This window comes from Canis lupus, chromosome X, assembly GCF_011100685.1.
Source record: "Canis lupus familiaris isolate Mischka breed German Shepherd chromosome X, alternate assembly UU_Cfam_GSD_1.0, whole genome shotgun sequence".
Lineage (NCBI taxonomy): Eukaryota > Metazoa > Chordata > Mammalia > Carnivora > Canidae > Canis > Canis lupus.
The window spans coordinates 47,462,147-47,606,325 of NC_049260.1; the positions used below are offsets into that span (position 1 = coordinate 47,462,147).

The window sequence follows — 144,179 nt, forward strand, 5'->3', positions numbered from 1 at the left end:
TGGGTGTTATGCTATATGTTGTGAAACTGAACTGAATAATTTTCAGAAGTAGGTTGTTTCATTTGGTTTGCCGTTTTGTTAAGAATATTTGCATCTAGGTTTACCTGATATATTGGCCCATAGTTCTCTTTTTTTTTTTTGTGGTGTCTTTGTCTGGCTTTAGGGTCAGAATAATTCTGGCCTCATAGAATGAATTTGGAAATTTTTCCTCCTCTTCTACTTTTTACAATAATTTGAGTAGAGTGTTAACCTTTTTTTTTTAATCTTGTATTTTTATTCATTTATTTATTTCTCATACATTTTGGGTATAAATCCATAATGGCAATGTTGTGGAGGAGGAATTTTACCTAACCTTTCATAGATTCTTCCAGCTGCTCTCAAAATTAACTTGACATGAGACAGATGAACAGGAGAAAAATCAGATTTTATTTCATCGGTACAGGAACTCCCCACCCATGAAAGATTCCATGTCAGAAAGGTTAAAATGAGGTATCTGTGCCATCGTGAGCTACGGAATGGGATGAGGGCCCAGAAGGTGAGGAGGGCAGTTCACAGGGCAATCATAATGTTTGGTAATTAGATGTTTGCCCTGCCAAACAGATGGGTCACTCAGATAATATTTATCTCTGATAATAACTCTCATTAGATTCTTCTAGGTAGTTAAGGGATGGGCCACAGTTTCTCTTGAGCCTGCAGGTTCTTGACTGTCTTCAGCTCAAAATGGTCTATGTGTCAATGTGTTTGATTTTGGAGAGGCTTCCTCTGAATTGCTTGAGCAGCATCTGCAGTGTCTGACTGTGACTGTATTAAAGTAGCAGCTCTTAACCCTAGTTAGATGCAGAAGGACAGGTGTTCCCCTTTGCTGAACTCCACCCTGCTCCTAGGCAAAGTGCAGCGAAGAACACAGCAGGTGGGAGCACAGAGCTGCCTGCTGGCGACCTCCTGTCCCCACCCAAGAAGACATGAGCCTCGAAGGAGCATGTGCCAGACCATCCTTCCTAAATCTGCCAGCCATGCGTTTGCTGGAAGCTCTGTTCCTGGGGCCTGATGTGCTTCTCATTTTTTTTGTATATATTTTTTATTGGAGTTCGATTTGTCAACACATAGCATAACACCCAGTGCTCATCCTATCTATTAACCCTTTTTTAAATGTTTGGTAGAATTTACCTGTGAAATAATCTGTTCCTTGATTTTTGTTAGTTTTTTTATTCAATTTTCTTGCTGATAATAAATCTGTTCAAATTTTCTATTTCTTCCTGATTCAGTTTTCATAGGTTACATATTTCTATGAATTTATTAATTTCTTCTAGGCTGTTCAAATTTTGAGCATGTAATTTTTCATAAATTTCTCTTACAAAACTTTGTGTTTCTGTGGTGTTCATTGCTATTTCTCCTCTTTGATTTCTGCCTTTATTTATTTGAGTCCTCTCTCTTTTTTCTATTGATGAGTTTGCCTAAAGTATCCATTTTGTTAATCTTTTCAGAGAACCAGCTCCTAGTTTTATTGTTCTGCTCTATTTATTTAGTTTCTATATTGTTTCTGCTCTAATCTTTATTATTTCCTTTGTTCAACTGGTATTGAGTTTGTTTGACTTCTTTTTTTAGCTCATGTAGATGTAGAGCTTGGTTGTTTATTTGAGCTTTTTCTTGCTTCTTGAGATATACCTGTATTGTTAGAAACTGCCTTCTTAGAACAGCTTTTACTGCATCCTGAAGATTTTTGACCATTGTGATTTCATTTTCACTTGTTCCAATGTATTTTTTATTTCCTCTTTAATTTTGTATTTGATCCATTCATTGTTTAATAACATGATATTTAACTTCCATGTATTTGTGTACTTTCCAAAACTTCTCCTGTGATCTATTTCTAGTTTCATAGTCTTATGGTCATAAAAGATGCATGGTATGAACTCAATCTTTTTGAATTTGTGGAGACTTTATTTGTGGCCTAATATGTGTCTGTCCTGCAGAATGCTCCATGTGCACTTGAAAGTAATGTATATTCTGCTCTTTTAGGATGGAGTGTTCTGTATATAGCTGTTAGATCTATCTGGTCCAATGTTCCATTTAAACCACCTATATATTACTATTGTTATGTTTGTTATTAGATGCTTTACATATTTGGGTGCTCCCACATTGGGTTTGTAAATCTTTGCAGTTGATATACATTCTTATTGCTTTGTTGAGTTTATGATTATATAGTGTCCTTCATAGTCTCTTGTTATTTTTTTTTATTTTGAGGTATGCTATATTTAAAATTTTTCAAATTGTTTTAAAATTCCACCTAGTAAACATATAGTATAATACTGTTGTCGTCAGTAGAATTTAGCAATTCATCACTTACATATAACACCCAGTGTTCATCACAAGTGCTCTCCTTAATACCTAACTGCTTAATACCCTTAATACCCATCACCCATTTAGCTCATTCCCCACCAAGCATGCCTCCATCAACCCTCAATTTTTTTCTCTATAGTTAAGAGTCTCTTCTGGCTTACTACTCTTTTTCTTCCCTTTCCATATGTTCACCTGTTTTGTTTCTTAAATTCCACACATTAGAGAAATCATGTAGTATTTTTCTTTCTCTGACAGACTTATTTTGCTTAGCATAACACACTCTAGCTCCATCAACATTATTGCGAAAGGCAAGATTTCATTCTTTTTGATGGCTGAATTAATATTCCCTCATATACATGTACCACTTCTTCTATATCCATTAATCAAGAGATGGACATTTGGGTTCCTTCCATAACTTGGCTATTGTTGAAAATGCTGCTATAAACATCAGGGTGCATGTGTCCCTTTAAATCAGTATTTTTGCATCCTTTGTGTAAATACCTAGTAGTACAATTGCTGGGTCATAGGGTAGTTCAATTGTTAACTTTCTGAGGAAACTTCAAAATGTTCTCCAAACTCCTTGCATCAGTTTGCATTCCCACAAATAGTGTAAAAGTGTTCCCCTTTCTCTATATCTTCTCCAAAATCTGTTTTTTCTTGTGTTGTTAATTTTAGCCATTCTGACAGGGTGATGTGGTATATCACTGTGGTTTTGATTTGTATTTCCCTGATGATGAGTGATATTGACCATCTTTTCATGTGTCTGTTAGCCATCTGGATGTCTTCTTTGGAAAAGTGTCTATTCATAATTGAAGTTCGATTTGCCAACATATAGTACGACACCCAGTGCTCATCCCATCAAGTGCCCTCCTCAGTGCCCATCACCCAGTCAACCCCATCTCCCTGCCCGCCTTGCCTTCCACTACCTCTTGTTCATTTCCATTTCTTAACTGGATTATTTGACTTTGGGTGTTGAGTTTGATAAGTTCTTTATAGATTTTGGATACTGACCCTTTATTAGTATGTCATTTGCAAATAAGTTCTCCCATTCTGAAGATTGCCTTTTAGGGTTTTTTTTTTTATTGTTTTCCTTGCTGTGCATAAGCATCTAATCTTGACGAAATCCAAAGACTTCATTTTTACTTTTGATTCCTGTGCTTCCTGTGATGTGTCTAGTAAGAAGTTGCTGATGTTGAGGTCAAAGAGATTGCTGCCTGTGTTCTTCTCTAGCATTTGGATAGTTTCTTGGCTCATATTTAGGTCTTTCATACATTTTGAATTTATTTTTGTGTGTGGTGTGAGAAAGTGGTCATTTCATTCTTTTGCATGTGCCTGTCCAGTTTTCCCAACACCATTTATTGAAGAGACCCTTTTTTCCCCATTGGATGTTCCTTCTTGCTTTGTTGAAGATAAGTTGACCATTTACATAAGGGTTTATTTATGGGTTTCCATCCTGTTCCATTGATCTATGTGTCTGTCTTTGTACCAGTACCATACCATCTTGATCACTACAGCTTTGTTATGTTGCTTGAAGTTGGGAATTGTGATGTCCCAGTTTTGCTTTGCTTTTGCAAGATTACTTTGGCTATTCTGGATCCTTTGTGCTTCCATATACAAAATTTAAGGTTGTATCTTCTATGTCTGTGAAAAATGCTGGTGGCATTTTGAGAGGGATTGCATTAAATGTGTAGGTTGCTTTGGGTGATATAAACATCTTAATAATATATGTTCTTCCAATACCTGAGCATGGGATGTTTTTCCATTGTGTGTGTGTGTGTGTGTGTGTGTGTGTGTGTTATCTTCAATTACTTTGTAAGTGTTCTGTAGTTTTCAGAGAATAGATCTTTTACTTCTTTGGTTAGGTTTATTCCTAGTTATCTTAAAGTTTTCAGTGCAATTGTAAATGAGACTGAATCTTTAAGTTCTCTTTCTACTGCTTCATTATGAGTGTATAGAAATGCAACAGTTTTCTGTATGTTGATTTTGTATCCTGAGACTCCTGAATTCATATATCAGTTCTAGCAAATTTTTGGTGGAGTCCTTAGGGTTTCCTATATATGGTATTATGTCCTCTGCAAATAATGAAAGTTAGACTTCTTCTCTGCCAATTTGGATGCCTTTTATCTCTTTTTGTTTTCTGATTGCTGAGGCTAGGTACAGTCTTTGTCACTTACACTTCTGCTGTTTGCTGGACCCATCCCACAAAAGTGGTCACGTGACTGAGTGGTTCAAATTTTGTGGTAATACAGAGCAGAAGGTGGCACCTAGACTCGTTGTTTTCTGCTGGCTTCCATGCTCCTATGCCTGGGAATAGTGCAGCCCTTAGATGCCACCCATTTTTCTTGTGACTCAGGGGATCCTCAAACCATGGTGTCACACCTGAGATTTTGCCTTTCTCTGTGTGTATGTGACACATCTGGCTGTGACTTTTTATTGTTCTTTCTTTTGGGATGAATTCCCCCATCTTGGCATTTTGTTTAGGCCTCTACCTTCTCTGTGTTAGGAAAATCTATAATATTTCTTGCTACTGAGAGTATTGGCTTTTTGAAGAGGTCTTACACTGTGAAGCACCTGGCATGTCAGGAATTGTCTCTTGCAAATGCCGTATACATTCTGCTGCAGTTTTGGCTACTCTTTCCCTCAGATCAGTCCTCCGCAGTTTCTCCTTGCGTGCTGTGGGGAGTATTTGGACCTTGACCAGAGTGTGGTGAGTTTTGATTAAGTGTGCTCTGGTCTGCTTGTTAAAAGAGACCTGATGCTATTTCCACTAGAACTGAAGCTTTGCAAAACTCTATGGTCAGTAGACATGATGTGTGCAGGGTATTTGTGCTGGTCTTCTGGGGGGAGGGGCTTACTGCTCTGGTTCTCAGGCACACTTGCCAGAGAAAAGCAACACCTGCAGAGCACTTGGGGGACATGGCTTGGTGTAAGTGGTTTAAGCCCTCACTGTTGGTGCTGTCTATGCTGCTTACTGAAGTTACTATATTCTGAGGGGCAGGGAAGGAAATTGTGACAGTCCTCTCCTCTTCCCTGGAGAGGGGATTTCATGTCCATTGCTGTCTGGGGACCCTCTCAGAAGAGTGAGCAATCTCCTCTCGTGTGTCCCAGACATCCCTCAGATCTCTGCCTTCACCCTGTCTGTGTCCAGGCTGTCTGCATGCCCAGCAACAGAGTGCACCTTTGTTCTATTCTAGGCAGGCCAGCTGAGTTGTACAACTTCAAATTTTAGGGATATGACATGGCATGGAAATGCACTGGTCCTCTGAGAGAATGTCTGTCTGCACTGGGACTGATGTAGGTTTGACCCAGAAGAATATCTGCACCAAAGTGCAGGAGCTTGGGTTTTTGAGAAAAGTGTAGCAAGAAGCCAGTGTCCAGGTTAGCTGCCCTTAGCAGGTATCTCTGCATCTATGCTAAGAGATAGGAAAAGAAGGTAATGGTGCCCACTGGCTCTTTTGTCCTAAGAGAAACAATGCCACCTCTCCCGTATATGCTGAAGAAAGGGGAACCATCTCTCCCAGTGCATCCCAGGGGATCCTCAGCTTAGCTGTCTGCTACTGGGCTTCTGCCCTTCTTCTCTACAGGACCACTGCAGTACCCTCAGGGGTCCACATCTGTCATGCCCATGGACCTCTAAAACTCCAGTCTTTGAGCCCCACTCATTGTAAATCCTCACAAAAATCAGCCCCTCTGATTTTCCCAGTATGCATTCATTCCCCCACTTTGGGGAAGTGTTTTCCTTATGTGATCTCCTGGGTGCCCCACCCCCTGCCCTCTCTCCTCTCTCCATGACCAGGGATCTCTCCCCTCTGCAGCATCTATGATCCATTTATTCCCCCAAATCAGGTCTCTACACCTCCTAAATTCCACAATGTGGCCTCTTCTCTCCTTCTAATTGTGCAGTTTATTTTTTTCAGTCCTTGGATTTATTTCCTGAGTATTCAGAATTATTTAATATTTATGTGGCTGTGGTCAAGTGACTAGGCAAGCCTAGGGTGTCCTATTACTCTACTATCTTTGCTACCATTATTATTTTGAATAAACTGTTATCTCCTAAAGCAAGTAAGTATAAGAAATATAAATCTTCCTTCAGTTTATCTCCTATAGTTAAGTCTCTCATGTTTTTTCTCCCTCTCTGATAACTTCCCCTTCAGTTTTCACTCCCTTATGATCCTGTGCTGTTTCTCATATTCCACATATGAGTGTGCTATTTCTTATGTTCCACATATGAATGACTATATGATAATTGTATGATAATTGTCCCTCTCTCACTCATTTTGCTCAGCATAATACCCTCCAGTTCCATCCATGTCAATGAAAGTGGCAGGTATTCATTCTTTTTTTATTTTTTTTAATTTATTTTTTATTGGTGTTCAATTTACTAACATACAGAATAACCCCCAGTGCCCGTCACCCATTCACTCCCACCCCCCGCCCTCCTCCCCTTCTACCACCCCTAGTTCGCTTCCCAGAGTTAGCAGTCTTTATGTTCTGTCTCCCTTTCTGATATTTCCCACACATTTCTTCTCCATTCCCTTATATTCCCTTTCACTATTATTTATATTCCCCAAATGAATGAGAACATATAATGTTTGTCCTTCTCCGACTGACTTACTTCACTCAGCATAATACCCTCCAGTTCCATCCACGTTGAAGCAAATGGTGGGTATTTGTCATTTCTAATAGCTGAGTAATATTCCATTGTATACATAAACCACATCTTCTTTATACATTCATCTTTCGTTGGACACCGAGGCTCCTTCCACAGTTTGGCTATCGTGGCCATTGCTGCTATAAACATCGGGGTGCAGGTGTCCCGGCGTTTCATTGCATTTGTTTCTTTGGGGTAAATCCCCAACAGTGCAATTGCTGGGTCGTAGGGCAGGTATATTTTTAACTGTTTGAGGAACCTCCACAGATGAAAGATCTCAATGTGAGACAAGATTCCATCAAAATCCTAGAGAAGAACACAGGAAACACCCTTTTTGAACTCGGCCATAGTAACTTCTTGCAAGATACATCCACGAAGGCAAAAGAAACAAAAGCAAAAATGAATTATTGGGACTTCATCAAGATAAGAAGCTTTTGCACAGCAAAGGATACAGTCAACAAAACTCAAAGACAACCTACAGAATGGGAGAAGATATTTGCAAATGACATATCAGATAAAGGGCTAGTTTCCAAGATCTATAAAGAACTTCTTAAACTCAACACCAAAGAAACAAACAATCCAATCATGAAATGGGCAAAAGACATGAACAGAAATCTCACAGAGGAAGACATAGACATGGCCAACATGCATATGAGAAAATGCTCTGCATCACTTGCCATCAGGGAAATACAAATCAAAACCACAATGAGATACCACCTCACATCAGTGAGAATGGGGAAAATTAACACGGCAGGAAACAACAAATGTTGGAGAGGATGTGGAGAAAAGGGAACCCTCATACACTGTTGGTGGGAATGTGAACTGGTGCAGCCACTCTGGAAAACTGTGTGGAGGTTCCTCATTCTTTTTTTAAAAAAAGATTTTATTTATTTACTAATGAGACACAGAAAGAGAGACCGAGACATAAGCAGAGGGAGAAGCAGGCTCCTTGAAGGGAGACTGATGAGGGACTCAATCCCAGGACCCTGGGATCACGACCCGAGCCAAAGGCGTTCCGGTATTAATCCTTTCTGATGGCTGATATATACATAACTTCTCCTTTATCCATACATCTGGGTTTTTTTTAAAGATTTTATTTATTTATTCATAAGAGCCACACACACAGAGAGAAAGGGAGAGAGAGAGAGTGAGGGAGAGTGAGAGAGAGGCAGAGACACAGGCAGAGGAAGATGCAGGCTCCATGCAGGGAGCCTGACGTGGGACTCGATCCCGGGTCTCCAGGGTCAGGCCCTGGGCTGAAGGCAGCGCTAAACCACTGAGCCACTCGGGCTGCCCTATCCATTCATCTGTTGATGGACATTATGGCTTTTTCCACAGTTTGTATATTGTGGACATTACTGCTATGAATATTGTGGTGCAGGTGCCCCTTCTGATCACTACATTTGTATATTTGGGGTAAACGCCTAGTTTACAATCGTTGGGTCATAAAGTAGCTCTATTTTTAAGTTCATTAGGAACCTCCATACCATTTTCCAGAGTAGCTGTACCAGCTTGCATTCCCACCAACAGTGTAAGAGGGTTCCCCTTTCTCCACATCCTCTCTAACATTTGTTGTTTCCTCTCTTGTTAATTTTAGCCATTCTGACTGGCGTGAGGTGGTTTCTCATTGTAGTTTTGATTTATATTTCCCTGATATCTAGTGATGTGGAACATTTTTTCATGTGTCTGTTGGCCATTTGTATGTTTTCTTTGGAGAAATATCTGTTCATGTCTTCTGCCGATTTCTTGACTGGACTCTTTGGTTTTTGGGTGTTGAATTCAATAAGTTCTTTATAGATCTTGGAGACTAGCCCTTTATCTGGTATGTTATTTGCAAATATCTTCTCCCATTTCATAGGTTGTCTTTTGGTTTTGTTGACTGTTCCTTAGCTGTGCAGGAGCTTTTTTTCTTGATGAAATACCAATAGTTCATTTTTGCTTTTCTTTCCCTTGCCTTTGGAGACGTGTCTAGCAAGGAGTTGCTATAGCTGAGGTCAAAGAGGTTGCTGTCTGTGTTCTCCTCTAGCATTTTGATGGATTCCTGTCTCACATTTAGTATGGACCCTCAACCCAATGATCAAGTGATCTTCAGCAACGCAGGAAAGAATATCCAATGGAAAAAAGACAGTCACTTCAATAAACAGTGCTGGGAACACTGGACAGCCACGTGTAGAAGAATGAAACTGGATCGTTTTCTTAAACCATACATATAGTTTTTTTCCCTTTTATTGGCATTTATCCTGCTTCATTTTCTATGAGGTTCCTGAATCTGTGACATGATGACTGACATTAAGTTGGGGGAAATTCTCGATCATTATTCCTTCAAATATTGTTTTTGTTCCTTTCTCTTTTTCTTCTCCTTCTGGTATTCCCATTATGCATATTTTACCTTTTTTGTTATCCCACATCCTTCTATTTTTTTGTCTTTTTAATATTTACTTTTCAGTTTTGGAAGTTTCTTTTACATATCTTCAAGGTCAGAGATTCTTTCTTCAGCTGTGTCTTGTCTACTAATGAGTCCAACCAAGGCATTCTTATTTCTATTACAGTGGTTTTATTTCACACATTTCTTTTTTCTTCTTTCATAGAATTTCCATCTCTGTTTACATCACTTATCAGTTATTGTATGTTGTCTGCTTTTTTCCATTAGAGTCGTTTGCATATTAATCATAGTTATTTTAAATTCACAATTCAGTTTTCTAGAATTTTTGCCATTATCTGACTCTGGTTATGATCCTTTATCTGTCTCTTCAAACTTTGTTTTTGCCTTTTTGTATGACTTGTAATTTTTTTGAAAGGTGGACATAATGTAGAGGTGAAAGGGACTTTGGCAAATAGGTTTTCAGTAGTGTGGTGTTATGAATGCATGTGTGCATTTGAGGGGCTACAATATATAGTTCTATGATTATGTCTATCTTTGTTGAACCTGTGTCTCTAGACTGTGATCTTTACCAGTGCTTCTCAGGCTTTTTCTTCCTCTGGGTGGGAAAAGTATGTCTAAAGTGGGCTGGACTTTTGTATCAGGCTATGCACTGATAAAACCCAGCAAGTTAGCCTCTGGTAAAATAGTTTCCTCTGAGGGCCAGCCTTGTTGAGAACAGAAAATTCCAGTTTTTTTTTTTTTTCAAAATGGGCACTTCAAACCTCACTTCCAGTAGCAGGAAGATAATTTTCTCTGATACTGTGAAGAACTAGTAGAGTTCCCGGAGGTAAAATTCACAAAGGTGTGGAGACTTCTCTCTGTGCTGCTTTGGAGTTTTTAACTCTCAGACTTGGCCACATTGATCCTCCAACAAATTGTCAACTACAGTTTAGGTTTTTCTATCCTGATCGTGGTTCCTACAGATGTTTCTGTGTATGGTTTTCTTCTCTAAGGAGTTATCATTCTCCATATCCATCTGCTTTTCTTTCCAGTTTTAGGGATAGTAGTTTGTCCTGTGACGTCACTTCTCTGATAAATCTAAGATTTGTTGATTTTTCAGCTTGTTCGGGCTTTTACTTGTTTGTATGGAGTGGAAACTCCTAGGGTCCTTACATGTTGGGTATGAAACCAGAAGTCCCTCCTTTAGAATTTCATTAATCAAATCCGTAAGTCTAGTTAACTGGAAGATTATTTCCTGACATTTCAAAAAAAGGGGTGGGAATGGAAAGAAAGAGCTGTCAAAAAGTGGGCTGGAGTTGTTTATTTCCCTTTCCTCAGGTAAGCTATACGCTGATAAAACCCAGCAAGTTAGCCTCTGGTAAAATAGTTTCCTCTGAGGGCCAGCCTTGTTGAGAGGAACGGAAAATTCTAGTCTGTTTCAAAATAATAGGAGGAAGAAGCTCATGGGTTTCTGGTAAACATCAGTGAGCTATGGAAACAGAAAGAAAGGGGAGTGGAGAAAACAAAGGAGAGGGAAATTATGAGGGACAGTTTCAAATTGGGCATCCATGGATGTGGTTGAGGATAAAAGTGACTAGAATGAATTTAAGGAGTATAAGGAAACATATCTTACTGGATCTTAGGGGTCTATTACTTTTTCTTGCTGAGATGGATGTTGAAAAAAATATGGTGTGGGATCTGGATAGACAAAATGATAATGTATTTGTATGTGTGTGTGTATGTGTATATGAGTATAGTGGTGCTGAAGTGTCAGATATAAACATCTGACATGCGGTAGGACTGGAAATAGAAGTTTGTATATGTAGTGTCTATAGTTTCTGGAACTGAATGGCTGCTCAATAAATATTTACTAAATGGATGCATGAATAACTCTGCAGAGTTTAACCAACACTTTTTGGAAAGTATGTATAATTAAAGCTAAAAATTATTTTAACACAAAGTTTATTTTTTATCTCTAAGATTCTTCGATGAAAATGTGAAAATAAGCAGTCCAGGATGGCTGGGTGGAAATCAGAATCTCAACCTTCAGACCATATAGAAATGCAATGTATCAACAGTCTTATTCAACTACTTTGGAATTAACTCTTAATCTGGCTAATTTCGTCTATCTTTTTTCAAATCCCTTTCTTCCACTCCCATCCTTCTACTCCTCTTTATCTTCTCCTTTCTTCTCTTTCTCTTCCCTCTTCTCATCTCCTCACTTCTCCCTCTTTTCTTCTTCATCCCTTCCCTCTCCCTTTCTTCATCTGTTCTTCATGGACCTTGAGGGAAATAGTCACACTGGGTAGATAAATGTGATTGTTTGGAAGGGTCAAAAGGGAGACTGGCAACAGAAAGACAGTGAATTTCTATAATAGAACAGTGTAAGGGAACAATTTGGCTGGTGATGCCTAGTGGTAGTGCAGGCTGGAGGATATGTTTGAAAGCTGCCTTTACATAACGTGCACGTATTACTTCCAATGAATACTTTTTGGGGGGTGAGATGACTGATGAAGATTATTCCTCCCACTCCTAACAACTTTGGAGCTGTCACTGTAGGAAAATCACTTAGCAGTCTATTGCAATTATCCAGACCAGATATAATAACAGCTGGAATAAAAATAGAAGAAGAGTAGGGAAGAACAGAGAGATTGTAGAAAATGGATTAATGAGAACAGCAGACCTCTCAGCACATAACTTTGTCCAAACCTCTGCACCAAGAGACTCACCATACCCCTAGGATTAACCTCCAGCTCTCTGTAGATCCCAACCTTCCACTAAAATGCCTGACTGAGAAAACTCAACACAGCAAAGATAATTTACTGTTTGTTCTAGACTCATGGTAGGCCCCTGACCTACTTTTCTCATATCATTTACTATAAAGGGCTTACAATTGTGAATATGTATTTCTTAAAACTCAGAAGTGTCTTTTTCAAGGACTTGAGAGCCATCCCAGGAAGGATAGGGCTTTTTTTTTCAAGTCTCTGTGGGAAGGAAGATTCCTAACTTTGATAACTGTCAGCTAACAAACAGCTTAATTATATTTACTCTGAACAACCTTTTATAATTTTTCATTTCTCTGACTCAAATGAGGCCTAGTTCTTCCCCTCTTCCTCATTGTCCCTTTAAAAGGCCCAATTGGGGCTCCTGGGTAGCTTAGTCGGTTAAACCTCCGACTCTTGATTTCAGCTCAGGTCCTAACCTCAGGGATCAAGCCCTGTATGGGGCTCTGCACTCAGCATAGAGACTGCTTGTGTCTCTCCCTCTGCTCCTCTCCCTGCACTCTCTCCTTCCTTCTCTCTCTCTTTAAAATAAGTAACTAAATAAAATCTTTTAAAAATAAATAAAAGGCCCAATTACCTCTGTGCATATTGGAATAGAGCTCAGCTTTCCCCACTATTGTCAGTAGTTCTTGAATAAAGTCTGCTTTCACTGCTTTACATCAGAATGTGTTTTCACTGTCTGGTATGGAGGGTAATTAATCTAAAGTGTTTTCATGGTTTGGGGCTCAAAATATTTCACCACATTAAAAAAAACTAGAACAAGAGCTTGTTTAGGGGCAGCTCATAGAAAGGAAAGAGGAGACTAGGGAGTGATAGGGCTAAGGAAGCTGTGATCAGAATAAAATAAATTTTTCTTAAGGCATGGCAGTTCTGATGAGAAGAGACCATATAGAACCACAACTGAGGAAATCTTTTTTTCAAAGGCTTTCTTTTTCTAAGAATTTATTTATTCATGATATATATCTATATCTATCTATCTATCTATATAGAGAGAGGGGCAGAGGGAGAAGTAGGCTCCAATCACGGAGCCTGACATGGGACTCGATCCTGGGTCTCCAAGGATCAGGCCCTGGACCAAAGGTGGTGCTAAACCACTGAGCCACCTGTGCTGCCCTGCAACTGGGGAAATCTTGAATCAGATAACATCCTGGTTCTATCCAGTTTCCCTTCCCTTCTTACTTGTCTTCCTCCCTCCCTCCCTTCCATCATTTTTTTTCCTTTCCTTTCTTACTAAATAACATATATACATGATACATCTACCTACAGGTAGGTAGATGATTGATGATAGAGTACAAAGGGACTTAAGATGAGAAGCATTAGTCCTCTCATTTCCTATCCCCTGCTCCTCTCCTGAAGCAACAACTTTGAATTTTTTTGGCCATTTTATTTGGAGGTCTCTATATCTATAGTATGTAAATACCTAACAATAGCCCTTCAGTTATCAATTCTAGACTTTACTGTCTTCATGCTGTGATCTATGAGAATTTATTTACCTTACTTCCAGTTTTAAACAAGTGGGGAGATGAATATGTGTCCTAAAATTCCCAACAAATCCCTGGCCCCAGCAATAACTTTCATTGTGTGCTTAGTATGTGGAAGAATACAGTTGTAATCACTTTGGATATATTAATTCATTTCATTACAAGTCTGGTTACAGGAACTAGTAATAAAAAACAGGAATACAAAGACTTAACAGGAAGACAAAAACAATGCTTGGCCTTCCTCACCAAAAAATGTTAAGGATAAAATAGCAGTTAAAAACCACCACCACCACGATGACCACCGCACACACACACACACATACACACACACACATTCAAAGGCTAGCCTTTAAGTTCTGAAATTGAAAACTTCCCCTTTAATTCTGTGTGCCTGACAGGCTGGGCCAAGAAGGCCCATTAAGAAAGCGACTAAATACTGGTAGCTAGCTCCCCACCGGCTCAAGGCCTAGGGAGAGCTGGAAGCACATGACGGCGACTGGCGGCACTCTATCTTTCCCCCGCACAGTCTCTATGGTATTCTTCCCAGTTCACCCGCCCCTTGGGTAGCAGCAGTCACGTGACGGAGTCCGGGTTTACGGCAGGTGCCCACGTGATCCTGTCCTGCAGTCCGTGCCTGCGGTGAGGTACCTGGGATCCTGCAGGGCTGGCGGTTAGGTTGTAACTGCCGCTAACGGCGGACGCTCTCCGGCGACCAGGCTCGGTAACAATAAGCCGGCGGAAGCGTTTGGCTCTTGGTGCCTACCGCACGGGTCTGCTCTTTCTGCCACCTCCGCCGTCCCCACCTCTTTGCGGGGGAAGTCACCTTTGCGTTTTGGGCCTGAGGCCCAAACTCGACACGACCCCTCCCCCTTTCCCACTCATCCCCCGTCTTTTCCTCTGAACCACCAAATCATTTAGCCTTTGAGCTGGCCAAATCGGCTCTGCCTTGAGGCCAAGTTCGAAGAGGTTAAGGTAACCGTGGGGAAAACAGTCCCCCAGTGGACAAAGGCGGAGGCAAGAATAGAGCAGGCCTAGCGGCCACAGGCAATAAAAATAGGCGACTGAGGGTGTGAACAAGGAAAAGAAAAAGAAAGGAAAAGAGTACTGCGGTTTAGAAAGAACTGGAAAGGACTTGTTGCACGATGGAAGAATCTGACTCTGAGAGAAAAACGGAGAAAGAGAATCTGGGGCCAAGAATGGATCCTCCCATAGGGGAACCAGAAGGATCGCTTGGGTGGGTGAAGTTTGTTATGTCAAACCTGAAAGGCGGTGGGTTCTAACTGAAGATAATATTGTGAATTAGAACACCCCACCTATGATAAATTGCTTTCATTTACCCTTAAGGTTGATTGATTTCATGCTTTTGGTGACAGGATAAACTGGCAAGAGGACTGGTTGGCGGTTAACTGGGTAGAAACAGCATTTGGGGTGGGCTTGATATCAGTCCTGAGGTTTTTTGGGGGGTATTCTATTTGAGAAGGTAGTTCTGAGTTCCTTTGAATTATCAGTATAGGAGATTTAACATCATGTCGAGGATAAGACTAGGGAAAAGGTTGGTATTTCTGGGGCAGAGAACAGTGGCTTGAAAAGTGCTTTCAGTGCCTCTTTGTACCTGAATTTGAGATTTGTATTGTGTATACCTTGTACCTGTAAGGAGTGCAATCTGACTTGGAAGGACAGCTGGCTAAACATACTTCCAGATTTTAAAAATAGGCTAACTTAAAAATAATAGAGGACAATCAAATAAGGTAATATTTTTTGGCTTATTAAAGCACTTGTATATGTTACTTTGATAAATTCTTTAGGATGGTAAAAAAAATTGAATCTTGAATTTTTTTCGCTCATTTATATTACTAGGCTAGTCGTCTTAGGAGTCATATCCTGAGTATTGTAATTAGGGGATAGGGAGCTTGAACCCAGTTTTATAATTTAGGAAAACAAGAGCCACTTTAACTGAGTTCATACACACAGCTGTACTCAGCTGTTGTGCTAAACATGTTCTTTTGTACCTCCACATTTATTTATTTTTTAAATTCCAATCTAAGGCAATGGACCCTGGAAACTGTCTTTTGGTTTATATCTGCAGGTGGGTACTACCAAATACAGCCATGAAGAAAAAGGTAAGACATATTACGTACTCCAGATACATGAAAGTAAAGGTAAGAAGTTACAATTCAGGAAATATATTTGTGGTTTATATATACCATCTTTCCTGGACCATTACAGGAATCCTCTATGTGTTCTCTTTGACTCTTGTCTTCATCTTTGCTATCAGATTTGATTTTTCTACTATTTAAATCTAATTGGGTCAGTCACATACTTAAGACCTTTTCATAACTTTACCAAAACCATAGAATAAAATTGAAATGATTCCATAGTATAGAATGCCCTTTAAAAATCTGTTCCTGACTAAACTGATCTGTGACCCCTGTACCACCCTATTATAGCCAAAGAGAATCTGTTTTTCTCCAAATTTACAAATTAATTTGCATTTTGTGCAAGCCATGCACAAATACTACACTGCAGGCCTCTTCCTGCACATTTATGTAGAACCCAACTTAAGTGTTACCTATATAAGATCTTTGAGTTTTCCAGGTGGAATTGAGCATTCCTTCCCTTGTGCTCTTTTTTTTAAGATTTTATTTATTTAATTGAGACAGAGAGAGAGAGAGAGAGAGAGAGAACAAGCATGAGGAGAGGGAGGGGCAGAGGGAGAAGGAGAAAGGAGATTCCCCACTGAGCAGGGAGCCCTACATGGGGTTTGATCACCAGGACCCTGAGATCATGCCTGTGCTGCCAGGCACCCCTCCCTTATGTTCTTATGGTACTGTGCCTTACCTTGGGGTTTAGGCAGAATCAATAAGGGCACAATTCTGGAGTAAATCTTTGTGGCTTTTAGTTTCTTTATTTGTAAAATGGAGATAATAATATTACCTATCTCATAGGGTTGTTATGAAGTTTAAATGAGTAAATGTGAAGCACTTAAGTACATTAGTGCTTAACGCAATTATCGTTGGTTACTCTTTCATAAGCAGTTGAAGATTTGTTAAAAAAAAAACAGAAGAAATATGCCATATTTACCCTTAAATTCAGTTATATAACTTAATTTCCTAAAGGAATGTTCTTGATAATCCTATCTAAAAATGCTGTCAACAAGCATAGCTAAAAATACCAGAAATTGCTATGTGATTAAGAATAAAACAATTTTAAAAACATATTTTATTTATTTATTCATGAGATACACAGAGAGAGAGACAGACAGGCAGGCAGAGGGAGAAGCAGGTTCCATGTAGGGAGCCTAACATGGGACTGAGTCCCGGGTCTCCAGGATCAGGCCTTGGGCTGAAGGTGGTGCTAAACCGCTGAGCCACCCAGGCTGCCCAAGAATAAAACAATTTTTAACTACTTTGACTGACTTGTCAGTAACATTTCCTTAGATAAAGTTATGTGTCTAAATGACTAGATTAAATTGAGCCTGAGTAAAGTATACTTTCATTAATATTCCCTGTATTCTAATTTGTAATTAGAACTTTAAAAAAAATCCTTGGGACTGAAGATACAACCTGTAACCCCTTCATTTGAAAAGCAAGGTAATTGGAACTATAGTCCATAAATGTTAAAGTTTGAAAAGGCTAAAAAGTCACCTCAACCAATTCCCTCCTAGTGTAAGGTATCTTTGATAGGTGTTTTCTGTTTTTATTAGGTGCTGATGTTGACATGAAGGCTGTTTGCCTTCATAAGGCCACCTTTTCCATTGGACAGTTCTCATCATTAAAAACTGGCTTGTTTTATATCTTTGTTTAGATAGCTTTCTTATTCTTTTGATGAACATATTTTTAACCATCTGTTATATGTTAGGCACTGGAGATAGAAAGGGGATTCTCCCTGCCCTTCCAAGAACTCAGAGTCTTGTGAGAAGCAGAACAAAAAAAAAAAATCCCAGATAACTGCAGTGCATTATGACCTTTGCAATGCTATAGGAGTGCCATGGGAGGAAAGAGGTGAGATACACCTAAGCCAACCTAGGGAATTGGGGTTAGAGAAGCTTCTTGGGGAGATGGTTACTGAACCAAGTCTTGAGGGATAAGTGGAACTTAACTGAAGGAAGAAAAAGGAATGGAAAGCTACTAGCAGAGAGTGCACCATGAAGCAAAGACAGAACTGGCTCCCTAGAGTTCTGGGAGCAGTAAGAAGGGTTATAAAGGGATTCAGTTCAGTATGGCTGGGCTCTGTAAGTTCTAGGCCAGGAGGGTCAGGAGGTGAGGGCAGAGGAGTAGAAAAGCCAGATCAAGAAAGGTTTTATATGTAGTTTAAGGACTTGATCTTGTAGGCCATGGGAAACTTAAAAAGAAAAAAAAGAGGGCAGCCCAGGTGGCTCAGCGGTTTAGCGCCGCCTTCGGCCCAGGGCCTGATCCTGAAGACCTGGGATCGAGTCCCACGTAGGGCTCCCTGCATGGAGCCTGCTTCTCCCTCTGCCTGTGTCTCTGCCTCTCTCCCTCTCCCCCACTCCCTGTGTGTGTGTGTGTGTGTGTGTGTGTGTGTGTGTGTATGTCTCATGAATAAATAAAATCTTTAAAAAAGAAAAAGAAAAAAGATTCAGAGTAGTTAATGAATAAAATCAGAGTAAGTAGAAGGGATGAGATTAAGGGCAGAAGTGGAAAGTTTGACCTTGAGTAGAGGGAAGAACTTTCAGTTATAATGAAATTCCCTGCCAGGTAGTTCAGTGCATGACACATTAGATTATGAGAGATCAGGGGATCCCTGGGTGGCACAGCGGTTTAGCGCCTGCCTTTGGCCCAGGGCGCGATCCTGGAGACCCGGGATCGAGTCCCACGTCGGGCTCCCGGTGCATGGAGCCTGCTTCTCCCTCTGCCTATGTCTCTGCCTCTCTCTCTCTGTGTGACTATCATAAAAAAATAAAAAAAATTAAAAAAAAGATTATGAGAGATCAGTATTCGATTTCCTCAAGTTGTTATTTCTCTAACATAGTTCTGAATATATGATAATGTGTAATGGTTAGCATAATAAATTCATGTGAATTTATTGCAAAGAATATGTGTGACCCATGACAGGTAAGTGCCTGGCTCCAGGAACTTTAGGTATCTCTGCATTTACCATTGGTCAGGGAACTAGTAGTTATAGGTATCTGCAACAGGTTGTTGGTACTGTCACTTCAGTAAAACATCAAGTACAAAAGAAATAGATCTCTTTAGATTTGATTTGCTCTAGATTTCTAACTTTGTTGTTTCTTCTTACTTTGTCCTTAGGTGCTGTTGATGGGTAAAAGTGGGTCTGGTAAGACCAGCATGAGATCTATTATCTTTGCAAATTATATTGCCAGAGACACACGTCGCCTTGGTGCAACAAGTAAGATGTTTTATCTTATTGTAAAATCAGGTGATCTTAACTATTAATAATGTACATAAAACACTTGATTGCAGTAACTTAGGGATGCAGAGGTTGAGAGAATTGTTTTGGAGCATGTTTTCCCTGTTTTTTTTCATTTCAGAGGCGTGTGGCCGAATTCTGGTTATTACTGCTTGCTCTCTTGGGGAGGTTCTTTCTAGGTTGTTTACCAAATGGGGTACTCTTGTCCAACTTGTTTTTTTTTATTCTGCTCTTTATTAAACAAACTTAGGGACCCTTTTGTTTGCTTATTTGTTTTTTTGAGGGGGGTTGTTTTTAATTTATTATAGAAAGGGAAATTAATTGATAGGTAGTAACAAGCATAACAATAAAATCTAAGATTTTTTTAAAGCTATAGTTAGTTCTAGTCTTCATTAAAAGGTAGATTCTGGGTCAGAGAGCTGTGGGTGGGAGGTTAACTTGATGTGTACTCTGCTGCTTCTCTTCCTAGATACACATAGATGTTCTCACTGGAGTTCCAGCTTTAACTTGAGAAATGTTTCATTGCACTTTATTGCTTGAATGTTAAATCTGGCTTCTTAATATGGGCTAACTGGGCTTACATAGCTGTGAGTCCAGTGGATCTGTTCTTCTAGGAGATCTCTTCTGTCTATATACTGTAATGCCATTTTGTTTTATAGCATCCAGGCATTTCTGGATTCTGCTATGGTCCTTGGCCTCTCAGTGATGAAAGCCCTACTGGCTTTTAAATATTTCTGATTTGGTTTTCTAGCATCTTGAACACTTTTAGGGACAAGTCACCCACTACTTCATAGGGTATCTCACTCTGGTTCCAAGAAAAACAAACATTTTAAAAACAACTTCTGCATTATACCCTGGATATAAAGAAGGAGACCTCATTTTGGTTCATAAAGTGCTTGGAGTATATACTCTTATAGTTGGGGCAGCTTTAATGGTTAGAAAGCTATTTCTTAGTTAGAACCCTGGATCTCTTTTCCTTTATCTCTGTTAGCTGGTCCACTTTCTGTTCCTTTGAGTCTCTACAAATATTTGAGTATGATTAATGTCTTGGTCTATCCTAGCCATCCTTGCTTCCCAAATCTTATCTTTCTTAATTTAAACATCTCCAGTTCCTCCCTTTATTCCTCATATGACATCATTTTGAAACATTTTAAAGACTTTGAATGTGTATTTTTCTAAAAGTGCTGAGACTTGAATAAAAGTGTGATATGATCAGGGCAGAGTAAGACTATTATATCTCTTATTCTAGGCCTCACGCTGCTGTTAGCACAGTGTAGTCCCCTATGCTTTATTTTTTGGAGTGGCTTTAATTATTCTGAGTCATACTAAAAAAAATCCTTTTCACATACATTGTTATTAAGACATAATTTTTCTGATTCTTGTGCAGCTAATATTTTGAATCTAAGAATAAATTCTTATCTCTATTGAATTATTCAGTTTTGTTTTAGCACCTGTGTTCTATACCCACTGTTTGTTAGCTGTGAAGTCCAGGGAAACTCATTATTTCTCAGGGCCTTAGTTTCCTTATCTGTAGAAAAAGAGATTAGATCTATTTTCATTTTATGTGCTTATTATCTCATCTGATATGTTAGCTATTCTTCCTAGCTTCGTGCATTTTGTACATTTGATAACCATCTCATCTAGTTTTCATCTAAGTCATTCTTCAAAAATTTTGGTCAGGACAGCATCCTATAGCCTGTCATGCCTTGAGAGACTTCCTTCTAGAAAGTACCTGTCTAAACTTCTTTATATCTTGGTTTGCTAGATTTTAATTGTTTTTCTATTCTCCCAAGTTAAAAATCTGGATCTAATAGTCATATGGTTTTAGTAGATTAGAGGAAGCTTCTGTTTATTATATGCTTTTTTATTTACTTTAGTTGTTATGTTAACTTCATTTTGATAGATGACCTGGAAGTTGAGCTTACTCAACTAACAGGCGTTAGAGCTGGATTGTCGCTCTATGCTCCTGCTCTATCCATTGTGCCATAGCCACCATTCCTGGAGGATTTCTTTCTCTGTGTTTTAAATTCTGTACATTTTACTGAAGCAACAGTCAATTTTCTAGTCAATTTATATTTTTGGCTGATCAGCAGAGTTGATTTACTACCTTGAGTCTAGTGAATAGTTATGCAACCCAAATTTCAGAACTGTTCAAGCTACTTGAAATAGTTTTGAAGTAATCTAGCAGCATCATTAAAAAATTATGAACAGAATCTTGCAAATTATATGAACCCTATACATTTAAACAGTCCCATTTATTCAACAAGTGCTTTTCTGGACCGTCCTGTATGCCAGGCACTGAGTAAGACGGGGCTTTTGTCTTAATTGATATATTGATATACGTTGATAACAATTACTGTATTTCCTTAAAAGTAGTAAAAGTGTGCTTTAAAATATGTTGGATTTATTGCTTTAATGTATCATTAGCTAATTTGTCATTGCTGAAGAAAGGTCTGGGTTCTACTGCTAAATTTATAGACTATTTGAAAATACATATAGTGCATTGATTTTTATTTACTGTTCCTTCTAATGCAGTTGCTAATTTTCTTTAAAATTAGCAAAAAGAGTACTTCTAAAATATATTACCTTTAATGTTTTAGTGTTTTCTAGTTGTCATTGCTGAAAAAAATCCAATTATATTTTGTTAAACTTAGAGCCTACTGTGTTTTAAAATTTGAGGTAAGGGTACAAAATGATGATACAATTAATTTATTAGTGGGCTGTTAAAATCTGTTTGTTGGAATAGTAAACTTGTCAATAAAAATGTGATTATGAAGTATTTTAGTCACAAACACTGTTGACAGCTCCCAGATTTCCTACCTTCTCAAAATTCTCTGTTTCCTTGGCTTTTATTTAATGCTTTATCACTCTGGTTTTCTTCCTTTATCTTTAACCATGTCTACCCCTTTAAAAAATATTTTCTTCTTTCTGCTCCATAAGTGTATGTGATTTCCTAAAGCTCTGTTCTAGTTCTTTTCAGTTGCTCTTTTGACAGCAGGACAGGAAGATTAGGAGAGCCAGAGGGCCATACAGGAGACATGAGACTAAAAAGGAAGACAGAGCATGGTGGTTAGATCATAGAATGCCTTATAAACTAAGTCAAGTAGTTTGAACTCTATGGGTAGCAGTCCATAAGGAATTTTAAATGGAAAATTGACATGTCAGATTTTATTATTTTTAATTTTCAATTTTAATTACAAAAGTAAAACTTGTGAAAAATTCGGACATTGCAGAAGTGTAGAAAGTCTGCTCCTTCCCTCATTCTCAGGCCTGCTTCCTGGGGACAACCACCATTAGTAGTTTGAGATTGTCCTTCTGGCCTTTTTTTCAGGGTGTATACATATGTGAATATGCACAGAGACTTTTTTTCTTTTTAAAGAATAATGGAGTAAAATCTTCATTTTGGAGAGATGATTATATCTAATATTGAGGATAGATTGGAGGGAGGCAAGGATAGAAACAAGTTGACAAGTTATAAAACTATTTTAGTAGACTAGGTAAGAGATGATGGGATCTTAACTTGAGTTAGGGTAGTGGTAGTATATTCAGAAGCAAATGCATTTGGGTATTTAAGAGATAGTGTCAGTAGGACTTGTTGATAGGTTTGCATGGAATAGTGGAGGAAAGAGACTCAAGGATCAAAATAAGGTTTTGGCTAAGGCAACTGGTTAAATTCACTGAGATGGAGAAGACTAAAGAAGAATAGATTTTGTAGGAAAAATGGGGAGATGAGTTATATGTGGATGCACTGAGTTTGGGATACTTATGCATTATTCAAGTGAAGATGTTCAATATATGTTTCAGAAAGGCAGAGAGACATCTGTGTTAGAGATAAACATTTATGAGTTATCAGTATCCAAAAGGTAAATAAAATAACATGAATAGATTATCTTACCTGGGGGAAAAGTATAGAGAAAAGTAGGTAGCCAAAGGTGAAATCCTGAAGAGCACCAACATTTAAGGGACAGAAAGAAGAATAGGAAGATATACCAGAGAGGTTATAGGTATGATATCAGAGGCCAAGAGAAGAGAATTTTTTGAGAAGAGAGTAGTCAACAGTGTCATGCTGCAGAAAGTAAGACAAGGACCAGAATGTCCACTGGATTTGGTAATGGGCCATTGGTCATTTGATGAGAACAATTTCTTTGATATGGGAGTAGAAACCAGATTTCTATCCCATGTGCTTCATATCTAAACAGTCACTGAATCCTGTCACTTTTGTTATTGTCTTTCCCTTTCTCAGTAGTACTTCTTTCCATTTTTTTTTTAGTACTAGACCGTTTACATAGTCTTCAAATTAATAGCAGTTTCAGCACCTACTCTCTCGTAGACTCTGTTGGAAATACAAAGACATGTAAGATATGATTCCTTTTCCAAGGAGGGGGAAGTAAGGGGAGAAGGGAAGTAGTTTGAGCACCTACTACGTGCCAGGCACTTTAAGTATAATAACGCCTTCAATCCTCACAGCAATCCTGTGAGGTCAATAGCATGTCTTCCACCTTTTGTAATAGAGAAGGAAGCTAATACTCGAGGTTAAGTGACTTGCCCAAGGTCACAGAGAGAGGTACAGCTGGTATTCAAACTAAGAACTGTTTGACTCCAATGCCCATGTTTTTTTTTAATGCCCATGTTTTAATGCTTTGCTGCTTATGATCTAGGCTATAAGAAGATAAAATTGCACAAAAGTTAGATAGCAGTCAATTTAAGCAATAGATTCAAGATAGTAATAGAAGAAACCCCACTGTATGATTGTTGCAATAAATTGTAAAAATGATAATTGCTAGACTTTAAGAAATTTTCAGGATAAGAACTTTCATTATTCCTCCTTGTGATTTTTGGTGCCTGGCAGAGAGTAGATGCTTAATAAATGTTTGATTGAATTCAGAGGGAGTGATGACGGTAAGTGGGGGTGGCCAGGTAGGGCTTTTAGAGGCAGTGAATTTACACTGGGTCTTAATAGATGAATATAACTTCAAAAGAAAGGTGGGGAGGATTTTCTAGGCAGATGAACAGAGTAGGCAAAGTATAGAGTGGGGAGGGAAGTGTAAGGCAGAGGTCGCAAACAGGCAGTCTATAAACTGGATAAGGCCTCCAGATATGTTTTGTTTGACCTGTACAATGTTTTAGAAAAATTGGAATTAATTATTAATATGTAAAAGTTTCTATAAAAAAATGGTTTCCCACTACTATTGAAAGATGTAAAGACATCATCTTGATCCCACATTCCTGCCTGACAAATAAGCTAGAATTACTCATTGCCACCCACTCTATCATCCTCTCGGATGGATGTTTACTTTCTGTACATGGTCATCTTTGCTTTTGCAAATTTACTGGCCTGGCCCATATTAGCAAGTTTGCGACCCCTGATGTAAGGTATATTGGGTGTTGGGGAGGTAGTGGGGTTGGGGAGGACTATGAATAAACCAAATTGGACTGGAACAAAAGTCTTTATTCATGTGACTCACTGGGGAATATAAGGGTAGATTGGAAGCCAAATTTGAAGGACCTTGAATGCCCCCCTCTAGGCATGGAGGAACCACTGAAAGATTTTTGAATGGGGAGTGACATGTTCAAAGTAGTGTTAAGAAGATGAATCTGAGAGTAGCCTGTAGGATGAAGTAAAGTGGGTAAGGCTTCCTGGTGGGAGGTAATTATGGAGCTATTGTAGTTGTGTAGGCTTAAGAAGTAAAGGCCTTCCTTATTGTTAGTGGCATGTTGTAAAACAAGTGGATCGAGAAATTACAAAGGAATAGCAATGAATGTGAACACAGAGTCAAAAATAACCACTTCTCCTGAAATGGGACAATGATAGGGTCATTAACTGAAATAGGGAAACCAGTAGAGGGAACAAGTTAGGTTATGTTTTATGCTTGTTTTGTATTTGGTGTTTGTTGTCATAGTTTAAATTTTTGTGGAGGGTGTTGGCGGTTTAGTAAAGAGCTATTACATGGTATATGTCTCTGTCTTACATGTTGAAATTTTAACATCAATATTATAATTGGAGATTGTTTCTGCTCTAAGCACTAAACCAAAATGTAAAATGACTTACATTGAGAGCCAGTTCTATAGCTCAGAGTAGTTTAGGTGCCCACCTTGTTACTAAACTGAAAGTCACCTTGTAGCTTTGAGCATTTCACTCCACTTTGGTCCTTCTAAATTCCATGGGTTAGTTCTTTGCTTATTTTGAAATTCACCTTACATGCTACAATTACTAGATTTGTCATATTTGTCTTCCAGTTGATGTAGAACATTCTCATGTTCGATTTCTGGGAAACCTGGTATTGAACCTGTGGGACTGTGGTGGGTAAGTACTATCTGCTTGTTTGTGGGGCCAGTGGCAGTAACCATGGCATCTAGTATAATCAGCATGGAAAATACATTACAGTAGCTATCATTTGTGATAGATACATTTGATAGAAATTGCTTCAGAATTGGCACTTGGTTAAATAAAGATCTCTGACTTTTATGTAATTGTGAAAATGCCTACTCTGACATATTTCATCAGTACTAACACAAGCTGTGTCTAGGTATCTGTAGTATGGGAAAGATTATCTCCCTCTTTTGCAGGTGAAGAAATTAGTTTTTTTTTTATCTCAAGTGGCATAATACCAATATTGAGCTCTTAGCCATCATACCATATCACCTCATTCTTTATTATTTCAATCTCCAGGCAATCTAAGCACTGTGGATCAGCCCTAACCATATATTCTCTAGCTGAGTTACCAACTGTTGGAGGGATAGGAAACAGTTTTTTCTTTCATGGCTGAGGTAGTTCTAGAGTATTCCATCACAAATGCACATTCACTGTGCTTATATGTAGGTATTGCTCCTTACCCTATGGCTATTTGTGTCTCCATGCTGCAGCAACAGTGTGTAGTGCATGGTGGTTAGGACCCTCGACTCTGGAGTTAGATTGGGATTTGTAGCACAGCTCTGTTAGCTGTGTTATCTTATATAGATCATTTAAACTCTCTGAGCCAGTTTCTTCATCTATACAATAGGGATAATGATGATACTAAATGATAGGGTTGTTTTAATGATTAAGTAAATGACATATAGGTGCATAGCAAAGTTCCTCACAAAATTTATTGTTAGCTCAGTGTTTACTAGCTCCTAGCATAGAACCAACCATGGAACAAGGGCTCAATGAGTTATTTGTTGAAAGAATAATGAAATAGCCAAATATTCTAGAAGAAAATGACCCATTATTGCTATCAGATGGGTCACTTGATGCTCTAGCAGCTCTCTCTATACAAATCCTTCCTCCTTATCATTTTTCTAATTCTGTAATCTCTTTCAAGAGATTAGTCCCAGTTTCTTGGTTTTAGGCCCTAAGATATTATCATTAAATTTGCAGGTAAGGCAGCTGAGTACAGTGATACTAAGAATTCCCAAAGGTCACACAGCTAATTAATAGCAAAGTACAAGACTAAAAGCTAGGTTCATGATTTCTCTTTTTCATGACAAAACTACTTTTTAAAAATTTATGTTTTTAATTCCAGTATAGTTAATATACAATATTATATTAATTTCAGGTGTACAATATAGTGATTCAACAATTCCATACAATACCTGGTGCTCATCATGATAAGTGCACTCCTTAATCCTCATCACCTATATCACCTATCCCCTCCCCTCCACTAACCATCAGTTTGTTTTCAAGAGTCTATTTGTTGGTTTCTCTCTCTGTATCTCTCTTTCTTTTTCCTTTGCTCATTTGTTTTATTTCTTAAATTTCAACAAAAGTAATTTTTTTTGCTGGGTGCTTGGTAATTGAGAACTTCTGGGAAGCAGCACACAGCCTAGGGATCAAAGAACAAAACTGCTAAAAAGCTATCTTGAAGTCATTTCCATATAGTTTAAAGTAGTATTGACTAGTTATTTATTCAATAAATATTCACTGAGCACCTACTACCCTATGGAAGACTCTTTGCTTAAAGCTAGGAAACAGTGGTGGACAGTAATAGACCTGGTCCTTGCCTTCATGGAACTTACACTTTAGGGAAATGAATTCCATTCATTAAAAACTCACAAACACATGTAACATCACACTTGTGGTTAAGTGTTAAAAATAACAAAAATGTAATGGTATAAAAGCCTGTGGTGACTGGATTTGCTCAAGATAGAGACATTAGAGGGATGCCTGGGTGGCTCAGTGGTTGAGCCTTTGGGTCAGAGCGTGATCCCAGCGTCCTGGGATCAGGTCCCATATTGGGCTTCTTGCACGGAGCCTGCTTCTCCTGTCTCTGCCTCTCTCTGTCTCTTGTGAATAAGTAAAATCTTTTTTTTTAAAAAAAGGTTGGAAATGGTTTCTGTGAGGAAATATGGATTAAACTGAACTCTAAAGGGACAAGTAGGAGTTAATTAGATGTAGGTATAGGGGAATAGCATGTGAAACAGAGTAAATTGCATATATAAATGCCCCCTTAGTGGATATACTACAGGCCAGTGGAACTGAGAGAGGTCAAAGTGTATTTGGAACACAAGGAGAGGGTCAAAGGGTGGTGCAAGGTGTGGCTCAAGAACTAAGAAGGTGAGTAGTGAAAGAGACCATAAGGGAAGTGGAAAAACTGAGCGGCGAAAAATTAGGACAAACCGTGAGAGATTCCTTTTTTTTTTAATAATAAATTTATTTTTTATTGGTGTTCAATTTGCCAACATACAGAATAACACCCAGTGTTCATCCCGTCAAGTGCCCCCCTCAGTGCCCGTCACCCATTCACCCCCACCCCCCGCCCTCCTCCCCTTCCACCACCCCTAGTTCGTTTCCCAGAGTTAGGAGTCTTAATGTTATGTCTCCCTTTCTGATATTTCCTACCCATTTCTTCTTCCTTCCCTTCTATTCCCTTTCACTATTATTTATATTCCCCAAATGAATGAGACCATATAATGTTTGTCCTTCTCCGATTGACTTATTTCATTCAGCATATAATAGCCTCCAGTTCCATCCATGTTGAAGCAAATGGTGGGTATTTGTCATTTCTAATGGCTGAGTAATATTCCATTGTATACATAAACCACATCTTCTTTATCCATTCATCTTTCGATGGACACCGAGGCTCCTTCCACAGTTTGGCTGTTGTGGATATTGCTGCTAGAAACATCAGGGTGCAGGTGTCCCAGTGTTTCATTACATCTGTATCTTTGGGGTAAATCCCCAGCAGTGCAATTGCTGGGTCATAGGGCAGGTCTATTTTTAACTCTTTGAGGAACCTCCACACAGCTTTCCAGAGTGGCTGCACCATTTCACATTCCCACCAACAGTGTAAGAGGGTTCCCTTTTCTCCTCATCCTCTCCATCATTTGTGGTTTCCTGCCTTGTTAATTTTCCCCATTCTCACTGGTGTGAGGTGGTATCTCATTGTGGTTTGGGAAATAAAGGGTTGTTGCAGAAGGGGAGGTGGACGGGGACATAGGGTAACTGGATGACGGGCATTAAAGAGGGCACATGATGAGATGAGTATTGGTTGTTACACTATCTTGGCAAATTGAATTTAAATAAAAGAAAGAGGGACAAAAACATAGAGCTAAGAAGGTGAAGCTGTACCAGTTTACTATTATTTGCCTATTAATTTGAAGCTTTAAGATTATCTTTCACATTGATTAAACCAACAAAAATAAATTGTAAGTAGGAGTGACTAAACTGAGGACTTGTTTATTACCTAGATGTTTTTTTCCTACTAGACAGGATACCTTCATGGAAAATTATTTCACTAGCCAACGAGACAACATCTTCCGAAATGTGGAAGTTCTGATATATGTGTTTGATGTGGAAAGCCGTGAACTGGAAAAGGATATGCACTATTACCAATCATGCCTAGAGGCCATTCTGCAGAATTCTCCAGATGCCAAAATCTTTTGCTTGGTACACAAAATGGATCTGGTACAGGAGGACCAACGGGACCTGGTAAGAAACATAAAGGATGCTGCATGAAATGGTTGACTTGCTTTCTGAATTTCTTTTGTAGAGATATAGGTAAATAGTATGATTATTTTCAGGAAGAATAAATCTCAGCATAAGTAAAGTTCTGTCATGTTCTTAAAAATACTCATCAATTTTCCATCATAAGAGTAATATACCCATTTGGCAAATATTTTTCAGATTTAGGTAAGGAACTTGTCAATGTGATATCATTAAGCATTTTTTTTGTTTTTTATTTGAGTAAAATTAACATATAATGTTATATTTCAGATGTACTGTATAATGATTCACCAGTTCTATATAGTTCTTACTGCTTACCAAGATAAGTGTTTTCTTAATCCCCTTTATCTATTTCATCCATTTCTCCACCCCTCCTCTGTGTCACCAGGAGTTTGTTCCTGTATTTAAGAGTCTGTTTTCTTGTTTGTCCCTCTTTTTTTTTCTGTGTATTGCTTTGTTTTGTTTCTTAAATTCCACAAGCTAGTGAAGTCATATGGTTTATATGTTTCTCTGACTTATTTCACTTAGCATTATACTCTCTAGGTTGATCCATGTTCTTGAAAATGGTAAAATCTTATTCATTTTTATGGCTGAATAATACTGCATGTGTGTATGTGTGTATATAACATATCTTCTTTATCCATTCATCTATGGATGCACACTTGGGTTGCATCTATATCTTGGCTGTTATAAATAATGCTGCAATATAGGGACCCATATATCTTTTTGCATTTGTATTTTTCTTTTCTTTGTGTAAATACCCAGTAGTGGAATTACTGGATCCTGTGGTAAATCTATTTTTAATATTTTCGGGAACCTCCATACTTTTTTCCACAGTGGCTGCACAAATATGCATTCCCACCAGGAGTATACCTTTTTCTTCACATCCTCATCAACACTTGTTATTTTTTGCTTTTTTAGTTTAGCCATTCTGAGAGTTTAGCTTAGCTGTTCTGAGAGGTGTAAAGAGGTACCATGTTCTCGTTTTATTTTATACTTCCTTGATGGTTAGTGATGCTGAACATCTTTTTGTTTTTTTTTTTTGTTTTTTTTTTTTTTTTGAACATCTTTTTGCATGTGTTTCCATCAGTATGTCTGTCTTCTTTGGAAAAATGTCTATTCAGATCCTCTACCCATTCCTTAAATTAGATTATTTGTTTTTTGGGGGCTTGAATTGTTTAAATTCTTTATATATTTTAGATACTAACTCTATTAGATATATCATTTGCAAATATTTTCTTCCATTTGGTAGGTTGCCTTTTTGTTTTGTTGATGGTTTCCTGTACTGTGCAAAAGCTTTTTATTTTTGTGTAGTCCCAATAATTTGATTTTGCCTTTGTGTCTCTTGCCAGAACAAACTTATCTAGAAAAATGTTTCTATGGCCAATATCAAAGAAATCACTGCCTCTGTTTTCTTTTAGGAATTTTATGATTTCAGGTCTCACATTTAGGTCTTTAATCCATTTTGAGTTCATTTTTGTGTATCATGGAAGAAGGTGGTTCAGTTTCATTCTTTCATATGTTGCTGCCCAATTTTCCCAACAAAATTTGTTGAAGAAACTATTTTCTATTGTATATTCTTGCCTCTGTTATGGTACATTAATTGATCATATAAACATGGGTGTATTTGTGCTGTATTCTGTTCCATGGATCTACGTGTCTGTTTTTGTGCCAGTACCGTACTGTTTGGATTACTATAACTTTGTAATGTATATTGAAATCTCGGATTCTGATACCTCTGGTTTTCTTCTTCTTCAATATTGCTTGGACTATTTGGGGTATTCTGTGGTTCCATATAAATTTTAGGATTATTTGTTCTAGTTTTGTTAAAAATCCTGTTGGTATTTTGATAGGATTGCATTAAATCTGTAGATTGCGTTAGGTAATTTGGACATTTCAACAATATTTGTTCTTCCAATTCATGAGCGCGGAATATCTTTTCCATTTGTTAGTGTCATCTTCAGTTTCCTTCTTCAATGTGTTACAGTTTTCAGAGTACAGGTTTTTCACCTCCTTGGTTAAGTTTACTCCTATGAATTTTATTTTTTGGTGCAAATATAAATGGGATTATTTTCTTAATTTCTCCTTCTTCTTCATTATTATTATTATTATATAAAAATGCAATAGATTTCTGTATATTAATTTTGTATCTTGAAACTTAACTGAATTTATCAGTTCTAGTAGTTTTTTGTGGATTCTTTTGGATTTCGCTATGTAGTTTCATGTCATCAATAGTGAAAGTCTTACTTCTGCCTTACCAATATGGATGTCTTTTATTTCTTTTTCTTGTTTGATTGCTCTGCCTAAGACTTCCAATACTGCGTTGAATAAAAGTAGGAGAGTAGACATCCTTGTCTTGTTCCTGATCATAGAGGAAAGTTCTCAGTTTTGCAACATTGAGAATGATGTTAGCTTTGAGTATTTCATGTATGGCCTTTATTATGTTGAAGTGTGTTTCCTCTCAACCTACTCCATTGAGAGTTTTTATCATGAATCGATACTATATTTTGTCAGATGCTTTGACTGCAACTATTGGAATGATCATATAGTTCTTCTTTCTCTTACTAATGTGAAATGTCACATTGATTTGCAAATATTAAACCACCCTTGCATCCCAGAAATGAATGCCACTTGATTATGGTGAATGATGTATTACATTACATTACATAAATACATTTTTAATGTATTGTTAGATTCAGTTTGTTAATATTTTATTTGAGGATTTTTGCATCTGTGTTCATCAGTAATTTTGCCTGTAGTTTTCTTTTCTGTAATGTTTTTTTAAGATTTTATTTATTCACAAGAGAGGCAGAGACATTGGCTGAGAGAGAAGCAGGCTCCCTGAGGGGAGCCCGATGCAGGACTCCATTGTAGGACCCCAGGATCATGCCCTGAGCCAAAGGCAGGTGCTTAAACCACTGAGCCACTCAGGTGTCCCTTTTCTGTAGTGTTTTTATGTGGTTTTGGTATCAAGGAAATGCTGGCCTCATAAAATGAATTTGGGAGTGTTCCTTCCCCATCTATTTTTTTTAATAGTTTGAGAAGAATAAATATTAACTCTTCTTTAAATGTTTGGTAGAATTCAACTGTGAAACATCTCATCCTGCACTTTTTTGTTATTGGGATTTTAATTGATTACAGATTCACTTGCATTGCTAGTCTGTTGCTAGTCTGTTCATATTTTCCATTTCTTCCTCACTGCGTTTTGTGAAATTACATGTTTTTTGGAATTTATCCATTTCTTCTAGGTTGTTCAGTTTGTTTGCCTGTAAGTTCTTATAGTAGTGTCTTATAATCACTTATATTTCTGTGATGTTGATTTTATTCTCTTTCATTGGTGGTTTTATTTATTTGATTCCTGTTTTTTTTTTCTGGATAAGTCTGGCTTAAGGTTTATCAATTCTGTTGTGCTTTTTGAAGAACTAGCTCCTAGTTTCATTGACCTATACTGTTGTTTTTTTTTCTAGTCACTATTTTATTTCTGCTCTAGTCTTTATTACTTCTTTTTAATTGCCTTTGAGCATTTTTTCTAGTTCCTTTATTAATTTTTTTTAGATTTTACTTATTTCTTTTAGAGAGAGCACAAGTTTGGGAGGAGGAGAGGGGGAAGAGGAGGGAGGAGGGTAAAGAATTGTAGGGTTTTATTCCTTATTGAGATCACAACCTGAGCTGAAACCAAGAGTTGGATGCCCAACCAACTAATCCATCCTGCACCCCTCTAGTTCTTGTAAGTGTAAGGTTTGGGTTGTGTATCTGAGATTTTTCCTGCTTCTTGAGATAGGTCTGTGTTGCGATTATCTTCCCTTTTATAACTATTTTGTTGTATTCCAGATATTTTGGATCATTGTGTTTTCATTTTCATTTATCTCCATGTTTTTTTTTTACTTCATCTTTTATTTCTTGGTTGACCCATTCACTCTCTATTACCATGTCATTTAGCCTTCATGTATTTGTCTTTTTTCCAGATTTTTTTCTTGTGATTGATTTCTAGTTTTGTACTATTGTGGTTAGAAAACATGCATGATATGCTTTCACTCTTTTTTAATTTACTGAGACTTGTTTTGTGGCATATCATGATGTATTCTGGAGAATGTTTCATGTATACTTTAGAAGAGTATATTCTGTTTTTGGATGGAATGTTCTGAATATATCTGTTACATCTGGTCCAATGTTCAAAGCCACTGTTTTTTGGTGTTTTTCTGTCTGGATAAAATATCCATTGATGCAAGTGGGGGTGTTGAAGTCCCCTACTGTTATTTTATTATTTTATTACTCTCAATACTTGTCTTTGTGTTTATGTGTTTATGTTTCTTTTATTTTTAAAGAGAGCAAGAGCATGAGTATGGGGGGGGGTGTTGCAGAGGGAGAGAGAGAATCCTAAGCAAGCTCCACGTGGAGGCTGATGCAGGGCTCAGTCTCACAACCCTGAGATTATGACCTGAGCCTAAACCAAGAGTCCGATATTCAACCCACTGAGCCATCCAGGCACCTCTGTGTTTATGTTTCTCCTTGTATTTAGGCACTCCTGTGTTGAGTACATATTTATAATTGTTCTATCCTCTTGTTGGATTGTTCCCTTTGTCATAATGTAGTGTGCTTCGTTGTTTCTTTGTTACAGTGTTTTAAAGTCTATTTTGTCTTATGTAAAGCATTGCTATTCCATCTTTGTTTTCATTTCCATTTGCATGGTAAATGTTTTTCCATCCCTTCATGTTCAACCTGCATATGTCTTTAGGTATGAAGTGAGTCTCTTGTAGGCAGCATAAAGATGGGTCTTGCTTTTTATACATTCATTCACCCTGTGTCTTTTGATTGTAGTACTTAGTCCATTTAAATTCAAAGTAATTATTGATTAATATGTACTTATTGTCATTTTGTTTTACAAAGTTTTTATAGTTTTATCTGTATTTTTTTCTTCTCTTGCTCTCTTTCTGTGTGGTTTGATGGCTTTCTTTAATGATATGTTTGGATTCCTTTCTTTTTTTTTTGGTTATCTATTACAGGTATTTGATTTATGGTTACCATTAAGCTCATATATAACATGCCTATAGCAGTCTATATCAAGTAGATGGTCATTTAAGTTTGCACCCATTCTCAAAGTACTAAATTTTTATGTCCCTTCAACAATGTTTTATGTGAGGGCAGCCCGGGTGGCTTAGCAGTTTAGCGCCGCCTTCGGCCCAGAGCGTGATCCTAGAGACCTGGGATCGAGTCCCACGTAGGGCTCCCTGCATGGAGCCTGCTTCTCTCTCTGCCTGTGCCTCTGCCTCTCTCTCTCTCTGTGTCTCTCATGATTAGATAAATAAAATCTTAAAGAAACAATGTAAAAAAAACAGTGTTTTATGTGTATGTCATAATTTACATCTTTTTCTTTTTTTAAGATTTTATTCTTTTTTTTAAGATTTATTTATTTATTCATGAGAGACACACACACAAGGTCTCCAGGATCACGCCCTGGGCTACAGGCGGCGCTAAACCGCTGAGCCACTGGAGCTGCCTCATCTTTTTAATTTCTAAATCCATAGACTGATTTTTATAGATGCAATTGACTTTATTCCTTTTGTGTTTAACCTCCATACTGGTTTTGTAAGTGATTATAGTTTACTACTTTCATTATGTTTGGTAAAGTATTCTTGGTTGTAGATTTTTTCCTTTTAGTACTTTGAATATGTCCTGCCACTGCCTTCTGGTCTGCCAAGTTTCTGCTGAAAAACTTACGGGATTTCCTTTGTATATAATTTTTCTCATGCTGCTTTAAAAATTCTCTCTTTATTACTACTTTTTTCCATTTTAATTTTTTAAAAATATTTTACTTATTCATGAGAGACACACAGAGAGGCAGAAACACAGACAGAGGGAGAAGCAGGCTCCTTGCAGGGAGCCCGATGTGGGACCTGATCCCCAGACCAGGATCATACCCTGAGCCTAAGGCAGACACCAAACCACCAAACAACCCAGGCATCCCACTCCATTTTAATTTTTATGTGTTTTGGTGTGGACTCCCTCAGGTTGTTTTTTGGGGGGTGCTCTCTGTGTCTCCTGGATCTGGATATCTGTTTCTTTCTCCAGATTAAGGAATTTTTCAGCTATTATTTCTTCAAAAAAATTTTCTGCCCCCTTCTCTCTTTCTCCTGGAATCCCCATAATGTAAGTGTTACTACACTTGATGATATTGCAGCTTCCCTAACCTATTATTATTTTTTATTACCCTTTTTTTTCCCTATTTAGTTTGGTTGCTTTCCATTAACTATTGTCTTCCAGCTCTCTGATCCATTCTTCTGCCTCCTTTAATCTGCTATTGATTCCCTCTCATGTATTTTTAATTTTAGTTATTGAGTCCTTCATTTCTTATTTGCTTTTCTGTCCCTCTGTTGAGGGTGTCACTAAGATCTTCCACTCTTTTTCTGAAATCCAGTATCTTTATGACCGTATCATGCATATTGCTTATCATTGTTTCATTTAGCTGTTTTGCTGTTGTTTTGTACTGTTTTCTCATTTGGCACATATTCCTCTGTCTCCTCATTTTATCTAACTTTCTGTGTTTGTTTCTATGTATTAGGAACATCGGTTATGTTTCCCAATATTGAAAGTAATGGTTCTATGAGGAAAAAGTCCCATGGTGGCCTGTAGCACAATATCCCCTGTTTAACAGAACCAGGTGCTTCAGGAGTTTCTTCTGTGTGTATTGTATGAACCCTACTCTTCTGTTTGAGCTGTGTTTGCCTTCAGATCAGTATGCTGCAATGGTCCACCTTACCTGTTGCACACACACTGGGTAGGATTTGGTCCCTGTGCTGTTAAGGGGCCAGTCTGAGGCTGTTGTGGGCTTATCATTGGATGGTTTCAGTGGTCAGGTTTGTTTACAGGGTCTACAGTAGCACCAAACTGCTGGGTGCTCTCCTTGCATTGTCTACTGAGAGGCTTTCGTTGGTGGACAGAGTCTGCAAACAAACCAGCTCTCTGCCATCGATATGTCCGTTAGGGCTGAGATAGCACCTACCTGCAGGGCGCCCTCTCTGCCTTGTCCCCTGAGAGGTTTTTGTTGGTGTTTGGGGCCAAGAATCAGGCCAGATTCCTGCAGGGGCTGCCGATGTACTGTTTGACAAGACACTATATTTGCACTACCAGTTACAATGTTTGGCTGCTAGGGCTGTATTTATTATCTTCTCCTCTCCCTAAGACAGGAGTCACTTTGGAGTGGTTCTGGCCCTTTCCATGGCTTCTTGCAGGATAAGACATGCAGGAGCTGACTTAGAGAGACTACTGCTGTGTAGGGGAGATTGGATAGGATTGATATGCAGGAGATTGTGGTGGCAAGGTGCATAGTGTTAGCAAGGAAAGCGGAGAGTGTTCATGGTGTTTTCTGCAAGTGTCCAGCTATCTAGGCTGGAGGTGTGGAGAGAAATGGTGCTCACCAGTTCTTTTGTTCTTGGAAAAGTTTCTTAAAGATCCCTTGCCCTCTTTCACATGTTCTGAGATTAGTAAATAAGTCTCTTTCTTGTGTACCCTAGGCACTTTTCACACTGCTGCTTTTATGCTGTATTTCAGTGGAGATGTTTGATATGCTGGCTCTTTGAGGATGAAGATTTAGTCTCCTATTGTGTTTCACCTCTCCCAGAGCTGAGCCAGCTGATTTTACATGAGGTTAAACTCTCTGGTTACAAAAATTCACAAAGTTAAGCCCTGCATGTTTTCAAAGCCAAATGTTATTGGGGCTCATCTTTCTACTGCATCCTAGTATATCTAAGTGGGGTACCTACTGAGGGGTCTGTTCCTTTCCCTTCTTTTTTTAAGATGTTATTTATTTATTCACGAGAGACATAGAGAGACAGTGGCAGAGACATAGGCAGAGGGAGAAGCAGGCTCCCCACAGAGATCTTGTTGTGGGACTCCATCCCAGGACTCCAGGATCACTCCCTGAGCTGAAGGCACATGCTCAACCACTGAGCCACCCAGGCATGCCCCTTTCCCTTCTTCATTCTTGTAGTATCCCTCCCATTTGTGGTTAGTCTAGCTGAGAGTTTGGTTCCCCACATCTCTGCCCCTCCTGCCCTTTTCAATGTGTTCTCTTTTCTTTAACTGTGGAAAGTCTGTTTTCCAGTCTTTGGGCCATTTTTTGGGTTGGTGGCACTCATGTGGCTGTTATCTATGCATGTCTGTGGGACAAAGCTTAGTATCCTCCTACTCCACTACCTTCTCCATTTATAGCCTTCTTTATATATCCTTCTGTTTGCTGCCCATTTTATTGTCCTTCAGAATAGGTAGTTATTGTCCAGGCTGGAAGACCCACCAGAGGTGAGATGAAGAAAGGTTAAAGCTATCACTGGGTTGCCTTAGGAAATACATATGCACCAATGGGAGTACCAATCATATTGTATTAAGCTCACTGCCATGTCCCCTTTAATTACACTGATATGGTATCTTTGCCTTCTTTTATAGCATGTGGATTAGTATATGTAAATTTAAACCAAAGAAGACACAGTAGAAAGAGAAGATTCCTAGCTAGCTAGCTATGAGACCCAGGACTGGCAAGTAACAAATATAGTCCATCTTTAGTTTATGCAGTATAAAAAGGATTTGATTTTAAAGTCTAAGCTGAAAGAGAAGATCCTCTAAGGTAAGAAAAGCAGTTTTAGAATATTTTGGTGATGTAGAAGAATTCAGTTCCTTTTTGAGTTGGAGCCTAGGAGTACAAGGATACCTCTTTATTTAAAGGATTTTTTTTGGTAACAGCTGTGGTCAGGAATACTTTTTTTCTGTAACTAGTTATAGTATTGCCTCCAGTATTTCAGTGTTTGGGTATGATTTGGTGTTTCTAAAGTAAGCTTACAGGCTTTCACAAATGATTTCACAGGGTTCTGTATTTGACTCTGAAAATTAGTAGTTTTGAGTAGTATTTTTTCGTTCAATCTCTCTTTTTCCCACTAAGTATTAATTCTGTTGTAATTCAGCAGAAAATTCTGTGTGTAGGTTGGGTTTTGAGATTTTGAGGGCTGTGTTACTGTTATTCTTGCTGTTTTTTTGTTTTCTGTTCTGTTTCTTTTATTTTTATTTTTTTTTAATTTTTATTTATTTATGATAGTCACAGAGAGAGAGAGAGGCAGAGACACAGGCAGAGGGAGAAGCAGGCTCCATGCACCGGGAGCCCGATGTGGGACTCGATCCTGGGTCTCCAGGATCGCACCCTGGGCCAAAGGCAGGCGCCAAACCGCTGCGCCACCCAGGGATCCCTCTGTTTCTTTTAAAAATCATTTCATTCCCTGGCCAAATTTGCAGTAGAAAAACAGAGCATTCCAATAAATGAGGTCCTTATGGATTTTTTAAATTACTTTTTATTAATCAACTTACCATTTTCTAAATGCTTATATATCCTCAAAGATACATTAATGTTTTTTGTGGAATTCTAAGCCTAATTAGTAAAAGTATACTCCATTTCAGTAAAGATTCAAACTTCCAAGTCTAGAAGTCAAAGTGACTAGGGCACTTCCCCAAATATCAATTTCAAGCTAGATAGATACTTCTCTGTGTGTGTATGGGATCCCCAGATAAACAGAGCCAGTAAGTGTGTGTGTGTGTGTGTGTGTGTGTGTGTGTGTGTGTGTGGTCAAGGTGAGGGGAGAGGGATTGGCTGATTGACTGGTTTGTTTTTAAAGAGTTGACTTATACAATTATTGAGACTGGCAAGTCTAAATTTTGCAGGGCAGGCTAGTAGGCTGGAGACACAAGAAAGAGTAATTGTTGTATCATGAGTTAGAAGTCAGGCTGGAGGTAAAATTCCCGGTTTCTGTGGGATGGCGTTTTTTTTTCTCTTAAGGCCTTCAGTTGATTGCATAAAGCCAACCCACATCATGGAGGGGAATGTGCTTTACTTAGTCTACTAATATAAATATTAATCTTATTTAAAAACCCCTCACAGCAAGATCTAACTGGTATTTGACCAGATGTCTGGATATTGTGGCCTAGCCACATTGATATATAAAATTAACCATCACAGTGTGTACACACACTCACTATAAATCTACCCAGTCATCGAAAATATCTGTGTATATATATTTGTACAAATAGATATTCTTCAAAGTGTATGTGGGCATATATACATAGATAACGTATCCAAGATAAATAGATTGTGTGTGTGGGGGTTATATCTATATAGCCAAATAAATACAGTCCATTCAGAATTAACATATATGAGTGTATGCACATATTTGTGTGAGAGAAATATATCTACAAAGGTTAAAGTATTTTAAGTTACAATATCACTATCTTAAAATGACGCAGATAGGTGATTTGGAATGTAACATTACTCTGTATGGTAAAATTTTTTTCCCATCACAGTGCTCTCAGTGAGTACTCACACAAACACCAGAAGCCTGGAGAATTCTAGTAGCTGTTGTACTTTTAGACCTGACCTGAAATAACTTCTGCCGTCCTAGTTCATGAAGTAATGTACACGCTAAAAAATTCCTCAGAGGAAATGCTCCTGTTTAAGATACACTGAAATAATTACATCTCAGATTTTGCAATGAAAGAGAAGAGCTGTTATATTCTGATCTATACGTGGACTTTTTAATTCAGATTTTTAAAGAGCGAGAAGAAGATCTGAGGCGCTTGTCTCGCCCATTGGAATGTGCTTGTTTCCGAACATCTATCTGGGATGAAACTCTCTATAAGGTGTGTATGTTTCCCTGAGATCCCTCATTTTAAGAACATGAAAAAGAGCTAAAAAGAGTATTGTCAAAAGTAAAAGATTTTAAACTCTGTAATACCTATTTAGATGAGTTGAATAAAAAAAAGAAATTATCTACAATAAACTTTTTGAAAAACATCAAATTTAACCTTAAGAGATTTTTATTTTGATCTTAGATTGTGTTGAGATACTTACCAAGTCACACTGAATTAGCCAGTTTTATGATGATTAATTTGATACTGATGTTTTGTGACAGCAGAGGTTTCACTGCCATCATCCATTGTGACCTGTTGTGGTCTCAATGCTGATTGGAGCTGTATCTAATATTCAGATACCTCTTTAGGATATAAACTAGTCTGCCTCAGTTTGGATGGCAATAGAATAACAATAGAGAAGAGACTGGAGAAGGGAGTCTCATAATGAGACACATTTTGCCTAGTATATGATAGCTTCAACTTTCATGCCAAATTGGGGACTAGCATTCTTTTCAACCAGGAATTTTTTCCATTGCTGGAATGGATACCACATTGCTTGCAGTTGTTATAGAGGTTACAACAATAGCTGTGTTACAGACTAAGCTGAAATTACCTTATTGGCACATAGGCTCCTTATCCTGCTGCCCTTTCTCCAACGAGATCTAGTGATTTGAAAAACTGCCCTCTTTGGGGTCCTCTTGTGGTCAGTCGACCTTTCCTTCAGACTGCTGCTAGTATCCGTTGACAAGTCTGACTCTGGGTGGGAAAGCATCCTTCTCTGTCGCTGGTAGCTACAGCCTCAGTATCAACTGCATCTGACAAGTACCTACAACCAGAGAAGCACAGAAACCTGATTTGCCAAGGAGAAAAACCAATGAACATTAAAAATAGCCATTGATTTATTTTTTAACCTAATTCATTTTTCCCCAATATTATGTTGACCCAGCCTCACTCTAATAACAGATCATTTTGAGATACCTGTCTAGGAAATACTGCTCTAGATTAATTTGGGCCGAATTTCTCTCAAAGCCTTATTCCCATAGAACAGGTAACCGTGAATAAGGATGGACATGACGCACTGATAAGAACCAACTGCGGTGTGAAGGATGGCAATACATAACACGACCAAAGACAATTGGCTAATCACAACACTGCTGTGAGTGACAATGTCTCTGCTGTGGTTAGCTTTGGTGCCTTCTCCAAGGTAAATTCAGCAGTGACATTAACACCGACCTGGGAACTTGGAACCTGAACCCCCATGCTTAAGTAATAAAACTTAATTGGAACAAAGACATAGCACTACTATCTCTTACATCAATGTTGCGTAGAGCTGACTTAAATTTTTATATTGTTTTATTCTACAAGCACTCATTGCATATCTGCTTGATGTTTTTGGACACACAAATTACTAAGACCAGGTTCCTGCCCTCTAGTAGGGGAGAGGAGAACATTGTAAAGCTTACTAGACAATTGGAAGGAATTATTACAATGGAAATGCAAATAAAAAAGCTTTAAGAGAATAGAGGGAGGGTATGGTTAATTCCAACTCCTTTCATTCGTCATACTTCTCTGGATGAAGTCAGTTTTAGGGAGACACACAATGGACCATTTTTAATTCAATTGGATCAATAATTATATAACTGACAATAAAACTTTTGGAATGATAATGCCACTAATTTCTCTTGTAATTTCTTTTGTATGTTATCCCATTGAGGGGAGGGGCCATTTTTCCATGTGACTCTGATTTTTTTTACAAAATCTATTCTCAGATTTATGGTAAATGTAGAATTGTTAAGTTCTGATCTTTTGAGCAGTCTACATTATTGGATTTAAATATTTGTTGAATGGCTGGATTGGAAACTTTTTATTTGGCCCAGTAAACCAGAGTTTTCAACTATTCCTAAGGCAGACATGATGGAATTAAATTATTATTTTTTTTAAATTATCAATGGAAAGAAGTTTCTCCAGCATTTTATAAATGTTTGAAACTTTAAAAAATTCCTACTGAAGGATAAAAAAATCAAGTATTAGCTTCATCTACTCATTTGTGTTATATCATAGTTGTTAAGTGTTTGGGACTCACTATCATATTTTGCTGTCCATATGTTACAGTGTACTTACTCATTTGCAGAGGTCCAAGACTGGCTACCTGTTAGTAATATTACACTGTGCTTCTGTTCTGTTAGGCTTGGTCCAGCATTGTCTATCAGCTGATTCCCAATGTTCAGCAGCTGGAAATGAACCTAAGGAATTTTGCTGAAATTATTGAGGCGGATGAAGTGCTTTTGTTTGAACGAGCTACTTTTCTGGTGAGAACTTTCTGCTTTCTGCTCTGCAGATGTACTTCACACTCACTACTTCTGTCCAGGAACAGAGAACAACATGTTGCTACTTATAGGAAGAACCTTTTTCCCTTTTGTCACTACATCAGCATGTATAACCTTATTTACAAAGTAGTATTGTCAACAAGTGACCTGAAAGAAGTCCTTTGCTATGTAGCTCTTTAGTAGTTAGTAAATCTTAGATTTTATAAGTATGTCTTATTATAAAGTTTAGATTATTTGTGCTAATATCATTTGTGTTAAAGGATTCCTAATTTTCTATTGACTTTTATTATGAAATGAGGGGTATTATCCTTGTGAGAAAAGTCTCATCCCACTCCTTTCTCCAAAAGACTGATTTGAAGACTTTTAACATGGAAGAGGTGTAATGGTCATCTCAGTGACATAGCTAAGAAGTCAGATGGAGAGGTAGAAGGGGAAGAGGCACCTTGGTATTTTTGTTTTTCTTATATAAATTTAGCTTAACTATAGTACCTACTGAGGGGAATGCAATATTATAAGTAAAATTTTAAAGAACAGTAGTAACAGGATCCCTGGGTGGCGCAGCGGTTTAGCGCCTGCCTTTGGCCCAGGGCGCGATCCTGGAGACCCGGGATCGAATCCCACGTCAGGCTCCCAGTGCATGGAGCCTGCTTCTCTCTCTGCCTGTGTCTCTGCCTCTCTCTCTCTCTCTCTCTCTCTCTCTCTCTCTGTGTGTGTGACTATCATAAATAAAAATAAATTAAAAAAAAAGAACAGTAGTAACAAACTAATTTGAGATGTCACAAAGCACTGCATAAGTAATTGATCAGTTTAATAAATACAACTCTAAGAGCAACCCACAGTAAATAATTTGTTTCTGAGCTCTACCAATGCCTGGTGATTTTAAAAAACACTTCTTGGGACACCTGGGTGGCTCAGCAGTTGAGCATATGCCTTCAGTTCAGGGCATGATCCTGGGGTCCAGGGATCGAGTCCCGTACCAGGCTCCCCAGAGGGAGCCTGCTTCTCCTTCTGCCTATGTATCTGCCTTCTCTCTGTGTCTCTTATGAATAAATATTAAACCTTTAAAAATAAAACATGTTTCTTTGTTTTTCAACTAACATTAATGAATATAGAAGCATTTTTTTCATTTAAATTCAGTTAGCCAACATATAGTACATCATTAGTTTCAGATGTAGTGTTCATCACTTGCATATAGCACCCAGTGTTCATCACATCACATGCCGTCCTTTTTTTTAAAATTTTATTTATTCATTCATGACAGAGAGACAGACAAACATAGGCAGAGGGAGGAGCAGGCTCCATGCAGGGAGCCTGACGTGGGACTCAGTCCCAGGTCTCTAGGATCAGGCCCTGGGCTGAAGGTGGCACTAAACCGCTGAGCCACCGGGGCTGACCTCACATGCCCTCCTTAATGCCCATTACCCATTTACCCCATCCCCCCACCCACTTCCCCTCCAGCAACCCTCAATTTGTTTCCTGTAGTTAAGAGTCTTTCATGATTTTTCTCCCTCCCTGATGACTTCCCATTCCATTTTCCCTCCCTTCCCATATGATCCTCTGTGCTGTTTCTTATATTCTACATATGAATAAAACCATATGAAAATTGTCTTTCTTTGATTGACTTATTAAAACACATTTCTAAATCTATCTGAGCTTCGTTCCTCTTCTATAAAATGGAGATGATATATCTATGTCTTAAGTTTATTGTGTGAGTTAAAAGGGGACAAGGTAAGAATGTTAAGCCCTAATGCAAAGCTTAGCATATAGTCGGCAAACTAATAAATGTTGGTCCCTTCTGCTATTATAACAACAGAGGGCAGAGAATGCAGACTATAATTTTCCCCCTTCCTTTGTGAAAACATTTATAACTGTAGCCATGTTTGTGAGTCATACTTGTTTCTAAGTGGTAGAGCTATGGCAAGGAGTCCTAACCAGGAGTGTCTTTCTGCCTCAGCTCACTGGCAGGGGTCACTTGCTTGCAATTATACTACCCTGCATCTTCTTTTGCTACTAATGTGAATCACAACAAACAAGTGAGCTATTCTGATCATCTTGGTGTACATGGCATAGCAGAATCCTGCTTTCAGCGGTATTCCACCACATATGATCATAGAGTAATCTCTGTGATCTAACCTAATATAAGCTCCCTATTCCTCACTAACAGTAACAGGTGGCTTTGGTTTCTCTTGAAGACCAAGATTAGTTATGATAGACCATTTTCACTGAGGGGGTTGAAGTCAAGCAAGGGGAACCTGTTCCACCATTGGTCTAGAAATTACCTTTTGAAAGTTTCCCATGGTTCCAGTAAATTGCCCTGTAAATTTTCTTCTGGTGAGTGACTCACTTTTGCTTCCTGCTGGAAACTTTATATCTGAATATTCAGCCTGTAGGAAATATGTGATTTTATTGAAATCTGAATGTGTTAGGGGAAATATTTTTAGCTGACATGGGTGTCCATAATTAATAAGTTCATTTGTAAATAGTAAATCCTCTGAGGTGGTAATCCCTTAGTTAAGATTTTTATTATTTTTTATGTTTATTATTTTATTCATAATTTTTAGAATGTTTATTTTAATTCCTGTTAACATACATGTTATATTAGTTTCAGGTATACAACATAGTGATTCAACAATTCATACATCACCTTATGCCCACCACCACAACTGTACTCCCTTAATCCCCATCATCTATTGAATCCATCTCCCCACCCATCTGCCCTCTAGTAACCATCAGTTTTTTTTCTATAATTAAAAGTATGTTTCTTGATTTATCATTCTCACTTTCTTACATTTTCCCTTTGTGTGTTTTGTTTCTTAAGTTCCACATGTGAGTAAAATCATGGTATTTGTCTTTTTCTGAGTGACATTATGCTTAGTATAGTACTCTGAAACTCCATCCATGTCATTGCAAATGGCAAGATTTCATTCTCTTTTATGGTTGAGTAATATTCCTCTGTGTGTGTGTGTGTGTGTGTGTGTGTGTGTGTGTGTGTGTGTGACATCTTATTCATTCTTCAATTGATGGACTCTTGGGCTGCTTCCATATCTTAGCTATTGTAAATAATGCTGCTATAAATTTAGCATTCTTGTATTATTTGGGTAAATACCCAGTAGTGCAATTACTGGATCATAAGGTAGTTCTATTCTTAAATTTTTGAGGAACCTCCATACTGTTTTCCAAAGTGGCTGCACCAGTTTGCACCAGTACAAGAAAGTTCTTTTTTCTCCACATCCTCACTAACATCTGTTGTTTCTTATGCTGTTCATTTTAGCCATTGTAACAGGTGTGAGGTGATATCTCATTGTAGTTTTGATTTGTATTTTCCTGATGATGATGTTAGGCATCTTCTCATATGTCTGTTGCCCATCTGTATGTCTTTGGAGAAATGTCTGTTCATGTCATCTGCCTGTTTCTTAACTGGATTATTCACTTTTTGGGTGTTGGGTTGTATAAGTTCTTTATATTTTGAGGGTATTAATCCTTTATCAGATATGTCATTTGCAAATATCATCTCCCATTCCATAGTTTGCTTTTTAGTTTTGCTGGTTTGTTTCCTTTGCTGTGCAGAAGCTTTTAATTTTAACATTTTTCCAGTAGTTTATTTTTGCTTTTGCTTCCCTTGTATTGCGAGTCATTTCTAGAAACAAGTTTGTATGACCAATGTCAAGGAAGTTAACTGCTTATGTTCTCTTCTAGGATTTTTATGGTTACAGGTCTCACATTAGGTTCGTTATCCATTTTGTGTGTGGTATATGAAAGTGGTTCAGTTTTATTCTTTTGCATGATACTACCCAGGTTTCCCAACACCATTTGTTGAAGAGACTGGTTTTTTTCCCAAATAGATGTTTTTTCCTTCTTTGTCAAAGATTAACTGACCATATAATTGTAGGTTTATTCATGGATTTCCTGTTCTGTTTATCTCTGTGTCTGCTTGGTGCCATTACTACACTGTTTTGATCACTACAGCTTTGTGTGAAGTCCAGAATTATGATGCCTCCAGCTTTGCTTTCCTTTTTCAAGATTGCTTTGTCTATTCAAGGTCTTTTGTGGTTCCATACAAATATTAAAGTAGCTTCTTCTAGTTCTGTGAAAAATGCTGTTGGTATGTTGATAGAGATTTCATTAAATATGTAGATTGCTTTGGGTAGTATGGAAATTCTAACAATATTTTCTCTTCCAATCCATGAGCATGCAGTGTTTTTCCATTTCTTTGTGTTATCTTCAACATTTTATTGTTTCCAGAGTACAGGTCATTCACCTCTTTGGTTAGGTTTATTCCCAGGCATTTTTTTTATTTTTGTTGCAATTGTAAATGCTATTGCTTTTGTAATTTCTCTTTCTGCTGCTTCATTACTGGTGAATAGATGTTCAAGGGATTTCTGCATGCTGATTTTGTATCCTGCAACTTTAATGAATTTATCAGTTTTAGCAGCTTTTTGGTGGATTCTTTTGTGATATATATGTATATCATCATGTCCTCTGCCAATCATGAATGTTTTACTTCTTCCTTACCAATTTGGATGCCTTTTATTTCTTTTTGTTGTCTGATTACTGTGGCTAGGACTTCCAGTGCTACGTTGAATAAAAGTGGTGTGAGTGGATATCCTTGTCTTGTTCCTGACCTTAGGGGGAAAGCTCTCAGTTTTTCTCCGTTAAGGATGATGTTAGCTGTGGATATTTCATGTATGGCCTTTATTATATTGAGATATGTTCTCTCTAAACCTACTTTGTTGAGGATTTTTTTTTAGGATTTTTTTAAATAAATTGATGTACTTTGTCAGATGCTTTTTCTGCATATAGTTTTTACCCTTTCTTTTATTTATGTGATGTATCATGTTGATTGATTTGCAATTATTGAATAATCTTGTAACCCAGGAATAAATCTTGCTTGATCATGGTGAATGATTTTTTAATGTATTGTTGAATTTGGTTTGATTGTATTCTGTTGGTAATTTTTGCATCTGTGTTCATCAGGAATATTGACCTGTAGTTCTCTTTTTTATTGGTGTCTTTATGTGATTTTGGTATCAGGGTAATACCTCATAGAATGAATTTGGAAATTTTTCCTCCTTTTCTATTTTTTGGAATACTTTGAGAATAGGCATTAACTCTTCTTTAAAGGTTTAGTGGAATTCACCTGTAAAGCTATCTGGCCTTGAACTTTTGTTTGTTGGGTGATTTTTGATTCCTGATTCAGTTTCTTTGCTGGTTATCAATCTATTCAAGGTTTTTATTTCTTCCTGTTTCAGTTTTGATAGTGTATATGTTTCTAGGAATTCATCCATTTCTTCTGGGTTGTACAGTTTGTTGGCATATAGTTTTGCATAATATCCTCATATGATTGTTTGCATGGTGGTTATTTCCTTTTCATTTATGACTTTATTTATTTGGCTCCTTTCTCTTTTTTTCCTTGGTAAGTCTGGCTTAGAGTTTTGTCAATTTTATTAACTTTTTTAAAGAACCAGCTTCTGGTTTCATTGATCTGTTCTATTATTTTTAAAATTTTCCGTATCATTTATTTCTGCTCTAATTTTTATTATTTCCTTCCTTCTGATGGATGGATAAAGAAGATATGATGGTTTAAGTTTTGTTCATTGTTTGTTCTTTACCTCTTTTATGTGTAGAGTTAGCTTGTTTGATATTTTTCTTCTTGAGGTAGGCTTGTAATGCTATAAACTTCCCTCTTACAGCTGGTTTTGCTGCATCCTGGAGGTTTTGGACCATTGTGTTTTCATTTTCATTTATTTTCTGATACTTTTTAATTTCTTCTTTGATTTCTTGGTTGACCCATTCATTGTTTAGTAGTATGTTATTTAATCTCCATGTATTTGTGGTCTTTCCCATTTTTTTCTTGTGGTTGACTTCTAGTTTCATAGCATTGTGGTCAGAAAACATGCGTGGTGTGATTTTGATATTCTTGAATTCTTTGTGGTTTGTTTGGTGGGATAATATGTGATCTCTTCTAGAAATTGTTCTGCATGCATTTGAGAAGAATGTGTATTCTGTTGTTTTAGGATGGAATGTTCTGAATATATCTGTTAAATCCATCTGTTCCATTATGTCTTTGAAAGCCAAGCCATTGTTTCCTTATTGATTTTCTGTTTATATGATCTGTCCATTGATGTGTTATGTAAAGTCCCCTACTGCTATTGTATTATTCATTAGTTCCTTTATGTTTGCTATTAACTGCTTTGTGTATTTGGGTGCTCCTAGCTTAGGGGTCATATAACTAGTTAGCATGCCAGAGTCTTGTTCATTATAGGAATTAACCAGGCAGATTGCTCCACAAAATAACAGCCGCGTACCACCATGCACAGAATTGGGAAAGAGCTGTCAATCCTGTCCATGTCCAGTGTGGGTGAGGTTTCCAGTGTTGAGTCAAATTAAGCCACAGGCTCCAGGGAGGGTGTTGCCCTCCCATCAGTTCTTTTATTTTATTTATTTTTAAAAATATTTTTATTTATTTATTCTTGAGAGACAGAGACACAGGCAGAGGGATAAGCAGGCTCCATGCAGGGAGCCCAATGTACGACTCGAACCTGGGACTCCAGGATCATGCCCTGGGCCAAAGGCAGGTGCTAAACCGCTGAGCCACCCAGGGATTCCCCCATCAGTTCTTTTAAATTGCATCTTTGTAACCTCTGGAATCCAAAGGTTCCCTCTAGAACCCAAAGACTTTGGTTTCCTGGAAGCTACCTCACAGGTCGTGGTTATAATGCTGCTGTATAGCCAGTCATTTGTGATTGGAACTACAGTGTATCTGATCGCCTTTAAACCTCAACATTTATTCTTGGCAAGTGTTTTCACTCTTTTCTGTCTTGAGCCAGTCCAAGAATTAGACCTGTAGCAGTGCAGTATGTCTCTGGCCATTCCTCATAACCATGCCCTCAGTTCTAAAAACCAACAAAATAGAACCATGGTCTTATTCCATTATTCCTAGCGGCCTATGCAGGTAGCTCTGGAAAAAATCCTGTTTTATACTTCATGGTCCTATGAACACTCTATTTCAAAGTAAATGCTTCAGCACCCATGGGATGCTCACCTGGAGGATGGAGGATGGAGAGGGTACTGATAAGAAAGAGGCAGGAACAAGTGAAGGCTTACATAATGCATACTGAAGATTTTTAAATGTAATACCAAAAGTCACTTAGTTACAGTTTTCACTAAAATCAATACATTAAGTACATCTAAAGAACAGCTAAAAGTTTTATATTTTTTCTTTTATAATTTGTACTTATTTAATCAAAAAACATGCTGTGAAATACCAAAATAAGATAAACATATGATTAAAGTAAATGAGGAAGAACAGCACTGAACCAAAACAGATAATACTTTAATGCTCTAATAAAATTGTAGCCAAACACTACTGTGTGGGTTATCCATAGGAATGTTGAAATTATACAGAATATTGGCATATAGGAGAAAAGGAGAGAGAGTAAGCCAGATGCCAAGTCTACCCTGAAAATCAAAGTGACCAAGAGACTGACAAGGGTCTGCCTTGAGATGCAAGTAGCAGAGAGTGATATGATTACATTGCATATTTAGGGGCATTGCTCTTTTTCATAGGTGATTTCTCACTATCAGTGTAAAGAGCAGCGTGATGCCCACAGATTTGAGAAAATCAGCAACATTATTAAGCAGTTTAAGCTGAGTTGCAGGTAAGAGATCTTGTGTGATTGATTGACTAATTGATTAATTTTTTAAATTTTAAATTCAGTTTGCCAACATCTAGTTGTGTGATTTATTCATATCTGGAAAGAAATTATTGTCATTTTTTGGAAGTTCAAATAACTATACTAGACTGAACTTACATATACAGAATAGATCATTTAATAAAAAAGAAAGCTAACCTCTAAGGGAGCCTAAAATTGAGGTGAAAGTCACTGTCCTTTAATGCAAACTCAACTGATAAGCAGCATGTGAAAAATATCTAAGCAGAATACCCTTTCAAGATACTTGATACCATTTAGGAAGAAATAAACAGAACGTGTCCAAGAGAGTTTTGAAAAAGAACAAAGGAGAATTTACCCCACCAAATAATAAGATTTACTATAGTAATTAAAATAGTGAGGTAATGATTCAGGAATAGTACAGAATAGATTCTGGAAATGCCTAATCCTGTTGTCTCACCTTTGATAAAATACAGTTTGAATCTTAACATTGTGAATACAGAAAGAAAAGAATGGTGGAACATTATAATTTAGTAAAGATTTAATAAGCAAAATTCTTATCCTGGTAAAATTTTGATGTCCAGACAATAGAATAGGTATAAGTTTATTCTTTATATGCCTTAGCACACTCTGAGACTTGCTGGCATATTTATGCCTACATTTTTAAGAAGCAATAGCAAATTACATGCAAATATAATTACCTTGTTTGGTTTTGAAGAAATGGGATCATTTCTTGAATTGATATAATCAATATAACTAACATTAAAAAATACAGTTATTAATCACAATTATAGGAAAATTTCAACTTAAGCTTCTTAAATATTAAAGAAGCCTTTTATAACATATTTCAACATGGACCTAGGTCTAAGCCCATTTCACAGTCAATATCAAGTTCTAATCTACTTTCCTAGTCTAAATTCTAAAGTCACTTTCCAAAACATACTAAATTCAGCATTAGCATTCCCTTGGAAAACAAAGTAAGGTTAGTGATTAACTGTCTTAATGAAGTGGGGAATCAAAGTGTAATGCTATAAAATGTTTAACATAAAAGGTAAGAATGTTTTATGTTGCTTTTATTTTATGTTCTTTACTTCTTTTTCTCATTTCTGCTATAGCAAGCTAGCTGCTTCTTTTCAGAGCATGGAAGTCAGGAACTCTAACTTTGCTGCTTTCATTGACATCTTTACATCCAACACTTACGTGATGGTCGTGATGTCTGATCCATCCATTCGTAAGTTCAAACTTAACTGACATAGGTTTAGGTTTATAGCCATATTCTTTAAACTAATTGCCATAGAGCTAGTACTTTATTATATAATAAAAAAGTGGGGATGGTTGCATAGCATTGTGAATATACTTAATTTCATTGACCTGTATATTTTGAAATGGTTAAAACAGGAATTTTTTTGTTATGTATTATTTACTACAATAAAGAAAGCTATTTTAGCACTAGTGTAATTTTTTTTTGTTTTGTAGACTTATATTCTGAAACTTAAGAATAATTTAGACTCTAGGGTATTTTGTTTTTTTCTTCATGGTAATTAAAAAATCAAGTTATTAAATCTAGGGATTTTAAAGAAAAAAGAACCCAAATGTATGACTTATGTGCTTCATACAGTAAATATTTTTAAAAGATTAATAAAAGTTCTGAACTATTAAATGTTGAATCATTTTATATGTAATTCTGTATTCCTAAGTACCATATTCCTGTATTTGTGTTCTGGGCACAAAGGAAGGTATTTGGTACTTCCATGCCATAGTAGTCATATCCATCATAACTACTGAGATAAAGGTTCTAGCAGTATTTCTAGGATGTTCCCCGAGGTTTAAATTATCTCTAACCCACATGCTTTTCCTACCCTTAGGTTAATATTAAAATACAACATAAGATGATGAGTTTTATTCTACAAGTAAACCAAACCAAAAGAATTTGAAATTTTATTTTGGAAATGTTATATTTAAAATATAAATAAATCTTCTTATTCAGAAAAATTAAGTCATGATTAACATGGGACTTCCTATTCCTATATGTTCCCTATGACATATATTGAGAGATTTGGCTCTCTTTTGTTTATTTATTTGTTTTTATTAGACATTCCTTTGGCTGCCTGTACTTATTCTCTTGGGTATCTCCTCCACCCCTACCCTCAGCTTCCGCAGCTACTCTGATCAACATCCGCAATGCCAGAAAACACTTTGAAAAGCTGGAAAGGGTGGATGGACCAAAGCAGTGTCTTCTCATGAGCTAAACATGGCTAAATGTTCCAATTTTTTTTGAAATACTGTTTCTTAATTAATCTTAATATTATATTCCTATATGTAGGCTCTGAAATGTAATGCTTACCACTTCTGTATTTCTTCCTCACTCTCTAGTTTTAATGTTCAACCTTGACTGCTATTAACTAAAATAGCCAGTAAAAAGTTAGAAGATGAGCTGTTCATGGGCTTGATGGGACATAAAATTATGTGATATATAAGTGTTCTGATAACAAGATTCTTAATAGTATGTGTTCTGATAACCTGGTTCTAATAGTTGTGTTTGCCAGAGCCTTTCCCAACATCATCTTGTATTCCTTATCAGATAGTAACCTGCAAGTTTGGAATATTACTGTTTTCTCAGCATGCATTAAAAATATTCCTTACCGTCAATTATAAATAAACTAAGGCTGTTAGGGATTTCAGCGTCTGTTTTTCTTTTCCTTATTTCTTCAGCTTTCCCTAAGAAAGAGCAAATGAATTTCACGTTTACCCTATGGGAGGGTATCTGCTTCTTGGGAAATATTACATAATAAAGTTAGATAGGAAGGGTATAGCCAGATTATAGCCTTTAAGATAGGTAGAGGTGTTTAGGTATAATGTGATAAGAAATAAGAAACCATTATAGGCTTTTGGGGAGGGGAATTATGTGAAAGGAATTTTGAAAGAAAATTAACCTAGACTGTATGGCCTGACTGGTGGCAGTTAGGGAAGCTGTGGCAACAATGTAGACCTGAGGTGTGTTGAAAAGTCTCTTTCAGGATGCAGCTGGAGAAGGCATGAATAAAAAAAGTTGAGAGAAAAGAGATAAGGTTTATGAGATACAAGTCTTTCTCTATGATCCAGGAATGGTTAATTTTATATATTACATTACACCTAATGGGAAATGACTTCATTATGCTAGTCAAGTAGTAGTAAATTTTTTTTCAATAAGTTTTGCTTTATTTCATCCCCTAAAGAAAAAATGAAGCATTGTAAACTCGGAGAAATGGAGCTTGGCAGTACTAACTAGAATTACTGAAAACCCTAATTTTTTCAGCTTCCATGGATGTCATAACAGAACACAAATGCATTTAGGGAATCTATGGCACAGTATATTCATCTCATGTCCCTTGTCTCTATGTCATGAAGAAATATTCAGACCAACAGAACCTCACCTTTCCCAATCTTACCATCCCCAGGTGAGAGAAACAGTTTTCACTAAGCAGTGAAGAACATGGTTTTTAGGTAGCCTACATTACGTAGATTAAAATTCTCATTTAAAAGCTCATGGAACAGGGGTGCCTGGGTGGCTCAGTGGTTGAGCATCTGCCTTTGGTTCAGGTCATTATCCCAGAATCCTGGGATCGAGTTCCACATCAGGCTCCCTACAGAGAGCCTGCTTCTCCCTCTGCCTGTGTCTCTACCTCTCTCTCTGTGTTTCTCATGAATAAATAAATAAAATCTTTAAAAAATAAAAGCTCATGGAACTAATTTTATCAACAGTTGTATTAACCCTCTGCAAAAAGGGAGTTTCTTAGTAGATTTTCTTATTCTTTATCTTAATATTTAGGAGAATGAAAAAAGCAAATGAACTGGAGGTCTGTTCTGTGACTAATATGAGTCATGATTTGACATGTTCTCATTATCTTCAATATCTGGGGTGAGATTTGAAGGAACTACACAAAAGTGGGTTTTTTGCTTTTTGCTTTTTTAGAAAGTGAACAGATAGAGATTATAGACATTAAATTAGATGAGAATGAAAAAAATATGCTTTTATCATTATTTGCTCTTGGTCTAACCTTTGCTCAGATTCTAGTTACAACTTGGACTTACAGAATGCATAAAAGAATGAAAGATTAGAAAAATAAGGTTCTGATTTGGCTTAATCTTTATCATTGTAATGACCAGCCAGTCTTTTTTGTCACTGAATACAAAAAAATGTTTTGAAATAGATATCTGTCCAAATATATAACTGCCTAGAAACTGAATTAAACACAAGTGCACAGTGAAAGCATATACACAGAAATGGAAAGATGAAATAAAAACCAGAGATGTGAAAATTATGGGATTAGTGATAGAATGAAATGATGCTTTTTATAGACTATGTTAGTGATGTTAGTAGGCTAGGGCAATAATTTTCAAACTTGAGCAGGCATCAGAATCACTTGAAAGGGAATCGTTAAGACACACTGCTACCCCACACGCATCACTGAGTTTCAATTCTGTAGGTGGGGTGGAGCCCAGAAATCTGCATTTCTCAGAAGTTTGGAGGTGAATCTGATATCGATCCTACTGATCCAGGGACTATACTTCAGGAACCACTGCTTTAGGGAAAGAGGAAATGTAGAGTATAAGAAGGAGTAGGACAACATATATTCACTTAAGTTAATTATGATAAGTTGAAGGCATTATACTAAGTAAAGTATATATAGTGTAGACCACTGATTCTCAAAGTGATATAAAAGTTTGTGAAGCACAGTTGTAGACAAACATAATGACTAGGAGGCTTCTATTTATAAGTAATATGTTAGAAATAGAAACCATAATCATAAAGTATGGGAAGTGATTTACATAGGGAGCCAGCTTTTCCCAGTTTCAATCAGGTTTATTTTCTACCTCAATAGGTTATCATAAAAATTTATATGAGTTGCCAAATGGAAACACTGCTTTCTTTAGTTGAGTATTTACTAAGTGTCAGCCTATAAATGCTTTATGAAGATTATTATTTAATCTTCACATGAACTTTTTGAGGTAAGTACTATCTCGTCCATTGTTTTAGATGGACCCAGAGAGAAACTGGACCCAGAGAGAATAAAAAATTTGCCCAATTATGCAGTAGCGGTGAGACTGTGATTTGAACTTAGGTAATCTAACACCATAGCTTGTGCACTTAACTTTAACCTTTAAATTATATGGCCTTCCTGAATTTAAAAGCCCACTCCGCTCTCTCTGTGTCTCTCATAAATAAATAAATAAATAAATAAATAAATAAATAAATAAATAAATAAATAAATAAAAATAAAATCTTAAAAAAAAAAATACCTGGGTGGCTCAGCGGTTTAGTGCCTGCCTTCAGCCCAGGGCGTGATCCTGGAGTCCTGGGATTGAGTCCCGTGTCGGGCTCCCTGCATGAAGCCTACTTCTCCCTCTGCCTGTGTCTCTGCCTGTCTCTGTCTCTGTCTCTCTCTCTCTTTCTCTGTGTGTGTGTCTCTCATGAGTAAATAAATAAAATCTTTAAAAATAAAAAAATAAAAGTCCACTCAGAATGGAGAGTTTGAGGTGCACCCAGGTGTTGTACTTGTGATATTCCCACTGTGTTGGTTACTGTGCAAATAGTAAACCACATGCTTGTTTACCGGTCTTACTCCTGTTTTCACTGGGGCTTTGGCACATGGAATAAAAAGCTTTATTACAGTATACAATGAACAGCAGATTGAGGATAAAATAAAATTCCAGCTTGAAGAATTTAAATCAAATTTAAACAGCTTTTCAGTATTTATGATGTTCCCCCCAGAATTGGGTTACTGTGAGCATAAATTAACCTCTCCTTCTTTGGGCCCTTTTAAAATAGGAGGAAAAGTGGATATCCTTGACTTGTTCCTAACCCTAGGAGAAAAGCATTTATTATTTCCCCATTGAGGATGTTATTAGGTGTGGGTTTTTCATAGATGGCCTTTATTTTTTTTAATAAATTTATTTTTTATTGTTCAATTTGCCAACATATAGAATAACATCCAGTGTTCATCCCATCAAGCGCCCACCTCAGTGCCTGTCACCCAGTCACCCCCACCCCCCTCCCACCTCCCCTTCCACCCTAGTTCATTTCACAGCGTTAGGAATCTCTCATGTTCTGTCTCCCTTTCTGATATTTCCCACCCATTTTTTCTCCTTTCCCCTTTATTCCCTTTCACTATTTTTTATATTCCCCAAATGAATGAGACCATATAATGTTTGTCCTTCTCCGATTGACTTATTTCACTCAGCATAATACCCTCCATGACCATCCACGTCGAAGCAAATGGTGGGTATTTGTCGTTTCTAATGGCTGAGTAATATTCCATTGTATACATAAACCACATCTTCTTTATCCACTCATCTTTCGATGGACACCAAGGCTCCTTCCACAGTTTGACTATTGTGGACATTGCTGCTATAAATATCGGGGTACAGGTGTCCCAGCGTTTTATTGCATCTGTATCTTTGGGGTAAATCCCCAGCAGTGCAATTGCTGGGTCGTAGGGCAGGTCTATTTTTAACCCTTTGAGGAACCTCCACACAGTTTTCCAGAGTGGCTGCACCAGTTCACATTCCCACCAACAGTGCAGGAGGGTTTCCCTTTCTCCACATCCTCTCTAACATTTGTGGTTTCCTGCCTTGTTAATTTTCCCCATTCTCACTGGTGTAAGGTGGTATCTCATTGTGGTTTTGATTTGTATTTCCCTGATGGCAAGTGATGCAGAACATTTTCTTATATGCTTGTTGGCCATGCCTATGTCTTCCTATGTGAAATTCATAGATGGCCTTTATTAGGTTGAAATTATACTCCCTCTAAACCTACTTTGTTGAGAGTTTTTATCATGAATGGATGGATTTCACAGATATCTACAGAACTTTACATCCAAACTCAACTGAATACACATTCTTCTCAAGTGCACATGGAACTTTCTCCAGAACAGACCACATACTGGGTCACAAATTGGGTCTGAACCGACACCAAAAGATTGGGATCATCCCCTGTATATTCTCAGACCATAATGCCTTGAAATTAGAACTAAATCACAACAGGAAGTTTGGAAGGACCACAAACACGTGGAGGTTAAGGACCATCCTGCTAAAAGATGAAAGGGTCAACCAGGAAATTAAGGAAGAATTAAAAAGATTCATGGAAACTAATGAGAATGAAGATACAACCGATCAAAATCCTTGGGAGGCAGCAAAAGCAGTCCTGAGGGGGGAATACATCGCAATACAGGAATCCATTCAAAAACTGGAAAGAACTCAAATACAAAAGCTAACACACATAAAGGAGCTAGAGAAAAAACAGCACATGGACCCTACGCCCAGCAGAAGAAGAGATATAATTAAAATTTGATGAGAACTCAACGAAATCAAGACCAGAAGAACTGTGGAACAGATCAACAGAACCAGGAGTTGGTTCTTTGAAAGAGAGATAAACCATTAGCTAACCTGATTAAAAAGAAGAGAGAGAAGACTCCAATTAATAAAATCATGAATGAAAAGGGAGAGATCACTACCAACACCAAGGAAATACAAACGATTTTAAAAACATATTATGAATAGCTATATGCCAATAAATTAGGCAAACTAGAAGAAATGGACGCATTCCTGGAAAGCCACAAACTACCAAAACTGGAACAGGAAGAAATAGAAAACAGGCCAATAACCAGGGAGGAAATTGAAGCAGTCCTCAAAAACCTCCCAAGACACAAGAGTCCAGGGCCAGATGGCTTCCCAGGGGAATTTTATCAAACGTTTAAAGAAGAAACCATACCTATTCTCCTAAAGCTGTTTGGAAAGATAGAAAGAGATGGAGTACTTCCAAATTCGTTCTATGAGGCCAGCATCACCTTAATTCCAAAACCAGACAAAGACCCCACCAAAAAGGAGAATTACAGACCAATATCCCTGATGAACATGGATGCAAAAATTCTCAACAAGATACTAGCCAATAGGATCCAACAACACATTAAGAAAATTATTCACCATGACCAAGTAGGATTTATCTCTGGGACACAAGGCCGGTTCAACACTCGTAAAACAATCAAGGTGATTCATCATATCAGCAAGAGAAAAACCAAGAACCATATGATTCTCTCATTAGATGCAAAGAAAGCATTTGACAAAATACAGCATCCATTCCTGATCAAAACTCTTCAGAGTGTAGGGATAGAGGGAACTTTCCTCAACATCTTAAAAACCATCCACAAAAAGCCCACAGCAAATATCATTCTCAATGGGGAATCACTGGGAGCCTTTCCCCTAAGATCAGGAACAAGACAGGGATGTCCACTCTCACCACTGCAATTCAATATAGTATTGGAAGTCCTAGCCTCAGCAATCAGACATTAAAAAGACATTTAGGCATTCAAATTGGCAAAGAAGTAGTCAAACACTCCCTCTTCACCGATGACATGATACTCTACATAAAAAACCCAAAAGCCTCCACCCCAAGATTGCTAGAACTCATACAGCAATTTGGTAGCATGGCAGGATACAAAATCAATGCCCAGAAATCAATGGCATTTCTATATACTAGAAAGAGACTGAAGAAAGAGAAATTAAAGAGTCAATCCCATTTACAATTGCACCCAAAAGGATAAGATACCTAAGAATAAAAACCAAAGAGGTAAAGGATCTATACCCTAAAAACTAGAACATTTCTGAAAGAAATTGAGGAAGACACAAAGAGATGGAAAAATATTCCATGCTCATGGATTGGCAGAATTAATATTGTGAAAATGTCAATGTTCCCCAGGGCAATTTACACGTTTAATGCAATCCCTATCAAAATACCATGGACTTTCTTCAGAGAGTTAGAACAAATTAGTTTAAGATTTGTGTGGAATCAGGAAAGACCCCGAATAGCCAAGGGAATTTTAAAAAAGAAAACCATAGCTAGTGGCATCACAATGCCAGATTTCAGGTTGTACTACAAAGCTGTGGTCATCAAGACAGTGTGGTACTGGCACAAAAAAGACACATAGATCAATGGAACAGAATAGAGAAACCAGAAGTGGACCCTGAACTTTATGATCAACTAATATTCGATAAAGGAGGAAAGACTATCCATTGAAAGAAAGACAGTCTCTTCAATAAATGGTGTTGGGAAAATTGGACATCCACATGCAGAAGAATAAAACTAGACCACTCTCTTTCACCATACACAAAGATAAACTCAAAATGGATGAAAGATCTAAGTGTGAGACAAGATTCCATCAAAATCCTAGAGGAGAACACAGGCAACACCCTTTTGAACTTGACCACAGTATCTTCTTGCAAGATACATCCACGAAGGCAAAAGAAACAAAAGCAAAAATGAACTATTGGGACTTCATCAAGATAAGAAGCTTTTGCACAGGAAAGGATACAGTCAACAAAACTCAAAGACAACCTACAGAATGGGAGAAGATATTTGCAAATGATGTATCAGATAAAGGGCTAGTTTCTAAGATCTATAAAGAACCTATTAAACTCAACACCAAAGAAACAAACAGTCCAATCATGAGATGGGCAAAAGACATGAAGAGAAATCTCACAGAGGAAGACATAGACATGGCCAATATGCACATGAGAAAATGCTCTGCATCACTTGCCATCAGGGAAATACAAATCAAAACCACAATGAGATACCACCTCACACCAGTGCGAATGGGGAAAATTAACAAGGCAGGAAACAACAAATGTTGGAGAGGATACGGAGAAAAGGGAACCTTCTTACACTGTTGGTGGGAATGTGAACTGGTACAGCCACTCTGGAAAACTGTATGGAGGTTCTTCAGAGAGTTAAAAATAGACCTGCCCTACGACCCAGCAATTGCACTGTTGGGGATTTACCCCAAAGATTCAGATGCAATGAAACGCCGGGACACCTGCACCCCAATGTTTCTAGCAGCAATGTCCACAATAGCCAAACTGTGGAAGGAGCCTCGGTGTCCATCAAAAGATGAGTGGATAAAGAAGATGTGGTTTATGTATACAATGGAATATTACTCAGCCATTAGAAACGACAAATACCCACCATTTGCTTCAACGTGTTTGGAACTGGAGGGTATTATGCTGAGTGAATTAAGTCAATCGGAGAAGAACAGTGTACGTTCTCATTCATTTGGGGAATATAAATAATCTTGAAAGGGAATATAAGGGAAGGGAGAAGAAATGTGTGGGAAATATCAGAAAGAGAGACGGAACATAAAGACTCCTAAGTCTGGGAAATGAACTAGGGGTGGTGGAAGGGGAGGAGGGCGGGGGGTGGGGGTGAATAGGTGACGGGCACTGAGGGGGACACTTGACGGGATGAGCACTGGATGTTATTTTGTATGTTGGTAAATTGAACACCAATAAAAAATTAATTTATTAAAAAAAAGACCTATCGAGGGTAGAAAGAGCTAGATTGAAGTCACCAAGTATAAGTGTATTATTATCTAAGTATTTCTTCACTTTGGTTATTAATTGGTTTAAATATTTGGCAGCTCCCACATTTGGGGCATATATATTGAGGATTGTTAAGTCCTCTTGTTGGATAGTCCTTTAAGTATGAGATAGTGTCCCTCTTCATCTCTCACTTCAGTCTTCGGGGTAAATTTTAGTTTATCTGATATAAGGATGGCTACCCCTGCTTTCTTTTGAGGACCATTTGAATGGTAAATTGTTCTCCAACCTTTTATTTTCAGGCTGTAGGTGTCCTTCTGTCTAAAATGAGTCTCTTGTAGACAGCAAATAGATGGGTCCTGTTTTTTTATCCAGTCTGAAACCCTGCGCCTTTTTATGGGGTCTTTAAGCCCGTTCACGTTCTGAGTTACTATTGACAGATATGAGTTTAGTGTCATCATGATATCTATTCAGTCCTTGTTTTTGTGGATTGTTCCACTGAACTTCTTCTTAAAGGGGAATTTTCAGAGTCCCCCTTAAAATTTATTGCAGAGCTGGTTTGGAGGTCACTTATTCTTTCAGTTCCTGCCTGTCTTGGAAGCTCTTTATCTCTCCTTCCATTTTGAATGAGAGCCTTGCTGCATAAAGTATTCTTGGTTGCATGTTCTTCTCATTTAGGACCCTGAATATATCCTGCCAGCCTTTCCTGGCTTGCCAGGTCTCTGTGGAGAGGTCTGCTGTTTCCCTAATATTCCTCCCCATAAAAGTCAGGGATTTCTTGTCTCTTGCTACTTTAAGGATCTTCTCTTTATCTTTGGAATTTGCAAGCTTCACTATTAGATGTCGAGGTGTTGAACGGTTTTTATTGATTTTAGGGGGGATCTCTCTATTTCCTGGATCTGAATGCCTGTTTCCCTTCCCAGATTAGGAAAGTTTTCAGCTAGGATTTGTTCAAATACATATTCTGGCCCTCTGTCCCTTTTGGCGCCCTTGGGAACCCCAATTAAACGTAGGTTTTTCTTCCTCAGGCTGTCCTTTATTTCCCTTAATCTGTCTTCATGGTCTTTTAATTGTCTGTCTCTTTTTTCCTCAGTTTCCCTCTTTGCCATCAACTTGTCTTCTATGTCACTCACTCGTTCTTCCACCTCGTTAACCCTCGTCGTTAGGACTTCTAGTTTGGATTGCATCTCATTCAATTGATTTTTAATTTCTGCCTGATTGGATCTAAATTCTGCAGTCATGAAGTCTCGTGAGTCCTTTATGCTTTTTTCTAGAGCCACCAGTAGCTGTATAATAGTGCTTCTGAACTGGCTTTCTGACATTGAATTGTAATCCAGATTTTGTAACTCTGTGGGAGAGAGGACTGTTTCTGATTCTTTCTTTTGAGGTGAGGTTTTCCTTCTAGTCATTTTGCTCAGTGCAGAGTGGCCAAAAACAAGTTGTATTGGGAAAAGGAGAAAAAGAGAGGAGAGAAAGAAGGAAAGAAAAGAGAAAAAGAGAAAAGGAAGAAAAAAGAAAAAAAAGAATAAAAAGAGAAAGAAAAAGAAAGGAAAAAAGTGGTGGGGGAAGCAAACAAATCAAAAAGCAAAAAAAAAAAAAAAAAAAAACTCGGGGGAGTATCTTCTGATTCTGTATATTGTAAGTCCCTTGACTTCCCCTGGAACTTGTCCGTCTAGCTGGTCTTCTGGGGGAGGGGCCTGTTGTGCTGATTTTCAGGTGTTAGCCCTTGGGGAGCTGCTCTGCCCTCTGCCTGGTGCAGGGCTCAGTGGGGGTTGTTTACCCTGTGAGGTCCCAGGAGGAACAACCCCAGTGGCTGTGGCAGCTCTGGAAACCTGGATTCAGCCCCCGCAGTAACTACGAAGCTCTCCTTCTGCAGGGCCTGGAGGCTCGGGGCGGGGCCGATGATCTGCTCAGCTCGGGGCAGGAGCGTCCTTGCTGTCCTGGGCCCTCCTGACCTCTGCCTGTCTCCGGGGGAGGCCGGATCCTGGGCTGTGTCCCGGCGCCCTGTGCTCTGGGACCTGCGCTGTTGGATTCGCGCTCCCAGCCACGCAGCCGCCTCTCCGCGGAGCCGCTGCCCGAGCCTCTCCGAGCTGCTCCCGGAGCCGCCCACCCCCTCCGCGCGGAGCCTCTTCCTCTGCAGGAGCCGCGCAGCCCCCTCCGAGCTGCTCCCAGGTCAACGTGTGCGCTCTGCAGCCCTTTAGGGAGCTCGGCGCACTCTCCTGGGTGCGCAGGTGTCTGTTAGCGTCCCAGGGAGTCTGAGGGCATCCCCACCCTCCTGGGGTCCTGCTCTAACTCCCTGCGGGCGCCTTTCCGCCAGGAAGATTGGTGCAGCTCCTATTTCTCCGGGACGGGGCTCTCCTGTCCTGGGGGCACTCGCCCCGGCCTTAGCCAGGCTCCTCACGGGGCTCCTCCCCTTTGGATGCCTTTTGTTTCTTTATTTCTTTTTCCCCGTCTTCATACCTTGATAGAAGCACGAACTCTTCTCACTGTAGCGTTTCAGCTGTTCTCTCTTTAAATCTCAGGCCGAATTTGTAGATTTTCAGGATGATTTGAAGGTTATCTAGGTAATTTGGTGGGGACAGGTGATTTGGGGACCGTACTCTTCCGCCATCTTGCCCCTCCTCCCCTGTTGTCTTAAATTCTAGTTCAGACATCATACTTATATCCATATTGATTAAATTCCTGGCTGTGACTAGTACCTCCTGTTCTTTCTTTTGAGGTTAATTTCCCTTTCTTGTCAGTTTGTCCAGAAAAAAAAAAGAAGAAAAATAAAACTACAGCAATAACAACAAATTAGATCCTGGATGTGTTTTGGTCTGTTTGTTAAAAAATACTAGATCCCAAAATATGAAAAAAGAAAAACATATATACATGTAAAAATAAATAAAATATAATACAATGAAATGAAGTGAAATGACAAATTTAAAAATATATGAAGTATATATAAAATCAAAATTAAAACTTAGAATTGTAAAAAAGGGAAAAAAGAAAAAATATTTCACTAAAGTGAAAATACAAAGAATGCTACATACTCTTTGCCCTGGAGCTGAAGCTTTGCAGCCTGCTATGGTCGGTAAACTTGATGGGAGCTTGTTGTTTATGCTGGTCTTCTGGGGGAGGGGCCTGTTGCACTGATTCACAGGTGGATTTGCCCTAGTGGAAATGTCTCCAGTGCACAGGGAGACAGGACTTAGTATAAGGAGTTCCTGACTCCATTAAATGGTCCCTGAAGACTTTTATCACTAATGGTTGGGAAGGATATTGCTCTGCCCAGCAAATTAGCCTGGGGCTGAAAGTTCACATCCTCTACTCTTCAGTAAGTCCTCCTAGAAGTGTAATCAATCACCTGTCTTGTCTCACTCTTTTCCAGCAGAAGTCTTTGTTCACCCTGCCTGTGTCTGAACATTTTTATCTCAGGCACATGACTGAGTTTGAAAACCAAATTTTACGAGCTCCTGTGGTGTGAACCTGTGCTCTTCCTGGTGGTTGGGGGTGGGGGTGGTCTCCCCTTGCTTCTACCTTTTGCTGAACCTGTTCCAGGAAGCAGTCACACAGTGTGCAGCAGCTTGCAATTGATGGCAACACAAAGTGGAAAATGGGCACCTAGTCTCACTATTCTTAGCCAGCTTCTAGGCTCCTGTGCCTGGGATCTGTGTGACACTTAGGCACCACCTATTTTCCTTGCAATCCAGGGGATCCTCAGATCATTCGGTCACACCTGTGATTCTGCCATGCTTTGCCACCTGAGCACCTTTATTAATTAATTATTTACAGAGAGAGAGAGAGAGATCAAGCGAGAGAGAGCAGGGTGAGGACAAGTGGCAGAGGGAGAGAATCCCAAGCAGACTCCATGCTGAACATGGAGCCTGATACAGGGCTCCATCTAAGGACCCTGAGATCATGACCTGAACCAAAACCAAGAGTCAGAGGCTTAATCATCTGAGCCAACCACGTGCCCCCCCTCCCCAAGTACCTTTAAGCCAGGCATGCCCCCACTGTAGCATACTTATAAATCTCTGATTTTGTACTCTACTGCCTTTAATACTTTGTACTAGCCTCCCCTGCCACAGTAATCTCAGCTACATCACACTGGATTCACAGTCGCTGCACCTCCAACCTTCTAAACAGTGGTCACTTTACTACTTGTATACTTGCAGCATTTGTTTTCTCAGAATTCCAGTAGATTTCTCATGTGCTCAGAATGATTTGACAGCTATCTAGCTGTATTGCAGGGATAAGACAAACAGATAAGATATTCAGCTTATCCTCTACCATCTTAACTTCTCACCCCTTATATTGATTTTTAACTCTTTTTTTTCCCCTCTGTGGTAAGGGTCTCATTTATGTCTTTCATTCTTTTCTCAAATCTAGTGAGTATCCTTATGATGGTTGCTCCAAATTCTCCATCAGGCATATTACTTATATCTCAACCTGGATCTCTGGCTGTGGCCTTATCTTCTTCCATTTGGGACAAATTACTCCATATTATGTCTAAATGTCTGCCTTCTGAGTGTTAGAGAATCCAGTTGTCTCCAGCTCCTGAAAGACATGGCCTTATGAAGAAAAGATCATGTAGTGCCCAGGGCCAGGCCCTCCAGGAAGTATCTCCGTGTATGCTGTGTGTGCTCTGCTATTGTGTTCTGGCTGCTCTGTCCTTTAGTCATCTACAAAGGTTCTCCTTGCCCGCTGTGGACAATGTTTGGTCCCTGGCCTGAATGTGGCACATTTTAACTAGGTGTGTTCTGATCTGCTTGTGAAATAAGACCTGATACTATTTTTACTAGAACTGAGACCATGCAGAACTCTCTGGTCAGGAGATATGATTTAGGCGGGGGTTTGTTCTGATCTCCTGGAGGAGAACCCCACCACACTGGGACATAGGCAGGAGTGACAGGGAAGGGTAGGTCCACCAGAGTGCAGGGGATGGGTCTTACTGTAGCAAGTTAGGCAACCAGTGTTGGTGCTGCACTGCTTCTTGCAGGTGACTCTGTCTTTATGCTGAGGGGCAGTAGAGGGAAATGGCATTGACCAGCATCTTTGTTCTCAGAGAGGCATCTCTGTCAATGCTGTCTCTCAGTTATATGCTCTGAGAAGAACCAGTATTTTCCCCACTGTGTGCTCCAGGCACTCTTCAGATCACCGTTTGAATGCTATCTGCCTCAGGATTGTTTGCCTGCTCTCAAGGCGTAGGGCAGTACCCTCCAGGGTCTAGCCCAGTCAAGTGCACTGGCCATTAAAACTCCATGCTTTAAGCCCCACTAACTGTAAGAACTCACAAACTTCATCCTTCTCGGTTTCCAAGCCAGTGGCTTTGGTGAAGCATTTTCCTTGTATGCTTTTCTCTTTCTCTCGCCCTTCTCCATGACATAGCTCCCTCACCTCCGGAGCACCTCCAGTGTGTTTCTCTCCTAAACCACATCTCCACATTATCTACTTTCTTTGATGTGGCCTCTTCTCTCCCTTTAGTTGTAGAGTTTATTCTTTTAGTCTTCAGGTCTATTCCTAGGGTATTTAGGATGATTTGATAGTTATCTAGTTGTGTTTATGGGAGAAGGTGAGCCTAGGGTCATCCTACTGTGCTCCCATGTTCCTCTCATACTCTAAAATGAGTTCAGAATTATTACATCTTTCTTTATAATTTTGGAAGAGTTGAAAAAAGTATTGATATTATCATTTAAGTGTTTAATAGAATCCACCTGGAAAACATACAGTTCTGGGCTTTGTTGGAAGATTTTTTTGGTTATTGATACTATCGCAATGATTATTATTAGGGTGTTGAAGCTTTCAGTTTCTTTTCCATTTAATTTTTGTATGCTATGTTTATAGGAATTGTTTTTTATCTATGTTGTTTAAATTATTAGTATATTATTGTTAATGATTAATCACTTAGGAATTTTTAGATTTCTGTTAAATCAGAAATAATCTCCTTTGAAATTTCTGATTGTTTTTGAGTTCTCTTTTAGTTAGCCTTGAAGACGAGATGGGAATTGTTTATATTTTCAAGAGAAACACAACTCTTATTTTGCTTGATTTTTTTTTACTTTTAAAATTTTGAATCTGTATTTGATTATTTGTACTTTCATCCTTATTTTTTTCCTTCTGCTTATTTTGTGCTGAATTTTTCTTTTTTGAAGTCTCAAGATATAGTTAGGTTGTTTATTTGAGATTTTTTTTAAGTGTAGGTGTATATAAATTTTCCTTTAATTACTGCTTTTGTTGCATCCCATAGGTTTTGGTATGTTGTGTTTTATTTTTGGTTTGTCTAGAAATATATGTTTATTACCTTTTGTTATTTTATTTGACCTAATAGTTGTTGTTTATTCTTGCTCTTTGACCTAGTATGTGATCCATCTTAGAGAATGACTTGTGTATGCTGGATAGGAATGTGTATTCTGTTATTGGGTGGAATATTCTGGATATGTATGATAAGTCTACTTGGTCTATAGTATTGTGCAAGTCTATTTATTATAGATTTTCTGTTCAGATAATCTATCAGTTATTGAAAGTGGGATCTTTAAGTCTTTTAATGCAAATATTTTGCTATTTTTCTCTTCATATGTCAACATTTTCTTTATATACTTAGGAACTCTGATGTTGGGCGCATATATTTATAATTGGTATATCATTTTATTGAGTTCACTTTTTATCATTGTATAATGAACTTTGATTTCTCTTGTGATACACTGACTTAATGTGTATTTTGTCTAAATATAGCCATCCCTCCTGTTTTTGTTAACACTTGTCCTTAACATTTGCATGGAATAACTTTGCTCTCCTTTCATTTTCAGATTTATGTGTTTATAAATCTAAGATCAGCCTTCAGTATATAACAGAGAGTTGGATCTTTTATTTTTGTTGTTTTCTATTCAGCTACTCTATATTCATTGATTATTGAATTTATCCATTTATATTTAACATATCTTTCCTATTCATGCTTCATAAAACATAAAACATATCTTTTCATAGGGATGCCTGGATGGCTCAGTGGTTGAACATCTGCCTTTGGCTCAGGGCATAATCCCAGAATCTGGGATCAAGTCCCATGTCAAGCTTTCCTCAGGGAGCCTGCTTCTCCCTCTGCCTATGTCTCTGCCTCTCTCTTGGTCTCTCTCATAAATAAATAAATCTTTAAAAAATATCTTTTCATAGATACAAACATGATTTCCATTTTTAACAATTTTCTGTGTTTTTTGTAGTTCTCTTGTTCTTTCTTTATATGCCGTCTTTCTCAGCGGTTTGATAATGTATTTGTAGTGAAATGGTTTGGTTTATTTGTCTTTGTCTTTTCTCTATGTTCTATAGCTTTTTTTCTTTTTTTTGTTTTTATGACATATGCTTCAAAGCTAGTATAGTTATGTTAGTCTCCTCAAAACTAATAACAACTTAACTTTGATAGCATTCAAAATTTCTGCCCCTTACCCCTCCCACTCTTTTTGCTTTTTATATAAAAATTTACTTTTTTAAATTAAGTTTTTTTCATTCCAGTATAGTTAATGTACAGTGTTATATTAGCTTTAGGTGTACAGTATTCAACAATTCTATACATTATTATAAGTGTACTCATTAATCCCTATCACCTACTTCTCCCATACCTAACAACTTCCCTCAGTAATCATCATTTTATTCTCTAGGTAAAAGTATGTTTTTTGGTTTGTCTCTCTTTTTTCCCCTTTTCTCATTCCTTTTGTTTCTTAAATTATACATATGAGTGAAATCATATGGAATTTGCCTTTCTCTAGCTAACTTATTCACTTAGCATAATACTCTATAGCTCCATCCGTGTCATTGCAAATGGTAAGATTTGTGTGTCTATTTTTATATGCACACAATGTCTTTATCAGTTCATCAATTGATGGACATGTGTGCTGTTCTGGAACCTTTACTATTATAAATAATGTTGCAATAAATGTAGAGGTGCATGTATCCCTTAGAATTAGTGTTATTATAATTTTTTGTAAATACCCAGTAGTGCCATAACTGAATCATAGGGTATTCTATTTTTAACTGTTTGAGGAACTCCTATACTATTTTCCACAGTGGCTAAATCATTTTGCATTCCAACCAACAGTGCAAGAGGGTTCCTTTTTCTCCACATCCTCACCAACACTTGTTTATTGTGTTTTTGATTTTAACTATTCTGACAAGTGTGAGGCAATATGTCATTGTAGTTTGGATTTGTATTTCTTTGATAATGAGTTATATTGAGCATATTTTCATAGGTCTGTAGCCCATCTATATGTCTTCTTTGGAGAAATGTCTGTTCATGTCCTCTGCCCATTTTTTAAATGGATTGGTTTTTTGGGGTTTTGAGCTGCATGAGTTCTTTATGTATTTTAGATATATGTCAAATATGTCACTATAAATATCTTCTCCCATTCTGTAGGTTACCTTTTAGTTTTGTTGATTGTTTCCTTTGCTGTACTTAGGCCTTTTACTTTGATATAGTACTAGTAGTTTATTTTTGCTTTTGCTTCTCTTGCCTCAGGAGACATATCTAGAAAGAAGTTGCTACAGCCAATGTCAGAGAAATTACTCTCTGTGTTCTCTTCTAGGATATTTGCATTTCATGTCTCACATCTAGATCTTTAATCCATTTTGTGTTTGTTTTGTGTGTGGTGTAAGAAAGTTGCTCAGTTTCATACTTTTGCATGTACCTGTCCAATATTCCCAATACTATTTATTATAGAGACAGTCTTTTTCCTTTTTTTCTTTAAAGATTTTATTCATTCATTCATGAGAGACACAGGAAGAGAGGCAGAGACATAGGCAGAGGGAGAAGCAGGCTCCATGCAAGGAGCCCGACGTGGGACTTGATCCCTGGAATCTGGATCACGCCCTAAGCCAAAGGCAAACGCTCAACTGCTGAGCCACCCAGGCGTCCAGAGACAGTCTTTTTCCCATTAGATATTCTTTACTGCTTTGTTAAAGATTAATTGACTGTATAATTGTAGGTTTATTTTTCAGTTTTCTGTTCCATTGATCTGTCTATTTGCGTGTCATTACCATACTGTTTTGATTACTAGAGCTTTGAAATATAACATGAAGTCTGGAATTGTGATGCCTCCAGCTGTGCCTTTCTTTCTCAAGATTACTTTGGCCATTTGGGGTCTTTTGTGGTTCCATACAAAGTTTAGGATAGTTTTTTTCTAGTTTTGTGTAAAATGCTGATGGTATTTTGATTGGGATTTCATTAAATGTATAGATTGCTTTTGGTATTATGGACATTTTAACAATATTTGTTTTTCCAATCCATGTACATTCAATGTATTTCCATTTCTTTGTATCATCTTCAATTTCTTTCATCAATGTTTTATCATTTTCTGAGTTTAGGTCCTTAACCTCTTTGGCTAGGCTTATTCCTAAATATCATGTTGTTTTTGGTGCAATTGTAAATGGGATTGATTCCTTCATTTCACTTTCTTCTGCTTCATTACTGTGTGTATAGATGCAACAGATTTCTCTACAATGGTTTTTACTTTGTGGCTTTATTAAATTCATACATCAGTTCTAGCAGGTTTTTGTTGGAGTCTGTCAGGTTTTCTATATAGAGTATCATGCCATCTGCAAAAAGTGACACTTTGACTTCTTCCTTGCCAATTTGGATACCTTTTATTTATTTATTTTTTGTCTGATTGCTATGGCTAGGATCTCTAGCATGATGTTAAATAATGATGGCAAAGCCCTTACCTTTATCCATAATCATCATGTATACATTTACTTGACATATCTCTAGTATTATTAGAACACTTGACACAGTAGACAGTCATTGTATATATGCTAAAGAAGGGAACTAAGGAAAGGAAGAAAGGAGGTGAGAAAAAAAGATGATGGATATTTACTGAAAATATTTAAAAACATTCCAAGGAATTGGTGTCATTGGTAATGATGAGCCATTACATACATGTTTATGAACAAGACCTGCCTGAAAGGTGCTCAGGTGGCAAAGTGAAGCAGAATCCCAGGTAGGATTGTGTGGCCTCAGGATCCCTGGGGTCACAAAAAGAATGATGGTGCTGAGTACAGCTGAATTCCCAAGCATCAGAACAAGGAATCTGGCTGTAAACACAGTCTAAGTGCTGGCTTTCTGTTTGGTATTGCCATAAATTGTGTACCCCTACACAATTGGGGGACTACTCTCTGAGCAGGGGCCCAGCAAAAGCCAGAAGGGCAGGAAGACCAACCTCCCTCCCCGAGGAGGAACAGCATGGGTCCACACTACAAGAGTCTCTGAAGCTTGGATATTTGAAAGGGGTGTCCCTGGGATTAAAAAAAAAAAAAAGTCAATCACAAGCTGAGTGAATACAAAATTCAGACCGAAATCAGGGAGATAAGAGTGATTGACTGCACTGAAGAGTGGGAGGTATGAACTTTCATCTCCAGGGTTAGAAATTGGGGTGTTGCCAGTTTCATTCCTTGCATCAGTTCTGAAAGCCTTCAGGGACCAAAACAGCACCATGTAGTGCAATCTAGAGCAGCTTATCCTGAGCCCAGACCTCTGGCAAGGGTTTTGCAATTCCACCATGGCAAAGACACCTGAGAATCAGCACAACAGGTCCCTCCCTCAGAAGACCAGCAGGAATATCCAGCTAACACCAAGTTTATTGACCATAGAAAACTGCAAAAATTCAGCTCTTTGGGAAAACAGTACATAGAGTTTGTGGTGTTCTTTTTTAAGATTTTATTTATTTATTCATGAGAGACACATACAGAGAAGCAGAGACATAGGCAGAGGGAGAAGCAGGCCCAATAGGGGACTTGATCCCAGGACCCCAGGATCACACCCTGAGCCAAAGGCAGATGATCAACCTCTGAGCCACCCAGGTGTCCCTGTGGGGTTTTTTAAATTATTATTCTTTAGATTTTCAGTTAAGTTTTTCTATACAATTATTTCTTTATTTTATCACTTCTATTTTTAAGTCTTTTTAAAATATTTACTTTTATGTTTATGTGATATATATTTTCATTTTCAGTCTCCCTACATTGTATTCAATTCTATTTTTGTGTATATATAGAAGATTTTCTTTCTTCCCTATTCTGGGAATTACTTGCTTCTAAAAAACAGACCAAAATACACCTAGGATCTAGCTTATTGTTTTGTTCTCTTTTACTTCTTGTTTGATGTTTTCTTATTTCTTTTGTTTCTATTGTTTCTATTTTCTTCTGATTTGTTTGTATTTTCTAGCGTTCTTGCCATTTTTATATTTTCTCTCTCTTTCATCTGTTCTTCTCTGGACATAATGATGAGATGGAGAAACTCATCCCAAAAGTAAGAACAGGAGGCAGTACTCACTGCCAGGGATTTAATCAACACATATATAAGTAAGATGTCAGAACTATAATTCAAAACAATGATTATAAAGTTACTAGCAAGGATTGAAAAAAGCAAATAAGACACTAGAGAATCCCTGACTGGAGATAGAAAACAGCTAAAATCTAATTAGGCTGAAATTATAAATGGTATTACTGAGATGCAGTAAAAAAATACAGGCTCTAAGTGCTAGGATAAATGTGGCAGAAGAGAGAGCAAGTGATATAGAAGACAAAATGATGGAGAATAAGGAAGCTGAGTAAAAGAGAGAAAAACAACTCCTGGATCATGACGGGAGGATTTGAGAGATTAGCAAATACCATAAAGTGAAGCAATATTAAAATAATAGAGGTACCAGAAGAATAGGAAATTGAAGGGCAGAAGGTTTATTTGAACAAATTATAACTGAGAATATCCCTAATCTGGTTAAGGAAACATTCCAGGCCAGAAGACACAGAGAACCCTCCTCAAAATCAATAAAAATAGGTAAAAAATGACATATAATAGTGAAACTTACAAATACAAGAGATAAAGGAAAAATCCTGAAAGCAGCTCAGGATAAGAGGTCCTTAACCTACGAGGGTACACACATGAGGCTAGCAGCAGACCTGTCCACAGAGACCGAGCAGGCCAGAAAGGACTGGGATGATATATTCAAGGTGGCTAATATGAAAAATATACAGCAAAAAATACTTTATCCATCAAGGCTGTCATTCACAATAGAAGGAGAGATAAAGTATTTTCAGGACAAACAGAAACTAAAGGAATTTGTGAACATTAAAACAGCCCTGTAAGAAATATTAAAGGGGCTCCTGTAAGCAAAAAGAGAGTCCAAAAGTAACAAACACCAGAGGAACAGAGACAATCTACAAAAACAGAGATTTTACAGGTAATACAATGGCACTAAATTAATATCTTTCAATAATTACTCTGAATGTAAATGTACTCAGTGCTCCAATCAAAAGACACAGGGTATCAGATTGGATTTAAGAAAAAGAGAAGACCCACTGATATGCTGTTTAAAAGAGGCTCATTTTAGACCCAAAGACACCTCCAGATTGAAAGTGAGGGGGTGGGAATAATTTATCATGCTAATCAATATCAAAAGAAAGCTGGGATAGCAATCCATATATCAGTCAAATTAGATTTTATTTATTTTTATTTTTTAAAAAGGTTTTATTTATTTATTCATGAGAGACACACAGAGAAAGGCAGAGACACAGGCAGAGGGAGAAGCAAGCTCCATGACCTGACATGGGACTCGATCCTGGGTCTCCAGGATCACGCCCTGGGCTGAAGGTGGCACTAAACCGCTGAGCCACCCAGGCTGCCCCAAAGACTGTAATAAGAGATGAAGAGGAACACTTTGTCTTGGTTAAAGGGTCTATCCAAAAGGAGATCTAACAATTATAAATACCTATGCTCCTAACAGAAGCAGGCAATTATATAAGCCAACTTAATAACAAAATTAAACACATTGATAATAATACAAACATAGTAGGGAATTTTAAAATCCCACTCACAGCAATGGACAGATCATCAAAGGAGAAGATCGACAAGGAAACAAGGGCTTTAAATGACACAGTGGACCAGATGTACTTCACAAATGTATTCAGAGCATTTCATCCTAAAGCAACTGAGTACACATTCTTCTCAACTGCACATAGAACATGCTCCCAATTAGATCACATACTGGGTCAAAAATCAAGTCTCAATCAGTACAGAAACATTGGGATTATTCCCTGCATATTTTCAGATGATAATGCTTTCAAACATGAATTCAATTACAAGAGAATGTATGGAAGGAATGCAAATATATGGAAGTTAAAGAACATCCTATTAAAGAATGAATGAATCATCCAGGAAATTAAGGATTTTAAAAATTTATGGAAACAAATGAAAATGAAAACAGCAATTCAGAACCTCTGGGATGCAGCAAAAGCAGTCTTAAGTGGAAAGTATATAGCAACATTGGCCTTTCTTAAACAACAGAAGTCTCAAATATACAACCTAACCTTACACTTAAAGGATCTGGGAAAAGAATGGCAAATAAAGTGTAAATACAGCAGGAGATGAAAAATAATAAAGATTACAGCAGAAAAGCCAAATAACAGTAGAACAGATGAATGAAACTAGGAGCTGATCCTTTGAATGAGTTAATAGGATCGATAAACCCCTAGCCAGACTTATCAAAAATAAAAGGGAAAGAACCCAAATAAATAAAATCACAAATGAAAGAAAAAATCACAACCAATACCAAAGAAATACAAACAATTATAAGAATATATTATGAGCAACCATATGCTAACAAATTAGGCAGTCTGGAAAAAATGGATTCATTCCTAGAAACATAATCACTGCCAAAACTAAAATGGAAAGAAATAGAAAACCTGAACAGACCCACAATCAGCAAGGAAATAGAATCAGTAATCAAAACTCTCCCAACAAACAAGAGTCCAGCCTGGATTGTTTCCAGTGGAATTCTACCAAACATTTAAAGAACTAATAACCTATTTTTCTGAAGTTGTTTCAAAAAATAGAAATGGAAGGAGTACTTCCAAACTCATTCTATGAGGCCAACATTACCACGATCCCAAAAGCAAAGACAACACCCAAAAGGAGAATTACAGACCAATATCCCTGATAAACATGGATGCAAAAATTCTCACCAAGACACTAGCCAATATGATCCAACAGTACATTAAAAGGATTATTCACCCCAACAAAGTGGGATTTATTCCTGGGCTGCAAGCCTGTTTCAACATCTGCGAATCAGTGTTATACATCACATTTAAAATAAAAAAGGACAAAAACCATATGATTCTCTCAGTTGATGCAGAAAAAGCATTTGACAAAATACAGCATCCTTTCTTGACTAAAACTCTCCACAGTGTAGGGATAGAGAGAAAATACCTCAATATCATGAAAGCCCTATGTCAAAAACCCACAGTGAATATCATTCTCAAAGGGGAAAATCTGAGCGCTTTTCCCCTAAGGTCAGGAACACAACAGGGATGTCCACTCTCATCACTGTTGTTAAACATAGTACTAGAAGTCCTAGCCTCAGCAATCAGACAACAAAAAGAAATACAAGCCATCAAAATCAGCAAAGAAGAAGTCAGACTCTCACTCTGTAGATGACATGAGACGTAATGCAGAAAACAAACAAACAAACTCCACCCCAAAATTGCTAGATCTCATGAAGGAATTTAGCAAAGTATCAGGATATAAAATCAATGCACAGAAGTCCGTTTTCTGACTATACAGTAACAATGAGATGGAAGAAATAGAAACTATCGATCCCAATTGCAGTTCCACCAAAAACTATACAATACTTAGGAATAAACCTAACCAAAGAAGTAAAGGATCTGTATTCTGTAAGCTTAGAACACTTAAGAATGAAATTGTGGAAGACAAAATGAATTGGAAAAACATTGCATGCTTGTAGACTGGAAAAACAAATACTGTTGAAATGTCTATACTACCCAGAACAATCTACACACTCAATGCAATCCATAGCAATATACCATCAGCATTTTTCACAGAACTGGAACAAATAATCCTAAAATGTGTATGGACAAAGAAAAGACCCTGAATAGCCAGAGGAATGTTGAAAAAGAAAACCAAAGCTGGTGGTATCACAATTCTGGAGTTCAAGATGTATTACAAAGCTGTAATCATCAAGACAGCATGGTACTGACACAGTAAGAGACACATAGATCACTGGATGGAACTAGATGGTATTATGACAATCAGAGAAAGATAATTATCAAATTATTTTACTCATGTGTGGAATTTAAGAAACAAAACAGAGGATCATAGGGGAAGGGAGGCAAAAATAAAATAAGACAAATTCAGAGAGGGAGATAAACCATAAGAGATTCATAACTATTGGAAACAAACTGAGGGTTGCTGGAAGGGAGGTTGGTAGTGGGTTGAAGTAAATGAGTGATGGCCATTAAGGAAAGCATGAGCACTTGGTGTTTTATGCAAGTGATGAATAACTGAACTCTGCCTCTGAAACTAATGATACACTATATGTTCATTGTATTTAAATAAAATAAAATTTTAAAATAAAGATTTATTGAAAGACAGTCCATGCTCATTGATTGGAAGAACAAATGTTGTCAAACTGCCTATGCTACCGAAAGCAATCTACACATTTAATGCAATCTCTATCAAAATGCCAAGAGCTTTTTTCACAGAACTAGAACAATCTTAAAATTTGTACAGAACCACAAAAGACTCAGAATAGCCAAAGCAATCTTGAAAAAGAACAAAACTGGAGGTATCAGAATTCCAGATTTCAAGTTATATTACAAAGATGTAGTAATCAAAACCATATGGTACTGGCATAAAATTAGACACATAGATCAATAGAACAGAATAGAAAGAACAGAAATAAACCCACAATTATATGGTCAACTTGTCTTTGACAGAAGTGGCAAGAATATCCAATGGGAAAAAGTCAACACTGTCAGGAAAACTGTACAACAACATGCAAAAGAATGAAACCCAAGCACTTTCTTACACCATACAGAAAAGAAACTCAAGATGACTTAAAGCCTTTAATGTGAGACCTGAAACCATATAAATCATAGGAAAGGACAAAAGCAGAAATGTCTCTGGATATCAAACATAGCAACATTTTTCTAAATATGTCTCCTGAGGGAAGAGAAATAAAAGCAAAAATATACTATTGGGACTAAATAAAAATAAAAGCTTCAAAAGTCACAGTGATGGAAGTAATCAATAAAACTAAAGATAACCTATGTAATAGGAGAAAATATTTTCTTTTTTAAAAAAGATTTATTTATTTATTTATTTATTTATTTATTTATTTATTTATGATAGAGAGAGAGAGAGACAGACAGAGGCAGAGACACAGGAGGAGGGAGAAGCAGGCTCCATGCTGGGAGCCCGATGTGGGACTCGATCCCGGGACTCCAGGATCGCACCCTGGGCCAAAGGCAGGCGCTAAACCGCTGAGCCACCCAGGGATCCCCGGAGAAAATATTTTCAAATGACATGTATTATAAAGAATTAGTTCCCGGGATCCCTGGGTGGCGCAGTGGTTTAGCGCCTGCCTTTGGCCCGGGGCACGATCCTGGAGACCCAGGATCGAATCCCACGTCAGGCTCCCGGGATGGAGCCTGCTTCTCCCTCTGCCTGTGTCTCTGCTTCTCTCTCTCTCTCTATCATAAATAAATAAATAAATAAATCTTTAAAAAAAAAAGAATTAGTTCCCAAAACATATAAAGAACTTAAGCAATTTTAGAGCCAAAAATACAGATAAAATTAAAAATGGGCAGACAGGAAGGGAAGGAAAACTGAATGGGAAGTCATCAGAGAGTGAGAAAAACCTTGAGAGATTCCTTACTATGGAAACAAACTGAGGATAGCTGAAGGGGAAGTGGGTGGTGGAATGGGGCAATTGGGTGACTGCAATTAAGGAGGGAATATGATGTGATGAGCCCTGGGTATTGTACACAATTGATAAATTAATGAAACTAATGATGTACTATATGTTGGCTAATTGAATTTAAATAAAATAAATAAAAATAAAAATTTCAAAAAATGGACAAAAGACATGAACAGACATTTCTCCAAAGAAGGCCTACAGATGGCCAACAGGCATATGTAAAAATGCTCAACATAATTCATCTGGGAAATGCAAACCAAAACTACAATAAGATATCACCTCACACCTTTCATAATGGCTAAAAGAAGTACACAAGAAACAAGTGTTAGCAAGCATATGGATAAAAAGGAGCCCCCATGCACTGTTGGGAATGCAAATTGGTGCAACCACTTTAGAAAATAATATCAAAGTTCTTCAAACAGTTAAAAATAGAACTATACTATGATCCAGTAATAGCAGTCCTGGATATTTACCCCCAAAATACCAAAAACACTAATACAAAGTGATGCATGCCCCCCTATGTTTATTGCAGCATTATTTACAATAGCCAAATAATGGAAGCAGCCCAAGTGTCCATCAATAGATGAATGGATAAGGAAGATGTGGTATATATACATAATAGAATATTATTCAGCCATAAAAAGAATGAAATCTTGCCATTTTCAATGACATGGATGGAGCTACAGAATATAATGCTAAGTAAAATAAGTCAATAAGAGAAGACAAATACCATATGATTTCACTCAAACGTGGAATTTAATAAACAAAAAAATGAATAAAAAGAGAAATTAACCAAGAAACAGACTCTTAACTGTAGAGAAAAAAACGGATGGTTACCAGAGGGGAGGTGGGTGGGGAGATTGGCTAAATAGCTGATGGGAATTAGAGAGTACACTTTTCATGATAAACACCAAATAATATATAGAATTTTTTAAATCACTATATTGTATACCTTAAACTAATACATCACTGTGCATTAAGTATACTGAAATTAAAATTAAAAAACCTAAATAAATTCAATTTGCTACAATTTCCATTTGTCCCATTTCATTCATATATGTTATCTGCCTGGCTCCTGTGTGCATTAGGTTTATGACTCCTGCTTTATAATCCAGGTTGAGTTCAGAGCTTCCCATGACTGTGGGTGTTGTCATCCCAGGACTTCCCAGAGTTTCTGTTTTCGGGTCTTCTCTTGTTTGATAAGGGTTTCCTTTTAGAAGGTCTATAGGGATAGAGTCAAGCTGAATGGTTATATTGCATCTGATTCAAACCCTTCCTCATCTGACAGGTTTTTCATAGTGTGTCAATATATGGTTCTATTTTGATTTCTCCTCAGAAGACTAGTTAGGGGAACCAAGTAGTGTGCTTCTCCTGATTCTTCCTTACAGTCTCTGTAAGATAAGTTTGTGGCAGAGGCCAACAGATGGATTGATAGACCACCAGTCCATCACTGATGGACCACCAACTGACTGATTAGTTGTAGTTTCCAATGAAGTGATCCCAAGGTGTCTGGCAATGTGCAAGCTTATTTCAATCTTAAAGCAAAAGTCACTGCCTACTTTTCAACTTCCAAGCCTAGTGTCCACACTTTACAACCAAAGGACTATTCCCTTTGATCCAAACCATCACCAGTGGAATATATGCTGGTTAGTCTCAATTGCACCAAGACTTGAATGAAGTTTTTGGAGGGATGACAAATTATCAACACCTATGCCTAGTATACCGGAAGCAACAGTTTGTAGGAGCAAGTCTAAACTGAACTGCTGCTGCAAAATTTCAAGATTCTGCATGCTTAAAATCCACACAGAGCAGACTGAATCACTTCTCAGAGTGATAAAAATATAGATAGAAAAGACAAATTGTCATTTTCCTCTCCTCCATCCTTTTAGCTAAGGAAGATTTGTTTTGAATCACAGCTATGAATCTTACTCTTCTTACTTCCTTGTTGCGTCACTAATGGTTCTAATGCACTGTGTAATTCTGGTAAGAGTGTGTGTCTCAATGTTTTTAGATTTGGATTAGAAATATGCTCTTAGAGTTGATTGTATATCTTACACTTTCCTGGGATCTGGGGAAGGATTCAATTACTATGCCTTCTAAGAGATAGCCGTTAGCTCTGTCTTCCACTGCCTCCTAAGAGATAACCATTAGCTCTGTCTTCCAGCTTTGATAGCCAGATGGAAGGGCAAAACTGCTTCCTCTGCAAACATACCACTATAGGTATATATTTGGTATGTATCATGTACATATTATTTTTATTAAAGCAGTTTCAGGAGAAGGGTGTGTAAAACTTGTCAGAATACATACAAGTTCACATTGGCTGTCAAAGAAAAACCATTTGGAAAGCACCAGAGACTCTTTCCCCTGCACCTCGCAGTGACATCTCTGGATTACTTAAGACACAGCTGAAGCTAAAGGAGATGTGTTGAACCTATCTCTGCCCTTGGAGCCTACTACTTTCTCAGGAATCGTAAAAGAGCCTGACCCAAGAGCTCAAGATAAGTTTGTCCAATGGGATACTTAACTTCTGGAGCTAAAGACAAAGCATAAGCTATTAATTATTAAATATAATCCCAGGAAGTCAGAGAGTCATATTATGTTTGTTCCCCAGGAGTGGGGCACAAGAGGGTTACATTTGGGGGTACTGAGGGGTTGGATGTGTACAACAGTGTTTATCATCACACTTCCATAGACTTTTGAGTAAGTTCTAGAAGGTAGAAGATAGCCATTTAGATACTTTACAGTTAGTTGGAGTAGCTGATACTTGGGTCAACTTACTGATAATTGGCCACAGGCCCTCAATAACTATCTTACACGGGTTTCTACTCACCCAGTCAGAAACAAAACATTTTCATTTTCATGTATTCAAATGGTAACGACAACCATTTCAAAGCAAGAATTTTCCTTATGTTCTCAGAAAGTCAGTCATAGGATTGTCCCTGAAAGTGCCATGATTTCCTCAATCCCCTAAATTTGTTCCTGTTTCTGTTTCTTAGAAAAGAGCATTTTTGGCAGCATAAATGGAGAAAGTGTCAGCAATGAGATTCAGGTATGTTAGAAATAATAAAAGTTATTAACAAGACAAGAAACAACAGATGTTGGAGAGGATGTGGAGAAGGGGAACCTTCTTGCACTGTTGGTGGGAATGCAAACTGGTACAGCCACTCTGGAGAACTGTGTGGATGTTCCTCAAAGAGTTAAAAATAGAGCTACCCTATGACCCAGCAATTGCACTACTGGGTATTTACCCCAAAGATACAGATGTAGTGAAATTCCAGGACACCTGCACCCCAATGTTTATGGCAGCAAAGTCCACAATAGCCAAACTGGAAGGAGCCTCGATGTCCTTCAACAGATGAATGAATAAAGAAAATGTGGCATATATATACAATGGAGTATTAGCCATCAGAAAGTACGAATACTCACCATTTGCTTCCACGTGGACAGAACTGGAGGGTATTATGGTGAGTAAGTCAATCGGAGAAGGACAATCATCATATGGTTTCACTATATGGGGAATATAAGAAATAGTAAAAGGGATTATAAGGGAAAGGAGGGAAAATGAGTGGGAAAAATTAGAGAGGGTAACAAAACATGAGAGACTCCTAACTGCGAAACAAACTAAGGGTAGCTGAAGGGGAGGTAGGTGGGGGGTTGGGGTAACTGGGTGACAGGCACTGAGGAGAGCACTTGATAGCATGAGCACTGGGTGTTATACTATATGTTGGCAAATCAAACAAATAAAAACAAATGAAAAAAAAAAGAAGTCATCTTGAGATGATAGCCTGGTGGTTATTTCCTTCAGCATAGTCATTCATGTTTTTGTTCATTTATTCAACAAGTATGCAGTGGTTGCCTGTAGTAGGCTTTGTTCTAGGCATGGGGAATGCAACAATGAACAAGACAGCATTCCTATCGTAGATTTTTACATTTTCGTGGAGATAGCAAAAAACTAAGTAACAATAACAGAACATTTAAATAATGACAATTGCTATCAAGACAATGAAACAGTATAGTGAACTAGAGAGTGACTAGTAGTGATTAGTGATAAAGCTATTTTAGCTAAGGTGGACTCTGATAAATTCAACTGTTATGTTAGGCTCTATTTTGCCTCTAATTCATCAGGATGGAATTCATAAAAAAGACAATTGTCTGTCACTACGCTCAAGGTCCTGTCACTTTAAATTTGAATCATAGAACCAAGTATAACACCTATTTCAAGGCTGCTGAACCTGGCTGGAGTCTTTGCTTCATTGCAGAAAAAAAAAAAAATATTTCTCTTAACCTGCAAGTGAAAGGTAGCGTTTCTTTCAATTAACTATGAATGAAAGCAACATTAACATTACCTGGTGACTTTGTCAACAGTAGTAATCACAGATATTTTCATATAATAATATAGTTTTTTCGGAAATCCATTTACATATTTGTGTGCATGAGTACATATATGCACGTATACATATGGATATACATATGGATATATGTTACACTAAGTCCCCAAGCTTAATTGTTTTACAGCTTCATCTGTAATATGCTTTGGTCAGATTTAAAATTCTGCTTTTCTGGGCACCTGAGTGGATCAGTGGTTGAGTATCTGCCTTTGGCTCAAGTCATGATCCTGGGGTCCTAGGATCAAGTCCCACATCAGGCTCCTCTCAGGAAGCCTGCTTATCTGCTTTTCCCTCTGCCCATGTGTATCTCTCTCTCTCTCTCTCTCTCTCTCTCTCTTTCTCTCTCTGTCTCTCATGAATAAATAAAATATTTAAAATTAAATTAAATTAAATTAAATTAAATTAAATTAAATTAAATTAAATCCTGCTTTTCTGATCTTGTCCAATACATTTTCTTAAGGTTCTGAAGGTATCTTATTCTGGCTCCCATGCACTGACTTCCATTACTTCCATGCATATGTCATGATGGAAATGATCTGCCAAATATGAGTCTTAATCTTAACACAGTTGACACTAAACTGCTCATTCTGACAATAATTAGACATTAAATTCACTACTAGGGCTTCTCAACAGTTAAAGAAAAACTGTTGGAGAGAATGAGAGCTTTGGGAGAGGCTGCTAATCAGTGAAAAGGAAAATGTTTTCTTTCTACTCTTAAACAGTTTTTGTTTTCTACTTCTGGACTTGTCAAAACCTTTTATTTGCTAGCTTATATTGAAAAGTTTCAAAAAGCAAGCCCACTTGAAAATATAATTCTTTGTTCTTTGAGCATCAGTTAACATCTGAAGCTAGTATCCTACAATACTATTATGCAAATGCTCTTCAAAATTATTTTCTTATTATCAACACCTAGCATAACTATAACACTAGTGTTCACTGAATTTTCCTTGAATGAATAAATGATATGAAAAAGCTATATCAAGTTATTGAAATATATTAAAAAAGAAGAGGCATCAAGAGAGTTAAAATCTTAACTTTTTGTGCTGAGTAGAAATATTATGAAGTTAGCATATGAAATTTCACTGTAAGGTGGCTTAGAAAAAAGGGCCATTTCAAGAATGCTTTATGTTGCAAACAATATTATATTGTCAACTTTTCTTTATGAGACAAAAATAATACTGATTTATAGAATTGTCATATTCTATTTGTTATAGTAGAATTGCAATAGCATAATATTGTAATTGTAGAATTGTTATAACCCAGGTGTGAGGCATGCTGGAAGTTCTTAAAAAGTAGGTTGGGAGAGGGAATGAACTAAAGTCTACTGGAACTGGGGAGAGACAGGCTGGAAGTCAAGAGCCAGAATTCCAAATCACCAAGTCCAATGAGAATGCAATTACTCCAGCAATTATCATTGTACAAAGGTATGAATGGGTGATAAGTGACTTCTAAGCTGTTTTTGGACGTATATGACTGTCAAAATTATAGTTGGGGATTACTGGAAGTAGGTCCCAGTCTGGGCCTCAGCTAACTGGGCTGTTATTCATGGTCCAGACTATGGATTTCGTAGGGATCTAGAGTAGGGAATGGGAATCAACAATCTAAAAGAAAATCATCAAAGTAACCTGGAGATGTTACCAAATCCAAGTTGGTTGCCTGTTTCCTGAAAGACCATTCCTCAAGAGACTAGTTTTGATTCGAAAGGAAATTGAGCTTTATTCAGGAGGCCAGAAAGCTATAGAGAAGACGGACTCTTCTCCAAAAGGCAACCACAAGATTTATGCCTGACCCAGGGAGGGCCTTTTGAAGGTCTTTAGGGTAGTTCATCATCAAATGAAGTGCAGTGCCTTGCAACATTTTATTTATCTTATTTATTTTATTTTATAATTCAAGTTAACATATAGTATAGTATTGGTTGCAATAGAATTTAGTGATTCATCACTTACATATAACACCCAGGGCTCCTGCCAACAAGTGCCCTTTTTAATACCCATCACCCAGCTAGCCCATCCCCCAACTACCTCCACTCCAGCAACCCTCAGTTTGTTTTCTTAACTATAGAGTCTCTTATGGTTTACCTCCCTCTCTGTTTTAATCTTATTTTTTGTTCGCTGCCCCTATGTTTATCTGTTTTGTTTCTTAAATTTCACGATTGAATGAAATAATATTTCTTGATTATGAGCAGAATGATGATACCAGCTACAAACATTACCTCAGTGCTCAGTGATTGTGAGAGGGGTTGGTTCTTGTTTCGTGATGTGCAGGAGTACTCTGTTCTTTCTACAAAGGAGGGCAAGTTCTACAGATATACAAAGGGAGGTAAGTAAAATCATTTATGTGACCTGAAAGAAAGAAAAACATTTTGCTAAAAGAAATTGCTAGGGTCATCGGGAAGGCCAAGGCAGCTCCAAACAGACTTGCTAGGCTCTGTGGACTTGGAAAGTTTTAATTCTTCACTCCTCAAGGCCAATGGTCTGCAAGTCTCAGAGAAAGTAAATTACCTCTGTTACAGATCAAGGGCCTTAGGTCAGGAAGTAAGCAGTGTGTTAACTTGAAGCAATGTAAACCTTAAGATGGGCTAGAGTGCTGTTACAGAGAGAAGGAGGAAGGGAGGTTATAGCTCCCCAGTCATTCAGTTACCTATTGGGTCAAGTTTTCCCAGGTACACTCTTGGTGGAGGGATAGCAAGGTAATTCTGTGTCTTATCCACCAACTGTCCAGAGGCTTACAAGAATAACTGTCTAAGATCTTCTAAGCAAAACATCTCCAAAGAAACAAGAGCTGTAAATGATACACTGGATCAGATGGATTTCACAGATATTTACAGAACTTTGCATCTGAACACAACTGAATTCCTCTCAAGTGCACATGGGACTTTCTCCAGAAGACACCACATACTGGGTCACAAATCAGGTCTCAACCGATACCAAAAGATTGGGATTGTCCCCTGCATATTTTCAGACCATGATGCTTTGAAACTTGAAATCAAGCACAAGAAGAAATTTGGAAGAAACTCAAACACATGGAGGTTAAAGACCATCCTGCTAAAAGATGAATGGGTCAACCAGGAAATTAAAGAATAAAAATATTCATGGAAACTAATGAAAATGAAGATAAAACTGTTCAAAATCTTTGGGATACAGTAAAAGCAGTCCTCAGAAGGAAACACATCCCAATACAAGCATCCCTCAAAAAATTGGAAAAAGCTCAAATACACAAGCTAACCTTGCACCTAAAGGAAAGAACAGCAAATAAAACCTACACCAAGCAGAAGAGAGTTAATAAAGATTTGAGCAGAACTCAATGAAATAGAGACCAGAATACCTGCAGAACAGATCAACAAAACCAGGAGTTGGTTCTTTGAAAGAATTTATAAGATAGATAAACCATTAGCCAGCCTTATTAAAAAGAAAAGAGAAAAGACTCAAATTAATAAAATCATGAATGAAATAGGAGAGATCAAAACTAATACAAAGGAAATACAAACAATTTTAAAAACTTCTTATAAGCAGCTATATGCCAATAAATTAGGCAATCTAGAAGAAATGGATGCATTTCTGGAAAACCACAAACAACCAAAACTGGAACAGGAAGAAACAGAAAACCTGAACAGGGTGATAACCAGGGAGGAAATTGAAGCAGTCATCAAAACCTCCCAAGACAAAAGTCCAGGGCCAGATGCCTTCCCAGGGGAATTCTATCAAACATTTAAGAAGAAATAATACCTATTCTATTAAAGCTGTTCTGAAGGATAGAAAGGGAAGGGATACTTCCAAACTTGTTGTATGAGGCCAGCATTATCTTGATTCGAAAGCCAGACAAAGACCCTGCTTAAAAGAATTCCAGACCAATATCCCTGATGAACACAGATGCAAAAATTCTCACCAAGATACTAGCCAATAGGATCCAACAATACATTAAGAAGATTCTTCACCACAACCAAGTGGAATTTATCCCGGGGATGCAAAGCTGGTTCAACACTTGTGATAGATCATATCAACAAGAGAAAAACCAAGAACCATATGATCCTCTCATTAGATGCAGAGAAATCATTTGACAAAATACAGCATTGATTCCTGATTAAAACTCTTCAAATTATAGGGATAGTCAATATCTTAAAAGCGTTTTTTGAAAAGCCCACAGCAAATATCATTCTCAATGGCCAAAAACTGAGAGCCTTTCCCCTAAGATCAGGAACACTACAGAAATATCCACTCTCACCACTGTTATTCAACATAGTACTAAAAGTCCTAGCCTCAGCAATCAGACAACAACAATAAAAAAGGCACTCAAATTGGGGAAAGAAAAGAAGTAAAACTCTCCCTCTTCACAGATGATTTGATACTGTATATAGAAAATGTAATAGACTCCACCCCAAGATTTCTAGAACTCATACAGCAATTCAGCAATGTGGCAGGATACAAAATCAATGCCCAGAAATCAGTGGCATTTCTGTACACTAACAAGGAGCCTGAAGAAAGAGAAATTAAGGAATCAATCCCATTTACAATTGCACTCATAAAAGGAAACCTAGGAATAAACCTAACCAAAGAGGTAAAGTAAATATACCCTAAAAACTACAGAACACTTCTGAAAAAAACTGAAGAAGACACAGAGAGATGGAAAACAACCATTCTATGCTCATGGATTGGAAGTCTAAATTTTGTGAAAATGTCTGTGTTACCCAGGGTAATTTACATTCAATGTAATCCCTATCAAAATAACATGGACTTTCTTCACAGACTTGGGACAAATAATCTTAAGATTTCTATGGAATCATCAAAGGTCCCAAATAGGCAGAGAAATATTGAAAAAGAAAACCAAAGCTGGAGGCATCACAATGCCAGATTTTACTCTGTATCACGAAACTGTGATTATCAAGACCGTATGGTACTGGCACAAAAACAGACACATGGATCAATGGAACAGAATAGAGAACCCAGAAATGAGCCCTCAACTCTATGGTCAACTAAAAAGGGACAAAGCAGGAAAGAATATCCGCTGGAAAAAGGAGAGTCTCTTCAATAAATGGTGTTGACAAAATTGATCAGCCATGTGCAGAACAATGAAACTGAACCATTATCTTACACCATACACAATGGTAAACTCAAAATGGTTGAAAAATCTAAATGTGAGACAACAATCCATCGAAATGCTAGAGGGGAATACAGGCAACACCCTTTTTGAACTTGGCCACAGTAACTTCTTGCAAGATGCATCTATGAAGACAAGGGAAACAAAAGCAAAAATGATGTAGTGGGACTTAACAAGGGTAAAAAGCTTCTGCACAGCCAAAGAAACAGTCAACAAAACTAAAAGACAACCTACAGAATGGGAGAAGATATTTGCAAATGACACATCAGACAAAGGGCTAGTATCCAAGATGTATAAAGAACTTATTAAACTCAACACTCAAGAAACAAAAAATCCAATAATGAAATGGGCAGAAGATATGAGCAGAAATTTCACCAAAGAAGACATACACATGGCTAAGAAGCACATGAAGAAATGCTCCACATCACTTGTCATCAAGGAAATACAAATCAAAACCTCAGTGAGTTACCACCTCACAGCAGTGAGTATGGCGGAAATCAACAAGACAGGAAACAACAAATGTTGGAGAGAATGTGGAGAAAAAGGAACCCTCTTGCACTGTTGGTGGGAATGCATACTTGTACAGCCACTCTGGAAAACAGTGTGGAGGTTCCTCAAGAAGTTAAAAATAGAATTACCCTACCACCGAGCAATTGTACTACTGGGTATTTACCCCATAGATACTGATGTAGTGAAGTGGTAGGACACCTGCACCCCAATGTTCATAGCAGGAATGTCCACAATAGCCCAAGTGTAGAAGTAGCCCCAATGTCCTTCAGCAGATTAATAAAGAAGGTGTACACACACACACACACACACACACACACACAATGGAATATTATTCAGCCATCAGAAGAGACAAATACTCACCATTTGCTTCAATATGGATGGAACTGTAGGGTATTATGCTGAGTGCAGTAAGTTAATTGGAGAAGGACGATCATCATATGGTTTCACTCATCTGTGGAATATAAGAAATAGTAAATGGGATTTTAAGGGAAGGGGGGAACTAAGCGGGGAAAAATTAGAGAGGTAAACAAACCATAAGAGACTCCTAACTTTGGGACACAAACAAAAGGTTGTGGAAGGGGAGGTCTGTGGGGGCATGGGGTAACTAAGTGACGAGCACTGAGGAGGGCACCTGATGGGATGAGCACTGGGTGCTATACTATATGTTGGCAAATTGAATTTAAATAACATATGTAAAAAACAAACAAACAAATGCAATAGGCACAGAGCAGTCCCAACAAAATCAACAAACATACAGCAGTAGTATGAAATATTTTAGTTAAATTTGCATGTTATAAAGATAAAGAGAAAACCTTGAAAACTGCTTGGACAAGAGATCCTTAATGTACAAGACTAGATACATAAGATTGGCAGCAGAGCCATCCACAGAGGCCTGGGAGGCCACAAAAGACTAGCAAGATATAGTCAACGTTTTAAATGAGAAAAATATGCAACCCAGAATCTTTATCCATCAAGGCTATTATTCACATGAGGAGAGATAAATCGTTTCCAAGACAAACAAAAGCGAAAAGAATTCGTTAGTGAACACTAAACTTGCCCTGTAAGAAATATTAATGGAGACTCTTTTATTGGAAAGAGAGACCAAAGTTATCAAAGAACAAAAGGAAACAGAGACAATCTATAGAAATTTCGAATTTACAGTTAATAAAATGGTATTAAACTCATATCTTTCAATAATTACTGTGAATGTAAATGGACTCAATGCTCTAATCAAAAGACATAGGGTATCAGGGCTCCTGGATATCTCAGTCAGCCTCTGCCTTTGGCTAAGGTCTTGATCCCAGGTCCTGGGATGGATACCTACATTGGGATCCCTGCTTAGCGGGAAGTCCGTTTCTCCCTCTTCCTCTGCCCCTCTCCTCCACTCCTGCTTGTGCTCTCTCTGCCTCTTTCTCTCTCTGTCTCTATCTCTATCTCTCAAATAAACAAAATATTCATAAAAGGACATAGGGTACCTATGGGTACCCTATGGGACATAGGGTATATTAAAAAGGACCCATTGATATGCTGCTTAAAAGGGACTAATTTTAGACCCAAAAAAACCTCCAGATTGAACGTAAGGAGTGGGGAATGATTTATAATGCTAATGGGCATCAAAAGCTGGAGAAGCCATCCTAATATTACACAAACTAAATGTTAAACAAAAGACTGTAAGAAGAGATGAAGAAGGACACTATATAATATTGAAGAGGATAGCCATGATCACCTCTGTTGTACATCATAGTACTGGAAGTACTAGCCACAGCAATCACCAGCAAAAAGATATAAAAGGCATTCAAATCAGCAAAGAAGTCAAACTTTCACTCTTTCCAGACAACATGATACTCTATTTAGGAAACCCAAAAGACCACTCAAAAAATGTAATAACTGATACAGGAATTAAGCTTAATCTTGGGATATAAAATCAATGCATGGAAGTCTGTTGCATTTCTATACACTATAAAGGAAGCAGCAGAAAGAGAAATCAAAGAATTGACCCCATTTACAATTGCAACAAAAACTATAAGATACCCAGGAATAAACCTAAGCAAAGGGGTAAAAGATATGTACATTGAAAAGCATAGAATACTTAGGAGAGAAATTGAGGAAGACACAAAAAAATGGAAAAATATTGTATGTTCATGGATTGGAAGAATAAATATTGTTATAATATCTATGCTACCTAAAGTAATCTACACATTCAATGCAGTCCCTATCAAAATACTATTAGAATTTGTCACATAGCTGCCACAAACAGTCCTAAAATTTGTATGGAACTACAAAAGAACCTAAATAGACAAAGTATTTTTAAAAAAGAAAACCAAAGGAGGGGGTGCCACATTTATGGACTTCAAGGTGTTTTACAAAGCTTTAATCAAGACAGTATGGTACTAATATAAAAACAAGCACATAGATCAGTGGAAAAGAATAGAGAAGCCACAAATGGACCCTCAACATACGGTCAAGTAATCAACCCATATGGTCAAGTAATCTTCAACAAAGCAGTAAAGAATAGCCAGTGGATAAAAGACTGTCTTTCCAACAAATGGTGTTGGGAAAATTGGACAGCTACATGCAGAAGAATGAAACTGCACTACTTTCATACATCATACACAAAAATCAAGTTGCCACAGCAACTTCTAGAGAGATCTCTAATGGGAAGGGATTAAAAGCAAAAATGAACTATCAGGACTTCATCAATATAATAAGTTTTTGCAAAAAAAAAAGAACCAAGAAAACCAAAATGCAAGGGGGAGGCAAGAGGGTGGAGAATTAGGGGTCTTTGTTTTACCTGGTTCCCCAAACGTAACTAGATAACTTTCAAACCATCTTGAACACCTATGAATTCAACCTGAGATATAAAAAGAACAGATGGAACCCTACAGAGAGAAAAGTGATTGCTTCTTACAAGGTAGGAGTGTGGAGAAGAGAAATGGAGGGGATATATTGGAAGACAAATGGCAGGGGGAGGGAAACTTTGTAAGCCGCTGCAGGAAAGATGTAAAGCACACAATCCAGACCTTTAGAAATCTGCTCCTGAGAGAGCCTTCCCCTGAAAAGTGCTCAGTGGTGACATAGGGCAGAATCACAGGAGGGGCAATGAAGTCTCAGTATTCTTGGAAACACAGAGTCACCTGGGAAAATTCAACTTGTGACATAAACTGCAAACCATGGTCACATCAAGGGACTGATGGTGTCCTAGGTCCCCATAAAGGACTGGAAAGCAGCAACCCTCCTGGGGCATCTGGGAGAGGCAGACCAGGTGTGCAGTCAGGTGGCTGAGCACTCTCTGCCCCAGGGACTGGCAGTGGACAGAAGGGGGATATCCTCTATTCTCTCCTGGAGAGGCAGAGCCAGGGAGTGAAAAAGATAGGGAAAGTTCTGTCAACCCGAGTCCTCCCAATTGTATGAATCAATGCCCCGTGCCTGTCCCCAGGAGGATCTGAGCCAGTGTGCACCAAGACACTGCAGTTCGGTACAGGCTGGGAGCTCTTGGCTCCAGGGCTGGAGATCTGGGCACCACTATTTTTTTTCTCCTTTCACCCTGGAGAAACATCGGCCTCTAGGGAACAACGGCCTCATAGGACAAACAGGTTACACAAAGGTAGCCACCTGGCAAGGGGCAGGGCATCTCCGCCCAGGCACAGACACACCAAAATCAGCGAACCAGGCCCCTCCCCAAGAAGACCAGCTGGAAAGAACGGGAAAAGCAAGTTGCTGACCAAGAAGCCCTGAAAGCTCCAGGACTGAGGGAAAATAATATGTGGAACTCAAGATTTTCTTCCTTATGATTTGCTTATATTTCAGATTTAAAATTTTCAATATTCTTTCAATATTTTTTCTTCCTTAATGACATTCTTTTATCAACTCTTCATTTTTAAGTTTTTCCCTTTTTGACTTTCATATTTTTACAATTACATCTCAAATATCCCATGTTCTTCATTTCTGGATTCCTTTCAACATATTCCATTTAATTTTTTAGAAATATAAGTTATGGGGAATGCTTTTGTCTTATTTTATGATTTTACAAATTAGTACATTCTAGTATATGGATCAGGGGACGCCTGGGTGGCTCAGTGGTTGAGCATCTGCCTTTGGCTCAGGTCATGATCCTGGGATCTGGGATCTAGTCCGGCATCAGGCTCCCTGTGGGGAGCCTCCTTCTCCCTCTGCCTGTCTCTCTCTCTCTCTCTCTCTCTCTCATTAATAAACAAATAAATCTTTAACATATGGACCAAAATACATTCAGAACCAAGTAGAGCACTTTGTTGGTCCATTCTGTGAGAGTATATTCTCTTTTCCTTTCCAAGCCCCCCCCCATTTGTCTTCTTGTTTTTGCTCTTTTTCCTGCTGTTGTTTATATAAGTTTTGCTGGTTTATATAAATTTGGAATTTAGCCCCTCCTAACATACAGAACAAAATATATACAGGACCAAGATCACTGTCTTGTTTCACTCTGGGAGACTATATTCTCTCTCCTCTACCACTTCCTCTCAACCCTTTTTAAAAATTTTACTATTTTTTTGAATTCATTTTTCACTTTTGTGGTCTTTCTTTTCTTTTTTCTTTTATTTTCTGGTCCCTGACCTCTTTGGAATTGTCTATGTGTATTTTACTATGTGTATTTGTATGGGTTGTGGTTGATATTTTTGACTGTGCTTATTCATATATCCATTCTGCACTGGAAAAAAATGACTAGAAGGAAGAACTCACTAAAAAAAGAAGCAGAAATTATACTATCTGCCACAGATCTATGGATATAGATTTAAGTAACATGTCAGAAAAACAATTGAGAATGCAATTACAAAATTACTGGTGGCTCTTGAAAAAAGTATAAAAGACTCTAGAGATACTTTTACTGCAGAATTGAGATCTAATTAGGCCGAAATTCAGAATACTTTAAACAGATGCTGCCTATACTGGATGCAGTAAAAGCTAGGGTTAATGAGGCAGAAGACAGAGTGAGTGACATAGAAGACAAGTTGATAAAAAGGAATGAAGCTGAGGAAAAAAGAAAAAACAACTAAGAGCCCATGAGGGGAGGCTCTGGGAAATAAGTGATAGTTTGAGAAAGAATAATATTTGTCTTATGAGGATTTCAGGGGATGTAAAGAGAGAGGACCAGAAAGTATATTTGAACATATCGGAGCTGATAACTTCCCTAATCTGAGGAAGGCAACAGACATACAGATCCAAGAGATAGAGAGGACCTCCGCTAAAATCAACAAAAATGCATCAGCATCCTGACATATAATGGTGAAGCTTCCAAATTTCAGACATAAAGAGAAATTCCTAAAAGCAGCTCAACGCAAGAGATTCCTAACTTCCATGGGGGGAAATATCAGATTAACAGCAGACCTATCTACAGAGACATGGCAGACCAGAAAGGACTGGCATGATATATTCAAGGTACTAACAAGAAAAACATGCTACCAAGAATTCTTTAACCAGCAAGGCTGTCATTCAGAATGGAAGGAGAGATAAAGAGCCTCCAGGATAGGCAGAAACTAAAAGAATATGTGACCACCAAACCAGCTCTGTGAGAAATACTAAGGGGGACCCGGTAAGTGAAAGAGAGACCCCAAATAAACAGTACACAGAAACAGGGAATGTATAAGTAATAAGATTACTACACTAAATTAATACCTTTCAGAAGTTACTCTGAATGTCAATGGGCTAAAGGATCCCATCAAAAGACACAGGGTATCAGATTGGATAAAAAGCAAGAAGCATCTATACTGGGTCTACAGATGACTCATTTTAGACCAAAAGGACAACAAAAGACTAAAAATGAGGGGGTGGAGAACCATACAATTCAAATAGTCCTCAAAAAAATAAGCTGCAATTAAAAAAAAAATAAGCTGCGGTAGCAATATTCGTATGAGATAAATTATATTTTAATTTTATTTTTTAATAAATATATTTTTATTGGTGTTCAATTTGCCAACATATATAATAACACCCAGTGTTCATCCCATCAAGTGCCCCCCTCAGTGCCTGTCACCCAGTCACCACCACCCCCCCAACCCCCTCCCGTTACACCACCCCTAGTTCGTTTCCCAGAATTAGGAGTCTCTCATGTTCTGTCTCCCTTTCTGATATTTCCCACTCATATTTTCTCCTTTCACCTTTATTCCCTTTCACTATTTTTTATATTCTGCAAATGAATGAGAACATATAATGTTTGCTCTTATCCAATTGACTTACGTCACACAGCATAATACCCTCCAGTACCATCCACTTCGAAGAAACTGGTGGGTATTTCTCGTTTCTAATGGCTGAGTAATATCCCATTGTATACATAAACCACATCTCCTTTATCCATTCCTATTTCGATGGACACCAAGGCTCCTTCCACAGTTTGGCTATTGTGGACAATGCTACTATAAACATCGGGGTGCAGGTGTCCCAGCGTTTCATTGCATCTGTATCTTTCGGGTAAATCCCCAGCAGTGCAATTGCTGGGTCGTAGGGCACATCTATTTTTAACTCTTTGATGAAACTCCACACAGTTTTCCAGAGTGGCTGCACCAGTTCACATTCCCACCAACAATGGAAGACTGTTCCCCTTTCTGCACATCCTCTCCAACATTTCTGGTTTCCTGCCTTGTTAATTTTCCCCATTCTCACTGGGGTGAGGTGGTATCTCATTGTGATTTTGATTTGTCTTTCCCTGATGGCAAGTGATGCAGAGCATTTTCTCATGTGCTTGTTGGCCATGTCTATGTCGTCCTCTGTGAGATTTCTCTTCATCTCTTTTACCCATTTCATGATTGGATTGTTTGTTTCTTTGGTGTTGAGTTTAATAAGTTATCTATAGATCGTGGAAACTAGCCCTTTATCTGATACGTCATTTGCAAATATCTTCTCCCATTCTGTAGGTTGTCTTTTAGTTTTGTTCACTGTATCCTTTGCTGTGCAAAAGCTTCTTATCTTGATGAAGTCCCAATAGTTCACTTTTGCTTTTGTTTCTCTTGCCTTCATGGATGTATCTTGCAAAAAGTTACTGTGGCTGAGTTCATAAAGGGTGTTGCCTGTGTTCCCTCTAGGATTTTGATGGAATCTTCTATCACATTTAGATCTTTCATCCATTTTGGGTTTATCTTTGTGTATGGTGAAAGAGAGTGGTCTAGTTTCATTCTTCTGCATGTGGATGTCCAATTTTCCTAGCACCATTTATTGAAGAGACTGTCTTTTTTTCCAGTAGATAGACTTTCTCCTTTGTCGAATATTAGTTGACCATAAGGTTGAGGGTCCACTTCTGGATTCTCTATTCTGTTCCATTGATCTATGTGTCTGTCTTTGTGCCAGTATCACTGCCTTGATGACCACAGCTTTGTAGTATAACCTGAAATCTGGAATTGTGATGCCCCCAGATATGGTTTTCTTTTTTTAATATTCCCCTGGCTATTCGGGGTCTTTTCTGATTCCACACAAACCTTAAATAGATTGTTCCAATTCTCTGAAGAAAGTCCATGGTATTTTGATAGGAATTGCATTAAACGTGTAAATTGCCCCGCATAACATTGACATTTTCACAATATTAATTCTTCCAATCCATGACCATGGAATATTTTTCCATCTCTTTGTGTCTTCCTCAATTTCTTTCAGAAGTGTTCTGTAGTTTTTAGAGTATACATTCTTTACCTCATTGGTCAGGTTTATTCCTAGGCATCTTATGCTTTTGGGTGCAATTGTAAATGGGATTGGCTCCTTAGTTTCTCTTTCTTCAGTCTCATTGTTAGTGTATAGAAATGCCACTGACTTCTGGGCATTGATTTTGTATCCTGCCACGCTACCAAATTGCTGTATGAGTTCTAGCAACCTTGGGTGGAGTCTTTTAGCTTTTCTATATAGAGTATCATGTCATTGGCAAAGAGAGAGAGTTTCACTTCTTTGCTAATTTGAATGCCTTTTATTTCTTTTTGTTGTCTGATTGCTGAGGCTAGGATTTCTAGTACTATGTTGAATAGCAGTGGGGAGACTACATCTCCAAAGAAACGAGAGCTTTAAATGATACACTGGACCAGATGGATTTCACAGATATCTACAGAACTTTACATCCAAACTCAACTGAATACACATTCTTCTCAAGTGCACATAGAACTTTCTCCAGAATAGACCATATATTGGGTCACAAATCGGGTCTGAACCGATACCAAAAGATTGGGATTGTCCCCTGCATATTCTCAGACCATAATGCCTTGAAATTAGAACTAAATCACAAGAAGTTTGGAAGGACCTCAAACACGTGGAGGTTAAGGACCATCCTGCTAAAAGATGAAAGGGTCAACCAGGAAATTAAGGAAGAATTAAAAAGATTCATGGAAACTAATGAGAATGAAGATACAACCGTTCAAAATCTTTGGGATGCAGCAAAAGCAGTCCTAAGGGGGAAATACATCGCAATAGAAGCATCCATTCAAAAACTGGAAGGACTCAAATACAAAAACTAACCTTACACATAAAGGAGCTAGAGAAAAAACAGCAAATAGATCCTACACCCAAGAGAAGAAGGGAGTTAATAAAGATTCGAGCAGAACTCAACGAAATCGAGACCAGAAGAACTGTGGAACAGATCAACAGAACCAGGAGTTGGTTCTTTGAAAGAATTAATAAGATAGATAAACCATTAGCCAGCCTTATTAAAAAGAAGAGAGAGAAGACGCAAATTAATAAAATCATGAATGAGAAAGGAGAGATCACTACCAACACCAAGGAAATACAAACGATTTTAAAAACATATTATGAACAGCTATATGCCAATAAATTAGGCAATCTAGAAGAAATGGACGCATTCCTGGAAAGCCACAAACTACCAAAACTGGAACAGGAAGAAATAGAAAACCTGAACAGGCCAATAACCAGGGAGGAAATTGAAGCAGTCATCAAAAACCTCCCAAGACACAAGAGTCCAGGGCCAGATGGCTTCCCAGGGGAATTTTATCAAACGTTTAAAGAAGAAACCATACCTATTCTCCTAAAGCTGTTTGGAAAGATAGAAAGAGATGGAGTACTTCCAAATTCGTTCTATGAGGCCAGCATCACCTTAATTCCAAAACCAGACAAAGACCCCACCAAAAAGGAGAATTACAGACCAATATCCCTGATGAACATGGATGCAAAAATTCTCAACAAGATACTAGCCAATAGGATCCAACAACACATTAAGAAAATTATTCACCATGACCAAGTAGGATTTATCCCTGGGACACAAGGCCGGTTCAACACCCATAAAACAATCAATGTGATTCATCATATCAGCAAGAGAAAAACCAAGAACCATATGATCCTCTCATTAGATGCAGAGAAAGCATTTGACAAAATACAGCATCCATTCCTGATCAAAACTCTTCAGAGTGTAGGGATAGAGGGAACATTCCTCGACATCTTAAAAGCCATCTATGAAAAGCCCACAGCAAATATCATTCTCAATGGGGAAACACTAGGAGCCTTTCCCCTAAAATCAGGAACAAGACAGGGATGTCCACTCTCACCACTGCTATTCAACATAGTACTGGAAGTCCTAGCCTCAGCAATCAGACAACAAAAAGACATTAAAGGCATTCAAATTGGCAAAGAAGAAGTCAAACTCTCCCTCTTCGCCGATGACCGGTCTTCTTCCTGATCTCAGGGGAAGGGCTCCCAATGCTTCCCCATTGAGAATGATATTAAGGTGATGCTGGCCTCATAGAACGAGCTTGGAAGTATTCCATCTCTTTCTATCTTCCCGAATGACTTTAGTAGAATAGGTATGGTTTCTTCTTTAAACGTTTGATAGAATTCCCCCTGGGAAGCCATCTGGCCATGGACTTTTGTGTCTTGGGAGGTTTTTGATGACTGCTTCAATTTCCTCCCTGGTTATTGGCCTGTTCAGGTTTTCTATTTCTTCCAGTTCCAGTTTTGGTACTTTGTGATATTCCAGAAATGCTTCCATTTCTTCTAGTTTGCCTAATTTATTGGCAAATAGCTGTTCATAATACGTTTTAAAATCGTTTCTATTTCCTTGGTGTTGGTAGTCATCTCTCCTTTCTCATTCATGATTTTATTAATTTGAGTCTTCTCTCTCTTCTTTTTAATAAGGCTGGCAAAGGGTTTATCTATCTTATTAATTCTTTCAAAGAACCAACTCCTGGTTTTGTTGATCTGTTCCACAATTTTTCTGGTCTCTATTTCATTGAGTTCTGCTCGAATCTGTATTAACTCTCTTCTGCTGCTGGGTGTAGGATCTATGCTGTTCTTTCTGTAGCTCCTTTAGGTGTAAGGTTAGCTTTTGTTTTTAAGTTCTTTCCATTTTTTGGATGGTTGCTCGTTTTGCAATGTATCTCCTCCTTAGGTCTGCTTTTGCTGCATCCCAAAGATTTTGAACGGTTGTGTCTTCATTCTCATTAGTTTCCATGAATCTTTTTAATTCTTCCTTAATTTCCTGATTGACCCTTTCATCTTTTAGGAGGATGGTCCTTAACCTCCATTTGTTTGAAATCCTTCCAAACTTCTTGTGATTTAGTTCTATTTTCAAAGCATTATGGTATGAGAATACGCAGGGGACGATCCCACTCTTTTGGTATCGGTTAAGACCTGATTTGTGACCCAGTATGTGGTCTCTTCTGGAGAAAGTTCCATGTGCACTTGAGAAGAATTTTATTCAGTTGTGTTTGGATATAAAGTTCTGTAGATATCTGTGAAATCCATCTGGTGCAGGTATCATTTAGAGCTCTTGTTTCTTTGGAGATGTTGTGCTTACAAAACCTATCGATTGTAGAAAGCACTAGATTGAAGTCACCAAGTATAAGTGTATTGTTATCTAAGTATGTCTTAACTTTGGTTATTAATTGATTGATATATTTGTCAGGTCCAACATTCGGGGCATATATAGTGATGACTGTTAAGTTCTCTTCTTGGATAGATCCTTTAAGTATGATATAGTGTCCCTCTTCATCTCTCACTACAGTCTTTGGGATAATTTTTTATTTATCTGATATAAGGATGGCTACCACTGCTTCTTTTGAGGACCATTTGAATGGTAAATGGTTCCCCGACCTTTTATTTTTAGGCTGTAGGTGTCCTTACGTCGAAAATGAGTCTCTAGTAGATAGCAAATAGATGGGTCTTGCTTTTTTATCCAGTGAAACCCTGTGCCTTTTGATGGGGTTATTATGCCCATTCACGTTCAGAGTTTCTATTGAAAGACATGAATTTAGTGTCATCATGATACCTATTCAGTCCGTTTTTGTGGATTGTTTCCTTGGACTTCCTCTTTCTTTTACATCATCCCCCTTAATATTTCTTGCAGAGCCAGTTTGGTGGTCATATATTCTTTCAGTTTCTGTCTATCTTGGAAACTCTTTATCTCTCCTTCTATTTTGAATGATAACCTTGCTGGATAAAGGATTCTTGGCTGCATGTTCTTCTCATTTAGGACCCTGAATATATCCTGCCAGCCCTTTCTGGCCTGACAGGTCTCTATGGAGAGGTCTGCTGTTAATCTACTATTTCTCCCCATAAAAGTTAGAGATTTCTTGTCTCCTGCTGCTTTAAGGATCTTCTCTTTATCTTTGGAATTTGGAAGCTTCACTATGAAATGTCGAGGTGTTGAGCGGTTTTTATTTTTGAGGGGGGAATCTATTTCCTGGATCTGAATGCCTGTTTCCCTTTCCAGATTAGGAAAGTTTTCAGCTATGATTTGTTCAAATACATATTCTGGACCTCTGTCCCTTTTGGCACCCTCGGGAACCTCAATTAAATGTAGATTTTTCTTCCTCAGGCTGTCATTTATTTCCCTTAATCTATCCTAATATCTTTTACTTCTTTGTCTCTTTTTTCCTCAGTTTCCCTCTTTACCATCAACTTGTCTTCTATGTCACTCACTCGTTCTTTCACCTCATTAACCCTCGTCGTTAGGACCTCCGGTTTGGATTGCATCTCATTTAATTGATTTTTAATTTCTGCCTGATTAGGTCTAAATTCTGCAGTCATGACGTCTCTTGAGTCCTTTATGCTTTTTTCTAGAGCCAACAGTAGCTTTATATTCGTGCTTCTGAATTGGCTTTGTGACATTGAATTGTAATCCAAATTTTGTAACTCTGTGGGAGAGAGGACTGTTTCTGATTCTTTCTTTTAAGGTGAGTTTTTCCTTCTAGTCCTTTTGCTCAGTGCAGAGTAGAGAAAAACATGTTGTATTGGGAAAAGGAGAAAAGAGAGAAGAGAAAGAAGAAAAGAAAGGAAAAAAAGTGAAAAAAAGAAAAAAAGAAGAAAAGTAATAAGGGGGGCGGAAGCAAACAGAAATCAAAAAATAAAAAACAAGGGGGAGTATCCTTTGATTTTGTATACTGTAAAATCTTCTATTTCCCCTGGAACTTTCCAGTGCTGCTTGGTCAGTAATTTGTTTTTCCCCTGTCCGTCTAGCTGGTCTTTTGGGTGAGGGGCCTGCTGTGCTGTTTCAGGTGTTAGCACTTGGGGGAGCTGCTCAGCCCCCTGCCTGTTGCAGGGCTCTGTGAACGTTGTTTTACCTTCGTATCCTATGAGGACACTGTGAAGCTCAGTGGGGATTGTTTATCCTGGGAGGCACCTGGAGGAAAAACAACAGTAGCAGCAGCCAGATCTCCAGCCCTGGAGTCAGCTCCTGAAGTAACTATGGTGCTCTTAGTCTGCAGGGGCCTGGATGCTCCGGGGGCGGGGCCGCTGATCTGCTCAGCTTGGGGCCGCCCAGAGGCAGGAATGTCCTTGCTGTCCTGTGCCCTCCTGGCTTCTGCCTGTCCCGGGGGGAGCGCTGGATCTTGGGCTGTGTCTCCGGTGCCCGGTGCTCCCGGGCCTGCGCTGTTGGAACTGCTCCCGGACGCGCAGCTCCCTCTGCACAGAGCCTCTGCCGGAGCCGCCCCCGAGCTGCTCCCAGGCCGCGCAGCTCCCTCCGTGTGGAGCCACCACATGAGCCGCCTCCAAGCTGCTCCTGGGTCGAGCTGTGGGGGCGCTGCAGCCCTTTAGGGAGCTCGGCCGCGGGGTGTGGCAGCTCTCCCCAGGGCGCAGGTATTCTGTTAGTGTCCCTGGGAGCTGAGGGCATCCCCGCCCCTCCTGGGTTCCTGCTCCAACTCCCTGCGAGTGCCTTTCCATCTGAGAAGATGGGTGAATTCCCTGCTTCTCCTGGATGGGGCTTTCTTGGGGCTTTCCTGTCCTGGGGGCACTCGCAGCAGCCTTAGCCCGGCTCTTCACGGGGCCCCTACCCCCTTCGATGCCTTTTATTTTTTTCCCCGTCTTCCTACCTTGATAGAAGCATGAACTCTTCCCACTGTAGCATTCCAGCTGTTCTCTCTTTAAATCTGAAGCCGAATTCGTATGTTTTTAAGATGACTTGAAGTTTATCTAGGTAATTTGGGGGGACAGGTGACTTGGGGATCCTATTCTTCCGCCACTTTGCCTCGCCTTTGATAAATTTTATTTTAATCCAAAGACTGGGGATATTCTCTGGCAAAGATGGTGGAGAAGTAGGGGTCCTCAACTCACCTGGCCCCATCAACTTACCTAGATTACTTTCAAACCATCATGAAAACCTATGAATTCGACCTGAGATTTAAAGAGGGAACAGCTGGAACGCTACAGAGAGAAGTTTTTCGCTTCTAACAAGATAGGAAGACGGAAAAAGAAAATAAAACAAAAAAGAATCAAATGGGCGAGGGGCCTTGAGAGGAGCCATGCTAAAGCCAGGCTATGAAAGTCTCCAGGACAGGAAAGGCCAGTCCCGAAGAAACAGGAACTTTAAAAAATCTGCACCAGATTCTTCCCAGACACAAAGGCGCTTAGAAGGGAAATAGAGCAGAATCAGAGGAGGGGCAGTGGAGCCTCCTTTTTCCCAGAGTCAATAATAGAGGAAATGCACCCCGGGGTAATGCATGCAACAGACTGTGGGGCGATCTTGGTAAAGGGCTGGAGTGTGCGCCCAGTGGGGCATCCAGGAGAACCTGATCAGTAAGGCGGGCGGCTTGGATGGAGGGTCTGTGGTCTGCTGCCTACGGGAGCCCCACGCCGGGAGCATGATTCCAGCAGGCCTGGGCCCCAAATCCCACCGCATCAAGCAGACAGAACCCAGGATCTTGCCCTCCAACTGGGACAGGCGGAAGTGGGGAGGGCACAGGACAGCAAGAACTCTCCTGCCGTGGGTGCCCCCAAGATGTGCAGATCAGCACTTCCCACTAGCCTGAGAGCATCTACACCAGGGCAGACTGACAGACTGTGGTAATTACTGCGGGAAGCTGATTACAGGGCTGGAGAGCTGGCTGCCACAAGTGTTGTGTTCATCCTAATTTCACCATGTCTCTGGGAGGGGCGGGGCCACCAGGGTACAGAGGCCTCATGAGGTAAACAGCTACCACTGAGCATGGCACCCTGCAGTGGGTGGGGCAGCTCCCCCAGGTGCCAACTCCTGAGAATCAGCACAGCAGCCCCTACCCCACTAGACAAGCTGGAAGTACAGGAGGAAAGCAAGTTCTTCACTAAGCCACACTGGAAAGCTCCAAGCAAAGTCGAAGGATTTACACTATATAGAACCAGAGGAATCACCTAGGGTGAACTTTACTTAGGTCGTGGTTGATATTCTTGACTCAGCCTGCTCATATAGCCACTCTGCAATGAGCAAAATGACTAAAAGAACTCACCACAAAAGAAAGAATCAGAAACAATACTCTCTCCCACAGAGTTACAGAATTTGGATTACAATTCAATGTCACAAAGCCAATTCAGAAGCACAATTATAAATCTACTGGTGGCTCTAGAAAAAAGGATAAAGCAATCAAGAGATTTCATGACTGCAGAATTTTGATCTAATTGGGCCAAAATTAAAAATCAATTAAATGAGATGCAATCCAAACTGGAGGTCCTAATGAGGAGGGTTAATAAGGTAGAAGAGTAACAGAGAAGTTGATGGCAAACAAGGAAGCTGAGAGAAAAAAAGCAAAACAATTAAAAGACCATGAGGAAAGGTTAAGGGAAATAAATGATAGCCTCAGAAGGAAAAAATCTATGAATAATTGGGGTTCCAGAGAGCGCCAAGAGGGACAGAGGTCCAGAATATGTATTTGAACAAATCATAGCTGAGAACTTCCCTAACTGGGGAAGGGAGACAGGCATTCAGATCCAGGAGATAGACAGGTTCCCCCTAAAATCAATAAAAACCATTCAACACCTCAACATCTAATAGTGAAACTTGCAAATTCCAAAGACAAAGGGAAAATCCTTAAAGCAGCAAGAGACAAGAGATCCCTAACTTATATGGGGAGAAATATTAGATTAACAGCAGACCTCTCTACAGAGACCTGGCAGGCTAGAAAGGGCTGGCAGGATATATTCAAGGTCCTAAATGAGAAGAACATGCAGCCAAGAATAATATATCCAGCAAGGCTTTCATTCAGAATAGAAGGAGACATTACAAGCTTCCAAGAGAGACAGAAACTAAAAGCATATGTGACCACTAAACCAGCTCTGCAAGAAATATTAAAGAGGACCCTGTAAAACAAAGAGGAAGCATAAAGGAATAGGCCACAAAAAGAGAGAATGAGTAGGTATTATGATGACAGTAAATTCATATCCTTCAATAGTAACTCTGAACGTGAATGGGCTAAATGATCCCATCAACAGATGCAAGGTTTCAGACTGGATAAAAAAGGAAGACCCATCTATTTGCTATCTACAAGACACACCTTTTAGGCCTAAGGACACCTCCAGCCTGAAAATGAAAGGTTGGAGTGCCATTTACTGTTCATATGGTCCTCAAATAAATGTCAGATAGCAATCTTATATCAGGTAAATTAGAGTTTATTCCAAAGACTGTAGTAAGAGACAGAGAGGGAGACTACATCATACTTAATGGTCAATACAACAAGAGGCCCTAACAATCATGAATATTTATACCCCAATATGGGAGATGCCAAGTATATCACTCAATTAATTACCAAAGTAAAGACATACATAGATAAAAATACATTAATATTAGGAGACTTCAATATGGTACTTCCTGCAAATGATGGATATTCTAAGCACAACATCTCCAAAGACACAAGAGCTTTAAATGATACACTGGATGAGATGGATTTCACAGATATATACAGATATATACAGAACTTTGCATCTGAACGAAACTGAACACACATTCTTCTCAAGTTCACATGGAACTTTCTCCAGAATAGGCCACATACTGGGTCACAATCAGCACTCAACAGATACCAGAAGCATGGGATTGTTTCCTGCATATTTTCAGACCATAGTACTTTGGAACTGGAAATCAATCATAAGAAGAAATTTGTAAGAAACTCAAACATGTGGAGGTTAAGAAATATCCTGCTAAAAGATGAATGGGTCAACCAGGAAATTAGAGAAAAATTAAAACACTCATGGAAAATAATGAAAATGAAGACACAACCATTCAAAATCTTTGGAATACAGCAAAAGCAGTCCTGAGAGGGATATACATCACAATAGAAGCATCCCTCAAAAAATTGGAAAAAACATAAATATACAAGCTAATCTAACACCTAAAGAAACTAGAGAATGAACACCAAATAAAACCTACACCAAGTAGAAGAGAGTTAATAAAGATTCGACCAGAACTCAATGAAATAGAGACCAGAAGAACTGTGGAACATATCAACAAAACCAGGAGTTGGTTCTTTGAAATAATTAATAAGATAGATAAACCCTTAGCCAGCCTTATTAAAAAGAAGAGAGAGAAGACTCAAATTAATAAAATCATAAATGAAATAGGAGAGGTCAAAATTAATACAAAGGAAACACAAGCGATTTTAAAAACTTCTTATTAGCAGCTATATGCCAATAAATTAAGCAATCTAGAAAAAAATGGACAGATTTCGGGAAATCAACAAACTACCAAAACTGGAACAGTAAAAAATATAAAACGTGAACAGGCCAATAACCTGGAGGAAATTGAAGTGGTCATCAATAATCACCTGAGAAACAAAATTCCAGGGCCAGATGGCTTCCAAGGGGACTTCTATCAAACGATTAAAGAAACAATACCTATTCTACTAAAGCTGTTCTGAAGGATAGAAAGGGATAGAATGCTTTCAAACTTGTTTAATGAGGCTAGCATCACCTTAATTCCAAAACCAGTCAAAGACCCCACCGAATAAGAGAATTATAGACCAATATCCCTGATGAACATAGATACAAAAATTCTCAACAAGATACTAGCCAATAGGATCCAACAGTACATGAAGAAGATTATTCACCATGATGAAGTGTGATTTATCCCCAGGATGCAAGGCTGGTTCAACACTCGTAGAGCAATAACGTAAGAGACCATATCAAAAGGAGAAAAATCAAGAACCATATGATCCTCTCATAGATGCACAGAAAGCATTTGACAAAAGACAGCATCCATTTCTGATCAAATCTCTTCAGAGTGTAGGGATAGAGGGAACATTCCTCAGCATCTTAAAAGCCATCTACAAAAAGCCCACAGCAAATATCATTCTCAATGGGGAAACACTGGGAGCCTTTCCCCTAAGATCAGGAACACGACAGGGATATCCATTCTCACCACTGCTATTCACATAGTACTAGATTTCCTTGCCACAGCAAACAGACAACAATAAAATAAAAGGCATGAAAATTGGCAAAGAAGAACTGAAACTCTGCCTCTTTGCAGATGACAAGATAGTGTACGTAGAAAACCCAAAAGACTCCACCTAAGAGTGCTAGACTGATACAGCAAATATGCAATGTGGCAGGATACAAAATCAACGCCCAGAAATCAGTGGCATTTCTATATATTAACAATGAGACTGAAGAAAGAGAAATTAAGGAGTCAATCCCATTTACAATTGTACCCAATCTTTGGGATACAGCAAAGCATTCCTGAGGGGGAAATACATTGCAATACAAGCATCCATCCAAAAACTGGAAAGAACTCAAATACAAAAGCTAGCCTTGCACCTAAAGGAGCTGGAGAAATAAAGCAAAAAGATCCTACACCCAGCAGAAGAAGAGAGTTAATAAAGTTTTGAGAAGAACTCAATGAAATAGAGACCAGAAGAACTGAAGAACAGATCAACAAAACCAGGATTTGGTTTTTTGAAAGAATTAATAAGATAGACAAACCATTAGCCAGTCTTATTAAAAAGAAGAGACAAAAGACTCAAATTAATAAAATCATGAATGAGAAAGGAGAGATCACTACCAACACCAAGGATATACAAATGATTTTAAAACATATTATGAACAGCTATAGGCCAATAAATTAGGCAATCTAGAAGAAAAGGACGCATTTCTGGAAAGCCACAAACTACCAAAACTGGAACAGGAAGAAATAGAAAACCTGAACAGGCCAATAACCAGGGAGGAATTTGAAGCAGTCATCAAAAACCTCCCAATACACAAAAGTCCAGGGCCAGATGGCTTCCCTGAGGAATTCTATCAAATGTTTAAAGAAACCATACCTATTCTACTAAAGCTGTTTGGAAAGATAAAAAGAGATGGAGTACTTCCAAATTCGTTCTATGAGGCCAGCATCACCTTAATTCCAAAACCAAACAAGGACCCCACCAAAAAGGAGAATTACAGACCAATATCCCTGATGAACATGGATGCAAAAATTCTCAACAAGATACTAGCCAATAGGATCCAACAACACATTAAGAAAATTATTCACCATGACCAAGTAGGATTTATCCCCGGTACACAAGGCTGGTTCAATACTCGTAAAGCAATCAATGTGATTCATCATATCAGCAAGAGACAAACCAAGAACCATATGATCCTCTCATTAGATGCAGAGAAAGCATTTGACAAAATACAGCGTCCATTCCTGATCAAAACTCTTCAGAGTGTAGGGATAGAGGGAACATTCCTCAACATCTGAAAAGCCATCTATGAAAAGCCCACAGCAAATATCATTCTCAATGGGGAAGCACTGGGAGCCTTTCCCCTAAGATCAGGAACAAGACAGGGATGTCCCCTCTCACCACTGCTATTCAACATAGTACTGGAAGTCCTAGCCTCAGCAATCAGACAACAAAAAGACACTAAAGGCATTCAAAGTGGCAAAGAAGAAGTGAAACTCTCCCTCTTCGCCGATGACATGATACTCTACATTGAAAACCCAAAAGCCTCCACCCCAAGATTGCTAGAACTCATACAGCAATTTGGTAGCACTGCAGGATACAAAATCAATGCCCAGAAATCAGTGGCATTTCTATACACTAACAATGAGACTGAAGAAAGAGAACTTAAGGAGTCAATCCCATTTACAAGTGCACCCAAAAGCATAAGATACCTAGGAATAAACCTGACCAAAGAGGTAAAGGATCTATACCCTAAAAACTATAGATCCCTTCTGAAAGAAATTGAGAAGACACAAAGAGATGGAAAAATATTCCATGCTCATGGATTGGCAGAATTTATATTGTGAAAATGTCAATGTCACCCAGGGCAATTTACATGTTTAATGCACTCCCTATCAAAATAGCATGGACTCTCTTCAGAGAGTTAGAACAAGTTATTTTAAGATTTGTGTGGAATCAGAAAAGACCCTGAATAGCCAGGGGAATTTTAAAATAAAAATGTCACGTTCCCTGGAAAAAGAAACTTATTGTCCCAGTTGGGTCAGGGATCTTTCCCTGGAATAAATTCTTATGGCCAATAGGGAAGGTTTATATATCACAGAATCCAAACATAGCCATTACAGTAGAACCTATGGTTTCAAACCAGTTCCAAAGAAGGTAAGTCTTGTTAATTGGGCACCCATTCCATTCATGTGGTACCTGCTAAAATTTAATATTAAGAGAAATGGGATTAAGAAACTATGTTCACCTGCCCCCAGCAAGCCTTTTCCTGTCATAAGAACTTTCTGCCATCAGTGACATGATCGATGGAACTGACAGAGAATTTCTGAATTAGAAGGAGCCCTTGGTCACTATTAATTCAATCTCCTCATTGTACAATGCAGAATATGATGTTGTTGCATACAATCTTTCATGTAGTCAAACAGCAAATAAGTGGTATACAAGAAACTTCCAACCTTTAATACTATATATAGCCCCCCTTTTTTGCCTATGTTTCACAATGCTTAGTACTGTACTAATAGTCTTTTAAACCTTTCATGAGATCATGCTCAGGTATAGGCAGGAACCTAACTAAAGGTATCTGTTATCCATGGCCAGAAGTCCAAAGAATTGGGCCAAGCTGAATAGCTAATAGCCTGCTTATAGCAGGCAGATAGCAGAGGTTGAGACACATGATGGATAAGTCATCAGGGACATGCCAATGTCAGCTTAAGACAAGACTAAAACACAGAAATTTTGCCCTTCTGAGTTTTCTCTTCTTGAGGCTAAAGAGCCCTAGGTCCTTCCAAGTGGGAAAGGGAAATGGCTGCCCCCATGACCTTGTATCAAGATCACAGCTTACAGGATTACTCCTTCTTGCTTTATGTAACAAATGTCCCTAATTTCAGCTGCTTCCCTTTGTCTTTAACCAATTAACATCTGGCAACTGGGTTGTCTGATCCTCCCAATATCATGACTGAGTATAAGTTTAGTTTAGGAAATACAGTGTAGTGTAGTGGGTAAGTGTGTATATCTGGAGCTATACTACTTGGGCTCAAATACCAGCTTTACCATTTCATATGGGTGTGAGTTTTGGCAAGTCACTCTACTCTCTGGGTTTTTGTTTTCTCACCTATAATATAAGGATAATAATGCCTACTTCATACTGAGGTTGTGGGAATCAAATGAATTGATGCATCTTTGGAGGCATGAGAGTGCATATATAAATAATCTGACTTCAAAGTAAGAAACACATCTAGAGGCACAGATTCTATTAATTCAGAGGAACCATGCCTTCAAGAACTATACACCCTAGCACTGACTTGGACAGAACTAAGAACACAACCATCAGCAATCAACCCTAGAAGCCAACCTAAAAGTACACTGCCATTAAGTCACTGCTGCAACTACCATTGGAACTCAGCCCTGAGGCAAGGTATCCAGATGAATGTTCTAAGGGAGAATAGACGAGGCAAATGGTTCAAAACAGGTGTGTCTCCCTTTACTGCCTTCTTTATTTGGTTGGTTGGTTCTTTTTGTATTTTTGTCTGTGTTATTCTTTTTTTAATCAAATTATAGCATACAATGTTTTATTAGTTTCAGGTGTTTGTTGTTTAAAAACAGATAATACTCAGATTCCAGAAGATATTGCCTTCAATCATTCTTTGAGCAAATATTAATTGAGCCTCTACTATATGTCAACCACCGTTCAATATGCTGAGAATATATCAGAGGTCAAAATAGAAGTCCCTGCTCTTAATGAGATTATACACTAGTGGGAGAGTCATCACAGAAACTGTCTTTACTGAACAGATTTAATAGTTAAAAAAATTAGATGTATTTATATGAGAGAAAAAGAGGAGTGAAGGATGGCTCCAAGATTTTTGGCCTGAGCAACCAGGTGTTGCAATTAACTAGAATGGAGAATGGCATTAAATGTGATTTCTGATAAGTCATTGTGGAATTCCAATAATATTTGTGGATGGGACTTCAGGGCCCTTTGATTTCTAGTTGCCTAATTTTGGAGTGAGGCAGTGGTGTTATTGCTGTTTTGCGTGAGTTAGAGGCATGAAACCCATTTCCCCACCCTCTTTCCCCATTCTAGTGTGAAACCTGGAGGCTTACACAGATGAGAGACAGAAGACTGAGCACTTTGGGACAGGCAGAAGGTAGAGGCCCAAGGACAGCAGATATCTGTTATAGGGACATAGGTCCAGAAACTGTGCGGTACCAATGAGGGCGCCGCAGTAACTTTCTTGGTGATTTGACAGTGGCCCGGCTAGCCCAGGCGTTTGGGTGGAACCCACTGTGCACACTTGGGGCAGAAGGGGAAGGGAAACCGCCACTAGCAGCTAACCTCAGCTTCCTAAACTCAGCAGAAGAGTCAGAGGATTGTTGTAAGGCAAGAAGACTGTGATTCTGTGTGCCCGCCAAATAGAGACAAAAACCCAAGATGTGCGATGCAGCTTTAAAGGGGCTGGTGATTGACAGAATGTGTAGCAGTGGATGGGGTGGAGCCGCTGGGTGGGGTCTGGGACGGGCAGTTGGGAGAAACCAAAAGGAAGGAAAAAGAAAACCAATACCCCTGATGTTGCTAATGCCCGGCGGGGGACCTACACAAAAAAGAAACAAAAAGGAGTTTTAGAGCTCACTTCCACTCTTATCCCCGGTCAACTCTCTTGAACCCTTCTGTCTCCTTTTGAGATAATTAAAATCGAGTAAACACCGGCCCTAGTCCGGTGCCCATTCTCTCTAACTCTCCACTGAACTGCATTTGTAGTACCAGGGAGCGAGGACCGCGAGTCCACCAGCTCAACCCGGGCCCCGCCCCATCGGCCCTGGCCCAGGGCTGGGAGCAGAGGATGCCTTCGGAGGTGCAGAATCCTAAAGTAAGTCTTTTATTTTGCCTGCCCACCCCTTCTCCTTTCTTTTGCCACCGTCACTGGGGGTCTCCCGCTATGCTGCAAAGGAGCCATCTTACCAAAGGAGACTTTCAAGGAGGATACAGAAGGTGGAGCAGAGTGGGTTGGGGAAAGGGGTGGGGAGGGGAGGGAGGGAAGGGTGGTGCTTTAGAGCCTATGGAAACTGCCACCCACGGGATAGGTGCTCACAGTTGGACGGCTGCACTGATAGAGCCTTGATTTCCCCTCCTGTTATTAGAGCCTCGACTTACCCCCTCCAGGCATTCTTTCTTCGTGTCACTCTTCAGCATCCCCTTCTGGTTGCTTAAAGCCTCTAGCTGTGAGCTGGGAGGGCTCCATCTTGCCTGACTTCTTAAAGGGACAGTACACTAGTTCAACCGAGGGAAATCTCTGCTGGAAATTCAATTTGGGGAAGGATGACATTGACTCACCATACTGACACTACGTGTTTTGGGGGAATTTGTGTGGTGAGGACAGCTTTTTCTTTCTCATACTAGCCTCCAAAAATGGTTCTAAAGTCCAGTTGATTTGCAGGAGGAGCACCTTGGGCAATGTTGCCAAGTTGCACATTAGTTAACTGCAAAGTCAATTTACTCTAAGGTTTTAGCTGAAGGGGCAAATTCTCTGTTTCCTGAGAGGTGACATGGCTGTGAAGATGGCTTGAAAAAATTTATTCATTCTGCAAATATTTATTCAATGCAAGATTTATTGCCTGTGGTTGTTCCTGCTGCTGAGTGGTGTCTATAATATGTCAAGACCATGTACAATGGTCACTGAATCCTTTAACTGATTGGTGACCAAATTTTCTTTGTAGGATATAGAAATTCATGTTGAATTTGATTCCAACATTTACTAAGTATCTGTCATGTTAAAGATCCAATGGTTCATGTTTATTGTCTTTCCTTTAGTAACATACATCAATATGTCCAAGCCCAAGTAACTGGGAGATATAGCTTGAAAAGAGGAACTCAAGTCAAAACAACATGCAAAGAGAGAGGGGCTGGATGTGTTAATGGAGAAGTTAAAGCTATCTTGGGTGATCTGTCATTACCATGCTCATGTCCAGTCTGGAAGATTTTGTTGAGGAGGAGGACTTCACCAGCTCCCTTCTGCTATTAAATAGAACAATTTGTATGGTGATTTGTTAGAAAGCCTGATACAGACCAGTGATATCTTGCCCATTTTTTCTCTCTCCTGTTTATTTTTAGGGAGAGTAGCAGGACTAGATGGAGCCTGGTTATATCTCAAAGGTCATAGTGATGAAAACGTGTTGTTTGAGCTTTTAGGGTTTGTATTTCATTCTGAAAGTTTCTGTTTGGTCAGGGGAATACCATGGCTCCCAGTGTTCTGCAGTTTACCAGTCCAGCTGCCTCTGGTATTAATTGCAAGGCACAGAACACCTCCCTTCTTTAGTGTGCTAGGTTTCATTGCATCCCCAGTGCTAATTCCCATCAAGGGCATGTGTCAAATTCTAGATTTTCTTTTTTTTTTTTTTTTAAATTCTAGATTTTCTAAGCAACATTTAGCTAAAGCACCTTCTTCTTTGCCCTCTTTCTTCAATTGGTTTTCCAAACCTCAAAACAAGCTTATTTTGAATGGTTGTATTGATTTCACCCGATCCAGATAATGAAGAAAACTTAACTTAGGGTTATTTCTCCCTAAAGTCTCTGGCCAATGGTTACTTAAAACACAGGAAACATGAATTCAGCTGGAACTCTTCTAGTAACTTTCATCAGTGGGAGTACAGTCTTGTCCCACCGCCAAGAGTCACTTGTACATATCATACACACCTAACTCTGCTATCCACACCCTTGCATGGAGGGTAGAGAAGAAACTATGTGTTGATTTCATTGCCAGCTTCCTGCATTTGGTATGCATGAAATATGTTAAGAACTGCTGTTCTTCCATTTTAACATTTGACTGTCACTTTGTGTTAATGTTGGTTTGTTTTCCTTTGGTTGAGTTTCTAGTTGCAGGATATGAGAACTAGGCAGTTCTTAGCTGTCATAAAATATCATTGCTGAAATATTATTCTCTTTCTAGGGTAATGAAAAGTTTGTGAACTCACCAACAAGTACTACAGGAAAACAATAGAAATCCTTCTCCAAGGGCTTCAAGTGTCTTCCTCAGAGCAATTTAAATTGTTTGGTGTCATTTATTCTGCTTCTTGGGATTGTGGAGAATTTTTGTCTATGTGGAGGCAAAAGAGGTTTATGAGAGATAATGGCAGAGGATACTTTGCATGCTCTCTTTTCTCCGTATTTTACTAAGAGTAGTTTTGACCCCCAATTCCCCTTCTGGAATGAATGCATCGATCTGGGGGTGAGGCTAGACTAGAATGCCTTGTCCCATATTTACTTTGGTCTGAGTCCTTCCAGTTGTTGCTTAGCCTTCAAAAGTAGGGAGCTATGATAGACAAGGGTATCAACACAAAAGTACATTGTGTTATGTTGTTCATTAATTAATTCAACAAATATTGAGAATTTACTCAGTGCTATCAGTGCACAAAACTCTGGGGATATATAGCAGTACACAAAACAAAGCCCCTGCACTCTTGGAGATTATATTCTAATGAGGCTGTGTTAGTTAAGGGGAAAGACAAACAATAAAGGTCTTTGTTGTACTGGGATATGGACATAAAGCACTTGGAATTAGGGAGAGCTCTGTGATATAGAGTAGTTGAGGAAAGCTTCTTTGATGTGGTAATATTTATGAATATATCTGAATGAAGTGAGAGAGCCAGCCATGAGAACACCTGAGCAAAAAGTGTTCTAGACAGAGGAAATAGAATTTGCAAAGGTTTGTTGTGTTAAAAAAGATAGCAAGAAGGCTCATGTCACTGGAGTGAAAAGGAGAGTGGTAGGACATGAGGTCAGAGAGAGAGGGTCAGATTTTACAGGACCTTGTAAACACTCTGTATTTTATTCTGAGTGACTTAGGAAGACCCCCAATTCCAATTCCACATAGGAAGCCATTTTTTAAAAAAGTAAATAATCAACAATTATATTATTTAGAATTCTACTCTATTAAGGAGGATGAATCTTCAGTTGTTCATCTTAGCACAAGATGATTTATGTTTTAATGCTTTGAATTCAATCCTTCTTTAAAAATCTTAGAAAGCTTATTGCTGGATTCATGTCAACTAGTATAAATTAATTTCATACTAACCATTGTTTTATAACGTAATTATCTGAAAACAGTTTTGAACACATTTTAAACTTCTTAAATACTAAAAGTCTTTCCCATGTACTTTAATAAAAATCATAATTTATTAACACTTGAATAATGCTTAAACTTTTAAGGAAAACATAAGATTTTGTAGCACTACTTTAGTCTATTATGAAATGGTGAAAATTATTGATTTGGAAACTTTTTTTTTAAGCTTTCCGTCTCACTGCCACACATAATCTCTTCTAGGTTATTCACTATCCTTCCCAAGTCCTTCCCGGTGGGGAGGTGTGTTTCATGTATCATTTCATTGAATTTTCATAATAATCTTGTAAGATAGGCAATATTGTCATTTCCATTTTACAGATGAAGAAACTAAGGCCCTAAAAATCTAATGAAAAGTAAAGTGCTTTACCCAAGGTCACACAGCTAGTAAGTGGAAGAGGATCCATTTTCTTCTATATCTTCTGAGAAGTTGTTCCATGAACTTCCTTCTCTCCTATCTTCCTTTATTTTTCTTCTTTGGTTCTCCCACCCAACCAACTGTCTCCACCTATTTATTGAAGATTTGCTCTGTGCCAAGCCCTCTATTGAACACTTTCTGTATATCAATTCATACAAAGCTCATAACAATTTTATGAAGTAAGTAGTATTATTTTACCCATTTTTGAGCTAGGGAAGTTGGCACACAGAAAAATCAAGCAACTTTCCCAAGTTTACACATCTAGTAAGTGGCAGAACTAAGATTTGAACCCAAGTTCTACAAAGTCTGTGCCTTGACTATTATGCTATACTGCCTGATCTTCAGCTTGCAAGCACATTCTTTCCCTGATCTAAATCAATCTTTCTTTGACAACACTCACTCAAATGACCACTCCATTTTTCTTCAGTTTCTATTTAAATCACTGCTGAAATTACTTTTGCCAAATCTACCTGAAGATCTCCTAAATGTCATGTCCATTGCTTTCTCTTTTTAGGTTTTCAACATAGTTGACTCTAGTATACTTGAAGCTGTTGTGCATTCATTCCATCATTCCTTAAAACCTTCCCTTTCTTGACTTCCATGACAATACTCTATATTGAATTTCTACCTACTTCTCTGACTATTGTTTTTTTTCTTTTTTTAAAGATTATTTATTTATTTATTTATTTATTTATTTATTTATGAGAGAGAGAGAGAGAGAGAGAGAGAAACAGGCAGAGGGAGAAGCAGGCTCCATGCAGGGAGCCTGATGTGGGTCTCCATCCCGGGTGTCCAGGATAACTCCCTGGGCGGAAGACTGCGCTAAACCGCTGAGCCACCCGGGCTGCCTACTGACTATTGTTTTCATTCTCTTCTCTAACCATTCTATAACATGTGTGTGTGTGTGTGTGTGTGTATTATCTCATCCACTGAAGAGTTTCAACTGTCATTTATAATCTGATCATGGCCTATATGACAAATTGCATCTCTAAGCTGAATGTTTTTCCTGAGACTGAACCTACCCATTTATCTGTTGAGTGGACATCTTGACACCTCATACTTAATATGTCTAAAACTGAATTCATTATTAAACCCTTCACTCCCATTTCTATCCCTGTCAGTCACATAATCAACTAAACAATGAAGTCTAGAGTCATCTATTACTCTTTCTTCTCTTCATCTTCCAGATTTTGCTTCTTGGAAATTTGTAGGCTCTTCACCTCAACTTGTAGTGTCTTTGCCTAATTTTTCAATATGTCTGATCTGGCCCATTAAAATAGCTCTTTTACTGTCATTTTTATCTGCCTCTAATCTCTATGGCTTTTGTTATAGGTGAAATTATGTCCTCAAAACATTTTTCAGTTTTAATGCATAATACCACAGAGTAAGACCGTATTTGGAGAAAGGGTATTTAAAGACATAATCAAGTTAAAATAAGGTCATTAGGACAGGCCCTAATCTAATATGATTTGTGTCCTTGTAAAAAGGGGAATTTTGGATGCAAAGACAGCTCACAATAGAGGGAAGATGATATGAAGAAGTATAGGGAGAAAGCCATCTGCGTGTCAAGGAGAGAGACCTAGAAAAGAGTCTTCTCTTACAGCCTTCAGAAGAAATTCATTCTGTTGACACCTTTATCTTAGACCTCTAGCCTCTGGGACTGTAACAGAAAATTTCTGTTTAAGCTACTCAATTTTCAGTACTTTGTTGTGGCATTCCTATCAAACTAACAAGGACTTTATATATTAGGATATTTCTAAAATATATATTTTTATCTTGCCAGTCCTATGTTCAGAATCCTTTAAAGATTCCCCTTAACTTATCAGATTAAATCCTTGCCTTTAGCCCTGGGTGTTATGCTATATGTTGGCAAATTGAACTCCAATAAAAAAAGTGTCTTATTTTAGTAAGACACTTCAGTTTGTCATCAACTACCTTTCATGTTTATTGCCTATAACTTTTCCTCATCACAGGAGCCACATTAAACAAACTGCTACTACTTGAACATACCATGGTCTTTCACAAACACCATGCTTCATTTATGCTATTAGAATTTCTAGAAATATCCTCCCTCTTATAACATGAACTACCCCACCTTCACCTTTCCTTCTACTCCATTTTTCTCTTTTTGGTAAGCTCCTGTGAATATCATGATATCGAAATCAAGTGTTATTTTCTCTGTGGAGCTTAGCTGCACCTTGAAGTATAGGTAGGGTCTGGATTGCCTGAGTGGATGAGAAAGGGTATTCTAAGCAGGAAGAACCATATAACCAAAGGCAGGTAATGAACATCAGCATAATGTGGGTTAGTGGAGGATGAAGTAGGGTTAATGAAAGGGCAAGGTTAGGGAACTCTGCCTGTGATGATAATATAGGTGAGACAATAGTAGCTGCTGGAGAAGCAGCAGTGTCAATATTCTTCCTCCATAGTGTCTCGGGGAAACAGCTAGGTCTCAAAGAAAGTTTTTTTTAAGATTTTATTTATTCATGAGAAACACACAGAGAGAGGCAGAGACATACACAGAGGGAGAAGCAGGCTCCCTGCAAGGAACCTGATGTGGGACTTGACCCTGGGACTCTGGGATCATGCCCTGAGCTGAAGGCAGACTCTCAATTGCTGAGCCACCCAGGGATCCCAAAGAATGTTATTATATAGCTAGTGTCACCTGATGCTGAGATGGCTAGTATTCTCTTCCTTGGAAAACTGGTCTTTCATATAACTTTCTGAGCTCGGGGTACTTTTTTTCTGGTCAGCAGTGGCATGGTAGTAGAGCAGAAAATGTTTTAAAAGGTTCAGGGTGTTTTGTTGTTGTTTGCTGTTTTTTTTGTTTTGTTTTGTTTTTCTTTGTTTTTTTTTTTTTTTTTTGCTCTAGCAGAATGTGATCTGCATCTTTGACTCATTTAAACCTGGCTATCTATATTAACCATTTCGATTTATGTAAGGCAGATGATTTTGGAAGGGAGAAGCAACATTCATTCATTCATCTCATTTACTCATTCAGCATGCATGCCCTGAGAACCATCTATGTAGCTAGCTCTGTGCTACAGGTTGAGAATACAAAAATATAAAACTTCAAACTCGCCCTGAAGCTCATCTGGGAGACAGGGAAAGCTCTAGCTAACATCCAGTATTTGTTGATCCCTTACTATCCGCTAGGGATTGTGCTAAGCCCTTTGCATGCTTCTCATTTAAACTCACAATAGGGGGATGCCTGGATGGCTCTGCAATTGAGCATCTGCCTTCAGGGCGTGACCCTGGGGTCAGGGATCCTCTGGCATTGGGTTCTTTGGGGGTGAGCCTGCTTCTCCCTCTGTCTATGTTTCTGCCTCTCTCTGTGTGTCTCTCATGAATAAATAAATAAAATCTTAAAAAAAACTCACAATAGGGTTATTCCCATTTTGTAGATAAAGACACTGAGGGTTAGAGGGTAGTTGAATATACTAAAGGAAAGAGAAATTGGGAAACTGACAAGTAAAATTATTAACATGAACAGGAAAGATGTGGGGTCACTGAGGTGAAGGGGTCAGAGACTTGCTGGAAGAGGTGATGTTTGAGTCTTAAAGGATAGATATGGTTTTTCAAGGTAGGAAAGTAGAGAAAGAAAAGGGCATTGTAGATTGAAGAAACATTATATGTAAATGAATGAAGATTCCAGAGAGATGGTGTGTTTAGGAAATAGTGAGTGTTTCATTATGGCTGGAGCATGAGGAGGTTCTGGTACTGTGGCAGGAAAAAAGACTGAAGAGATAGACAGAATCCAGGACACAACCATAAATAAAGGAGTCTCTGTTTTTTATAAGTATAGTATTAGGAGTACTTCCCCTTCCCCATATTCATTCTTTATTATTCAAAACCTTAGGGATTGCATAAACAGCTGCCTCCAGTGCTAAAGAGAAACTAGAGCCATATTTGGCATGGAGGATCAGTCAATATAGACCAGCAAAATTACTGGGGCTAGAAGGTAGACACAAACCTGAGTACTCATTGAGCTTCAAGAGTCATTGAAGATCAGGGAAAAGGAGTGAGGCCTGTACTTTCTGGGTAGTCCAGACTGCTAAAAATGGCTACTATTCAGGCAATCAAGCAATAATTAATAATTAGTAATAATAAAGCAACTAAAACAATAATAATAAATGTGACAGGTACTATTATAAACACTGGATTTATTATTTCCATTTTATAAATGGAGAAATTACAGCATGCCAGATCGCTGACCATACCTGTAAGGATACTGGGAAAACTCTGATAATAATTGACAGAACTTTGAATTTGAACCCAGGTAGCTTGGTTCCAAATCCACATTTTTAATCATTATATCTTTAGCTAGCTAGTCAGCAAAACCAAGAAGGAAATAGATCAAAATGGGTCACTAACTCTAGGCCTTGCTAGCAGTGTAATGCCCTGAATACATAGATGCATTTGAAAAAGATAGTAACAGATGGAAGATCTACGAAGTAAGGAAGCAACAGGTAAAGCTACAGCTTGCTGACTATGGTCACAACTCAAAGGCCCACAAACCATATTCAAGCCACAGATACACTTTGTTTTGAACCGTGGCTTCCTAAAATTTGATTTCATTACCAGTGTATAAAATGTAGATGATATCATGTTAAATATAGATGTGCAGCTTTCTTGAGAAACTTTCAATGTATGGCATCACTGGGCCTATACTGCTGCATGGTGACAGTTACCAGGAACTGAGCAGCATCTACCCATTTAGGTTATTTATTTATTTATTTATTTATTTATTTATTTATTTATTTATTTATTTTCTTTGATTGAAAAGGACAAGACCCATCTGGAGCTAGTTTAAGTGCACGAGAAATGTCACTGGACCTTAGGAATAAACGGGGAGTTGTTGGGAACATTAGCTGGTTTTATTTATGTGTCTCATATTTGCTTCCCTTTTCATATCTGCTTATTCCTTCTCTCTTAGCAGATTAAAACAGACAGTGGGCAAGAGATAGCTTCTTTATCTCCTGAGTTCATATGTTACAGTTTGGTTACATGGAAAGGTAATAGCTGGCTCTCTTAGTCTAATTCCCAAGTCACAGAAAACTAAGGACTGATAGACCTGGCTCAAGTCAGTTGCCTATACCTAAAGAAACCAGCTCTTGCCAGAATGCAAGGGTCATGTAGTATAAGCTAGGAGCATGCCTTTTTAAATTATCAGAGAGGGGATCATTACCTGTGGAGCAGATACTTCCAAATGTGCCCCCTGTACTAAACATTATTTTGGCCCTACTCACTTTGTGGTAGCTTCCTGCATTCTCTTGGAGGTCTCACAATCTACTGCAGGCCTGACCTGTCTGATCTGCTTACCAGGGTAAGTCCTGTTATTTTGGGAGTTTGCAGGGTTCAGTGCATGCCCAGTAGCCTGGTCCTTTCCTGTGATAGATCTATTCCTATTACCATGCCAAGCAATTTGAGGCCAAAATTGCCTGAACACCCTTCCTTAGCTTTTTTTTTTTTTCATTTTGAATCCCATTCTTTCTCCAGTAGCTTAAAATCACCTAGTCATTTATTATATAAAGGCCTAAAGGCCAGTGAACGGGGCCTAGTGAGTACATCTTTAAAGAGTTAACAGTCCTGTATGAAAAGGGGGGAAGTCTAGGGACGCCTGGGTGGCTCAGGGTTTGAGCATCTGCCTTTGGCTCTGGTCATGATCCCGGGGTCCTGGGATTGAGTCCTGCATCGGGCTCCCTTAAGAGAATCTGCTTCTCCCTCTGCCTCTGTCTCTGCCTCTCTCTCTGTATCTCTCATGAATAAATAAATAAAATCTTTAAAAAAGGAGGGGGAAGTCTAAAGTAAAGCAGCTGATAGTGATATGTCTAGTACTAGAGAAGTAGCAAAAGTTTCATTCATAAATGTAATGACTGGGCTTTAGAATTAGATAGGATGAGAGGGATTTACTGTGTTCCCCTTTCTTAGATTCCCTTGAATTACAGGAACTTTTCAAGTTTTGTGGTTCCCAGTTGAGGCTTGGGACACTTCATGTTTCAATTTTTTTTCGATGACTTTAAAGTTCTCTTCCTGATACTCCTTATCAAAGTGGCAGTTGGTATCGAAGGATTCCACTTTCAGCCCAGAGCTTTGGGGTGCAGGGATTGCTAGTCCTAGAGGATGTTGAGAGGGAAGCTTCTCCTATTACAAAAGTACCAAAGTAAGCTGTCCTGGATGAAACTTTTCTCAAGATCCTGGGATGGATTACTTCCAAAGGAATCCAATTTTTCTGTCGAGGTCCTGTTGCCTCTTCTTGGGATTTTCTTTGCCTTTTATAAGTAGAATTATCTTGACTTCCTCAAGATAAGAGTCATTTATTTTCAGGGTAAGAATCTACACTCTTCAGAGTGAAGTGGAAAGAACTTAGAGCAAAAGCCAGACAACTTCCTAGAAAGAGGAATTTTACTTAGAGCATTTGAAATATGGTCAAATGTTAGTTTGCTTTAACATTCCTCTTTGACGTTGCAATAAGTGAATAAAATGGGTCTGTCAATTTGGATCTCGCTTTCCTTCCTCTACCTCCTTTAGTTAGCAGGTTAAGACAGTATTTATTGCAAATGACAATAGCAGTTAACATTTTTTGAGCAATTACTATATGCAAGACACTGTTCTAAATTCTTGACAACATCTATTTGGTAAAATTGTTATGATGGCTATATAACACATAAAAAGTTCCTATCATGTAATGTTCAGTCAGTAAATGGTAGTATTTGTATATTTGCTCTCCCCTCTTATTCCTTCTCCTTTAAAAAATACAATATATAAACCCGTCAATTCACTAGGCTGTACACCTGAAACTAATGTAATGTTGTGTGTCAATTATAGTCAAAATACATATATATATATATATACATACTTGGATTAGGTTCACTGTAGAACCAGGCTTTCTAATCTCAGAGGAGACATCCTGAGTGCTTCCCATTCTTTTATCCAACCTCGCAGTAATAGTTCCAAGACTTTTCTATATTTTTTAAGCCCTCATTCATACCTACTCCCAATTTTGGCCTCCTAATTTCCTCAATTTTTTTTCCTTTTTTTTTCCTCAAGAAATTATACAAATTCTGTCATTTCCCCTCCACATCACCTAAGTCAGCACTGCTCAAACTTTAATGTATGTAAATCACCTGCAGATCTCCTTGCAATTCAGATTTTGAGTCAGAAAGCCAGGAATGAGATCTGAGGAGATTCTACATTTCTTTTTTAAAAGATTTTATTTATTTATGTGAGAAAGAGAGAAAGCAAGAGACAGAGCAAGAGTGGAGGGAGAGGGGCAGAGGGAGAAGTAGACTCCCTGCTGAGAAGGAAGCCCAATTTTGGGCTCTATCCCAGCTGCTTAACTGACTGAGCCACCCAGGTGCCCCAGATTCTACATTTCTAACAAGTTTCTGGGTGATGCAAATACTTCTGGATGGATAACATTCTGTGTAGGAAAAATCTAGAGAATATCAAAGTTTATTAATCCCAATGTTTCTGTTTTTATTTTGTTATTTTTTTAAAGATGAACATATTGAGGCTTAAAAATGTTAAGTGATTTTCTTAGGGTTATACAACTAGTAAGTGGTAGAGTCTAGACTTAAACCTAGCTCCTCATTTCCACGCTGTACTTATATCCTACACCTCTGTAATTTGCTTCTTGAAGTAATTCCATGATATTGAATTGCTTTGTCTGCATCACTTCAGCCTGTGGGGATCTCCATGGAGCTTTTTTTTTCTTTTCTAAAGATTTTATTTATTTATTAATGAGAAACACGGAGAGAGAGAGGCCGAGACACCGGCAGAGGGAGGAGCAGGCTCCATGCAGGGAGTCCGATCTGGGGCCTCGGTCCTGGGACTCCAGGATCACGCCCTGGGCGGATGGCAGGAGCCAAACCACTGAGCCACCCAGAGATCCCCTCCGTGGAGCTTTTGTCTGATCTGACTACCACATTGTTTTGCTGAATTATTACTATATTTATTTTTAAATTTCCTTGAAAATCGTTTTAAGTTGTTTTGGCTGGAAATGTTTCATAACTAGTACATGAAAGCTTTGAAGAGCTCTGAGGCAATAGATTCCAGCATTCATAGTTTTTATTCATTCAAAAGAGAGAAGTGAAGCTGATTCAGATAGTTGGAAATGATATTTGGAGTTGGAGAGTGAGAGGTAAATGAAGTCAACATATTCTCTTTAGGGCCTGAAGCACAGCAGCTATTTCCGAAGGGGATTGAGTCCTCCATCTCCAATGTGAGGTGGGTACATGTCAACTTACTGGCTATATGAAGTAGGCAATTCAAGACTTTCCACAGAGACATCTTTCAAACTATACTTTACCAGACCCTACGACTCAAGGTGCACTGAGTTAATAGATTACTTGATGTAATTTGATGGCTAGAGACTATGACAGTTGAGAACTTGCAGGAGAAGACTCTCTAAACATCATTGGAATCTACACAGTTGCAGTCTTCTTTTGTAGCTGTGCTATGCGTATAATAGTAGCCATAAGTAGCTAAGAGTTAGTGCTAACTTCAAATTTTTTTCAGTTTTCTCTGGCTATATTGTCTTTTTTTTTAATTTATTTTTTATTGGTGTTCAATTTACCAACATACAGAATAACCCTTAGTGCCCATCACCCATTCACACCCACCCCCTGCCCTCCTCCCCTTCTACCACCCCTAGTTCGTTTCCCAGAGTTAGGAGTCTTAATGTTATGTCTCCCTTTCTGATATTTCCCACACATTTCTTCTCCCTTCCCTTATATTCCCTTTCACTATTATTTATATTCCCCAAATGAATGAGAACATACACTGTTTGTCCTTCTCCGATTGACTTATTTCACTCAGCATAATACCCTCCAGTTCCATCCACGTTGAAGCAAAAGGTGGGTACTTGTCATTTCTAATGGCTGAGTAATATTCCATTGTATACATAAACCACATCTTCTTTATCCACTCATCTTTCGATGGACACCAAGGCTCCTTCCACAGTTTGGCTATTGTGGCCATTGCTGCTATAAACATCGGGGTGCAGGTGTCCCAGCGTTTCATTGCATCTGTATCTTTGGGGTAAATCCCCAGCAGTGCAATTGCTGCGTCGTAGAGCAGATGTATATTGAATGTCTATTTTTAAGAGTCTTCTTTTTTGTTTGTCTCCTTTTTTGTATATTTTTTATTGAAGTTTGATTTGCCAACATATAGTATAACACCCAGTGCTCATCCCGTCCAGTGCCCCCCTCAGTGCCCATCACCCAGTCACCCTATCCCCCCACCCACCTCCCCTTCCACTACCCCTTGTTCATTTCCCAGAGTTAGGAGTCTCTGATGTTCTGTCACCTTCTCTGATTTTTCCCGCTCACTTTCTCTCCTTTCCCCTATAATCCCTTTAATTTTTAATATTCCCCATATAAGTGAAACCATATGTTTGTCCTTCTCTGATTGACTTACTTCACTCAGCATAATACCCTCCAGTTCTATCCATGTTGAAGCAAATTATGGGTATTCATCATTTCTAATGGCTGAGTAATATTCCATCCTGTGTGTGTGTATGTGTGTATATATATATATATATATACCACATCTTCTTTATCCATTCATCTTTCGATGCACACCGAGGCTCTTTCCACAGTTTGGCTATTGTGGACATTGCTGCTGTAAACATTGGGGTACAGGTGTCCCAGCGTTTCACTGCATCTGTATCTTTGGGGTAAATCCCCAGCAGTGCAATTGCTGGGTTGTAGGGCAGGTCTATTTTTAACTCTTTGAGGAACCTCCACACAGTTTTCCAGAGTGGCTGTACCAGTTCACATTCCCACCAACAGTGCGATAGGGTTCCCCTTTCTCCACATCCTCTTCAACATTTGTTGTTTCCTGCCTTGTTAATTTCCCCCAGTCTCACAGGGGTGAGGTGGGATCTCATTGTGGTTTTGATTTGTATTTCCCTGATGGCCAGTGATGCGGAGCATTTTCTCATGTGCTTGTTGGCCATGTCTATGTCTTCCTCTGTGAGATTTCTCTTCATGTCTTTTGCCCATATCATGATTGGATTGTTTGTTTCTTTGCTGTTGAGTTTAATAAGCTCTTTATAGATCTTAGATACTAGCCCTTTATCTGATACGTCATTTGCAAATATCTTCTCCCATTCTGTAGTCTTTTAGTTTTGTTGACTGTTTCTTTTGCCGTGCAGAAGCTTTTTTATCTTGATGAAGTCCCAATAATTCATTTTTGCTTTTGTTTCCGTTGCCTTCATGGATGTATCTTGTAAGAAGTTGCTGTGCCCAAGTTCAGAAAGGGTGTTGCCTGTGTTCTTCTCTAGGATTTTGATGGATTTTTGTCTCAGATTTATATCTTTCATTCATTTTTATTTTATCTTTGTGTATGGTGTAAGAGCGTGGTCCAGTTTCATTCTTTTGCACGTGGCTGTCCAATGTTCCCAGCACCATTTATTGAAAGGACTGCCTTTTTCCATTGGATAGTCTTTCCTGCTTTGTCGAATATTAGTTGACCATAGAGTTGAGGGTCCACTTATAGATTCTCTATTCTGTTCCATTGATCTAAGCTGTGATCATCAAGACAGTGTGGTACTGGCACAACACAGGCACATAGATCAGTGTCTTCTTTTTCCCCTGTGCTTTAAAAAAGTTTTTATTGAAATTCCAGTTAATATGCTAACATACAGCACAATATTAGATTCAGGTGTACAGTACAGTGACTTAACACTTCCACACAACACCTGATACTCATCACAACAATTGCATGCCCCAATCCCCATCAGGGATTTAACCCATTCCCCCACTCACCTCACCTCTAGTAACTATTAGTGCATTCTCTACAAGTCTTTCTTAGTTTGTCTCTTTCTTTTTTCCCCCTTTGCTTGTTGGTTTTGTTTCTTAAATTCCACATACCATTGAAATCATATGGTATTTGTCCCTCTCTGATTGACTTATCTCACTTAGCATTTTCCCCTCTAGATACATTCATATTGTTGTAAATGGGAAGATTTCATGCTTTTATGGTGGAGTAATATTCTATTGTATAAATATTCCATTGCTTCTTTATTTATCTATTGATGATATTTGGGTTGCTTCCATATCTTCAATATTGTAAATAATGCTTCGATAACATAGGTATGCATGTATCTTTTCAAATTTGTGCTTCCATTTTCTTTGGGTTAATACCCAGTAGTGGAATTACTGAATTATCTGTTAATTTTATTTTTATATTTTTGAGGAACCTCCATATTGTTTTCCACAGCTTGCATGCACACTAACAGTGCATGAGGGTTTCTTTTTCACCAAATCCTCATCAACACTTGTTTTTTTCTTGCGTTTTGAATTTCACCATCCTGACATCCTTGAGGTGACATTGTGCATTTCCTGGATGATTAGTGGTGTTGAGCATCTTTTCATATGTCTGTTGGACATCTGTATATCTTCTTCGGAAAAATGTCTGTTTATATCTTCTGCCTATTTTTACTTGCATTATTTGTTTTTTGTTGTTGAATTATAGAAGTTCTTTATATATTTTGGATATTAACCCCTTATTGGATATATTATTTGCAAATATCTATTCCCATTTGTTAGGTTGTCTTTTGTTTTGTCGACTGTTTACTTTGCTGGGCAAAAGCTTTTTTATTTTGATGGGCAGCCCGGGTGGCTCAGTGGTTTAGCACCACCTTTGGCCCAGGTTGTGATCCTGGAGACCCGGGAGCCTGCTTCTCCCTCTGGCTGTGTCTCTGCCTCTCTCTCTCTCTCTCTCTCTCTCTCTCTCATGAATAAATAAATAGAATCTTTTTAAAAATAAGCTTTTTATTTTGGTATAGTCCCAATAGTTCATTTTTGCTTTTGTTTCCCTTGCCTTGGGAGATATATCTAGAAAAATGTTTCTATGGCTGATGTCAAATAAATTACTGCCTATGTTTTCCTCTATGAATTTTATGGCTTCAGGTTTCTCATTTAGGTCTTTAATCCATTTTGAGTTTCTTTTTGTTATGGTATAAAAAAATGGTCCAGTTTCATTCTTTTGCATGTAGCTGTCTAATTTTCCCAACACCATTTGTTCATAAGATTCCTTTTCCCCCATTTATATTCCTACCACCCATGTAATAGATGAATAGACTATACAATCTTGGATTTATTTCTGGGCTCTCTACTCTGTTCCATTGACCTATGCATCTATATTTGTGCCAGAATGATAGTGTTTTAATTACTACATTTTTGTGCTGTATCTTGAAATCTGGGATTGTGTTACCTTCAGTTTTCTTCTCTTTCAAGATTCTTTTGGCTATTGGTATCTTTTGTGCTCCCATACAAATTTTAGGATTGGTTGTACTAGTTCTGTTAAAGATCCTTTTGGTATTATGATAAGGGTTGCATTAGATCTGTAGATTTATGTGGGTAATATGGACATTTTATCAATGGTTTTTCTCCCAATCCACTAGCATAGAATATGTTTCCATTTGTTTGTATCATCAGTGTTTTTTTATCAATGTTTTACAGTTTTTAGAGGACAGGTCTTTCATGTCCTTGGTTTAGTTTATTCCTAGATATTTATGGTGCAATTGAAAATAGGATTGTTAATTTCATGTTCTGCTAATTCATTATTAGTGTATAGAAATGCTACAAATTTTTGTATATGGATTTTGTATCCTGTGATATTGCTGAATTAATTTATCAGCTTTAGCAGTTTTTTTTTTTTGTGGAGTGTTTAGATTTTCTATATATAGCATCATGTTATCTACAAATATTGAAAATTTTACTTCTTCCTTACCAATTTGGATGCCTTTTACTTCCTTTTCTTGTCTGACTGCTGGGGTTAGGACTTCCAATACCATGTTGAATAAGAATGGTGAGAGTGTACATATGTGTCTTGTTCCTGATCTTAGAGGAAAAGCCCTCAGTTTTTCATTATTGGGTATTATGTTAGATGTGGGTTTTTCACATGTGGTTTTTATTAAGTTGAGGTATCTTCTCTCTCTTTTTTAAAATTTTTTTATTGGACTTCAATTTGCCAACATATAGCATAACACCCAGTGCTCATCCCGCCAAGAACCCCCCTCAGTGCCCATCGCCCAGTCACCCCAACCCCTCGCCCACCTCCCTTTCCACTACCACTTGTTCATTTCCCAGAGTTAGGTGTCTCTCATGTTTTGTTACCCTCATTGATATTTTCACTCATTTTATCGCCATTCCCTTTATTCCCTTTCACTAAATGTTATATTCCCCAAATGAATGAGACCATATAATGTTTGTCCTATTCCGATTGACTTATTGCACTCAGCATAATACCCTCCAGGTCCATCCACATCGAAGCAAATGGTGGGTATTTGTCGTTTCTAATGGCTGAGTAATATGCCATGGTATACATATACCACATCTTCTTCATCCATTCATCTTTTGATGGACACTGTGGCTCCTTCCACAGTTTGGCTATTGTGGACATTGCTGCTATAAACATTGGGGTGCAGGTGAGATGGTCTTCTTTCCAGTGGATAGTCTTTGATGCTTTGTCGAATATTACTTGACCATAAAATTGAGGGTCCACTTCTGGATTCTCTATTCTTTTCAATTGATCTATGTGTCTGTTTTTGTGGCAGTACCACACTGTCTTGATGACCACAGCTTTGTAGTACAACCTGAAATCTGGCATTGTGATTCCCCCAGCTATGGTTTTCTTCTTTAATATTCCCCTGACTATTCGGGGTCTTTTCTGATTCCACACAAATCTTAAGATGATTTGTTCCAACTCTCTGAAGAAAGTCCTAGTATTTTGATCGGAATTGCATTAAATGTGTTAATTGCCCTGGGTAACATTGACATTTTCACAATAGTAATTCTTCCAATCCATGAGCATGGAATATTTTTCCATCTCTTTGTGTCTTCCTCAATTTCTTTCAGAAGTGTTCTGTAGTTTTTAGGGTATAGATCCTTTACTTCATTGGTCAGGTTTATTCCTAGGTATCCTATGCTTTTGGGTGCAATTGTAAATGGGATTGGCTCCTTAATTTCTCTTTCTTCAGTCTCATTGTTAGTGTATAGGACTGCCACTGATTTCTGGGCATTGATTTTGTATCCTGCCACAATGCTGAATTACTGTATGAGTTCTAGCAATCTGCCGGGGGAGGGGTTGTCTTTTGAGTTTCTATGTACTGTATCATGTCATCTGCGAAGAGGGAGAGTTTCACTTCTTCTTTGCCAATTTGAATGCCTTTTATTTCTTTTTATTGTCTGATTGCTGAGGCTAGGATTTCTAGTACTATGTTGAATAGCAGTGGTGAGAGTGGACATCCCTGTCTTGTTCCTGATCTTAGGGGAAAGGTTCCCAGTGTTTCCCCATTGAGAATGATATTTGCTGTGGGCTTTTTGTAGATGGCTTTTAAGATGTTGAGAAATGTTCCCTCTATCCCTACACTCTGAAGAGTTTTCATCAGCAATGGATGCTGTATTGTGTCAAATGTTTTCTCTGCATCTATTGAGAGGATCATATGGTTCTTGGTTTTTCTCTTGCTGATATGATGAATCACATTGATTGCTTTACGAGTGTTGAACCAGCCTTGCATCCCGGGGATAAATCCCACTTGTCATGGTGAATAATCTTCTTAATATATTGTTGAATCCTATTGGCTAGTATCTTGTTGAGAATTTTTGCATTGTGTTCATCAGGGATATTGGTCTATAATTCTCCTTTTTGGTGGGGTATTTGTCTGATTTTGGAATGAGGGTGATGCTGGCCTCATAGAACAAGCTTGGAAGTATTCCATCTCTTTCTATCTTTCCAAACAGCTTTAGTAGAATAGGTATGGTTTCTTCTTGAAACGTTTGATAGAATTCCCCTGGGAAGCCATCTGGCCCTGGATTTCTGTGTCTTCGGAGGTTTTGATGACTGCTTCAATTTCCTCCCTGGTTATTGGCCAGTTCAGGTTTTCTATTTCTTCCTTTTCCAGTTTTGGTAGTTTGTGGTTTTCCAGAAATGTGTCCATTTCTTCTAGGTTGCCTAATTTATTGGCATATTGCTGCTCATAAGAAGTTTTAAAATTGTTTGTATTTCCTTGGTGTTGGTAGTGATCTCTCCTTTCTCATTCATGATTAATTTGAGTCTTTTGTCTCTTCTTTTTAATAAGGCTTGCTAATGATTTATCTATCTTATTAATTCTTTCAAAGAACCAACTCCTGGTTTTGTTCATCTGTTCTACAGTTCTTCTGTTCTCTATTTCATTGAGTTCTGCTCGAATTTTTATTAATTGTCTTCTTCTGCTGGGTAAAGGTTTAATTTGCTGTTGTCTCTCCAGCTCCTTTAGGTGCAAGGTTAGCTTTTGTATTTGAGTTCTTTCCAGGTTTTTGAGGAATGCTTTTTTTTGTGATGTATTTCCCCCTCAGGACTGCTTTTGCTGTATCCTGAGGATTTTTGATGGTTGTTTCTTCATTCTCATTAGTTTCCATGAATCTTTTTAATTCTTCTCTAATTTCCTGGTTTACCCTTTCATGTTTTAGCAGGATGGTCCTTAACCTCCACGTGTTTGAAATCCTTCCAAACTTCTTGTGGTTTAGGTCTAGGTTCAAAACATTATGGTCTGAAAATATGCAGGGTATGATCCCAATCTTTTGGTATCGGTTAAGACCTGATTTGTTACCCAGTATGTGGTCTATTCTGGAGAAAGTTCCCTGTGCACCTGAGAAGAATGTGTATTCAGTTGCGTTTGGATGTAAAGTTCTGTAAATATCTGTGAAATCCATCTGCTCCAGTGTATCATTTGAAGCTCTTGTTTCTTTGGAGATGTTGTGCTTTGAAGATCTATCGATTGTAGAAATCACTGTGTTCAAGTCTCTCTAAACCGATTTTGTTGAGAGTTTTTATACTTAATGGATGTTGTACTTTGTCAAATGGTCTTTCTGCATCTATTTACATGATAATTTGATGTTTTATCATTTTTCTTGTTAAAGTGATGTATCACTTTGATTACTTTGTGAATATTGAACCCCCTTACATCCCAGGAATAAATCCAACTTGATTGTGGCAGATGATTTTTTAGACTGTATTTTTGGATTCAGTTTGCTAATATTTTGTTGAGAATATTTGCATCTGTGTTCATCAGTAATTTTGGTCTTCAGTTTTCCTTCTTTCTTTTTTTGTTTTACTGTCTTTATCTGATTTTGATATCAAGGTAATGCTGGTTTGGTACAATGAATTTGGAAGCTTTCCTTCCTCTTCTTTTTTTTGGAATAGTTTGAGAAGAATTTATATTAACTCTTCTTTTAAGGTTTGGTAGAATTCACCTGTGAAGCCATCTGGTCTGGGCTTTTGTTTTCTTTGAATTTTTTTTGCGTGTGTGATTAGTTAATTTCCATTTCTTTTAGTTTGTCCAGTATGTTGGCATGTAGTTTTTCATAACATATTTAATAATCTTTTGTATTTCCAAGGTGGTGGTTGTTGTTTATCCCCATTTATTTCTGGTTTATATTTATTTAAGCTGTCTCTTTTTTTTTTTTGATAAATCTGGCTAATGGTTTTCAATTTTGCTGATCTTTTTAAAGAATCAACTCCTCGTTTCATTGACCTGTTCTGTAGTGTTTTAGTCTCCATTTCAATTATTGCTACTCTAGTTTTTATTATGTCCTTTCTTCTACTGGCTTTGCATTTATTTTGTTTTTCTGTTTCTACCTCTTTTATGTGTAAGGTTAGGATGTTTAAGATTTTTTTCTTGAGATAGGCTTATATTGCTATAATCTTTCATCTTAAAATCACTTTTGCTGCATTCCAATGATTTGGGACCAGTTGTGTTTTCATCTTCATTTGCCTCCATGTATTTTTTTATTTCCTCTTTAATTTCTTGGTTTACATATTCATTGTTTAGTAGCATGTCATTTAACCTCTATATATTTATATTCTTTCCAGATTTTTTCTTGTGGTTGATTTATAGTTTCATACTGTTGTGGTTGGAAAAGATGTATGATATGATTTCAGTCTTTTGGAATTTGTTGAGACTTGTTTTGTGGTGTAACATGTTATGTATTCTGGAGAATGTCTGAGTGTACTTTAAGAGCATATGTAGTCCACTGTTTTTGGATGGAATGTTTTGAATATATGTGTTAGGTCCATCTGGTCCACTGTTCTTTTGAAGCCACTATTTCCCTGTTGATTTTCTGCTTAGATTATCTGTCCATTGATGCAAGGGGTATATGTGTTAAATTCCCTACTATTATTGTATTATCAATGAGTTTCTTTATATTTGTTATTAATTGATTTGTCTATTTGGGTGGTCTCAAGTTGGTGACATAAATATTTACAATTGTTAGGCCTTCATGTTGGATAGACCCCTTTATTGTGATATAGTGTCCTTTTTTATCTCTTGTTACAGTCTTTGGTTTAAAGATCTAGTTTTTCTGATATAAGTGTGGGTATTCCAGCTTTCTTTTGACATCTGTTAGCATGATAAATGGTTCTCCATCCCTTTACTTTCAGTCTGTATAAGTGTTTAGGTCAAAAGTGAGTCATATATGCAGCATATAGATGGATCTTGTTACTTTAATCCATTCTGACAGCCTATGTCTTTTGGGTGGAGCATTTAGTCCATTTACATTCATAGTGATTACTAATACATATGAATTTAGTGCTGTTGTATTACCTGTAAAGTCATCGTTTCTGGAGATTTTCTTTTTTTCCTTTTTAGTCTTTGTTACTGTTGGTCTTTCTTTCCCACTCAAAGTTTCCCATTTAATATGTCTTGCAGGGCTAGTTTAGCAATCATGAACTCCTTTAGTTTTTGTTTGGAAAACTCTTTATCAAAAAAAAAAAAAAAAAAAAAAAAAAAGAAAACTCTTTATCTCTCCCTCTATTCTGAATGACAGCATTGAATGTTCTTGGCTGCATATTTTTTCTCATTCAGCTTGTTGAATATATCATGCTACTCCCTAGCCTGCCAAGTTACTGTTGATAAATCTGCTATTATGCTGATTTTTCTTCCCTTAAAAGTTAGAGATTTCTTTTCTCTTACTGCTCTTCGGATGTTTTCCTTATCTCTGTATTATGTAAATTTTACTATGACGTGTCTTGGTGTTGGTCTGCTTTTGTTGATTTTGATGGGAGTTCTCTGTGCCTCCTGGATTCGCATGTTTGTTTCTTTCCCCAGATTAGGGGAAGTTTTCAGCTGTAATTTCCTGAGATAAACCTTCTGCCCCTTTTCCCCCTCTCTTCTTCTGAGATTTCTATGATTTGAATGGTATTATGCTTTATGAAGTCACTGAATTCTCTAATTCTACATTCATAATCCAATATTTTTTCAATCTTCTTCTCAGCTTCATTATTTTTCATAATTTTATCTTTTTACACTCATTTATTCTTTTTTTTCTATCCTTGTGTTCATTATGTTCAATCAGTTTAACATCTTGGTTATAGCATTTTTAATTTTGGCCCAAATGGTTTTTAGTTATTTTACCTCTGTGCTAAGGGACTCCATGGTGTCTCCTGTGATTTTTCTCAGCCCAGCTAGTATCTTCATGATTTTTTAAAAGACTTTTCCTTTTCTCTCCTTTCCTTTCTCTCAGAGAGAGTGCACAAGCAGGGGCATTGTCAGAGGGAGAGGGAGAAGGAGAAGCAGGCTCCCCACTGAGCAGAGAGCTCTATTATGCGGGGCTCAATCCCAGAATCTGGGGCCTCAATCCCAGGACCTGGGATCATGACCTGAGCCAAAGGCAGAAGCTCAATCAACTGAGCCACTGAGGTGCCCCTTATGATTGTTTTCAATTCTAGATCAGGCATATTACTTATATCTGTTTTGATTAGATCTCTGGCCATGACCTTTTCTTGTTCTTTCTTTTGGGATGAATTCCTCCATCTTGGCATTTCCCTTAGGTCTCTGTCTTCTGTGTATTAGGAAAGCCTGTTATGTTTCCTGCTCCTGAGAGTAATGGCTCTATTAAGATGTTATATATTGACCAGGTCCTGGCACTTCAGAAAGTGTTTCTGGTGTATACACGAGTATACTCTGCTGTTGTGTTTTGGCTACTCTTTCCCTCAGGTCAGTCCTCTGCAGAGTGTCTCCTTGCCTGCAGTAGGGAGTATTTGGACTTTGTCCACTACGTGGCAAGTCTTACCTAGGTGTGTTTTGGTCTACTTGTTAAAAGAGGCTGGATCCAATTTCCATTAGAGCTGATGTTTTGCAGCACTCTATTGTCTGTAGATGTGGGGTATGTGTGTGGGGTGGTTGTACTGGTCTTCTGGGGGAGGGACCCTCTGCTGTTCTGGCTCTCAGGCATGCTCACCCTATTAAAAAGCACCAGTACAGTGCAGATGGGTGGGGCTTGGTGTAAGTGGTCCAAGCCTCCATTTTGGGTGCTCTGCTGCTCACTGAAGCCTGTTTGTGCTAATGGGTGGGAGGATAAACATGGCATCAGCCCACTCTCTTATTCCCTGAGAGGGCAGTTTGTACCCCCTGCTGTTCAGGACGCCTTCACAGAAGAGCAAAGAATCTCTCAGATCCCTGCCTTCACCCAGTATGTATTGTAGTCATCTGTCTACCCAGTGATGCAGTGCTCCTGTGTTTTATCTCAGACATGTTGGCTATGTTTCACAACTCCAAATTTTAGAGACCTATTGCGATATGGACCTACAGTGATCCTCTGGGGAGCATCTCTCTGCTCTATGGCTGATGTCATGTTGTCCCAGAAGGACAGTCACGTGAAGGTGTAGGGGCTTGGAGTTTATGGTAAAGTGCAACAAAAAGCCAGCATCCAGGTTAGCTACCCTCAGCAGATGCCTCTGTGCCTATGCTAATGAACAGGGCAGCACAATGGTAACTGCTGGCTCTTTTGTTCCCTGAGAGGCAGTCCCACCTCTCCCAAATGCACTCCAAAAATGAAACTGTCTCTCGAGGTGCTACCCAGCAGATCCTGAGATCATGCTTTCTGCTCCTGGGCCTCTATCCTCCTCCACAGGAATACTGTTATGCCTGCGAGGCTCTACCTTGTGATGGTGCAGAGTTCTAAAACTTCAGACTTTGAGCTCCACTACTTATAAAAACTTCAATAATCAGCCCCTCTCGTTTTCCTAGTCCGTGGTTTTAGGGAATTTCTTTTGCAATCCCCTGAATGCTGGTAACTACCCCCCTTATCATGCCCCATGATTAGGGCTCCTTCACTTCCATAGGACTTGTGATTATTTTCTCCCCCAAATCACATCTCTGTACTTCCTACCTTCTATGATGTGGCCTCTTTCTCCCTCTAGTTGTGCAGTTTGTTCTTTCAGCCCTCAGATTGATTTCTTGGGTGTTCAGAATGATTTGATATTTATCTGCCTGTGTTCAAGGGATGAGGCAAGCATAGGATCCCCTTAGTACTCTATCATCTTAATGCCTAAATACCAATATCTTCCTTTATTTACTACATTGCTCTAAAATAAAAAAAAGTAAATATTACAGACACCACTAAAGCTCTACTCTTCTGATCTATTTCCTCTGCCTATAACGAGATAATCACTATCCTAAATTTTATATTTATTATTCTCATCCATATGGTGTTGGTAATTTTAATACATATGAATGTGTCCACAAAAACATATAGTATTATTTGAAATTTTAAACCTTTATGTAAAAAAAAATCATACTCTACTTGTCTTTTTGCAACTTGTTTTTACTAAAAAAATGTGATTTGTGACTTATCCCTGTTGACATATATGAATCTAGATGTCTCATTTAACAGCCTGATAGTAATCTACCCAGTTAATATATCTTACCTGTCCATTTTCTGAGGAGTATTGGTTTTTTTTCTCCTTCCAATTCTCTTTCTCCATTTGTTAATTGGAATTTTTCTTTAAGAAATATTTCCCCTTGTATTCCCAAATAGTCATTTATTCAATCATTCATGTATATTAGTTTGGACTCATGGAGATTTGTTTTATTCTTTGTTATACTCCAACACTATTGTTATCTATTTGTTCCTCAAATCATTCCAGCTTTGGCTGGGAATAATTGGGAACTCTTTTAGATTGGCTTCTCTGCCCTTTTAATACACCTCCATCCCTTTATAGTGGGTTATTTTTAAAATTCTGTTTATATATTTTATTGTTTAAAGGTTTTAACTTTTCTGGTTTTTTTATTGAAATGTAATTAACATAGTGTTATATTAGTTTCAGGTGTGTAATATAATAATTCAAAAATTCCTTACATTTCTCAGAGATCATCAAGGTTTAGTGTACTCTTAATCCTCCTTATTTGTTGTATATAAATGCAACAGATTTCTGTACATTGATTTTTGTATCCTGTGATATTACTGAATTCATTTATCAATTCTTGCAGTTCTTTGATGAAGTTATTCAAGGTTTTCTATATATAATATGTCATCTGGAAATAGTGAAAGTTTGACTTTTTCTTTGCTGACTTGGATATTTTTTATTTCTGTTAGTTGTCTGATTGCTGCGGCTAGGACTTCATTACTATGTTAAGTAGCAATGATGAGAGTGAACATCCCTGACTTCTTCCTGATAATCAAGGGAAAGCTTTCAGGTTTCCCTATTTAGGATGACATTAACTGTGAGTTTTTCCATGGATGGAACTGGAGGGTATTATGCTGAGTGAAGTAAGTCAATCGGAGAAGGACAAACATTATATGTTCTCATTCATTTGGGGAATATAGATAATAGTGAAAGGGAATATAAGGGAAGGGAGAAGAAGTGTGTGGGAAATATCAGAAAGGGAGACGGAAAATAAAGACTCCTAACTCTGGGAAACAAACTGGGGGTGGTGGGGGGGGAGGAGGGCGGGGAGTGGGGGTGAATGGGTGACGGGCACTGAGGGGAGCACTCGACGGGATGAGCACTGGGTGTTATTCTGTAAGTTGGCAAACTGAACACCAATAAAAAATAAATTTATTATAAAAAAACTGTGAGTTTTTCATAAATGCCCTTCATCATATTGAGGTATGTTCACTCTAAACTTACTTCGTTGAGGTGGTTTTTCTTTTTGTTTTCTTTTGTTTTTACTATGAATGGCTGTTGTACCTTGTCAAATGCTTTTTCTTCATCTACTGAAAGGATCATATGGTTCTTTTCCTTTCTTTTATTAATGTGGTGTATCATGTTGATTGATTTGCAGATATTGAACCACTCTTGCAACCCAAGAGTAAATGCCACATAATGTGGTGAATAAGTTTTTAATGTATTGTTGGATTTGGTATGCTTTATTTTATTGAGAATTTTTACATCTGGTTTATCAGAGATATTTGCCTATGGTTCTCTTTCTTTGGTGTTGTCTTTATCTGGTTTTGGTATCAGGGTAATGAACCCCCTTCTTCTGGATTTAGGCTTCATTTGTTGTTCTTTTTCTAGCTTCTTTAGCTGTAAGGTTAGGTTGTTTATTTAGGATTTTTCTTGCTTCTTGAGGTATGCCTCTATTGCTATATACTTCCCACCTACAACCACTTTAGTTGCATCCCAGAGATTTTGGACTATTGTGTTTTCATTTTCATTGTTTACATGTACTTTTTAATTTTTTCTTTATTTTCCTTCCATGTTTCGTAGCATGTTGTTTAACCTCCATGTATTTCTGTTTTTTCCACATTTATTTTCCTGTGGCTGACTTCTAGTTTCAAAGCCTTAACTATAGAGAACAAAGTGATGATTATCAGAGGAGAGGTGGGGGAATGGATTAAATGGGTGATGGGGATTAACCAGTACTCTTTTTGTTGATGAGTACCAGGTAGTTGTATGTATGTGTTGAATCACTTAATTGTACACTGAAACTAATTTTGTACTATTCATTAAGAAACTGGAATTTTAAAAGAAACAAACAAAAACAAACAAATGAATACATGTTAGCTGACACAGTAGTAGGCTAGTGGGAAGGATAAGTGATACCTGGGTCTCTGCCCTTAAAGAGACAGCAGACTGCACAGAGAGGCAACATAAAAGTGGCACTTTATATAATGTCAGCAGCAAATGGGAGACAGATCTGTTTATACTTATCTCAGAATATGTCGAGGGACTTCTAAAACATGCGAGATGGCAGGCACCATTTTCCTTCCCCAACTCCTGGTATAAATAGAGAGACACCTGCTGTAGGCTGGGCTGCACAGACACTTTCTACCTAACCCACAAGCAGAGTGCCATGCCCACAAGTTCTCCTAAGGACTTGCCCTCTCCAAATCTCCCAGCCACGAGTCTGGGCTCAGGGCAAATGTTATTAAACCTGCACATAAACCCCATCCAGTTACCAGATGCACAGTTGCTACCATTTGCTACCCATATACATCTCACTGCACGCAACTGTGTGCCCCCACATGCCATCACATGATGTACTCAGCTGCATGCCCCCAAGTACCCTTATGTGCCTGACCAGCCACAGACTCATAGTGGCTAGCACACGCTGTGGGTTGTAACTGCTCCTAACTACTGTTGATGAGTACCTGAGTTTGGCTTAGGTCATGATCCCAGGGTCCTGGGATCCAACCCTGAATAGGGGGCTCCCTGCTCAAGGAAGAGTCAGCTTATCCCTCTGCCCCACCCTCACTTGTGCACACTCACATGCTCTCTCTCAAATAAATAAACTCTTTTTACAAAAGACATAGGGTGACAGAATGGATAAAAACTCAAGATTCAACTCAAGAAAACTCAAGATTCAACTATATGCTATCTACAAGAGACCTATTTTATACCCAAAGACACCTGCAAATTGGAAGTTAAAGGATGGAGAAACATCTATCATGCAAATGTAATTCAAAAGAAAGCCAGAGTAGTAATACTTATATTGGACAAAATGGACTTTAAAAGAAAGATTATAACAAGAGACAAAGAAGAACACTATATAATAATAAAAGGGACAATGCAACAAGAAACTATAATAATTATAAATATTGATGCACCCAACATAGGAGTATATAAATACATAAAACAGTTAATAACAAAGAAACTCACCGATAATATAATATAACAACAGTGGAATTTAAAACACCACTCACATCATTAGGCAGATCATCTAAACAGAAAATAAACAAGGTCACAATGGCTTTGAATGACACTGGAACAGATGGATTTAACAGATGCATTACATTTCATCCTAAAAATAAGCAGAATACACATTCTTTACAAGTACACATGCAACATCCTCAAGAATAGATCATAGAGTAGGTCACAAAACAGACCTCAACAAATTCAAAAAGATTGAAGACATACCAGGCATATTTTCTGACCACAATGCTTTTTTTTAAGATTTATTCATTCATTTGAGAGACAGAGAGAAAGAGAGAAAGAGATAGTGTATCAGCAGGAGGAGGGACAGAGACAGAGGGAGAGAGAGAATCCTGAAGCAGATACCCCACTGAGTGCAGGGCCTAATGCAGGGCTAGATCCTAGCACCCTGAGGTCAGGACCTGAGTCAAAATCAAAAGTCAGACATCCAACAAACTGAGCTACCCAGGTGCCCCATGACCCCCCCCATATGATTGTTTTGTTCCTTAAATTCCACATATAGACGAAACCATATAGTATTTATCTTTCTTTCACTGACAGATTTTGCTTAGCATAATACTTTCTAGCTCCATCCACATTGTTGCAAATAGCAATATTTTATTTTTTGATAGCTGAGTAGTATTCTACTGTATATATATATATATACATATATATACACATACATATACATATATATATATATACACATACATATACATATATATATATATATATACACCACATCTTTTTATCCATTGATCAGTCAGTGGGTATTTGGGCTCTTTCCATAATTTGGCTATTGTTGCTAATGATGCTATAAACACCTGGGTGCATGTATCCCTTCAAATTAGTATTTTGGTGTCCCTTGGGTAAATACCTCGTAGTCCAGTCTCTGGACAGAAGGGTAGTTCTACTTTTAACTTTTTGAAGAAACTCTGTAGTACTGTTTTCCAGAGTGGCTGGACCAGTAGGCATTCCCATCAACAGTGTAAGAGTGTTCCCCTTTCTCCACCTTCTTGCCCACACTTGTTGTTTCTTGTGTTAATTTTAGCCATTCTGACAGGTGTGAGGTGATAGCCCATTATAGTTTTGATTTGTATTTCCCTTGTGATGTTGAGTATCTTTTCATGTGTCTATTGGCCATCTGATGTCTTCTTTGGAAAAATGTCTATTAATGTCTTATGCCAATTTCTTTTTTTAAATTTTTTTCTTATGCAAATTTCTTAACTGGATATTTATTTTTGACATGTTGAGTTTGATAAATGTTTTCTATAACTTGGATACTAACCTTTTATCAGATATGTCATTTGGAAATATCTTCTTCCATACTGTGGGTTGCCTTTATTTTTGTTGATTATTTACTTTGATGTACAGAAGCTTTTTATCTTGGTAACATCCCAAAAGTTCATTTTTACTTTTGTTTCCTTGCCTCATGTGACATAACTAGTAAGAAGTTGCTATGACTGATGTCAAAGGGGTTGCTACCTGTATTATTCTCTAGGATTTTAATGGTTTCCCATCTCACATTTAGGCCTTTTGTCCAGTTTGAATTTATTTTTGTGGATGGTATAACAAAGTGGTCCACTTTAATACTTTGAATGTAGCTGTCCAGCTACATTCCCATTGGATATTGTTTCCTGATTTATGGAAGAATAATTAACCGTATAGTTATGGATTAATTTCTGGGTTGTCCATTCTTTCTATTGATCTGTGCCTCTATTTTTGTGCCAGTGCCATACTGTTTTGAGAAGTACAGCTTTGTAATATAGCTTGAAGTCTGAAATTGTGATGCCTCCAGCTTTGCTTTTCTTCTACAAGGTTGCTTTGGCTATTTAGGGTCATTTGGGCTTCCATAGAATTTTCAGATTGTCTGTACTAGCTCTGTGAAAAATGCTGTTGGTATTTTGAAAAGGATTGTAATAATCGTGTAGATTGGGGAGGCAGGGCAAGATGGCGGAAGAGTAGGGTCCCCAAGTCACCGTCCCCACCAACTTACCTAGATAACTTTCAAATCAACCTGAAAACCTACGAATTCTGTCTGAGATTTAAAGAGAGAACAGCTGGAATGCTACAGTGAGAAGAGTTTGCGCTTCTATCAAGGTAGGAAGATGGGGAAAAAAAAGTAAAGAAAGAAAGAAAAAAAGCATCCAAGGCGGAGGGGCCCCCGCGAGGAGCGGGGCTAAGGCCTGGCAGCAAGTGTTCCCAGGACAGGAAAGCCCAGTCTCGGGGAAGCAGGAGCTTTACCAATCCTCTGGGGCCCAAAGGCGCTTGAAGGGAGCTTGGGCAGGACCGCAGGAGGGGCAGGAATGCCCTCAGGATCCCAGGGGCACTAACAGAGAAACTGCACCCCTGGAGAGAGCCGAATCACACCACAGGCCGAGCTCCCTAAAGGGCAGAAGGACAGGAGCACGTGCCAGGTGGGCCCCGATCAGCTCGGGCAGCGGCTCAGGCAGCGGCTCCGTGGGGAGGGGGCTGTGCCGCCCTGGGGGCAGCTCGGGCGGTGGCTCCAGCGATGGCTGCGCATAAAGGGGGCTGCGGTTCCAGGAGCACAATTCCAGCGGAGCAGGCCCCAGAGCCCAGGGCGCTGGGGGACACAGCCCAAGATCCCGCGCCCCCCCCGGGAGAGACAGAGGCCGGGAGGACACAGGACAGCAAGGACGCTCCTACTGCCGGGTGGCCTCAAAGTATGCAGATCCGCGCCCCCAAGCCCCGGGAGCATCCAGGCCCCTGCGAACTGAGAGCTGCGGTAGTTACTGTGGGAGCTGACTCCAGAGTTGGAGAGCTGGCCACCGTCACTGTTCTTCATACTGGTATCACCTTGTGCCCGGGACTGAGCAGGGGCCTCACATCATAAACAGCTCCCACTGAGCCATGCACCTGGCAGGAGGCTGGGCAGCTCTCTCAGATGCACACACCTGATAATCAACACAGCAGGCCCCTCCCTCAGAAGACCAGTTAGAAGGACAGTCCCAAAGACTGCAGTAAGAGATGAAGAGGGACACTATTATATCATACTTAAAGGATCTATCCAACAAGAAGAACTAACAATCATGAATATTTATGCCCCGAATGTGGGAGCTGCCAAGTATAACAATCAGTTAATAAGCAAAGTTAAAACATACTTTGATAAAAATACACTTATACTTGGTGGCTTGAATCTAGCGCTTTCTATAATCGACAGGTCTACTAAGCACCACATCTCCAAAGAAACAAGAGCTTTAAAAGATACACTGGACCAGATGGATTTCACAGATGTTTACAGAAATTTACATCCAAACGCAACAGAATACACATTCTTCTCAAGTGCTCAGGGAACATTCTCCAGAATAGACCACATATTAGATCACAAATGAGGTATTAACTGATACCAAAAGATTGAGATCGTCCCCTGCATATTTTCAGACCATAATGCTTTGAAAGTAGAACTAAATCACAAGGAGAAGTTTGGAAGGATTTCAGACATGTGGAGGTTAAGGACCATCCTGCTTAAAGATGAAAGGGTTAACCAGTAAATTAGGGGAAAATTAAAAACATTCATTGAAACTAATGAGAATGAAGATACAACCCTTCAAAATCTTTGGGATACAGCAAAGCAGTCCTGAGGGGGAAATACATCGCAAATCAAGCATCTATCCAAAAACTGGAAAGAACTCAAATACAAAAGCTAACCTTGCACCTAAAGGAGCTAGAGAAAAAACAGCAACTAGATCCTACACCCAGCAGAAGAAGAGAATTAATAAAGATTTGGGCAGAACTCAATGAAATAGAGACCAGAAGGACTGTGGAACAGATCAACAAAACCAGGAGTTGGTTCCTTGAAAGAATTAATAAGAAAGATAAGCCATTAGCCAGCCTTATTAAAAAGAAGAGACAAAAGACTCAAATTAATAAAACCATGAATAAGAAAGGAGAGATCACCACCAACACCAAGGAAATACAATACGATTTTAAAAACTTATTATGAGCAGCTATACCCCAATAAATTAAGCAATCTAGAAGAAATGGACACATTTCGGAAAACCACAGACTACCAAAACTGCAACTGGAAGAAACAGAAAGGGTGAACAGGCCGATAACCAGGGAAGAAATTGGAGCAGTCATCAAAAACCTCCCAAGACACAAAAGTCCAGGGTTAGATGGCTTCGCAGGGGAATTCTATCAAACGTTTAAAGAAAAAAACCATACCTATTCTACTAAACATCTTCGGAAAGATAGAAAAAGATGGAGTATTTCCAAACTCGTTCAATGAGGCCAGCATTACCTTTATTCCAAAACCAGACAAAGACCCCAATAAAAAGGAGAATTATAGACCAATGTCCCTGATGAACACAGATGCAAAAATTCTCAACAAGATACTGGTCAATAGGATCCAACAGTATATTAAGAAGATTATTCACCATGACCAACTGGGATTTATCCCCGGGATGCAAGGCTGGTTCAACACTCGTAAAACAATCAATGTGATTCATCATATCAGCAAGAGAAAAACCAAGAACCATATGATCCTCTCATTAGATGCAGAGAAAGCATTTGACACAATACAGCATCCATACCTGATCATAACTCTTCAGAGTGTAGGGATAGAGGGTACATTCCTCGACATCTTAAAAGCCATCTATGAAAGGCCCATAGAAAATATCATTCTCAATGGGGAAGCACTGGGAGCCTTTCCCCTAAGATCAGGAACAAGACAGGGATGTCCACTCTCACCACTGCTATTCAACATAGTATTGGAAGTCCTAGCCACAGCAATTAGACAAGAAAAAGACATTAAAGGCATTCAAATTGGCAAAGAAGAAGTCAAACTCTCCCTCTTCGCCAATGACATGATACTCTACATAAAATCCCAAAAGCCTTCACCCCAAGATTCCTAGAACTCACACAGCAATTTGGCAGCATGGCAGGATACAAAATCAATGCCCAGAAATCAATGGCATTTCTATACACTAACAATAAGACTGAAGAAAGAGAAATTAAGGAGTCAATCCCATTTACAATTGCACCCAAATGCATAAGATACCTAATAGTAAACCTAACCAAAGAGGTAAAGGATCATACCCTAAAGACTATAGAACACTTCTGAAAGAAATTGAGGAAGACACAAAGAGATGGAAAAATATTTCATGCTCATGGATTGGCAGAATTAATATTGTGAAAATGTCAATGTTACCCAGGGCAATATACACGTTTAATGCAATCCCTATCAAAATACCATGGACTTGCTTCAGAGAGTTAGAACAAATTATTTTAAGATTTGTGTGGAATCAGAAAAGACCCCAAAAGGCCAGGGGAATTTTAAAAAAGAAAACCATATCTGGGGGCATCACAATGCCAGATTTCAGGTTATACTACAAACCTGCGGTCATCAAGACAGTGTGGTACTGGCAGAAAAACAGACACATAGATCAATGGAACAGAATAGAAAACCCAGAAGTAGACCCTGAACTTTATGGTCAACTAATATTCCATAAAGGATTAAAGACTATTCATTGGAAGAAAGACAGTCTCTTCAATAAATGGTGCTGGGAAAATTGGACATCCACATGCAGAAGAATGAAACTAGACCACTCTCTTTCACCATACACAAAAATAAACTCAAAATGGATGAAAGATTTAAATGTGAGACAAGATTCCATCAAAATCCTAGAGGAGAACACAGGCAACACCCTTTTTGAACTTGGCCACAGTAACTTCTTGCAAGGTACATCCAGGAAGGCAAAAGAAACAAAAGCAAAAATGAACTATTGGGACTTCATCAAGATAAGAAGCTTTTGCACAGCAAAGGATACAGTCAACAAAACTAAAAGACAACCTACAGAATGGGAGAAGATATTTGCAAATGACGTATCAGATAAAGGGCTAGTTTCCAAGATCTATAAATAACTTATTAAACTCAACACCGAAGAAACAAACAGTCCAATCATGAAATGGGCAAAAGACATGAACAGAAATCTCACAGAAGAAGACATAGACATGGCCAACATGCACATGAGAAAATGCTCTGCATCACTTGCCATCAGGGAAATACAAATCAAAACCACAATGAGATACCACCTCACACCAGTGAGAATGGGGAACATTAACAAGGCAGGAAACAACAAATGTTGGAGAGGATGCGGAGAAGTGGAACCCTCTTGCACTGTTGCTGGGAATGTGAACTGGTGCAGCCACTGTGGAAAACTGTGTGGAGGTTCCTCAAAGAGTTAAAAATAGACCTGCCCTACGACCCAGCAATTGCACTGTTGGGGATTTTTCCCAAAGATTCAGATGCAATGAAACGCCGGGACACCTGCACCCCAATGTTTATAGCAGCAATGTCCACAATAGCCGAACTGTGGAAGGAGCCTTGGTGTCCTTCGAAAGATGAATGGATAAAGATGTGGTTTATGTATACAATGGAATATTACTCAGCCATTAGAAACGACAAATACCCACCATTTGCTTCAACGTGGATGGAATTGGAAGGTATTATGCTGAGTGAAATAAGTCAATCGGAGAAGGACAAATATTGTATGTTCTCATTCATTTGGGGAATATAAATAATAGTGAAAGGGAATATAAGGAAAGGGAGAAGAAATGTGTGGGAAATATCAGAAAATGATTCAAAACATAAAGACTCCTAACTCTGGGAAACGAACTAGGGGTGATGGAAGGGGAGGAGGGGGGTGAGTGGGGGTGAATGGGTGATGAGCACTGAGGGGGGCACTTGACGGGATGAGCACTGGGTGTTATTCTGTATGTTGGCAAATTGAACACCAATAAAAAATAAATTTATTATTAAAAAAAAACAAATATAAACATAGTAGTGGAGGTCCTAGCCTCAGCAATCAGTCAACAACAACAACAACAACAAAATAAATATAAGGCACTCAAATTGGCAAAAAACAAGTCAAACTCTTCCTCTTTGCCCATGGCATGATATTGTACATAGAAAACCCAGGAGACTCCACCCTAAGATTGCTAGAACTCATACAGCAATTCGGCAGTGTGGCAGGATAGAAAGTTAATGCCCCGAAACCAGTGGCATTTCTACACACTAACAATGAGACTGAAGAAAGAGAAATTAAGGAGTCAATCCCATTTATAATTGCATCTAAAAGCATAATAGACCTAGGAATAAACCTAATCAAAGAAGTAAAGGATCTATAGGATCTTCTTATAAAGTACAGAACGCTTCTGAAAGAAATTGAGGAAGACACAAAGAGATGGAAAAATATTCCATGCTCATGGATTGGAAGAATTAATATTATGAAAATGTCCATGCTACCCAGGGAAATTTACACATTTAAGGCAATTCCTTTCAAAATACCATGAACTTCCTTCAGAGAGTTGCAACAAATCATCTAAAGATTTGTGTGCAATCAGAAATGACCCCGAATATCCAGGGGAATATTAAAGAAAACCATAGCGGGGGGAATCACAATGCCTGATTTCAAATTGTACTACAAAGATGAGTTCATCGAAACAATGTGGTCCTGGCACAGAAACAGACACATAGATCAATGGAACAGAATAGAGAATCCAGAA

At 38.4% G+C, this 144,179-nt stretch overlaps 1 protein-coding gene and 2 long non-coding RNA genes across 9 annotated transcripts; 1 reads left to right on the top strand and 2 right to left on the bottom strand.

Moving 5' to 3' along the window:
* Nucleotides 1–14,166: 14,166 nt before the first annotated feature.
* RRAGB (Ras related GTP binding B) lies at nt 14,167–52,259 on the top strand. Of its 7 annotated transcripts, none has more exons than XM_038587542.1 (11): nt 14,167–14,253; nt 15,701–15,734; nt 18,882–18,981; nt 23,273–23,356; nt 25,240–25,306; nt 28,687–28,909; nt 39,500–39,595; nt 41,773–41,895; nt 49,480–49,571; nt 50,699–50,814; nt 51,735–52,259. In XM_038587542.1, exons 2-11 carry the CDS (start codon nt 15,723–15,725, stop codon nt 51,830–51,832), a joined length of 1,011 nt encoding a protein of 336 aa, XP_038443470.1. In that variant the 5' UTR covers nt 14,167–14,253; nt 15,701–15,722; the 3' UTR covers nt 51,833–52,259. The 7 variants fall into 7 exon arrangements, with proteins under 7 accessions (XP_038443470.1, XP_038443467.1, XP_038443472.1 ...); XM_038587539.1 differs by having other exon boundaries at nt 14,183–14,848; nt 51,676–52,259; XM_038587541.1 differs by having other exon boundaries at nt 14,189–14,335.
* LOC119878069 lies at nt 28,391–44,298 on the bottom strand. Its single transcript, XR_005386285.1, has 3 exons — nt 44,193–44,298; nt 40,200–40,412; nt 28,391–28,906 (listed from the first exon to the last, which is right to left on the bottom strand). It is a non-coding gene; the product is annotated as an uncharacterized LOC119878069 (long non-coding RNA).
* A 25,138-nt stretch (nt 52,260–77,397) lies between the features above and the next one.
* On the bottom strand, nt 77,398–109,467 carry LOC111094790. The gene is made up of 5 exons (XR_005386286.1): nt 109,369–109,467; nt 87,013–87,103; nt 83,261–83,390; nt 80,087–80,167; nt 77,398–77,882 (listed from the first exon to the last, which is right to left on the bottom strand). It is a non-coding gene; the product is annotated as an uncharacterized LOC111094790 (long non-coding RNA).
* Between the last annotated feature and the right edge of the window lie 34,712 nt (nt 109,468–144,179).

Coding starts and splice junctions, on each gene's coding strand:
- RRAGB (XM_038587538.1), top strand. CDS start 14,757: ATGGAAGAATCTGACTCTGAGAGAAAAACGGAGAAAGAGAATCTGGGG. Junction 14,849..15,700: donor GAACCAGAAGGATCGCTTGG/GTGGGTGAAGTT, acceptor TTATATCTGCAG/GTGGGTACTACCAAATACAG. Junction 39,596..41,772: donor GGGATGAAACTCTCTATAAG/GTGTGTATGTTT, acceptor CTGTTCTGTTAG/GCTTGGTCCAGCATTGTCTA.